General features: G+C 45.0%; 1 protein-coding gene across 1 annotated transcript; it reads right to left on the reverse strand.

Moving 5' to 3' along the window:
• Positions 1 to 23,616: 23,616 nt before the first annotated feature.
• LOC134573606 (class I histocompatibility antigen, F10 alpha chain-like) lies at positions 23,617 to 81,335 on the reverse strand. Its single transcript, XM_063433391.1, has 6 exons — positions 81,278 to 81,335; positions 73,837 to 74,115; positions 32,761 to 33,030; positions 27,842 to 27,943; positions 27,400 to 27,425; positions 23,617 to 23,675 (listed from the first exon to the last, which is right to left on the reverse strand). Exons 1-6 carry the CDS (start codon positions 81,333 to 81,335, stop codon positions 23,670 to 23,672), a joined length of 741 nt encoding a protein of 246 aa, XP_063289461.1. The 3' UTR covers positions 23,617 to 23,669.
• Between the last annotated feature and the right edge of the window lie 62,844 nt (positions 81,336 to 144,179).

Genomic DNA, 144,179 nt, shown 5'->3' on the forward strand with positions numbered 1-144,179 from the left:
GGGGACTTACTCCTCCCACAAATTCAGGCCTAATGGCCTTTCTGAATACAAAACAGTATATACACTACAAATGTGAAGTATAACTGGAAGAATTCCCAGGTGTACCTCACAGACACCCAAAAACAGTATAAGATAAAGGTTTTCCCTTTTCCACTCTTCCCTTTTACCTTATACTAATGGCCTTTCTACTTGTGCTCATAATTTAATATGTAATGGATAATGTCAGAGATAAAAATTGGTTGTGGTGTGCAATTTTCCCAATAAGATTCTAACATGTGTGGTGAATTTTGCTGTAGTGAGTGGGTGCCCTTGTAGTTGTAAGTGCGTGTTATGAGTTGACCGTAAGAGGTCTAGTGTCTTAACTGGACACCAAGCATTGTCTGTTGGAAAGAGAGGAATGATAGTGGGGTGTAGGGACTGATTAGTTTTGGTAGATGGGATTGTGAGAATGTAATAGTCGTCTACTTTAGTGAGTTGTGAGGTTTTAAGGCTGTGTGTGGCATCTCCTTGACAAACAGTAAATTCCCTAGGTCTTAGGAACCCATAAAAAGCTAAATAGATAGCAGATTTGATCACCAGGTTAGTGTTGGGATCAAAAGGGGATTCATCGAGGAGGTTGCTAAGTAATCTAAAGATAGGCCCATCTATAGGTAGTCTGGTGGTGATAGGTGGAACCGACACTTTAGAGATCCCCTTTAAGATTTTCTTGATTGGGTATGATGACAAAAAGGTGGTGTTGTTAGGGAAATTTGTGAGGCTGTGATGCTGCACCCCCGTGAGGTATAATTTAATTGTATTGTGGGAAAGTTTTAAGTGTAAGTGGCAAAAGGAGGCAAAAGCCACCATAGTTTGGGTTGAGAAATCACCTTATAATCCGAATTCAGCAGTAAATTTGTTGAAAATGGTAAGTGCCCTACTGTAGGTGATAGTAGTGTTTGGTGATAGTGCTTGGTGCGTAAGTGTCCTAGCGTGGTGCATAAGTGTGTTCAATCCAAGATTAGCTCGTGAAAACTCGGTGTTCTGGATGGTTGATGGTGGGCTGACGGGAGTGCCTGGAAAAACACCTGAAATTGAGATCGAGACAGCGTCAGCAGCCGTGTTGTGAATACCAATTAAGTGGAACTGGACGGTTGCTGCCAACCAGGTCAGCTTGCGAATCAGCCCCATAATGGTAAGAGAGGAAGAGTGCCCTTTGTTAATGATCTCGCAAGCTGACGAGTTGTCGGAATAGCATTTTACTGCCTTGCCGGACCAGAGCTGAAGTTTCCCTAAACCCCGGCAAGGCATCCGTCTCAGCTGGCCAGTGACCCCTAAACCAGTGATTACCAAATATAGCTGCAAAACCCGTGTTGGCTGCAGCGTCAGTGTAAATGCAGGGAGAGGAGTCTGAGAGGGGGGAATAAACATGGAGATACCGTTCCATAGGGACAAAAACTGCCCCCACATGATTAGGTCAGCTTTGGTGTGCTGGTCCAATGCGATTGGGCAGGCGTCCGGTACCCCGTGAAGCAGACAAAGGAGCCTAGACAGAAAAGATCTACCCTGCGGAACGATGCGCATCGTGAAATTCAGGGACCCCAATAAGGACTGAAGTTCTTTCCTGGTGCATACATCATTCTGCAGGAACATATCTATTTCCCCTCTCATCCGGACCAGTTTTTCAGGCCAAGGCTGGCGCGGAAGGTACCAGAGTCTAGCTCTATCCCCAAGAAAGTAAGTTTAGTAGTGGGGCCAATTGTTTTAGAGGGAGACAAAGGTACCCTGAGGGTGGAGAAAAGTGCTGGGGTTCTGAGAATATCGGTGGGTGTGCGTGTGCTTGGTTCTATTATGAGGAAGTCATCCAAGTAGTGAATGGCGGCGTGACACCTAATAATGTTCACAAGCAGCCAGCATAGCGTTTCTGCAAAAATATCTAACAGTTTAGGGCTGCTTCTGGACCCAAAAGTGAGTCGCGTAGAAAAATAGTACCTGTTTCGCCATTTAACACCGTGCAAGTGCCAAAGTGATGGGTGCATGGGCAGTAATTTGAATGCGTTGGTAATGTCTTTTTTACTAAGCCAAGCGTTGCTACCAGTTGAAATGATGGTTTGTATAGCGTCGTCTATTTTTACGTATTGTAGTGAGAATTCGTCTGCGGGTATGAGTGAGTTAATGCTGGGAACAAAAGAAGAGTGCGGAGCTGATAAATCAATAATCATGCGCTTTTTATTTGAATATTTATGTACAGCTATGTCAATAGGGTTAGTGCGCCAGGAGGAAAACGGTGAGGAGGTGAAGGGGCCGATCATGAAACCTTGTGCTATTTATGTGGAGAGAACGGGCGTGGCCTCTGGGTCTAGGCAGGCTGATAGGAGATTGGGGCATTCCAGTGTCCCTGAGGGAATGGCCACTAGACCCGTGAGAAAGCCCTGGGTGAACCCTGTTATCAAATACTCCACTAGATGTTTACTTGGATGAGTTTTTAAGTAAAAAGCCAGGTTGTCGATATTAACGTCGGTTAGTCACTTGCTAGGGGACAACCTGGCCAGGCACATGGTCTTAGTAGATAGAGCAGATGTGCGACAATCTACAGGCGCTGAAGCTGCAGGAACCTGCATTGAAGTTGTTGCACACCTGAGCTTTCCCTAAAAAGGAGATGGGCCTACCCAGTTTATCCCGCTGTCCACCTTCCTTTTTTAAGGTGAGGAGTGGAAGTGGATTGAGGGGTGGGAGTGGGGGTGGATGGATCAGCCATAGAAGGGCACAAATCGGCCAAGTGGGTTGAGGAATTGCATATGGCACAGGACGGGGGCCTCAGACCAGCGAAGTAGCGACAGAATAGTTCTGTATCCATCTGACACCAGTTATTCTTGCATTAAACTGTTTCAGATGTGTCGCCGCTTTCGCTGATATCGATTTATGATAATCATAAAAAGATAAGCCCCCGTACTTAACGCCCAAATCCACCACTTTATGGAGATAGAGGTCCAGTTCCTCTCTCCTGTGGGGATATACCGAGAAGATGACATCACGGTATATCCCGAAGGCCAAAACGAAATTGGGAATCGATAATTTTTTGTTGAGCCTAGGGTCTCTGGTTTTCAGAACCACCGAGATATCGCCAAAGTTATAAGCCCTGTTCTCCAGCATGTCTTGGGAGGCAATAAGCAATGACACCAGACACCCGTCCTTCCCATTTAGGATTTCTTTCCTAATGGAGTCTGGGACGGAGTGAGCTGGTGACACGAAAGGAGACGTAACTGGGGCAGGAGCTGGAGGGGGAAGTGTAGGGACGGGCAGTGGCGTACACACAACCCATGGGGCCCCGGTGCGAAAACTGATCCGTGGCCCCCCCCGCGCGCGCGCTTACTCTGCGCGGGCTGGGGCCGCAACACATGGCGGCGGGCACCTGGTCGCAGGGCTGCGACCCCTGCGACCGCGTTATGTACGCCAGTGCATGCATAAACACATACACTTAAAGGACCACTACAGACACCCAGATCACATCAGCTCAATGAAGTGGTCTGGGTGCCAGGTCTCTCTAGTTTTAACCCTGCAGCTGAAAACATAGCAGTTTCAGAGAAACTGCTATGTTTCACTGAGGGTTAATCCAGCCTCTAGAGGCTGTCTCATTGACAGCCGCTAGAGGATTTTCTGCGTTTCTCACTGTGAAAATCACAGTGAGAAGACGCTGAACGTCCATAGGAAAGCATTGAGTAATGCTGTCCTATGGGCGGTTTGAATGCGCGCGTGGCTCTTGCCACGCATGCGCATTCGGAGCTGAGAGGCGGATCGGGGCGGACAGATCCCCAGCGCCAAGGGAGTCCGGCGCTGGAGAAAGGTAAGTGCTTAAGACACACACGCACACATTAACTGACAGACACACACTCAGTGACAAACATACATACACACTCACTAACAGACACACACTCTAACACTAACACGCACACTCCAACACACACTCTAATACTAACACACACACACACTCTAACACTAAGACAAACACTCTAACACTTACACACTCACACACACACACACTCACTAACATACACTCACACACTAACACACACTCACTAACATACACTCACACACACACTAACACACACTCACACACACTCACTAACATACACTCTCACACACACACACTAACATACACTCACACACTAACATACACTCACACACTAACATACACTAACACACTCACACTCACACTAACATACACTCACACTAACATACACTCACACTAACACACACACACACACACACTAACGAACATACACTAACACACTCACACACTCACTATCACACACTCACTATCACACACTCACTAACACACACTCACTAACACACACTCACTAACACACACTCACTAACACACACTCACTAACACACACTCACTAACACACACTCACTAACACACACTCACTAACACACACTCACTAACACACACTCACTAACACACACTCACTAACACACACTCACTAACACACACTCACTAACACACACTCACTAACACACACTCACTAACACACACTCACTAACACACACTCACTAACACACACTCACTAACACACACTCACTAACACACACTCACTAACACACACTCACTAACACACACTCACTAACACACACTCACTAACACACACTCACTAACACACACTCACTAACACACACTCACTAACACACACTCACTAACACACACTCACTAACACACACTCACTAACACACACTCACTAACACACACTCACTAACACACACTCACTAACACACACTCACTAACACACACTCACTAACACACACTCACTAACACACACTCACTAACACACACTCACTAACACACACTCACTAACACACACTCACTAACACACACTCACTAACACACACTCACTAACACACACTCACTAACACACACTCACTAACACACACTCACTAACACACACTCACTAACACACACTCACTAACACACACTCACTAACACACACTCACTAACACACACTCACTAACACACACTCACAAACACACACTCACAAACACACACTCACTAAAACACACACTCACTAAAACACACACTCACACTAACATACACTCACACTAACATACACTCACACTAACATACACTCACACTAACATACACTCACACTAACATACACTCACACTAACATACACTCACACTAACATACACTCACACTAACATACACTCACACTAACACACTCACACTAACATACACTCACACTAACATACACTCACACTAACATACACTCACACTAACATACACTCACACTAACATACACTCACACTAACATACACTCACACTAACATACACTCACACTAACATACACTCACACTAACATACACTCACACTAACATACACTCACACTAACATACACTCACACTAACATACACTCACACTAACATACACTCACACTAACATACACTCACACTAACATACACTCACACTAACATACACTCACACTAACATACACTCACTCTAACATACACTCACTCTAACATACACTCACTCTAACATACACTCACTCTAACATACACTCACTCTAACATACACGTTTTTTTTGTTGTTTTTTTTTCTATTTAATCCCCCCAGCCTCCTTACCTGTGGGAGAGCTGAGGGGATTCCCTGGGGTCCAGTGGTGTCACCCGGCGGGCAGTCAGGCTGGCGGGCGCGCGAGGGAGCACTCTCCCCTGAGTGCTCCCTCTTCAGCTCCCTCGCGCGCCGCGTACTGATGCCGGAGCCGGAAGATGACGTCATCTTCCGGTTTCAGTGCGGTGCGCGAGGGAGCTGAAGAGGAAGCACTCAGGGGAGAGTGCTCCCTCGCGCGCCCGCCAGCCTGACTGCCCGCCGGGTGTAAGCAGGGCCAGCCTCGGGGGGCCCGGAGGTGGCCGGCTCCTGGGCCCCCCAGGAGAAGAGGGTGGCCCAGTGAGTACATACCTGGGTCGCAGGGCGGCCGGGCCCCCTGGTGGGCCGTGCCCGGTCGCAGCCGCGACCCCTGCGACCCCGGTATGTACGCCACTGGGGACGGGTGTTGGTGCCATAGGTACTGCTGGGTGAGGGCTGAAAGGTCAGGAAGGTTACCTGGGGAGGCTATGGCACTCTCCACCTTGCTTAACCTGCTGTTTAAGGTCTGCAGTTTGGCCAGGATTGCCGCAAGGGTGTCCTGGGTGGCTGTGCCAGCGCCAGAAGATTGACTTTGAGAGCTAGTGCCTGGCCTAGGCTCAGGGACTTGGTTGGTCAAAAGTCTGTATAATTCCGCCTTTCGGGCCATAGCAGGAAAGGGGATGCCCCTAAGCCTAAGTTCGGTCGTAATTTTTGGTATAGTCCATGCTCTCAAAGACGTAGGGGTAGAAGGGGCGAGAGATACTCCTGGAGACTCTGGTCTGATAGGAGTGGATATTATGTCCTCAGCAGGCAACTCATCAATGGGAGATGTATCTTGCGACATTCTAGAAATGAATTAAATGAGTTGGATTTAGTAGGGGCATCTGAGAAAATTATTTCAAAGGGTGGGGGGGGGGGGGGGGGGGAATTCCTCAGGTGAACTGGACTGTAAGGTTACTGCCGAAGTGAAAAACTTAACTTAGACTAGTGACGGATGAGGCCCTACTAATGCCAAGTGGCGGTGAGAGGCTCTATCTATTATTATTATTGCCATTTATATAGCGCCAACAGATTCCGTAGCGCTTTACAATATTATGAGAAGGGATTTAACTATAAATAGGACAAATACAAATAAACTTACAGGACCGATAGGTTGAAGAGGACCCTGCTCAATGGAGCTTACATTCTATAGGAGGTGGGGTGTAAAACACATTAGGACAGGAATTTGCAATGCACCTTGCCAAATCTATGATTTGGGCAATGTGAACTACGTTGCCACAGATGTGGTGGCGGGATGTTGGCCTCTCGATTACATTTAAAAGGTTCAAAAACGTGTGGCCGTGGAAAGTGAGGCCCTGACTACGGCCCTATAGAAGAGCGAATGCGGCGTTTAACTATGATTTGGGCATTGGGCCGTACCTCTGTGTTGAGGTGGACGATGGTTTGTACATGCCTCGGTGAGCTAGGTCTGAAGCCCAGACCCTGTGAGCCAGTTCACGTATCATCTATGGGATAAATTGGCGAATTTATGTGATGGTAGGATTCTAACCTTGATAGTGATTATACCAGGGGACTTGACCTTTGTATATATATGGAAGAGAGGCCCAGCGGTTGTTGATATCGTAGAAGAAGCCTAAGGGGTTTGAGACAGATGTAGATCTGTGAGCGTGGCATGAATTACTGGGGGGCATAGACGAGTGATACGAGAGAGTGGCAAATGGAAAATGAAGGCTGTCTGCGGCCTTGAAACAGAAACTGAAGTAAATAAATACTGAAGTTTAAAGAAAATGCTATACCTGGATATAAGGGACAAGAACCAGGGTTTTGCAATATAGAAGGAGCAAAAGGTTGGTGCTATTGTAGAATGAAAACCTGGATTTAGAGGAGAAAACCCCCTGTTTTTGCAATTTAGTCGTAATATAACAAAAGTACGATCTGTGGAGATCAAAGAAAATTTGGCAGGGCTGAGATTAACTTGTATGTAAAGGCATAGTATAATATTGTGTATAGTCATTTCGTGGTAACACCTCCAAGTAAGTATGATAGTAGCTGCTGCTATAGTTTTATTGCAGGGAAGATGCATTTTTATACAGCATAAAACAGAAAATACCATAAAAAACACTAGGTGGCGATAACAGCCCAAAACTGGGTATGTGAATTAATACAATGAAAAGTATGAATGAAAGTTTTAGCAATCAATATGTATGCTTATAGTAACTTTACTGGTATCCCTTTCCCACATAGTATGAAAGTATAGCTTTTATAATAGCATGAGATAATCCCCAAATTGATGTATATGTATATTTATTTTCTAAAATAACGTTTGTACCAAAAGATTATTTAGACCGTGAGGGGGGAGGTGTAGGACCCCCCCAGGCGGGTGTACGAAAGAGCCGCCTAGATGCTGATGTGAGGGGACCGTGGGTGGTCCCCGGTAAGCTTTGCCGAAATGTGCGTTCCGGACCCTCTATGAGACCACGGTGTGGTGGGGACCGGAATGTAACGCATTTTTTAACTCACGGTTAGCTAGCAAGCAAGCCGGACCGCCGAAAAACTGAGGATTTCAGCCGTGTAGCCAATACACCAGACGCCCGAACCTGAAGACACGCGAACCGGAAGTAGATCAAGGAACACTTGAACTCGAACGTCAGAGGTCAGTAGGGGCTGGGAGTTTAAGTAGGGGACTTACTCCTCCCACAAATTCAGGCCTAATGGCCTTTCTACATATAAACTACCATATATACTCGAGTATAACCCGACCCGAATATAAGCCGAGGCCCCTAATTTTACCCAAAAAAACTGGGAAAACGTATTGACTCGAGTATAAGACTAGGGTGGGAAATGCAGCAGCTGCTGGTAAATTTCTAAATAAAATTAGATCATAAAAAAATTATATTAATTGAATATTTATTTACAGTGTGTGTATATAATGAATGCAGTGTGTGTATGAGAATGCAGTGTGTGTATGAGAATGCAGTGTGTGTATGAGAATGCAGTGTGTGTATGAGAATGCAGTGTGTGTATGAGAATGCAGTGTGTGTATGCGAATGCAGTGTGTGTATGAGAATGCAGTGTGTGTATGAGAATGCAGTGTGTGTGTATGAGAATGCAGTGTGTGTGTATGAGTGCAGTGTGTGTGTATGAGTGCAGTGTGTGTGTATGAGTGCAGTGTGTGTGTATGAGTGCAGTGTGTATATGAATGCAGTGTGTGTCTATGAGAATGCTGTGTGTGTGTATGAGAATGCTGTGTATGAGTGCAGTGTGTGTGTATGAATGCAGTGTGTGAGTGCTGTGTGTATGAGTGCAGTGTGCGTGTATGAGTGCAGTGTGCGTGTATGAGTGCAGTGTGCGTGTATGAGTGCAGTGTGCGTGTATGAGTGCAGTGTGCGTGTATGAGTGCAGTGTGCGTGTATGAGTGCAGTGTGCGTGTATGAGTGCAGTGTGCGTGTATGAGTGCAGTGTGCGTGTATGAGTGCAGTGTGCGTGTATGAGTGCAGTGTGCGTGTATGAGTGCAGTGTGCGTGTATGAGTGCAGTGTGCGTGCATGAATGCAGTGTGCGTGCATGAATGCAGTGTGCGTGCATGAATGCAGTGTGCGTGCATGAATGCAGTGTGCGTGCATGAATGCAGTGTGCGTGCATGAATGCAGTGTGCGTGCATGAATGCAGTGTGCGTGCATGAATGCAGTGTGCGTGCATGAATGCAGTGTGCGTGCATGAATGCAGTGTGTGTGCGTGCATGAATGCAGTGTGTGTGCGTGCATGAATGCAGTGTGTGTGCGTGCATGAATGCAGTGTGTGTGTGTGTGCATGAGTGCAGTGTGTGTGTGTATGAGTGCAGTGTGTGTATGTGTGTGTGTAATGCAGAGTGTGATGCAGAGCCTTGGTGGGGGGTGGGCATTTTTATTTTTTAATTATTATTTTAATATTTTTTTTGTTTCATTACATTTTTTTATTATTATAATTTTTTTATTTTATTATTATTTATTATTTTATTATTATTTTTATTTTATTATTATTTTTTTATTATTATTATTAATATATATAAATTTTTTCGTCCCCCCTCCCTGCTTGCTAGCTGGCCAGGGAGGGGGGCTCTCCTTCCCTGGTGGTCCAGTGGATGGGCACTGTGTAGGAGGGGGCTGTGGGGGCTGCAGAGAGATGTTACTTACCTTTCCTGCAGCTCCTGTCAGCTCTCTCCTCCTCCGCCGGTCCGTTCAGCACCTCGGTCAGCTCCCAGTGTAAATCTCGCGAGAGCCGCGGCTCTCGCGAGATTTACACTGTGAGCTGACAGAAGAGCTGAACGGACCGGCGGAGGAGGAGAGAGCTGACAGGAGCTGCAGGAAAGGTAAGTAACATCTCTCTGCAGCCCCCACAGCCCCTGTCTGTATTATGGCAATGCAAATTGCCATAATACAGACAGTGACTCGAGTATAAGCCGAGTTGGGGTTTTTCAGCACAAAAAATGTGCTGAAAAACTCGGCTTATACTCGAGTATATACGGTATATATATTGTGTATATAAAATACAAATAAGTAAATTTAAATAAATTATTTTTACGTTTTTTAATTTAAAAATAAATAAATATATATATAAATAAAATGTTGTTCTAACTGTATTTTCATATTAACATATTTATATCAAAATACACTTAGAATGAAATTATATATACATTTATGTATATATAAATAAATCAAAATAATGCAAAATATATCTATAGACAAAATTATATAAATTCATAAATATACACATAGACTTCAAATATATAAATATGCATATATATTTAAATTCTACCTTTGCATTTATGTAATATTTTTACATAATCAAGAAATTTTATTGACTGCTATTTGAGGGACCTGCCTGACAACCCAGGCCGAAATTCCAGAGAATTTAATTTGCCAGCACTGTATTTAACCATGTAACTTTCTATGATACCCTAAAACCTGTACATGATATTGTTGTGATATGTTTTACTGTTTTGAAACATTAATATTTGTGTTCAGCAAAGTCTCCCGAGTATAACCGTACCCCCCATGTACAGGTTTTATAGCGTTTTTGAAAGTTACAGGGTCAAATATTTTTACATTCAAATTTGCCAGGTTGGTTACGTTGCCTTTGAGATTGTATGGTAGCCCAGGAATGAGAATTACACCCATTAATGGCATACCATTTGCAAAAGTAAACAACCCAAGGTATTGCAAATGGGGTATGATCAGTCCTTTTTTTAGTAGTCACTTAGTCACAAACAATGGCCAAAGTGTTACTGAATCCTGAGCTTATTACCACAAACATACTTATATGGCAACATTGCAGATTTAATGGTGGAATTCTCATTAATATCTTTGTTACTTTGTTCCATTTGTGACTCTTCACTGATGTTGGAGCTGATGGGTTGAAACCTCCCCCCCCCCCCCCCCAGCTGTTAACTAATTGCCCAATTTCATGTGGATGTCTATTTAAATCAATAAAGCTTATTTATTCTTTATTTCAGTAATTACTTCTTACCTTTTTTGCTCCTTTTAGGGAGTTTGTGTTTTCTTTACACAGCAATCTGCTATATAAATAGAAACATAGAAACATAGAATGTGACGGCAGATAAGAACCATTCGGCCCATCTAGTCTGCCCAGTTTTCTAAATACTTTCATTAGTCCCTGGCCTTATCTTATAGTTAGGATAGCCTTATGCATATCCCACGCATGCTTAACCTCCTTTACTGTGTTAACCTCTACCACTTCAGCTGGAAGGCTATTCCATGCATCCACTACCCTCTCAGTAAAGTAATACTTCCTGATATTATTTTTAAACCTTTTGTCCCTCTAATTTAAGACTGTCCTCTTGTTGTGGTAGTTTTTCTTCTTTTAAATATAGTCTCCTCCTTTACTGTGTTTATTCCCTTTATGTATTTAAAAGTTTCTATCATATCCCCTGTCTCGTCTTTCCTCCAAGCTATACATGTTAAGATCCTTTCACCTTTCCTGGTAAGTTTTATCCTGCAATCCATGAACCAGTTTAGTAGCCCTTCTTTGAACTCTCTCTAAGGTATCAATATCCTTCTGAAGATAGGGTCTCCAGTACTGTGTACAGTACTCCAAGTGAGGTCTCACCAGTGTTCTGTACAATGGCATGAGCACTTCCCTCTTTCTACTGCTAATACCTCTCCCTATACAACCAAGCATTCTGCTAGCATTTCCTGCTGCTCTATTACATTGTCTGCCTACCTTTAAGTCATCAGAAATAATCACCCCTAAATCCCTTTCCTCAGATGTTGAGGTTAGGACTCTATCAAATATTCTGTACCCTGCCCTTGGGTTTTTACGTCCAAGATGCATTATCTTGCACTTATCCACATTAAATGTCAGTTGCCACAACTCTGACCATTTTTCTAGTTTACCTAAATCATTTTCCATTTGGCTTATCCCTCCTGGAACATCAACCCTGTTACATATCTTAGTATCATCCGCAAAAATACATACCTTACCATCAAGACCTGCTGCAATATCACTAATAAAAATATTAAAGAGAATGGGTCCAAGTACAGATCCCTGAGGTACCCCACTGGTGACAAGCCCAAGCTTCGAATATACTCCATTGACTACAACCCTCTGTTGCCTGTCACTCAGCCACTGCCTTACCCATTCAACAATATTGGAATCCAAACTCAAAGATTGTAGTTTATTGATAAGCCTTCTATGTGCAACAGTGTCAAAAGCCTTACTGAAATCTAGGTAAGCAATGTCTACTGCACCACCCTGATCTATAATTTTAGTTGCCCAATCAAAAAAATCAATAAGATTAGTTTGGCATGATCTCCCTGAAGTAAACCCAGGGAGAATACTAGGAATGCTATGAAAGTAGATCCAGGAATAAAGTGAAGAAGATCTATATATCTGTATATTTATATTCTGTCTCCTGATATCAGGAAAACCCAATGTGGTATCAGGACTCAGTCAGTATGGATTAGCAATGAGGCTCCACTTCTCCCCCTCCCTTTACAATGTAATATTATTAAAGCTAATTCCTCCAGACATGTAATTAGCATCTTTAACATTGTGTCTGTCTTTAATGGTATCTTCTATAAATCTGTATCAATCAGGGCTACGTTGTATCTTTTCTTTCCTCTCTAAAGAAATATAAACTCAGATTGATGATTTATAATTTTATAAATCACATTACATGCATGGATCTTGTATTATACTCTAAATATTGTTTTTACGTCGCCATCTAGTGGGGGCTTTGGAGTATTACATCTTTTTCGCATTTAGTTTTCACGATTTGAGATTGTTGTCATTTTTTTTTCTTTTTTGTGTGATTTTGACATCTTCTCTTTAGTAATTTAATGTTTTAGGTGACTCCTTTTGGTTGGTTTTTTGGTTGGTCTTTTTCTTGCTATCTTTTATTGAGTGCTTTGCCCGAGAAGGGAGCAGTGAGATTCTTCTTGTTAATGTATAGTCAATAAAGACTTTGCAAACAGAGTGCCAGTGGGATAATGTCCGATAGGTGTAGGAAGCTATGTTAGAGGGCAGATGAGCTGCAAAATTTACAGGGTCTGGAAACACTTAAACTGCCATTGACATATGCTGGTAATACATCCTGCTTTCCTTAATCTCTTTATAAATGTTGACTGCAGAGAACAATTAATGTACAACAGTCATTATGAAGTTCCAGAAAGTCTTTTTTTTTTTTAATGCGGGTACAGCGTATATATGAAACAAACAGTTTTCATAGGGGTGTATTCAACAGAAGACAAAATCAACCAATCAACAAAGTTTCAGAGCAAAAAGTATAATTTCTCATATAACATTACGTATTACAGTTATTCTACTGCGCATGTCTAGCACGTCTTCTCGAAACTATGCAAAGATTATCTTGTGAGAGAAAAAAAGAGTATGTGTGAAACTGTAATTGATTGCAAACAGGAGAGAGAAAATTCTTACTTTTAACCCCTGCTGACGTGGAAAGACTTGACTAAGACAAAAAGTATTTTTTACCCTTTATTTACCTGTATATATGACAAGTCCCCTTCTCTCTGGTACTGCAGGTGAGTTAGGCAAGGTATCTCTAGATGTACTAATTACACCTGTGGGCCTTTGATTACCGCTTCACCTCTATTTCCTCGCCCCCCCCACCCACCAACAAACCACAACGGAAGAACTGTCGAGAAGACCTGAAGGCTTGGGAAGAATGGCAGCAGTTTATGCTTAACTTAAATAGTTATCCCACTATACAGGATGCAATTCAATATGTGATTACAAAAATTCAGGCCGGTGTATCCAAGTTTTCTTTTAAAAACAGCCCTATTAGGCATTTCCCTTTTCCTTAAAAGTATTAGGGAAGAAGTCTGTGTTTAAAGAATTCATTATTCAGCAAATGTTAAAGGGGGCCTGGATAAAGAAAGCGCCAGTCCATGATAACCGGTTTGAGCTCCGTTTGTAAAGATGCTTTTGAGACCCAACTTTTTACTACAGCTTTTATTTTGGTATTTTTCGGACCTTTCAGAATTAGGCTCTGCTAACAAGTCTTGCCATTCAGGTATCCAATTTAAAAACATTTATTTACAAAATGAATTTTTAAGAATTTTATTAAGGAGATCGAAAACTGACCAGCAAGGGAAAGGTCAATGGGTTCAGTTACGAGCTATACATCATGCATTATGCCCAGTTAAGGCAATCAAGGTTTATTTAATTATTCGTCCAAAAGGTCAAGGCAGTCTTTTGATACACCGGTCAGGGGTCCCTCTTTCTAAATTTCAATTTTGTAAAGTTCTTCAGTTATCATGTAAAGGGCTGGGTATTAATGATAAGAGGATTACTTCTCATTCGTTTCGTATAGGTGCTGCAACAGAGTCTGTATCACATGGTCTCTTGAATGAGACGGTTAAAAAAGTTGGTCGATGGTCCTTGAGCAGATTTAAAATTTGTTAGACCTTGATGATTTTATTATACCGACTTGTTTCTTTCTGTTTCAGATACGAGACCTGTGATTGTTTGGATAGTAGGCCATTCTTTCATCCACTGGGCACATAGAAGAGCGGTGGAAAGGTCACATGGCAAGAACTTGAGTTTTGATGAGGGGTCTGTTTTAATTTATTGGGTTGGTGTATGGGGTCTATTAAGAGACAATGTTTTTAAAATCTTACAAGATTGTGTTGACCAAATTCCTTGGCCACATGTTATTATTTTTCATTATGGTGGTAATGATGTAGGCCGGGTTAAGTCAGTAGTTTTGTTTCATCAGCTTAAGGATGATGTGCTTCATTTTAAGCAAATGTTTTCTGACTCACTAATTATTTGGTCCAATATAGTCCCAAGGTTAATTTGGTTGCGCAATGCTAAGCTTAAAGCGTTAGAGTTAGGCGCAAGCTTAATAAAGCCATGGAGAAATTTATGCCATCAGTTGGTGGTTTTTCTTTTCACCATGTCGACATTGAAGGGCAATGCGAAGGCTTGTTTATAAGAGATGGTATTCACTTATCTGATGTTGGGTTGGATATTTTTAATAACGATTTGCAGTGCATGATCGATAAGGCTGTGGACTGGTGGGGTGGGCTGCAGCGTGTGGTGTTGAGGTCACCTGCCTAATTTAAAGGGGGCGTTATCATTTGGTTTAAGTTCTGGCTAATAAGTCTAATAAGTTATGTTTGTATTATTTGTAAACTAAATAAAAGACCACAGCCTTTTCAGGAAAATTCTGAGTCTGTGTTTTATTTATTGTGTTTCTGTGCCTTGTTATGCTATATATTACTTGTTATTATGTGTCAGTCTGAATTAACCCCTGCTGAGCACAAGAATGTACCTAGTCAATCGACTAGGTACACATGTGCGTCGCGGGGTTATTCAGGGTCAAGTTGCGGCGCGAATAGCTGTAGTCGCCAGGGCATTCAGCAACGGCCGTTGCAGTGCCCTCGTGAACTGTCCAAACGGGGATCCGCGCGGACAGTGCTGTGATTCGAGCACTACCTTTTGACAAAAAAAGAACCCAAAGAAAAAAATAAACAAAGATTGACAAATACCAGAATAACAAATCCAAGGTTAAAACATATCAGTGTAAAATAAGTGCATGGAGGTCTTAATTTTCTGGTATGAAGTAAGAGATCACTTCAGACATAAGGAATTAAAATTCCAGAATAGCTTGGTTTATATTTGTAGTTGAATAAAGCTACAATAAAATCCAATACCCCTGGAGGCAGAAGATTATCCTATGCTAATATACAGTCAGCTCTTTTGAAGGGCACGACCATTAGATTGTTTCATTTAGAGTTAATCTGAACGTTGGTACTGCCAGAATGTGATCTCTCTGATTGCTCTGGCACGGGAAAAAAAACGGTATATAAGGTGCCCTGAGATGAAGTTTGGCACCAAGAAAAAGAAGACATGACCCTACTGTGGAGCTGATTTTCCCTGCCCTCCCTCCCCATATTCAATTGTTGTGGTCTTTTATTGGGGTTAAAGTCACCTGCCTACTTTAACGAGGGGCTGTACTAGCTGATTTTTGTTATCATTTGGTTTAAGTTCTGGCTAATAGGGCAGAACTCTGGTGAGTTATGTGTTAAATCTCTGGGGTTTAAAGACCGGAGATGCTTGGTTAATTCTCTTGGAGTTTAAAGACCGGAGTTGTTTGGTTATAAAGTTAATAAGTTAATAAGGGGGCGGGGCCTGACCTGCAAACTGAACGGTCGCATGGCAGAGGAGCTCCCAATGCCAAAGTGGATTTTAAGGAAATACTCATAGATTTGATGGCTAAAAAGATGCCGGGGTACGCTACCCACGTTGGGGGCACCCTGGCAAATCGCCTGATACCAGACACAAGTATTTCCCACAAGCCTGAACCCGAAGTGGCCCACTATGGCCTGTGGCAGACGGGGCTGGGGGAAGGCAGCCGCTATCCTTGCCTCTACGCCGGGGGCAGTGAGCCACTGATCGCCCATTCCCCTCCCCTCAGGACCAGCGGGGGTGACAGAATGGCCACAGCAGACACAGATAGCGGAGCCCCACAAGCAATTTCTAGCCACACAGGCCCACACAACGGCGGCCGCCACGTGCGACTACAACGGCTGCAAAGTGGGGACTGACATTCTGACAAGGTTGGACGCAATCATCTACGCCTTTTGGGCGAAACTGGCACACAGAGAGTGGCAGGTTAACATACCAGCTGTCAGGGTACCTGTGGTCTCTACCTCCGAAAGAGGTAGAGACTTAGCTGTTCCTCCATCCAGACGGCCTGATGGCTCCCTTCCCCGCGGTCTATCCGGTCATGCTAGGCCGGCCGCGAGGGAGTGACTGCCTTTTACAGCATCTAGGCAGGAAGTAGTCATCAGGACACTCCCCCGGAACGACCTGTCAGTCAATTGCTGCAGGACCAATCAGGACGCCTTGGAGGCGTGGTTACTGCTCTGAACAGGGTATTTAACAGAGCTTCTTTCATTAGCTCATTGCCCTGTCGTGGTTCTAGCTTGTTCTAGTCACTCAGTGCTTGTGTATTCTATTATCCCTTTTGGTTTTGACCCGGCTTGTTTACCTTACTCTGCTTATCTCTGTTACCCTTGATTCGGCTTGTCTCTCGCTTACCTGTCTTCTGTTACCCTCGACCTCGGCTTGTCTTTGACCATTCTATACTGTACTACTTACGTTAGTCCGGCCATTCTAAGGTCCGGTATACGTATCTGGCTACTGTTTGTACTCTGCGTGTTGGATCCCTGTCCCGATCCTGACACCAGCGACCTTATCCAGAGAATGACCCACTTGTGCCGGCCAGAGCTGCGCTGACCCCCTTTCGAAGGCAATCACAAGATGGCGCCGAAGACGGAGACCTCTCCCGCCTGCTCGCAAGTGATTGAACAAAGCAGTGATGACAGCTCGTAGTCACATGCAGGTTACAACTAATCCGTGCATGAAGCAGAGTCCTGCTAAGCAACCTCCGAGAGGCAGACTCCCATCAGAGCACTGGAACCTGACAACACCATGGGGAGTTCCAGAGTCCAAGACAAGGGCACCATCTACCTGCACCGTGACCACAGATACCCAAAGCGATAGGTGAACGGTTCTGACACCGTAATTAATACTGCTGGACTTTGCCCTACCCCAGCAGGACTTACATGCCTCCCTAACGCCTTTTCCTATGCTGGGCATCGGCTGAAGGGGTACTCACGTCCTGGGCAACACGTAGGACACTGCCCGGCACCTCAGTCAAAACTGACTCAGGCTAGTCCCATCTACAGCCTCCCAAGCCGAGACCGATGTTCAACACTGAACTCTCATGTTATGCAATGCTTAAAAGTTTAGTGATCGTTGTTTATATTAATAATCGTTACACAATAACGCACGTCTTATAACCCCCACTTGATGTGTGCCTAGATGGCCTGCCACCGACCAAATTGAGGCCGACGAGCCTGCCTGTTAGGCAAGTCACTCGTCCCCTTCACTCCCCTGTTACCCGCATCTCACAAACATGTATCCTGCCCTGTTTTTACATAGCCATGCATGCCCCATCTACTCACGTCGACCAACTAATCTGTAGTAACAAACACATAGGACATGCATGAAAAACATATGATCCAGCTAATTTTGAACTCACTAGTACTGTTGATGGTTTAATGTCATGTAAATCACGCATGTTTGCATACAGTGGCGGATCCAGAGCCTGATCTCGGGAGGGGCACTTGTAGATTATTTAAATAAATAATCCAGACACAATAACCACTACAGCTCAGTGTAGTGGTTATAGTGCCAATAATGCCAAGACCCCCACTCCCAGAGTAAGTAGTCAAACTGTTTAAGAACTGTTTGACAACTTACCTGAGGTCCTCTGGGAAATGGGGCTGTAGTAGGGCAGAGGAGCAGTGGTATGTGTGAGTGGTGCAATGTGTGAGGGGGTGTTACAAATCGTTATTTGTAACTGTCCCTTTAAATGGAACATTGCCCTGCTTCCCTGGATTGTGGAGAAGCCTAATGGTCTGCCCCCTTCCTCATGACTATGGCCCCTGGAAGATTGTGCCCCTGAAAATGTATTAACTTTTATTGGGTGTGTATGGCCCTTTAAGAACCGTCTGGGGACATATGGTGACTTTGCTGAACAATGCCCCTTTAAGACTATGTCCCCAGACCTGTAAAATAACTTGCCCCTGGCTTTCCCCCCACTTGGTTCAGTAAATAGGGCTTACTGAACCAAGTACCACACAGGCGGACCACCCAGAAGCTAAAGTGTGCAGGCAATTTACCTCCCAGGCTGTGAGGTTACTGCCGGTTAATTGCCGAGCGCTGGGTGGCCGCCATTCGACAGCCGAACACGTGGCGGCGGCCATCTTAGGTCATTCGAATGCGGTCAGCGGTGTATGTTAAAGATTCTGTGGAACTGAAATCGGCTACACATTTTGCCGAACACCGCTGACCCTTACCTTCTTCCATACGGAACTTGCAGCTCCAGAGACTAAGTCCCGTTCGAAATGGGACTTAGTTGTTTTTCCGCATGAAATTGACCGACCGCACAGCCCAAATCTATGGAACTGTTTTGGGCAGGAAAATGTGCTTGCGGTCGGTCATAAAGGGACCTCCAGCTAACTTTTGATCCACTGGAGGGATTTGCCTAATATTTGGAAGTGTTTATGTTTGATGTATGCTGAGTCTGAATATGCAACTTTTATGGAGATCGAATGTATGGTTTTAAAGTTACAGTATGTGTGTGAAAACTGTATTTTTATTGTATGTAATAATTGGTTTAACTGTTTATCTGAGGGGAGGGAATGTGTGGGCTGTACCAGATGTGTGATTGGTGATTTTATGCCTCCCCCTGGGAGTGTACTATTTGCATGTAACCTCAATAAAAGCCAGGCTGGGTGTTCCAGCACCTCAGACCTCTGACCCTCTAACTTGTAGCCTTGACTCATGTTTGTAGGGGACAGCTATAATCACTACAGGGATTGCTATGCTCTGCATACTCCCTTAGCTGTTGAGCTCTTGTAAGAGCTCTTGTTCCTGATCCTGCTTCGCTCTACAGAAGGAAGAGGTTCGCCTATTGGAACCTGGAGCCTGGTCGTAGGTCCAGGGCGCAGAGCAGACGGCGAGATACCAGCCCAGCAGCGGTAGTTCGTGGAGTCTGCAGTGCTTATGGTGGCTACGGTGCTGATGGGCCTTTGGTGAGCGCTAGGAGCATCCTTTTCTACGGTCCAACTTCCAGCCAGCCTGGAGGCAACCGTAACAGGGGGCAGTGTGTGTGTGTGTGTGAGGGGGACAGTGTATTAGCAGTGTGTGTGTGAAGGTTGCAGTGTGTACGTGAGGGCGGCAGTATATGTCAGGGGTGCAGTGTGTGTGTGGGTCAGTATGTGTGTGTGACAGTTACAGTGTGTGTGTATTGCATTGTATGTGTGGGGTAATGTTTATGGGGGGCAGTGTATGTGTATATGGGGGCAATGTGTGTATGGGGGGCAGGGGCAATGTGTGTGTGTATGGGGGGCAGGGGCAATGTGTGTGTGTGTATGGGGGGCAGGGGCAATGTGTGTGTGTGTATGGGGGGCAGGGGCAATGTGTGTGTGTGTGTGTGTATGGGGGGCAGGGGCAATGTGTGTGTGTGTGTGTATGGGGGGCAGGGGCAATGTGTGTGTGTGTGTGTATGGGGGGCAGGGGCAATGTGTGTGTGTGTGTGTATGGGGGGCAGGGGCAATGTGTGTGTGTGTGTGTGTGTATGGGGGGCAGGGGCAATGTGTGTGTGTGTGTGTGTGTATGGGGGGCAGGGGCAATGTGTGTGTGTGTGTGTATGGGGGGCAGGGGCAATGTGTGTGTGTGTGTGTATGGGGGGCAGGGGCAATGTGTGTGTGTGTGTGTATGGGGGGCAGGGGCAATGTGTGTGTGTGTGTGTGTGTGTGTGTATGGGGGGCAGGGGCAATGTGTGTGTGTGTGTGTATGGGGGGCAGGGGCAATGTGTGTGTGTGTGTGTGTGTGTATGGGGGGCAGGGGCAATGTGTGTGTGTGTGTGTATGGGGGGCAGGGGCAATGTGTGTGTGTGTGTGTGTATGGGGGGCAGGGGCAATGTGTGTGTGTGTATGGGGGGCAGGGGCAATGTGTGTGTGTGTGTGTGTGTATGGGGGGCAGGGGCAATGTGTGTGTGTATGATAAGGATTTTTTTTTTTAATGTGTGTGTTTTTTTTATTTAATTAAAATAAATACAAATGTTATGTCCCCCCTCCCTTCTTACCTTTACTGGGAGGAGGGGGGACATCTTTTGTTCCCTGGTGGTCCCAGTGGGGTTCATTGGTGGTTCCAGTGGTAGGAGTGAACTCTAGCCCGCTAGTCCAGGGCTAGAGTTCACTCTCGCGAGATTTGGAGCCTTGCCGTGGTAACCGCGGCAACGCTCCAAATCTCGCGAGAGGAGGACCCGGAAGAGCTGTTGGTAACAGCTCCCGGGTCCTCTCTCCCTCCCCTGCCGGTCGGCTGTCAGTAATGTGCCTGTGGACCGGGGAGGGAGATCACTGATCTCCCTCCCCGGTCTGCAGGCACAATGCAGGGCTGGCACTTGGGCAATGTCAGCCCTGCATTAGCCGGCAGGGGAGAGTCTCGGGGGGGGGGGGCAATTGCCCCGTTGCCCCCGCCCTGGATCCGCCACTGTTTGCATGTTTACCTTACCTTTACGGCTGATGCATCACTGAGCTAAACCTGTTTAAACTATAAAATTGTGCTACATAATCCAATGTTTACGCTAATCGAGAACCTATACTGCTGCAAAAATGTGCCTGACTATCGATTACCACAACCCGTACAGCAAATGTTTATTATCATATCCTGATGTCGCTGTTGTGGCGCACCAAGGCTTACTGTTACTTTTGTGCACAACAAAAATAAAGAATTTAAAAAAAAAAGTTTAGTTCTGTTTGTATTATTTTTAAACTAAATAAAAGACCACGGCCTTTTCAGCACACATCTGAGTCTGTGTTTTATTATGTTTCGGTGCCTTATTATGTTATGCATTATTTGCTGTTATTGTGTGTCAGCCTGAATTAACCCCTGCTGAGCACATGGTTTAAAATATCTTGAACATCGAAATATTGCTCTTCCGGAGCCTGGAAAACAGGCAGGATCCCTCAGGAGCAGGAACAATAAAGTGACATAAAATAATCCAATAAAATTAAAATCATTAAAGTTATAATAAAAGAAAAATGAAAGTAATGACAATACAGAAATCACATCATTGTATGGGTCTCCCAGCCCTACACATTTTCTCCATAACAGGACTTACTCAAGGGCATCCAGAAGTGTCAGGAAGGATCTTCTCCTTCCTTCGGTTAAAAAAAAAAAAAAGGCCAATCTAGCGCCATCCCGAACTGCCTGGATGCGGTGGCTTAATGTAATTCACCTGCGTTATGAGATGAAGTGGTCTGGGTGTCTATTGTGTCCCTTTAAGTTTGAAATTCACTTTGAATTATTACTTTAGTGAATAACATTAAAAGTCAGTCTGTGAATCAAGCAGCTCTGAACATTTATTTCCAGGTTACTGGTGTCAAATGGATCTCTGTTGAGTCCATGGTTTTTTTGTGCTGAATAGCAAAACAACAACATTATCACTTGTTAGTAGCCATCACAATCACTAAGAACAAATTTACCAAAAATGCAAAACACGGAAGTTTTGTATCTAAAATATTTTATTGATAATTTAAAAAATAACAAATCTTTACAGTAAATGATTGTTTCACCAGAAAACAAAGTAAAAGTTAGACAATCAGACTTTAATTTATATTCAACATATACACATATCATAATCAACTCAAACCTATTGTAAACTAGGAAACCTATTACAGATCATTGCATATTATATAGTTTATATTTACTTTACTAGTGACTATATAGTTTATCCACCTCCCCCAGCTCTCCCACATCACTTTCATATAAAATCACTGATAATAAAGATGTAACGGTAGATTTCTATGTAATTTATTTTAGAATAAATGGCAACACATGTTCTGCTTATTTACCATCAGCAGCTCTATGTGTGATATTCCTCCACAAAATAGGATCTTCAAGGACCTTTATTGTATTATCAATCCTCCCAACAGTCCCAATTTTGGCAGGAGAGACATTTCTTTTGGTGGTCCTGTCCTGCTCTCCCGATTTAGTCCCGCCACAAGATTTGCTCGCACTATATTCAGGGAGCACTGAAATGGTGCTCTCTGCAGGGCCTGCCCTCAGTGGAATGGCTAAAATGATTGTGACACAGCATGTATTCACTCCAGGCTGCCCTGGCAGTAAAGTGGGTGAGCCTGTCCCCATGTCTGGGAGGGTCCATACATTTTAGGTGAAGCCAACTACGTGATTGTGTCACTGGCCTACACCCTGCCCACTGGCGTACATATTCCTGGACTGCTGAAGTTGGGAGGTATGTAATAATGCTTGAACACAAAACTTTATTGAGAATCTCCCTTAATCACCATTAAATAATATCTGTTCAAAATGAATACATGGATGTCAAGCTTGAATTTAAAGGAATTAAAAAACACTAAAAAATGATGCATGTTCATTTTGTTCAGAAATGCTTAGACTGGGAGGATCTCCTGAAAGCTGGTCTTTCAAACAATATGTTAGACTTGATGATGGAGCAAAATACACCAGAGTAATGGGGGATCACAGTGATACAGCTTCTTAAATTGAAATAACAGTTTTCTCGATTTACATAATTGGAATTATAGATCAAAATTACTCTACATTTTATAGTTCACTTCCTATGTATCAATAAATGTAAAACCAACTCCAGATACATTAAATGGATCCGATTTATAAACAGAATTCACTGATCTCTAGTATTTCCAGTGAATTAATGAATTAATTATTTCTGTTTGGTTAAATGACAAATTACACAGAATTCAGGAAGAATGCATATTGAGCTGATTGATGTAGGTTAGTGCTGTGCACACCAACATGGTAAAAGACAGAAAAAAATCACGCACAGCACCAAACACACTGTTTACCCATTATTGCACGACACGTGTGGAATATATACAAGTGAGCTGAGAGGAGGAGAACTTATTATAGGATTACACAGTACCAGGTGCTATATGTTACCCTTATAGGGAACTAGCCGTAATGACCACAGCTGTTTTCAGAGCTAAAAAGAGAGAAAAACAAACAAACATTCTATTAGTATAATTATCATAAATATAAAAACATATATTGCACAGCCAGTGGTCGGAACTAACGTTAAGAGGGCCCAAGTCCAATAATTATTTTGCCCTCCCCCCCCCCCCCCCAATCACAAAGGTGTCCGAAAGATAAATCCCCATCTGTTGTACAACTACCACAATGCTTTGCATTTTACACATTGCTACTCTTAAAAGGATAGAGTTAGGAATGCATGTTTGTATTCCAACCTCTATAGTGTTCATTTAACACACATTTTATACATCTGGAAGACATTTAGTGCCCCACTCTATGACTTGTGGATTATACAGCATTATGCACGCTGCTTACAATCACAAAAACAAAATGAATGCTATAAAGTGGGATATTGGAATCCCAAACTAGAGAGGCAGAGGATTCCCAAAATCCCTTGCAACTCTTCCAAAAGAGATTTAAAGGTAGGCATCATTTAGATCCATCATGGTCTAGAAGGTACCAGATATTTGTTTGGCATAGACACGGCTGACAGGCATTGTAGATTCCAAATAGGACATAACACAAATAGTTACTATGATATATAAAACTATAATAAAAATCTATATGTATAACACTAGATATAACCAAAGTGCCTTTGTTCTGATGCCAGTGTTAAAAAGCATGTGCATTAAGTTGCAACATCTGGATGAGGTTATGTCAGTAAGTGAGACTTTTCTTTTAATCAGAAAACTATAAATACGAAGATGCCAGGGAGATATGTCATATTCCTGAATAAGTTTCACGTCAATTGGTTTAATCATAAAATGGTATTAGTCAGTACTTACGTTTATTCTAATCTATTGGCATGGTAAGGACTAACCTATGCCAATTCAAGTGAACCGGAAGAAAAATCTCCAATTCAACTCTTTGCAGATCAGCAGCTATATTGGCCAAAATATATTGGCCTAGATATTGCCATTCCCTTACCCTTTAGCAGGTCCAGGGAAAGAGTGTGGCCAGGGAGCGGTGCTGTGAAGATTTTTCGTACAGGGCGCCTAAAGCTGGCCCTGCGTACCTTTGAGAGCACCTAGACTAGACTAGACTAAACATCCTAACCATGCTACAATAATCTTGATATAAAAAGAAAATTCCTGCTACAGTACAGAAAGGAAAAGATAACGGGTATAGAAAAAAGTGTACAGCCATGTTAAAACAAATAAATATTAAATATAAATCGGCAACACAGTCACTAATTAGTAGTAAACCACAGGGTTGAATAACAGCTGGGCTGCCACCAGGAGACAGCAACAGCAACCACGAAAAACCAAAGAAGGCAAAATGATCATCTGGGGTTGCTGTAACTCTCGTGCAGAGAGAACTTGCCAGCATTTTGGTTCTGGACTGCCCTTATGGGTGTGATCTGTCATGAGCAAATGATAAAGGTTCACTCTGTAATGTCACAAATGAGCAAGAACTATTTTCAGATCTGAAGGGAGGGTCAGGGGGGGACTAAAGGGGAAGTAGCCCAATCAATGCACTCCATTTATACTTGTTTCATAATTAACATAATTTATTCCCTTTCAACACACACCTAGACCTATTTATACCTTCTTTGACATCACGTCCTTGCCCTGTCGTGGTCTTTGCAGCCCAAATGTGCGGTGCTATAGTTCTGACTTTTCTGGTATCCTTGACCCTTTGTATTGTTCTACGATTATCCTTCCATCTCCACTCCTGACCTTGGGCTGTCAGACTAATCGTTACCTTTTTCTATACTCCTATCTGCGTTGAGTCCGGCCACCCTAAAGCTGGATAATACATCTTTGTGTATAGGGAAAGGGCTCCATTGCTTGTGTGTGTGGCTATTAGTTCTTGCACAGCTTTCCATAAACACTTCCTGTAAAGAGAGCCCTATTTAGACTTTTTTTATTGCACGTTCTGTTTAATTAAGATTTTCTTATCCACTGCTATGTTAATAGCTTGCTAGACCCTGCAAGAGCCTCCTGTATGTGATTAAAAAATTAAAAATTGTTATAACAAAAAACTACCAGTAGATGTCGCCAGAGGTTAGGAAATAAGTTTCGAAATAGTCTTTATTTGTCTATTAATAAAACTTAGCTTTTCATATATAGAATAAAACAAGTGTGACAAGCAATATTAAAATACGGTAAGTAGTCCTAAATCTGTCTGTAAGATACCAGTACAGATCCTATTTGAAAAGATTAGACGATCGTATAGTATATTAAACCAATATAAATCAAAATTACTTTAGAAGATAACCAGTGGGTGAGCCCCAAGGTGCTTCCTTTAGTCATATGAAGCAGTTAAACTATTACGGTGTTTAACTTAGGATGCATTCCTCATTCTGACATCGGCAGATAGACTTTTCTCTGTGCTGTTAATAAAGATCCATTTCTCGTGCTGTGTATTCAGTCGTTACAAAGTAGCAGTTTGAGTTATAAAGGATCTGTCAGGTTGGTTCTAAATAGACCTGAATCTCTTACATAGAATAGTGCAGACAGATCAGAAAAATGTATCGGTAAAAGAAAAAACGGGTTTTATTCTTCAGAACAGACCTGCTGTATTTCTGAGCTCCTATTGTATAGTTAATGTTGTAATAAGCAACACAAGGAAGGGTACTTAAAACAGTAAGCTAATGCGTATCTTATAGCTGGTCTATAGATCTTTGAAGGGAGCCTTCAAGGTAAAAGATTCTTATCTCATGTGCCTTCGAGGGCACCCCTTAATAAAAAACCTGACTATTCTGTCTTATGCCCACCACTTCAAAATTAATAATAAGTAAAGGTAAATAGTCCTTTTAGCAGTCCTAAGAGCTTATTACTAATTTTAAGTGGTGGGCACAAGACAGAATAGACAGATTTTTTATTAAGGGGTGCCCTCGAAGGGGCTCACCCACTGGTTATCTTCTAAAGTAATTTTGATTTAGATTGGTTTAATATACTATACGATCGTCTAATCTTTTCAAATAGGATCTGTACTGGTATCTTACAGACAGATTTAGGACTACTTACCGTATTTTAATATTGCTTGTCACACTTGTTTTATTTTATATATTAAAAGCTAAGTTTTATTAATAGACATATAAAGACTCCATTTCGATACTTATTTCCTAACCTCTGGCGACATCTACTGGTAGTTTTTTGTTCTAACAATTTTTCATTTTTTTGTTTTATTTCTAATTCTTTTTGCTGTTTAAGATATAAAATATTAGGGGTTACCCCCAATTTTCACCTACTACCACTAGACTGCTCACCCTTTAATTAAGGCTCGACTAAAGCTTTTGGCAATGTCAGGAGGTTTTAAAAGCACTAAGAAAGTAACCGAGATGATAGGGGGCATTGCTGTGGCTTGTAGGCAGGAAAATGGCCTGTTCTGCAAAGGGATGGAACTCTGATAGAGACCAGGAATCCAGCATAGTAACTATTTGTTGGTATATAGCAAGGCAGGGTGTAGTTTTGTCCTATTGATTAACCTGGTTCTATTCCAGGGCTCTATCCTTGTGGACCGTGATGACATTAAGATGAAAAGTGACAGTGCCAGCCTAGCCCTCACCCATGGTTCCATAAATCATTTGGATGATGCTCCAACTACAGCATACCATGTATACAGCCTGGGTATGGGGTATATTAATACACAGCACACATATAATACATAGACAGCTCAGACACACATTCCAGTAACAGTCATAGTGCATGTATGACAAATGTGTTACTTACCGTTGGAGAAGAATTGCGATTTTGTCCTGAAGAGAAACAGATAAAACAGATAAAACAGATATTCCATCCTACTAACTGCACATTATTCAACATGTAATGAATAGAGTCTGTAACACAGAGAGAGCAAACTACAGTTTATAAGCCAGAAGCCGGAAAGGTTTAGGGATATCCCTGTGTTTGCCTGAGTTCCGGCTGCTCTGACTGGGCCAGTGATTGCTCTACCTGTGTACATGCAGGGATATCCTGTTCCAGCCATATTGGCTGAGCCAGTGATTGTGCCACCTGTGAACATGCAGGAATATCCTGCTCCAGCTGCACTGACTGAGCCAGTGATTTCTCCACCAGTGAACATGCAGGGATGCCCTGCACCTGCTTTATATCAACATATTTTGACAAGATGCTCTTTTTGGCCAATTACAAATGCAATAAGTTTGATCCTTACCTGAACGATTCTGCCAAATCCCAAATCCTGCACCAGCGCCAATCACTCCAAGAACGACAATAACACCAATCACTATCCCAGAGATGGGGGTTGACTTTGGCTCTAAATGATAGATAAATAAAAGATGTTACTAGAGGTGATAAGTTTGGAAAATCAGGTCTAAGAGGTGTTAAGAGGACCTGACTATTAGCATTCTTTATTTATAAAGTTCCAACGCATTCCACAGCACCTCCACTGTCCATGGGTATGACTGGTACAAGTCATAGGACAAAAGCTATAAGCCTAAGAGAAAATACTAAATTTGACAAACAAATATAGCAGGAGCAAAGCTATAGCTCAGGTCTCTTTGGAGCAAGAATCAGGGTGCTTTCTTCTATACAAGCAGCAGAAATGTGCAAGGAAACACAATGGATTAACCAACTTCTGAGGACTTGGAATGAGAGAGCCAAAGCCCATCCGACCGTTGTAAGACAACTAGAGCTCTATGAAGATGATGCAAACATAGAAAGTAACTGCACACACCAATCACAATATTAGGTCATGCAATAAGAGACTTGCACCAGAAATGATTTATTGACCAGCATTTCTCCACCAAACTCCAAACTCTCCTTTTACCCATCTCAAATCTCACGTGCCCTAACTCTGCAACCTCACTCTAAAACTCCACCCTCTCCTGTAAACTAGACATCATGGCACCTCCTACATTTAAACGCAGAAAGCATTCCCAATTACAACCCTGGCACACCAAGCTAACCCGATATCTCCAAAGATGTTCTAGAACTGCTGAACGCTGTTGGAGAAAGTCTCACTCTGCACCTGACGTCATCCACTATAAATTTATGCTGCGCTCTTACACTCTGGCTCTTTCCTCTGCAAAAGTAAATTACTTCAAACACCCTCATAAGCACATTGTCCTGCCACCCCAAATGCCTATTTCACACTTTTAATGCTTTCCGTCACCCTATTGCTCCCCCTCCTCCTACCACCCTGTTCACCTCAAACTTTGCAACTCACTTCACTGAGAAGATTTCTTCCATCAGGGCAGAGATCTCTAACCTCTCTCCCTCCCCTTCCAATAGGTCACCCAACCCCACACACTGCACTGTTCTATGCTCATTTGCATCTGCTACAATGGAAGATGTTTCTGCTCTGCTCCGGTCCACCCATCCTACCACCTGTTCCTTCGATCCTATTCCCACATATCTCATCTGCACTCTGCTCCCGCTCTTCCTCCTACTAAAATTTTTTATTTTTCCCTTTTCTCCGGCACATTTCCTTCGCCCTTCAAGCATGCAACCATAATGCCAATTCTGAAAAAGCCTAACCTTGACCCCAACTCCCCATCCAACTACCACCCTATATCACTACTGCTATTTGCCTCCAAGATCCTTGAGAGAGTTGTGTATGCGAGATTGACAGACTTCCTTGAATCCAACTCTCTGCTTGACCCGTTTAGATTCTGCACTCGTCACTGTGTTGAAACAGCTATGACCAAAGTATCCAATGATTTAATCGCTGCTAAATCTCGCGGCAATTATGGTATCCTAATTCTCCTTGATCTTTCTGCTGCCTTTGACACTGTTGATCATCAACAGCTTCTTCTCATTCTCCATAATTTCAGTCTACAAGATATTGCTCTCTTCTGGTGCTCTTCCTACCTCTCCCAGCGCTTTTTCAGTGTTTCTTTCTCTGGCTCTGCCTCTTCTCCCCAACCCCTTTCTGTTGGTGTTCCCCAAGGTTCAGTCCTTGGTCCCCTACTGTTCTCCATCTATACTGCCTCCCTTGGTAAACTCATCAGCTCCTTTGGCTTCCATTATCATTATATGACACACAAATCTACCTGTCCTCTCCTGATCTCTCTCCGCCCATCTTGACTCGTGTCTCTGAATGCCTCTCTGCAATTTCCAACTGGATGGCTGCTTATTTCCTTAAACTGAATCTGTACAAAACATAACTTCTGGTCTTCCCTCCCTCAGTTGTTGCTACTCCCATGTCTGTCTCCCTTCAAGTCAACTGCGCCACCATCACCTTTAGCTCACAGGCTCGCTGCCTAGCTGTTCTCTTTGACTCCAACCTCTCCATCACCCCTCAAGTCCAGTCAATTGCCAAATCCTTCCACTTCCATCTCAAAAACATCCACCCCTATTTTACTCCAGATGCAGCTAAGGTGCTGGTCCATGCCATTGTTCTTTCTCGCCTTGACTACTGCAATCCCCTTCTTAGTGGTTTTACATGTTACAAGATTGCACCGCTGCAATCTATAATGAATGCGACGGCAAGGCTCATTTTCCTGTCCGCCCGCACCTCACACACCTCCCCCCTCTGTCAGCCTTTACACTGGCTTCCAGTTAGATATAGGGCTCAATTTAAAATTCTGCTGTTTGCTTACAAGTTCCTACATAATGCTGCTCCAACCTACCTATCCTCCCTAATACACAAGTATGTCCAATCAAGGCTCCTGCGCCCTGCCAAAGACCTACATCTATCCTCTGCCCATACTAACACATCTGATGATCGCCTCCAAGATTTCTCCAGGGCTGCACCTTTTCTGTGTAACTCCCTTCCCTTCTCCATTAGACTTTCACTCAGTCTCCACTCCTTCAAAAAATCTTTTCAAAACACACTTCTTCAGGAAAGCATACCATCTAAACTGTTAGTGGGTTCTCAATGCTGCCGCCCATCTCATGTGTTCCCTATTAAGAGTTAATAAATGTATAGGGGTGTTTATAAAAAAACAAATACCCCCTTTCTGTCTCATTAGAGATATTTTTGCCAGAGGCTCAACAAAGACAGGTGAATGGTTAGAGTTAGGGCCCACCTAGGGTGGTCTGCCTTGACGTTGGCAGGTGGGCTTACCCTCCCATGGCCATTGGAGGTAACTAAAAACCTCCATTTGTTTAAAAATACAGGGAGTGCAGAATTATTAGGCAAGTTGTATTTTTGAGGATTAATTTTATTATTGAACAACAACCATGTTCTCAATGAACCCAAAAAACTCATTAATATCAAAGCTGAATATTTTTGGAAGTAGTTTTTAGTTTGTTTTTAGTTATAGCTATTTTAGGGGGATATCTGTGTGTGCAGGTGACTATTACTGTGCATAATTATTAGGCAACTTAACAAAAAACAAATATATACCCATTTCAATTATTTATTTTTACCAGTGAAACCAATATAACATCTCAACATTCACAAATATACATTTCTGACATTCAAAAACATAACAAAAACAAATCAGTGACCAATATAGCCACCTTTCTTTGCAAGGACACTCAAAAGCCTACCATCCATGGATTCTGTCAGTGTTTTGATCTGTTCACCATCAACATTGCGTGCAGCAGCAACCACAGCCTCCCAGACACTGTTCAGAGAGGTGTACTGTTTTCCCTCCTTGTAAATCTCACATTTGATGATGGACCACAGGTTCTCAATGGGGTTCAGATCAGGTGAACAAGGAGGCCATGTCATTAGATTTTCTTCTTTTATACCCTTTCTTGCCAGCCACGCTGTGGAGTACTTGGACGCGTGTGATGGAGCATTGTCCTGCATGAAAATCATGTTTTTCTTGAAGGATGCAGACTTCTTCCTGTACCACTGCTTGAAGAAGGTGTCTTCCAGAAACTGGGAGTTGAGCTTGACTCCATTCTCAACCCGAAAAGGCCCCACAAGCTCATCTTTGATGATACCAGCCCAAACCAGTACTCCACCTCCACCTTGCTGGCGTCTGAGTCGGACTGGAGCTCTCTGCCCTTTACCAATCCATCCATCTGGCCCATCAAGACTCACTCTCATTTCATCAGTCCATAAAACCTTAGAAAAATCAGTCTTGAGATATTTCTTGGCCCAGTCTTGACGTTTCAGCTTGTGTATCTTGTTCAGTGGTGGTCGTCTTTCAGCCTTTCTTACCTTGGCCATGTCTCTGAGTATTGCACACCTTGTGCTTTCGGGCACTCCAGTGATGTTGCAGCTCTGAAATATGGCCAAACTGGTGGCAAGTGGCATCTTGGCAGCTGCACGCTTGACTTTTCTCAGTTCATGGGCAGTTATTTTGCGCCTTGGTTTCTCCACACGCTTCTTGCGACCCTGTTGACTATTTTGAATGAAACGCTTGATTGTTCGATGATCACGCTTCAGAAGCTTTGCCATTTTAAGAGTGCTGCATCCCTCTGCAAGATATCTCACTATTTTTAACTTTTCTGAGCCTGTCAAGTCCTTCTTTTAACCCATTTTGCCAAAGGAAAGGAGGTTGCCTAATAATTATGCACACCTGATATAGGGTGTTGATGTCATTAGACCACACCCCTTCTCATTACAGAGATGCACATCACCTAATATGCTTAATTGGTAGTAGGCTTCCGAGCCTATACAGCTTGGAGTAAGACAACATGCATAAAGAGGATGATGTGGTCAAAATACTCATTTGCCTAATAATTCTGCACGCAGTGTACATAGGGATTAAGGAGAGAGCACAGGTAACTTGTTTTTCTTTGTTTTTTACTGCCATTAATTCATTGGATGATAGCGGCACCTGAGTATTCATATCCAATGAATAGTGATTGTGTGTAGAATATGTACAGAATTAACGATCGAGAACTCTCTTTTGGGGCTGACTAATGTGAGCTGCTACAGGTGGAGGAACACCTTCAATAGCAACATTAAATATCTCAGTATATGTATAAATGCATACAGAAACACTGCACAAACAGGGTGCTTGCACCATAACAACTTAAAAAAAATGATCATGGTGCTTGGAGCAACTCTTTAAATTTTAATATCTCACCATTTTCTGGGGTTTTCATAGTATTCAGTTTATTACTTTACACACAATAACTACTCATAGTGACCACAATGACTCAAAATTTCACATTCACTGACACCTCACTATTTCTGTGTTTACCCCCAATTATGGTGACACTTACCCCACTCCACAATAAGTGTTTTGTCCAAGCTGATGTGTTCCACGTGGCAGGAGTGTCTGTCCATCTCCTCTGGCAGTACTTCCACAGTAACTGTGATCTGGTAAGTGCCATCAGTATTGGGAAGAACCTGTTTGGCTTCATACGAGGGAACCTCAATGCCATCTCTCTTCCAATTCACGTCCACGCCCCGGGGGTAAAACCTGTACACCTGGCAGAGAAGCTTTGTGGTTCCGTTTGATTTCTGATCTGAAACCTTCACCACTGGTTTAACTGAGATTAGAAAAGAAAGAAGATACAAATAAAATACAGATGAAAGGGTTACACCAACCCTTAAACAAACTTTTTTTTAGATTACAATGTCCTATAGGGTATTAATAATAGGTCCCCAGCCTACCAAACTGTAGTAAAAACTTTAAAACTTACCTTATACCAGCGGCGGGCAAAGTTCACAGCGCTGATTTTCCATGCCCGTCCTGATGTCACCCGGGCCTTGCATGGGACAATCACAGGTTTCTCATAGAGAAGCCTGTGATTGGACTGTTTCACTGGTTAAAGGACCACTATAGGCACCCAGACCACTTAAGCTTAATGAAGTGGTCTGGGTGCCAGGTCCATCTAGGATTAACCCTTTCTGCTGTAAACATAGCAGTTTCAGAGAAACTGCTATGTTTACCTATGGGTTAATCCAGCCTCTAGTGGCTGTCTCATTGACAGCCGCTAGAGGCGCTTCTGCGCTTCTCACTGTGATTTTCACTTTGAGAATGCTTTCCTATGGACTGGCTGAATGCACGCGTGGCTCGTGCCGCGCATCCTCATTTAGCCGATGACGGAGAAAGGAGGAAGAGAGTTCCCCGCGCCGAGGGAGCCCGGCGCTGGAAAAAAGGTAAGGGATTAACCCCTTCCTCACCCTAGAGCCCGGCGGGAGGGGGGCCCAGAGGGTGAGGGGGACCCAAGGACCCTATAAAGCCAGGAAAACTAGTACTATAGTGGTCCTTTAAGAGTGCGTGAATGCGGGAGGGAGGGAGAAGGGGATGGAGAGTAGGAGATTTTACAAAAAAATTTAAAACAAAAACATTCAGTTAGCAGAGTATGCACACAATAGGGAGAGAGGCTAAAACTATCTTCCCCTTGCAGGCACTCTGTATGCTTATAGGAAGAGTTTTACTCTGTGAATGACAGACGTTTTTATGCAAAGAATTGGCATAAGTTAGTTTGGAAAAGTTGTTGCACCCCCAGCACACAATTAACAATAACTCAGTATGTGCAGTGCTTCAAGCTAAAACACTGCACAATCAGACTCCTTCAATTATAACCAAATCACTGAATTGGTCTTGTTGGTTGGAATAACTCTTTACGTTTAGATATTATAGAGGAGTGGATAGTACTATGTGACCTTGGTATAATCTCTATAAGTAGGTACACCATACATGATATATTCATGGTTTGTATGGATGTTGATTTAATTGAAAAAAAAAAATACTGTCAGAAAATCTATTTTACATAATTGAATTTTTCCATGAAACCATTACTATTACTTTGATAAAGGCCAAATGTTTCTATACCTGCAGAATCAGAATACATACGATATATTGAATGTTTTAAAAAGACAAAAAACAACAAGAAATAAAAATCCAGACCTAGCAAGCCTACATTGATGTGGGCACACATCAATATAGGCTTGCAAGGACTGGAAATAAATTTAGACCTGAACGGCAATTAACAGCAAGTGTTAGTTTTATGAGCATTTGCTTGTTCTAATATTTTCCATTTTTGCTTCAATACAGTCGCATAGATGCTCCCCAAGTTAACCCTTCCCCACTTTGCTTAGCTTAGTATGACCTAAACCTTACTGACAAGTCCCAAAGAAGACCAAAATTATTGTCCACGGTTGCCGTGTCTCTCATGCAGTGGGAACTTGCCAGCATTTTGGATCTAGACTGCCTTATGGATGGAATTTTCTAAATACTTTTATTAGTCCCTGGCCTTATCTTATAGTTAGGATAGCCTTATGCCTATCCCACGCATGCTTAAACTCCATTACTGTGTTAACCTCTACCACTTCAGCTGGAAGGCTATTCCATGCATCCACTACCCTCTCAGTAAAGTAATACTTCCGGATATTATTTTTAAACCTTTGCCCCTCTAATTTAAGACTATGTCCTCTTGTTGTGGTAGTTTTTCTTCTTTTAAATATAGTCTCCTCCTTTACTGTGTTGATTCCCTTTATGTATTTAAATGTTTCTATCATATCCCCCCTGTCTCGTCTTTCCTCCAAGCTATACATGTTAAGTTCCTTTAACCTTTCCTGGTAAGTTTTATCCTGCAATCCATGAACCAGTTTAGTAGCCCTTCTTTGAACTCTCTCTAAGGTATCAATATCCTTCTGAAGATAGGGTCTCCAGTACTGTGTACAGTACTCCAAGTGAGGTCTCACCAGTGTTCTGTACAATGGCATGAGCACTTCCCTCTTTCTACTGCTAATACCTCTCCCTATACAACCAAGCATTCTGCTAGCATTTCCTGCTGCTCTATTACATTGTAGGTGAAGAGAAGACCAGGTAGCTGCTTTGCAAATCTGAGAAGGCATTGCTGAGGCCTTGAAAGCCCATGATGCAGCAAATGTAGCCCCATGTAGCCAAAGCACAGCTTAGCGGAAAAGGGCCTTGACAGGGGTTAGGAGGCGGGCTTAGGAGGAAACGGCCAGGACTGGTGGGTTGTGGGTAAGGGGCTTGGCTATTTAAATAGGTAGCCATTTTGCAAGTATCACTTTTAATCTCCTACCTGGTTAAGTTTGTCCCGCCCACCCTCCCTAGGTCTATGTTGTATTAAGGGGTTATCCCGTTTTGTAACAGCGGCGGGATAGGGAGCCTAAGAAGAGGATAGAGGCTCCCCAGGAAGAACGTGATGGACTGGAAACATTGTGGTCATTGGTGGTTGGTAAGTTTCGAGTCCTGGAGGTGACTCAGAACCTGGTGGGGTAGGGGTATCCGGGTATACCCCTGCCATGGTTAATTATGTTTGGTACTTTAAGTAATTTATGTTGGAGTAAAGTTGAAATGTTATACTTATATATATATTTGTTATTTATGTGGGGTCATTGCCCTTTATATTAAAAGAAGGATACGGATGTGAGGGCGGAGCATGGGGGGGCAATGACCCATGTGTTACATGTTAAGTTATTATGGTTATATATATTATATTATTATTATAAATATATGCTAATTATTATTATTTGAGATTGTTTAATAAAGCTGTGGACAATTTAACCCATATACCCTAGTGTCAGAGTATTATTGGGAGTAGGTATGTGGGGGGTGTTTTGTCCTAGATTCCGACTGCCCATATGGCGACTATACACCAGTCAAGCCTTTGTGGAATGAACCTTTAATTTAAGTGGAGGATGAATATTGGAAGACTTATAGGCCAGAATGCTCTTACAAGAGCAATCGTTGTGATCCAAGGGAGTATAGTGATTATAGCAATCCCCAAAGTGAATATAGTTCTCCAATCCCCCAAACATGAGCAAAGACTTCATGAAGGGGTAAACTGTTCTGTCTAATGCCAGCCACAACTGGCCTTTTATGACAGTCCCCATGCAAGGGGCAACCCCCCCTGGACCTGAAAGTAGACTACAGTAAAAACATACACACAATTGCATTGGCTCTCAGGTCCAGGACACTCCCATACAAAACAAGACAATCCCTCCCCTATGCCTGGAAGATAATTGAGTCAGGAACTGAACTAACTCAATTATCTCCAGGCACCAAAAACACAACTTTTAACAACACCCCGAAAGTACACCCAAAACCCATGGAAACCTCACAAAAGTTACATCCCCTGATAGCCCCAATCTGGGTGACCAACATATCCAGAAATCACCCAGATCGGTTCAGGGGTTTGGGATTTCCATGGAAGTCATAATTTTGACCGACCGTGCACCTGGTCCTATGCCCAAAACAGTTCCAGGGAATCAGGGAAAACGGTTGGTCTCTCTGTCTGGAGTACAAAAGTAAATAACTCGCATGAACAGAGCCTTTTAAAGTGCATTGGGCAAGGTATAATGCAGGGCCCATGGTCCTGAGGCAAGATGCTGGCCAGCAGGCCCCTCCACGGACCTGTGATGAGGCCTTGGGGAACTCCAACAGAGACAGGACGAAGGGAGGAGGTATCATTAGAAAAGGAGACACTGAAGGAGCATTGGGAGACATAGTTGGGAGAGATAGGAGGAAAACCAAGAGAGGACAGTGTCACAGAGACCAAGTGATTGAGGAGTTTTGAAAAGAAGAACATGGTCAACTGTGCCAAAGGCAGCAGAGAGGTCAAGAAGATTTTTGATTTTTTATGCAAAATCTTAAAAATCTTCTGCAATAGGGGTATGCACATAAGTATCCTTTAGATTGAGAGAACGTAGCTAAGAACCTTGCTGAATCACGTGAGTAGCAGAACTAATGGTCTCCATACAAATTTTCTTCTTTACAATCCTGGAGAACACTAGAATCTCCAATAGCTCAACCTTGGGTAATTCCTCGAATTTCATGTCTAACTCTTCTTTAATGGAAAAGATAATTTTAAAACATTTAGATATAGAGGCTTTTTAGACAGATAATTCCTTTCTCTTAACATGAGATCCCTTAATTTATGATTAAATGAAAATGCCTTAAGTTTCTTGCTTTGGCCAGCATCTTTGTCTTTTATTATATCTTAATTTTCCATAAGACTCTGAACGTCTTTAATAAGCCTGTGAAGGTCTTTCAGCCAAATTTACTAATACTAAGTAAAGATTACTTAGTATTAGTAAATTATGCCCATACTCGCTATAGCGCGAGTAGGGGCATGTCTATTAAACAGTGAGCAGCCTGTGGCTCAGGGGTGGGAGCCAGGGGGGGAGGTATTTAGGGCCCCCACCCACCACTCAAGGGTGGGGGCAGGGGGGGGAGGACAATGGGTCCCCCCCTTGAAGTAATTTAGGGTCACCACACACCGCTTAGGGGACAACAGGTCCTTATTCTTATTTAGGGCCCCCACCCGCTGCTCAGGGGTGGGGACTGGGGAGGAGAACAATAGGGCCCCCACCCGCCCCCACAAAAAACAACATGTCGCCCCTCCCCGCCTAACCTGAAGGGGGGACCTATTGCCCCCCCCCGGCCCCAATCCCTGAACGGCGGGTGGGGGCCCTAAAGTAAAATAAGGGGGGGGGACCTAGTGTCCTCCCCCCGGCCCCCAGCCATGAGCGGTGGGTGGGAGCCCTAAAGTAAAGTAATGGGGGAGGACTTATTGTCCTCCCCCCGACTCACACCCCTGAGCGGTGGGTGGGGGCCCTAAATTCTAATTAGGGGGGGGACCTAATGTCCTTCCTCCTGGCCCCCACCCCTGAGCGGTGGGTGAGGGCCCTAAATATTAGTTGGGGGGGACCTAATGTCCTCCCCCCTGGCCCCCACCCCTGAGCGGTGGGTGGGGGCCCTAAATACTAATTGGGGGGACCTAATGTCCTCCCCCCTGGCCCCCACCCCTGAGCGGTGGGTGGGGGCCCTAAATTAGAATGAGGGGGGTGGACCTAATGTCCTTCCCCCTGGCCCCCACCCCTGAGCGGTGGGTGGGGGCCCTAAATACTAATTAGGGGCGGGGACCTAATGTCCTCCCCCCTGGCACCCACCCCTGAGTGGTGGGTGGGGGCCCTAAACACTAATTGGGGGGGACCTAATATCCTCCCCCCTGGCCCCCACCCCTGAGCATTGGGTGGGGGACCTAAATAAAAAAATAACTCCCCAAACCCCTAGTCACCCCCCCCCCCCCCAAAATTAACCCCCTACCCACCCCCCTCACCCGAAAAATAATGTGGGGGGGGGGGGGGCATTTAACTAAGTACCTGTAAAAAAATTAAAATAAAACTTACCATTTGATGTCTTCTTTCTTCTAAACTCTTCTTTTTTCAGCCCCCAAAAAAGGCCAAATAAAAATCCATAATAACCAACGCAATAAAAAATGCATCGGTTATTATGGCTTTTTATTTGGCCTTTTTTGGGGCTGAAAAAAGAAGAGTTTAGAAGAAAGAAAACATCAAATGGTAAGTTTATTTTTATTTTTTACATGTACTTAGTTAAATGGTCCCCCCTCATTATTTTTAGGGTGAGGGGGGTAGGTAGGGGTTAATTTTTTAGGGGAGGGGGGTGACTAGGGGTTTGGGGACCCCTAGTCACCTGCGGGAGGGGGGTATTTTTTTATTTAGGGCCCCCACCCAACGCTCAGGGGTGGGGGCCAGGGGGGAGGACATTAGGTTCCCCCTCCAATTAGTATTTAGGGCCCCCACCCACCGCTCAGGGGTGGGGGTCAGGGGGGAGGACATAAGGTCCCCCCCTAATTAGTATTTAGGGCCCCCACCCACCGCTCAGGGGTGGGGGCCAGGGGGAGGACATTAGGTCCTCCCCCTCATTCTAATTTAGGGCCTTGACCCACCGCTCAAGGGTGGGGGTCAGGTGGGAGGACATTAGGTCCTTCCCCCCTCATTCTAATTTAGGGCCTCCAACCACCGCTCAGTGGTGGGGGCCAGGGGAGGACATTAGACCCCCCTAATTAGTATTTAGGGCCCCCACCCACTGCTGAGGGGTGGGGGCAAGGGGGGAGGACATTAGGTTATCCCCCTAATAAGTATTTAGGGCCCCCACCCACTGCTCAGGGGTGGGGACCAGGGGGGAGGACATTAGGTCCATTATTCTAATTTAGGGCCCCCAGCTCAGGAGGGGGGGGACCCTTTTTTTTTTTTTTTTTTTTAAACATGCCCCTACTCGCGGTATATCGAGTAGGGGCAAAATGTACTAATACTAAGTAATTGTTACTTAATATTAGTCAATGTGGCTGAAAGACCAATTTAGGTCTTTCAGCCTTTTGGTAGATAACTCCCTAATACCGTGGGAATTAGGGAGTTATCTACCAAGTGGCTGCAAGACAAGTTCCGAAATTCCGAAGTGCCGAAGTTGCCGAAGTTCTGAAGTGGCGAAGTGGCAAAGTTGCCGAAGTGCCGAAGTTGCCGAAGTTGCCGAAGTTGCCGAAGTTGCCGAAATGTCGAAGTGCCGTAGTCGCCGAAGTGTCGAAGTGCCGAAGTTCTGAAGTGTCGAAGTGCCGTAGTTGCTGAAGTGCCGAAGTGTCGAAGTGCCGAAGTCCCGAAGTTCGGAATGCCCTATGTACAGGTTTTATGTGGTTTTGGAAAGTTATAAGATCAGTTTTTATTTATATAAATCTGACTGATTAGTTTGCAGGGCCTATGTCACCTTGGAGACAGCAGGAAAGAACCACCTCCATTTATTAATACCAACATTCCCACTACTTCATTCGGTGGCCTCAATCCCTTGGCCAATTAATGGCTAGAGACTCAGATCCCCTTAGCATTTAGTAGGGTCTCACCTTCCCCTCATTTAGCTAGTTTCTTCACCATTCAGCACTATGCAACCGGCCACTTGATGCAGGGTTACACTATCAGCAGCATGGCCGTCACATTTACTCTTCATCGTAGTATTTCTCACACCTCGGGAAATACAATAACAAAACACTGGAGATGTTAGAATCTCCTAACTCAGAAGTTCCTAACCCTTCCATGGTGTACCCTACCTTGTACCCCTTACTTTTATTCTCTCAGAGTAACATTACCAGTAACAATTCTCTTCTCACGTTATTACACCAGCACATTTAGTTCCCCTGTCAATTACTAAGGACATACTTTAAGGCTAAGACATTAGGAGATTGAGCGGTGATATGCCATAACCCAGGTAAGTAAACATTATTACTTTCGGCGTGACCGCACTCATCAGGTCGGGAGCTGTGACAGTACCACTTGCAGATAGTGTATGTGGTTCACATGACAAAATCCTATAACTGGTTGGAAAAAGCAGGACTGAAAGACAGCAGTCCTGGGAGCTCTAGTCCTTACGAGGACTTTCCCCATTGAATTCTCCACTCTGGAACAGTGATTAAAGAGTAGCCATTTCCCCTCCCAGTAACCAGACGACACATAGTTCTGGGAGGACAAGCTGGAATACTTTTAATCAGGCCAGATGGCCTGCATTTATACAATCTGGAGTCACAGTAAACACACCCATGACACTAAACAGGGTAATCCCTCTCCTGTGCCTGAGAGATAATTACGTCAGGAACTGTCCAAAACATAACTATCTCCGGGCACAAAAAAAAACGTATTTCACAAACACCCCAAAAGTACCTTAAAAAGACATTTAAAAAAAATAAAAGTTACATCCCCCGATCTGGGTGACCAACATATCCAAGAATCATCCAGATCAGTTCAGGGGTTCAGGATTTTCCTGAAAGTCATAATTTGACCGACCACACGCATGGTCCCGTGCCAAAAACAGTTCCATAAGATCAGGGCTAGCGGTCAGTCTAGTTCGGTAATTTAAAATCAAACAAACTACCGAACATAGTGAAAATTCTTACCCTGGAGCTTGTTCCCTTTGTTCATGGGAACGTTTCCACCGAACAGTGTCTTTCTAAGTGTTGTAGAACCGAACGCAGGTGATGCTGGAAGTCCAGCAGTGTTCGGGAGTTTCTGTGTCCGTTTTCAGTTTCATGAACTCGACAACCAAACACCGCTGCCTGCATTCATGCGAACAAGATGGCCACCACCTCGTGGTCGTCCATAAGAAATGCGGCCACCCAGACGACCACTTAGAACACTTTGGTGGAAATTGCTACAAAGTAGCAATTAGGCTTAACAAGCTCCAGGGTGGTCTCTGGTTCTTGCGGCTGTTCGGTTCCCGAACCATATAGTCCAAATACATGAATAGAGACTATTTTTAGTGTATATTACAGGGCACATAGTCTATGGGCAGGAGGCTGGCAAGCACCAGGAGTTTGTCACAGTGCTTTATTAAGCAAACTTCAGTAATTACAGATCATGTTGTGTCCACCCAGACTTTTATCAAGATGAATTCAAATACGCAATGTAACCATTTAAATATCTTGCTAAGTAGTGCTAATTGGAGGGTGAGGGAAGTGAAAACAAGATTTAGTGATGTCACAGATAATTAATGTGTGCATTTTCAAAAAACTTCCTCAAACCATGTTAACCCCTACTCACAAAAAGTGTCAATGAAGGTATGGTGAGTGAAAAATATATATTACAAATTATGTACAATATTTAAAGGCGGCATTGGAGGTGTAACCCTTATTTGATGTGAGAGGTGCCAAAAACTGTGCCATGAAAAAAATATTAATAAGAAAAAGAGAAAAAGATAAAAACATAAAAAGAAAGTAAAAATGTAAAGAACTACTTTGGACTATGTGGCTCACACCAACTAGGAATAAAACTCCCAATATGGAAGAACAGCGACACGAAGGTCCAGGGAATAAATATTAGGCAGAAGCTACATGTGTATATGAGAAATCAATAATGGTTTCAGAGCACAAAAAGTACACATAGTTGCAAACTCTGTTAGCAACAAAATTGTTCGGCTACCAGAATGTCATATTCATACTCACATCTCTCAGGGTTCCCAAAAACAGTAAAACTAATTACAAATGATACATTGAACAAATGTTTTAGCAAAAAAGATTAGCAAGAGAGAGTAAGGTAGAATGATAAAGGGCTTATGACACTGAGAGAGATACATAAAAGGTAATTAATAACACATAAGAAAAATAAGTTTAAACCACGCCTAAAGATTAGTATATACCAAAATATACATACATATATTTGACGGATATTTCCAAAAGTAGATGGTAAACTCAAAGTAAAAAATAAATAAAAGATAATAGTGCAATACAGTAAAACAATCCATGGAAAAATCGATATAGCTATACACAGTCCACTCACATTTGGATGAACTATAACAGAGCTCAGCTGTGATACGCTTGGACGGTACAATCCCCGTCTCAGGATATGTAGTTATGGTAGCTCCAGAATGTTTCCAAGGTGCAATAGTATAGTTGGTATGGAGAAAGAAAATATAGCAGCAAATGGTGAAGTAAGTACTAGTAATTGGATAAGAATAAATAGTAATGTACTTACAATTACTAGAGCATAAAGCCTGCTCTAGTGTAAACAGCTTAAGTGGTATAATCCCCACCAAGGATATGCAGGATCCAGGGAGTAAATAAAAATAGTTGGAATATAAAAGTAATCTATAAAAAGTACTTTAATATATAACAAACAAATAAAAATCATAGCAATTATGAAATGAAAGTCCACTTAACGCGTTTCGCCTGGTAGGGCTTCTTCAGAAATGTGGATTACCTCCCTCAAGGATCTGTTTATATATGGCTGTAAATTGGATAATTCGTTGGTGTTGTGGTGGTTCCTATTTCCGGGTTTCGTGTTTGGAACGCATGTGTCGCCTGAATAATGACGCGGTATTCGCGTCGCACCGGAAATACGTGATGTACGCGTCATTCCGGAAGAGCATATCGGCGCGATCAGTGATGTTGCGCTCAGATGGAACGCACGCAGCGCTAGGAGAGCAGCGTGCGTTGCGTTCCAGAGCGTGTATGGTGGCTAGATTGGATCAAAACAAGCAAAGAATGAGCATAGAGTCCTTCATAATAATATAGCCGCCATATTTGTTATTGGCAGCAAACAGGGATGTTGGAAAAAAAAAGTCATAAGAAACCAACAGGATTACACTAATGACAGTATTGGCAGCTCAACATAATTTGAATATTTAAAAGGCTATACAGAAAATATGTATATACACTCCATAAAAATAATATAATACATAGAAACATGTTATTTATTAAGCATAGTTTAAATAGATGAATGTATATCATACACTCATATGAATGCATGCATAATTTAAATAGATGTATAGCATATAAATTATCTCCTCTTATAAATATATTAAATAAGATTAGGTGGAGATTAGGAGACATACAATAGTACATTAGTACAAATTAGGAACACAGAAAAATATGTATATATATATATATATATATATGTATATATATATATATATATATATATATATATATATATATATATATATATAAAACCAATAAAAATCATTCATAAATTTGTTGAAAAACAGAAAAGACATATGTATAAAAGCCAAGGAGTTCAGATAAATGTAAAAAAGATCATAGAGAAATGAAAAAATAAAAAGATAAGAAAAGTAAAAAAAGGGAATATAATAAAAAAATGTAAAAAAAATTTATAAAAAAATCTCTATATGAAAAAATTCCCAAATATATATTTATAACACAACAATCGTTATAGATCACCTCATAAATCCCCTATAAGACACAACACAAGATACGATAGATTCCACACCAAACACCATCAAAACACTTATAAACCATTTGAAGTTAAACCCACTCACTATTCAGAAAAAACAGAAGAACAAGCCAAACACAAATACCCCACACATCACGATGTTCCCGACTCCCCTCTAATTGTAAGACCTAAGACACACAGGTACCCATACATACCAGACTCCCCTAAACCTAAACGTATTAACAAATACTCTTGGGAAAATCCAAAGAAGTCCTAAAAAAGCCAAGAAGAGACCAAACCACCATCCCCACATGACCCAATTAGGAACAATAGATACCATGCCTTATCCTTCTGTGAACAGTTTGATGGAACTTATTTTTTAGAAATCCCGTCCAACAGAGAAAGACAAACTAACCGTCTCAGCATTACCCCTATAAAAAAATCGCAAGAGAGATTTAGAGGAAGGAGGTCAGGAAAAAGACAACAAAAAAGGAAGATTAGAAAGCTTCTAAATGAGAAATCACAACAATCTCCTACACGTATTTTTAATTTATCTAACAAAGTGCTAAATACCACAGAGAAAGATATTTGAAAACGAGGCCTTAAATTTGCTCCAACTAAACATTATAATTTGTTCCTTACCTATATAGATGTCAATAAGTTTGTAAGAAATGCTACCCTAAAACGCTTTTATATAAGTAAATCCAATGATCATCAAACAACGAATATAAAAGATACAAATTTAAAAGAATATAGAAGTAGGGATCTTAAGAATAAATCCACTTTTTATCTGCTTACTTTAAGTCTAGTACCTTAGATATATTCGATAGCATTTTTTAAGTACATAAATTCTAAAAAAAACAAAAATGAAAGTGTAGGTACACTTAAAACTGGGGTGTTAGTTAATGAAGACCAAGAAAAGGCAGAAATTCTAAATAACTATTTCTCCTCTGTATATATTAAGGAAGAACCCATGGCAATAGATGTGCAAATGATTGCTACTAAAAACTTGCAGAACAATTGTAATTGGTTAACTCAAGACAACGTGCTGCAGCAACTAAAGAAAGTTAATATAAACAAAGCTCCAGGGCCTGACGGTATCCATCCACGTGTACTTAAGGAACTAAGTGTAGAAATAAGTGAACCTCTGTTTTTAATCTTTCAAGATTCTTTTCTTTCAGGAAGTGTTCCGGAGGATTGGAGGAAGGCAGATGTGGTTCCTATATTCAAAAAGGGTTCAAAATCCTTGCCTGGAAATTATAGACCTGTGAGCTTAACTTCTGTGGCTGGTAAAATATTTGAAAGGTTATTAAGGAATAATATTCAAGAATTCCTTGAGAAGAATATGGTTATCAGCAAAAATCAGCACGGTTTTATGAAGCACAGGTCATGTCAAACTAACTTGATTGCGTTCTACGAAGAAGTAAGTAGAAGTATAGATCAGGGTGTTGCAGTAGATGTGATCTATTTGGATTTTGCCAAGGCATTTGATACAGTTCCACACAAAAGATTAGTGTTCAAACTCAAGGAAATCGGTCTCGATGAAAATGCTTGTTCTTGGGTAGAACATTGGCTTAAAAACAGAATACAAAGAGTTGTCGTTAATGGTGAATTTTCAAGCTGGACAGAGGTGGCAAGTGGTGTCCCTCAGGGGTCTGTTCTGGGACCCCTTCTATTTAACATTTTTATAAATGATCTTGAAGACAGCATTGAAAGTCATGTTTCAGTGTTTGCAGATGACACAAAACTTTGTAAAATAATACAATGTGAGCAAGATATTACTTTGCTGCAGAAGGATTTAGATAGACTGGAGGACTGGGCACTCAAATGGCAGATGAAATTTAATGTTGAAAAATGCAAAGTTATGCACTTCGGCGTAAAGAATACACAAGCAACGTATACCCTTAATGGAAGCGTATTAGGGATAACAACACATGAAAAGGACTTGGGAATTGTTATAGACAACAAACTATGCAACAATGTGCAATGTCAATCAGCAGTGGTCAAGGTCAGTAGGGTATTGTCATGCATGAAAAAGGGCATTCATTCTCGGGACGAGAATATAATTTTGCCTCTTTATAAATCACTGGTAAGACCACACATTGAATATGCTGTGCAATTTTGGGCACCTATTCTAAAGAAGGATATTATGGCACTAGAAAAAGTGCAGAGGCGGGCTACAAAATTAATAAAAGGAATGGAACATATCAGCTATGAAGAAAGGTTAACAAATTTAAACCTATTTAGTTTAGAAAAACGTCGCCTGAGAGGGGATATGATAACAGTATACAAATATATTTAGGGACAATACAAACCATTGTGTGGAAGTCTATTCACAAACCGGACTTTACATAGGCCATGCGTTTAGACTGGAAGAAAGAAGATTTCGTCTAAGGCAAAGGAAAGGTTTTTTTACTGTAAGAACAATCAGGATGTGTAATTCTCTGCCCGAAGAAGTGGTTTTATCAGAGTCCATACAGATGTTCAAACAGCTACTAGATGCATACTTGCAAAAGCAGAATATTCAAGGATATAATCTTTCAATGTAGGGTAATAACTGCTTGATCCAAGGATAAATCTGATTGCCATTCTGGGGTCAAGAAGGAATTTTTTTCCTAGCTCGTTGCTAAATTGTGCTTCAACTGGGTTTTTTTGCCTTCTTTTGGATCAACAGCAAAAAACAAATGTGAGGAAGGCTGAACTTGATGGACGCAAGTCTCTTTTCAGCTATGTAACTATGTAACTATGTAACTATGATATACACCTAAAAGTCCTAGATACCAGACAAATAAGGAATAGACCAAATATGAATAAAAGAGAGATGAAAGCTGTAAAAGACCTATACAATGACACTTCAATCGTAATTAAACCCGCCGATAAAGGCGGAGGTCTTGTAATTCAATCCAAAGAGAAATACGAAATGGTAGCCTTGAGACAATTAAATGACTGCAATACATATGTTAAATTAAATAAAGATCCAACAACAGATATTAAAAATAAACTGAATGTGTTTTTAAAAAAGGGCAAAGATATGGGTATTTTAAGCAATAAGGAATATAATTATATCAATATCCAGTCCCCTAAGATTCCGGTCATATATTTTCTTCCTAAAATCCATAAAAATATAAGCAATTCCCCAGGACGCCTAATTGTATCTGGTATAGGATCACTTCTCTCTAATCTATCCGAATACATTGATATAATGCTACAACCATATGTGAAACAAACAAGATCATATCTAAAAGACATGATAGACTTATTGAAAAAATTGGAGAATATTGTTTGGAAAGAAGACTATATACTTATCACCTGTGATGTACAGTCTTTATATACGATTATACAACATGACAAAGGCTGTCAAGCAATCAGATCCATTTTGGAAAGAGATGATTCTATGCCTCAGGAACACACTGAGTTTTTAATTGAAGGCATAGATCTAATTTTAAAGCATAATTATTTCTGGTTCAAAGATGGTTTTTATCTGCAAAAAACGAGAACAGCTATGGGTACCAGGTTTGCACCCAGTTATGCCAACCTCTATATGGCGGAGTGGGAGGACCAGTCCGTCTGGAGGGGGCATGACTGGGTGGAGTGCCTGGTATCCTACTCCCGATACATAGATGACCTTCTTTTCATTTGGAAGGGATCTATGATCTCAGCTAAGGATTTTATCTCTCTTTTAAATAATAATGATGATGGTATACTTTTAACTGCAGATTTTAGCAACTCTATGGTGACCTATTTAGATTTCAATATTTATATTGAGAATACTAAAATACATACCAAAACTCATTTTAAGGATGTAAATGTAAATAACTATATAAGCACTGACAGCTGCCACAACAAAATATTGCTAGAGAGTATCCCTAAAAGTCAAATTATGCGACTTAAAAGAAACTGTTCAGAGACATCGACTTTCCTTAAACAAGCAAATACACTAAAGATAGCTTTATGCAGAAAGGATACGATGCAAAGAATATGTAATGGTTCTCACCGTGACCTCCAGACCAGGTCGCCCCTGGGTTGCCCGATGAGGGATTTGAACCTAGGTACTCTGCTATCCTGAACCTGCTATTTAGCCTCTGAGCCACCATATCAGTTCAAGAGATAGACAGAAGTATATCTTGCCTTGTACCCAGCACTGGGGGCTGGACGTTATTTTGTGGCTGCTTCAACAATCCCAGCACACCTGTGGCTGATCTCCAATTAGCCAGGTATAAGACACTGCCTCTCCCTGAGGGCAGTGCCAGTTCAATGACTCTGGTTCGAGTATTGCGGTTCCATGTTCCAGTGTTCTCCTGACCTTGGATTGTTACTTCTTTGTACTCTGACCTCGGCTCTCTACTCGTATATCCTGATTTCTGGCATCCTCGGACCACTGGCTTACCCACGACTATTCTCCTGCTCAAGTCCTTGTCTGAACTTCGATCTGGTTATCCGGAACAGCCCCCGTGCACAGACTCACAGGCCAGGTGAGTTCTCCTTGACCACCTTGGCCTGTGTTTAATTGCAATGGTGAGCATATCTCTGCATATTGGACGCCCTCCAAGGTAAGCCATGACAGAATATTGAATTAACAATTAAACAAACAGTTATAATACATAGAAATCAGCTCATTCATAAAACAAAACCTCGATTGAACCAAGATAATTCAGACTTTATTTTACCAATTGTACTAGATTATAATAATAAAAATAAACATTTGAAAAAAATCTTAACTAAACACTGGCACTTACTAAAGGAAGACGAGATACTGAGAAAAATAATTCCCGACAAACCTAAAATAATATTTAGAGGAGCACCAAATTTGAAGATGCATTTAACAAAAATTTTTACAAAGAATAGTCCCAACAAAGTTAATAATTTTATGAACAAAAAAGGTTTTTATAAGTGCAACTGTTGCATAGCATGCAAAAAAACGAAAACAACAAAGAGAATGGTTACAGAATTTAAGTAAAATAATACAGGTAAAATATATAACATAAAAGAGGTTATTACGGGGGCGTGGCTTGACCGGGAACCAAGCTGGACGTGTCTGTCTAGCGCTCCTCACTAACCCCGATACAGAAAGCTAACAACGGCGGAAAAACCACGAATCTGTGCCCACCACCATACCCACCCTGCTTACATACCACCATGGATAAGCGCACGCCGCGAAAAACAGACTAAAAAGCAGACAGACGGGACGGCCACAGTGATGGATCTCTTTGCGGCCTCGCGGCAAGCCCGCCAAGATGGTGGCCAGACCAGCCCGAGGGCCTCAGCCTCACCAACAGATGGCGAGCCCGACCGGCTGCAGCACTCGCCTACATCGGAGACAGCCCACATTATAGCTGAGATGGCAGCAATGAAGAATTTCTTAGCCCGAGAAATTGAACGAAGTTCCAAAGCTGTAATGGCCGAGATACACACTCTGGGGGCCCGGACTGCTGAACTGGAACAACGGGTCGAGTCTACTGTAGCGGCCCATAACATAGCCACAGAGCACATCAACAGACTCACAACAAGGCTGGAGGCTTCGGAGGCTGCACTAGAGGACCTAGCAAACCGCTCGCGCCGTAACAACCTGCGCATACGTGGCCTGCCCGAACAAGCAGACAAGGGCCCACTCTCGGCCACTGTCCTCTCCATCCTCCGGCCTCTCTTGCCAGATATTCCGGACGATCGCTGGCACATCGACAGAGCGCACAGGGCCCTACGCGCCCGAAGGGAGGAAAACGCGAGGCCCAGGGATGTCATAGTGCGCTTCCTCCACTTTCAAATGAAGGAGGCGGTGCTGAGACGGGCCCGGGAGATCCCGGTGAAGTATGACAACACTGATCTTGCACTGTATCAGGATCTGGCTCCGCTCACCCTCCAACGCCGGAGAGACTGGCGGCCGGTCACAGATCTGCTAAGAGCTAATGCAGTGAGGTACGCATGGGGTCACCTCTTTAAATTGCAAGTTTTCAAGCAAGGCAGACCCCACGTCCTCCTTCCAGGGGCAAATCCAACCCCCTTTCTACGGAATCTGGGCATTACACCGCCTAATAACCTCACTCTACCCACCTCCGCGCTCCCAACCCTACAAGCACTACCACGAGACTGGTACGCAGCAGCAGAATAGGCCTTCTTCGTCCGAACACCTACAATCTAGCCCTACCACAACCCAACCACCCAGCAACCTGGACTCACACCCACACCCTTCTCAGTCCTCTTACAAGCTGAGTCTGCCACAAATCCTTGACGAGCCACCGGAGCACCCACATCTGCACTCTACACACTTCGGCGACGAAAGACGGAGAAGATCTGATGAACACTAGCTCCTGACACCTCGACTACCCATCACACCTGCGCTCCTGGACATTTACTGCAGAAGAACCCATAACATAGCCACAGGACTACCACGACAGGCCTAAGGAGTACCCTTCCAGCGTGATGAGAGCTAGGGGCTGACCTATGATCACCACAGCGGTGCAGCAGCCTCCATCAGATCCACGCTACCCCATCGATAGTTTCATGTGTTACTTCCATCCCCCAGGACCGGTCTAAATTGCCTCTCAATGGACCTGTAATGTATTATATTATTTGTATACCTGGCACCAGACATGACAGATAGCACACTTAGCCATGACCGCTAGACTCACACAGAGCATCAGACTTATGCGCTCCTATTAACGCAGACACTGCTCCGTGTGAGCAGACTTTTGATCAGACCTGATATACTGCCATTCTACTTTGACTTGACGTTGCTCCTACCCAAAAAACACAAAAAAGGAAAAAAAAAAAAAAAAGGAAAAATAAATGAAAAAGTAAACAAAAACAAAACAAAAACAAAAACAAAAAGAAAAAAAAATTTTTTTTTGATTGAAGGTGTAAACTAACAAACGACACTACGAATTGCGTCATGCAGACCACTGCTCACTATAAATAAATACACAAATACAATGACAAAAATATGAAAGGACCTTGGGGTCCACACAGCAACTTAGACACTGAAGACGCAATCAAATTACTAGACAATGGGTCCGAGCACAGCGAGGCAGATGACCAAGAGACCTGACTTTTTCTTATCCAATAATGACGCCACCCAGACAACTCCACAATATTAGAGAATGCTCAAATGTATTGTTTTCTTCTACTATGTAATGTATAATTGAATATGTAAACCGACAAACGACACTACTAACTGCATCATGTAGGCCACTGCTCACTAAAAATGTATACATACACAAATAAAATAACAAAAAATACAAAAAACACGAAAAACCTAGTGGTCCACACAGCCACATAGACACTGGGGACACGCTCAATTTACTAGATTACGTGTCCGAGCGCAGCGAGGCAGATGACCAGGAGACCCGACTTTTTTCAATAGCAACTCTACCCAGACAACTCCGCAATATTAGAGAATGCACAAATGTATTGTTTCATCTAAGATGCACTGTGTAATTGACTGTGTAAAACTAACAAACGGCACTACTGATTGCATCATGCAGTCCACTGCTCACGTTTTAACGTGATCTACTAGCAGTTGGTCCGGTTAACATCACTTTGCTCCGTAAAGGGATCCTGTCACGTTCACAGTAAATGATGTGGAACACAACTGAAGATTTGTTAGGACTTTGATCTTTTATTAAGACACTTAGATGGAACTGAGACTTCAGTTCCAGAATTACAGTTACTGTTTCTTTAAATAATAATAAACGGTTGTTTCATTTAGCATTGACAAGGTTCAGAATTCATTAGCATCCGTTATTCTTGTTAACAGTTCAAATTATAAGAGATTAGATACATTGGAATTATCAGCAGCAAGACTGGTGCAGTATAACTTAGTTAATACTTGTTTTGAGGGATGCTGTAGCAGGCTCGCTGAACAACTTGATAGAAGACTTTAGTATGAAGAAATAAGATTATCTGTAGCTAGACAGGTACAGCTGAACTTGGATAATACTTGCTTTGAGGAAAGCTGTAGCAGGATAGCTTAACAACTTGATAGCAGACTTTAGTATGAAGAAATAAGATTATCTGTAGCTAGACAGGTACAGCTGAACTTGGATAATACTTGCTTTGAGGAAAGCTGTAGCTGGATAGCTTAACAACTTGATAGCAGACTTTAGTATGAAGAAATAAGATTATCTGTAGCAAGACAGGTACAGCTGAACTTGGATAATACTTGATTTGAGGAAAGCTGTAGCTGGATAGCTTAACAACTTGATAGCAGACTTTAGTATGAAGAAATAAGATTATCTGTAGCTAGACAGGTACAGCTGAACTTGGATAATACTTGCATTGAGGAAAGCTGTAGCTGGATAGCTTAACAACTTGATAGCAGACTTTAGTATGAAGAAATAAGATTATCTGTAGCAAGACAGGTACAGCTGAACTTGAATAATACTTGATTTGAGGAAAGCTGTAGCAGGATTGCTGGAGAACTTGATAGCAGACTTTAGTATGAAGAAATAAAGCTTTAACAGTGTTAGCTCTATATTCAGAGACTGTAATCACTTAACTTCTGGAAGTGGAGGGATTGTGTCCCCAGCTCTCCTCAGAGGCGGTTGCTTCAGTGAACGGTTGCCAAGAGTGATGGTAGTTGTCTGTGATGAAGAGAGATGTCGGAGACTTGAATATTCCTCCAGTCCGATCTAGTAGCGAGTGGTTGTCTCACCGAGGTCTGTGAGCCGGTGAGTTAGGTGCGGTACGCGTTTCAATAATCCAGCCTCTATCAGCTGGTGCGGTCGCATTAAATAGCCGACCGCGGCAATGGGGGTGTGGCTAAGCTCCGTCAAACCCGGAAGTATGAGGAGACATCGGGAGGCTTGAGGCCTGACAGATCCACATGTATCCACCCTGTCAGTACGCACAATCTCCACGACCCAGCTCACAAGGAAAACGCAGACAACAAATAAATAAATGTAAAAAAAAATATATATATATATATATATAAAAATATCAAAAACAGAGAAATAACTCCCCCCCTAGAAAAAACGTACACTTCCAATTTAACGATGACCCCCCCCCTCCCCTTCCCCACACCCCTTCCCAAGATTCGTGAACAACTACTTCCAAGCGGCACATTGCTACAAACCCGACCTCAACAACAACGGTTGGTAGCCGCATTTCTCTTGCAACCAATTTAGCAACTGATTGTAAAGGGGATACTCCTAGTGACATGGTTCATGTCCCTAACCCCCCGGACGGCAGGAAAACGGCCGGAGATTAGGGTCCAAATACCCCCCCGCAGTCTGGCAAGGAATAAGACCAGACGAACCGCCTTCCACACTCCTCACCACCTCCTCCTCTCCCCTTCCTATCCACCCAAGTTCACCTACCTAAGTTGTACACCCCAACGCCGCCCATCCAGCATCCTGGGCGACAACCGATCTAACTACATTATACCGAACAACTGTGTCACTGACATGTCAGGCTTGAGGAGCAGGGGTGGGAACAGATCTTGCCCGAGACCCTTGCCTAACGCCAACACCTCATCAGAGACCACCACACACCACTATCATGACCATGAAGATATCCTCCCTTAATGTTAAGGGCCTTAACGCGCCTCGCAAGAGACATACACTATTCAGGGAACTAAAAAGGCTAAGCCCAGACATCGCATTCATCCAAGAGACACACTTACCCAGAGCCACCCGGGTCTCACTCCGGGATCATATATACCACGTAGCCGCAGAAGCACGAGCCTTTCAAAAACGGAATGGAGTGGCAATCCTTGTCCACAAGAGGTGCCCAATACAGCTCCCACATACGACAACAGACCCAGAGGGTAGGTTCGTCATTGCAACTGGACACATACACGCACAGCCTATACACTTGATTAATGTCTACGCTCCCAACAGCCCTTCATTACAATTTTGGAATAATATGTCAGACGCGGTCTTGTCATTGCCAACGGGAATCCTAATCCTAGGGGGCGACTTAAACGCCACCCCGGCACCAGCCATTGACCGAAGCACACGCCCGGGACTGATGAGATCCCACGGCTTGGGCTCACAAGACAAACATCTACACCACTTCATTCAGAATACAAAACTCATAGACGCGTGGAGAGCACAACACCCCGGTCATAAGGACTACACGTACTATTCACCTCCCCACGATACTTACTCCCGCATTGACCTATTCCTAACCAACCACACCGGCTTCACAAAAACCCAAAAAACAGAGATAGGGTCCATAGCATGGTCGGACCATGCCGATATTGCCATATACCTGGAAGGCCTTTGCGGCCTCACTCCATGGACATGGAGACTTAACACGTCCCTCTTAAAAGATCAACAAGTCATAGACGACGTTAAACAACAGATAAATACATACTTCACAGACAACCTGACACCAGACGTCCCAATTGCGATGGTGTGGGCCGCCCACAAGGCAGTTATCCGCAGCCACCTCATTAAAATAGCGACGCACAAAAAGAAACTAAAAACCCAACGACTTACATAACTACTAGACACCCTACGTACAGCAGAACAACGCCACAAAACAGACCCGAATCCACAGACGTTACAACACCTACTAGACACACGCTTAGCCATCAGACAACTACTAATTGACGACACGGCCCGCGCACTGACATGGACCAAACGGACATACTATGACAAATCCAATAAGATGGACACGCCCCTAGCTCGCACACTGAGACCCAGAGCACAACGCCACCACATCACATCCATACGAGCCCCTGACGGAAAGCTGAAAACCTCACCATCAGAGATAGCGCAAACCTTTACATCCTTTTACAAAGCTCTCTACAACCAACCCACAACAGGGGACGCTGCTGGCACAGGACCCCATCGTGGTACCTCTGACTTCCTAACCCGACTAAACCTACCCAAGCTCCATACAACAGCTACTGCGGAACTCTCAACACCGATCACCACGGACGAAATTAACCTAGCCATATCCTCCCTAAAAAGTAACAAAGCCCCAGGCCCAGACGGATATGAGGGGAGCTACTATAAAACCTTCCGAGAGGAACTGCTCCCGCACATGGAAACCCTATTTCAGGACCTAATGCATGGAGCAGCCCCCGCTAAAGACATGACACAGGCACACATTATACTCCTGCCCAAACCAGACAAAGATCACACCCAACCGGAGGCCTATAGACCAATATCGCTCATCAATCATGACAGCAAAATACTGGCCAAGATATTGGCAACTCGACTCAACCCGTACCTGACACAATTGGTCCACGCAGACCAGGTAGGGTTCATCCCCAACAGACAACTATTCGAAAATACCAGACGAAACATAGACACAATCTGGACACTTACCACAGCCAAAACGCCGTCCTTAATTCTCTCCCTAGACGCTGAAAAAGTTGGCCTTACATGTTCACGCTATTGGAACACATAAACATACCCCTCTCATACATTACAGCAGTGCGAGCTCTATACACAAATGTCACCGCACAAATAAAGATAACAGGAGCCCACAGTCCACACTTCGATATACGCAATGGCACCCATCAAGGATGCCCGCTCTCTCCACTACTGTTTGTGCTCACACTAGAACCCCTCCTCCAGGCAATTAGGGAACACCCCGAAATAACAGGAGCTATGATTGGGAACCAAGAATTCCTGGTCTCGGGGTACGCCGACGATGTACTCCTCACCATGACTGACCCCATTCCCTCCATGCAAGCGCTACTGCCCCTCCTCTGGACATACGGCGAATTATCAGGATATAAAGTTAACATGGAAAAATCCAGCGCTCTCCCGTTACACCTTACACAATCGACCATTCATCAAATTACGGTAGAGCACCACATCCGCATTTCACCCACCTCACTCACGTACCTCGGTATAAAACTACCGGCGGACCCCACAGCGCTCCACAGCCTAAACTATACTCCGCTTATAGCCAAACTCATAGCAGATATAGAGACCTGGACGGAAAAAACAATATCGTGGATCGGGAGGATACATTCGATCAAGATGAATGTCCTACCCCGTATCCTGTTTCTATTCCAAGCTCTGCCCACACCAGTCACGAAACAAGACCTAATACCACTCCAGCGGACAATAGACCGCTTCATATGGCAAAACAGGAGGCACAGAGTAGCCCGCAACATACTCTATCGCCCCAAAACGAGAGGAGGCCTAGGCCTCCCCCACCTCTACTTTTACTATTTAGCAGCCCAAATGACACAAATAGCGATGTGGCATACCCCCCCAGACACTAGAAGATGGGTTGACCTGGAATCGTTACTCATGCAGTCAGATCTCCCTCAATTCTACATTTGGACACCCAGGGAACTCAGGGCACTTCCAAGAACATCATGCCCAGCCATCACTAACTCTATTCAATTGTGGGACAAAATAGCCATAAAATACGGATTCACTTCCGCCACCTCCCCCCTCCCCCCCATACTAAGAAACAGGGCCTTTGCCCCGGGCATGCGACCATGGGACTTTAAAGGCCTTGAGAGAGCGGGTCTACAAAGGGTCCACCAACTGTACGTTGGAGATACAATAATCCCCTTTGCGGACCTACAAACCAGAACTACCCTAACCCCAGCAGACTTTTTTAGGTACATTCAACTGAGGAACTACGCCAACCTAGGGACCGTGAAAACAGCCGCCAAAACCAAGCAGACCTTCTTTGAAAGAATCTGCCACGCAGAACGATACCAACGGGGTATGATCTCTCAGTTATACTCCCACCTCTGCTCCTCTACCCAAGAATGGGGACCCCTCCACTACACTGACAAATGGGAATCAGATTTAGGGGAAACCTTAGAAGGCACCGACTGGCAGGACATATGGGAGGCAAACACTAAAACCTCAATATGCGTTACGATGCAGGAACAGTCCTATAAAACAATGTTCCGGTGGTACACCACCCCGGTGCAACTGTACCACATGAACAAGATACCCAATGATCTCTGCTGGCGCAACTGCGGAGAAAAAGGGACTTATATTCACATGTGGTGGAGTTGCCCCAAAATTAAACCTTACTGGAAGGCAATCCAATCATTAATCTCCCAAGTTATGGATAGACACATCACGATAGACCCATGGACGTTCCTCCTGGCCAGGCCGGTAGAGGACTGGCCCATATCAGACCTACGCCTGCTTAACAAACTCACCCTAGCAGCCAGAAGGGCCTTGGCCCAAACGTGGTTAAGGCCAGACGTCCCCCCGGTGTCCGCAGTTATTAACAAGATCAAGGACTGTCACCTCATGGACGAACTTACGGCCAGAGTTCGTGGCTCCACCAAAGCCTTTACCAAGATCTGGGAACCCTGGGAAAATTACATTAACAGTTGAGTCCTATAACCAGACCAGACGTACTCCTATACAAGAACGGACAACCAGGATGCTTCCCCCCCCTCCCCCCTCCCCTCCACCCACCACTGGTCCGGGTTTACCGGTACCCCGGCCCACGATCACCTTCTATGTTTACAAAGTTAAGTCTATGTTTTATTTTTCTTATTTTCTTGATTGTACTATGTTTTAAAAACAAAAAACCTGACAGAAAGAAACAGTACAAGTTGAAAGCTTACATAGTGGCATCTATACCTAACAACATACTCTCTGCTTTCTGTATTAATGTGAAACCATTGTAAAATACAAATCATGGCTTCTGCGTAAGCCTATGTACTGCTCATATACCTGTTTCTCCTTTTCTGTCATTGAAAATAAAGAATTAAAACAAAAAAAAAAGAGGTTATTACATGCAACAGCAAGAATGTGATTTATTTATTGGAATGCCCGTGCGGCCTTCAGTATGTAGGCAGAACCATCAGACCTTTAAAAACAAGAATAGCAGAGCACTGCAGAAATGTAGAAAAAGGCTTAAAAAATCACTCTATACCAACACATTTCTGCATGCATAATAATGACCCCAAAACCTTTCATTTACTGGGATTGCAATAGTAAAAAAACCACTGGAGGGGAGGAGATTTTGTCAAAAAGATTGGACAAAATAGAAATTAGACACCCTACACCCTAATGCGCTCAACGCTGATTTTGATCTTTTTAATTTTTTATAATAAAATAGTATTTGTTTTTAAATCCCCCCTTTTTGAACAATATTAATAAATACATATTTGGAAATTTTTTCGTATAGAGATTTTTTTAATAAAATTAAAAAAAATATATATTTTTTATTTTTAATTATATTCCCTTTTTTTACTTTTCTTATCTTTTTATTTTTTAATTTCTCTCCGATCTTTTTTACATTTATCTGAACTCCTTGGCTTTTATACATATGTCTTTTCTGTTTTTCAACAAATTTATGAATGATTTTTATTGGTATATATATATATAACCAATAAAAATCATTCATAAATTTGTTGAAAAACAGAAAAGACATATGTATAAAAGCCAATATATACATATTTTTATGTGTTCCTCATTTGTACTAATGTACTATTATATGTCTCTTAATCTCCACCTAATCTTATTTAATATATTTATTAGAGGAGATCATTTATATGCTATACATCTATTTAAATTATGCATGCATTCATATGAGTGTATGATATACATTCATCTATTTAAACTATGCTTAATAAATAACATGTTTCTATGTATTATATTATTTTTATGGAGTGTATATACATCTTTTCTGTATAGCCTTTTAAATATTCAAATTATGTTGAGCTGCCAATACTGTCATTAGTGTAATCCTGTTGGTTTTTTATGACTTTTTTTTTCCAACATCCCTGTTTGCTGCCAATAACAAATATGGCGCCTATATTATTATGAAGGACTCTATGCTCATTCTTTGCTTGTTTTGATCCAATCTAGCCACCATACACGCTCTGGAACGCAACGCACGCTGCTCTCCTAGCGCTGCGTGCGTTCCATCTGAGCGCAACATCACTGATCGCGCCGATATGCTCTTCCGGAATGACGCGTACATCACGTAATTTCCGGTGCGACGCGAGTACCGCGTCATTATTCAGGCGACACATGCGTTCCAAACACGAAACCCGGAAATAGGAACCACCACACCACCAACGAATTATCCAATTTACAGCCATATATAAACAGATCCTTGAGGGAGGTAATCCACATTTCTGAAGAAGCCCTACCAGGCGAAACGCGTTAAGTGGACTTTCATTTCATAATTGCTATGATTTTTATATTTGTTTGTTATATATTAAAGTACTTTTTATAGATTACTTTTATATTCCAACTATTTTTATTTACTCCCTGGATCCTGCATATCCTTGGTGGGGATTATACCACCTAAGCTGTTTACACTAGAGCAGGCTTTATGCTCTAGTAATTGTAAGTACATTACTATTTATTCTTATCCAATTACTAGTACTTACTTCACCATTTGCTGCTATATTTTCTTTCTCCATACCAACTATACTATTGCACCTTGGAAACATCTGGAGCTACCATAACTACATATCCTGAGACGGGGATTGTACCGTCCAAGCACATCACAGCCAAGCTCTGTTATAGCTCATCCAAATGTGAGTGGACTGTGTATAGCTATATCAATTTTTCCATGGATTGTTTTACTGTATTGCACTATTATCTTTTATTTATTTTTTACTTTGAGGTTACCATCTACTTTTGGAAATATCCGTCAAATATATGTATGTATATTTTGGTATATACTAATCTTTAGGCGTGGTTTAAACTTATTTTTCTTTTGTTTGTATCCACATACAAGGTCTTGGGAATCCTTGTTTTGTACACTGCTGCCTGTTCACCACTTACTATAGCCAGCGCCTATTACCCTCCTTTTCTCTTGAATTAATAACACATGTAGCTAATGCATAAAAAACATCCATTACCAAACACAAATATCAACTATATATTATTGCACAGTACACTAAATATTTGCTGAATCACCTAAGGGAAATACTACTAAATAATAACTGCTCAATACTCATTTGCAGGGTGACATAAAACAAGAAAAGGGCCAATTATCTTCTCTGGAGAAAGAAGTACAATGAGTTCTTTTCATAAAGTCCAGGTGCGGACAGAGTCTCCAACCAGAGGCAGATCCGGGGGGGGGGCAACAGGGGGCAATTGCCCCCCCCCCCGAGATCCGATGCTCTCTCCTGTAGGCTCGGTGCTATCCAAGCGCCAGCCCTGCTAAGTGCCTTCACGGACCGGAGGGGAGATCAAAGATCTCCCTCCCCGGTCTGAAGGCACATTACTGGCGGCTGGCAAGGAGGGAGAGTAGACCCGGGAGCTCTTTCCTGCAGCTGAGCTCCGCCGGGTCTCCTCTCGCGAGCACGGAGTGTTGCCGCGGTTACCACGGCAATGCTCCGTTCTCGCGAGAGTGAACTCTAGCCTGAGCTGCAGGTTAGAGTTCACTCCCACTAGAACTGCCAGGGATTCACCACGAGGACTACCAGGGATTTGATATAATATCCCCCCTCCCAGGGCAAAGGTAAGAAGGGAGGGGGGATATAAAAAATATAAAATAATGTATTTTTAATTTTTAAAAAAATACATTTGTTTTGCTCTGCCTCCTCCAACTACACACACTTCCCCCACAGCCCCCCATACACACATACTTATCCTCCACAAACACTGCACCCCCATACACACAGTGCTCCCCATACAAACACTTCACCCCCACACACACTTGTCCTTCATACACACTGCACCCCACACTCACACACTGCACCCCCTCACACAGTGCTCCCCATACAAACACTTCACCCCCACACACACACTGCACCCCACACACACTTCCCCCCTCACACAACGCTGCTCCCACACAACACTGCTCCCACTCACACACTGCACCCCCCACTCACACACTGCACCCCACACAACACTGCTCCCACACACACACTGCACCCCCCACTCACACACTGCACCCCCCACTCACACACTGCACCCCACATTGCACCCCCCCACACACACACTGCACCCCCCCACTCACACACTGCACCCCCACTCACACACTGTACCCCATACAAACACTACACACACACACACTGCACCCCACACACACTGCACCCCCCACACACACTGTATGGGGAGCACTGTGTGTATGGGGGAGCAGTGTGTGGGGGGTGCAAACACTGCACCCCCACACACATTTCCCACACACATACAGTGCTCCCCATACAAACACTCCACCCCACACACACACACTTCTCCATACACACTGCACCCCCCCCACACACTGCTCCCCCAAAAACTGCACCCCAACACACTTATCCCCCCACACAAACGATGCACCCTCACACACATCTCCCCCCCCCACACACACACTGCACCTCCATACACACAGTGCTCCCCCACACAAACACTGCACCCCCATGCACACACTTCCCCAACTGCACTCCTATACACACACTGCCCCCACTACACCCTCATACACACACTGGGCCCATACACACACAGCGCTTCCACAGCACCCCACATATACACACTGCATTCCCATGCACACACTGCCTCCTACACACAGTGCTCCAACTGCACCCCCATACACACAGTGTCCCATATGCACTGCCTCCCAACCACACACACGCTCTGCACCCCTCACACACTGGCTCCCATACCAACCCCCATATCCCTCACACACTCAGTGACTCCCACACACACACACACAAACATTACTAGAGGCCCTATCCCCTACTACAGCCCCTATCCTAGCAGACCCCAGGTAAATTGTCAAACTGTTCTTAAACAGTTTGACTATTTATTCTGGGAGGGCGCCACGGCACTCCTGACGCCAAAACCACTACAGAGAGCTGTAGTGGTTATTGTGCCTGGATTGTTTCTCTAAAAAATCTATGAGTGCCCCTCCCGAGATAAGACTCTGGATCCGCCAGTGTCTCCAACATGTATATCCAAAAAGCTTCTCTCTGTAATAGTAATAATAATAATAATAATAATAATAACAATGCTATAGTAACACTACATAATATAGTAACAAAGCAATAATAAATGAGATGGAGTATCATCCAAGCTTCAGCCAGTACCTGAATGAATGTTGCAGTGAGATGAATGGAGAGGTTCTACATTGTTTAGGTCTGTGTGTGTGAAGTATATGCATTGTGTTACTTAGCACTGGGTACAAATTGGACTTTGAAGTTCGAGTGGAGAGCCTTTCATATTTATATATTATGTTAACATAACTTTGTGAATTTATTTTTGGGAATTTGAGGGACCTCCCTGACAACCCAGGCCTAAAGTCCAGAGAATTTAAATTGCAAGTCCTATATTTGACCCTGTAACTTTTCAAAACCTCATAAACCTGTACATGGGGGGTACTGTTGTACTCGTAGACTTCGCTGAATACAAATATGAGTGTTTTAAAACCATAAAGCATATAATGATGATGATGAAAGTGCTGTTGTAGGTTAAAAAAAATGCAAGAAAAATGTAACACTAACTTTGGCCAGGGTGGCTGCTAAAAAAGACTGGACACATCCCACTTTCAATGCGCTGAGTTGTCTACTTCTGAATTTGATCTGCCATGATGGGAAGAATTCTTATTCTTGGGCTGCCATATGGTTTCAAAGGCAACATAGGTCCAGCAAACAAATCTGTCAAACTAAATTGGGCAAGCTCTATATTGACCATGTAACTTTCCAAAACACCATAAAACCTGCACATGGGAGGTACTGTTGTCAGGGCCGCCATCAGAAATGTTGGGCCCCCTAAAACAACTCAAGGTCTGGGCCCCCCGCCTCCAAGTCCACCCTCAGGGCCCACTTCCAAATCCTGCCCACAGGACCCGCCTTCAAATCCACCCACAAGGAAGTAGTGTTTGTAGAGTATTTGTGGATGTGCAGTGTGTGTAAGGCCCTTCTGGCTGCTAGGGATCTCCCTCCCCGGTCTGAAGGCACATTACTGGCGGCTGGCAAGGAGGGAGAGTAGACCCGGGAGCTCTTTCCTGCAGCTGAGCTCCGCCGGGTCTCCTCTCGCGAGCACGGAGTGTTGCCGCGGTTACCACGGCAATGCTCCGTTCTCGCAAGAGTGAACTCTAGCCTGAGCTGCAGGTTAGAGTTCACTCCCACTAGAACTGCCAGGGATTCACCACGAGGACTACCAGGGATTTGATATAATATCCCCCCTCCCAGGGCAAAGGTAAGAAGGGAGGGGGGATATAAAAAATATAAAATAATGTATTTTTAATTTTAAAAAAAATACATTTGTTTTGCTCTGCCTCCTCCAACTACACACACTTCCCCCACAGCCCCCCATACACACATACTTATCCTCCACAAACACTGCACCCCCATACACACAGTGCTCCCCATACAAACACTTCACCCCCACACACACTTGTCCTTCATACACACTGCACCCCACACTCACACACTGCACCCCCTCACACAGTGCTCCCCATACAAACACTTCACCCCCACACACACACTGCACCCCACACACACTTCCCCCCTCACACAACGCTGCTCCCACACAACACTGCTCCCACTCACACACTGCACCCCCCACTCACACACTGCACCCCACACAACACTGCTCCCACACACACACTGCACCCCCCACTCACACACTGCACCCCCCACTCACACACTGCACCCCACATTGCACCCCCCCACACACACACTGCACCCCCCCACTCACACACTGCACCCCCACTCACACACTGTACCCCATACAAACACTACACACACACACACTGCACCCCACACACACTGCACCCCCCACACACACTGTATGGGGAGCACTGTGTGTATGGGGGAGCAGTGTGTGGGGGGTGCAAACACTGCACCCCCACACACATTTCCCACACACATACAGTGCTCCCCATACAAACACTCCACCCCACACACACACACTTCTCCATACACACTGCACCCCCCCCCACACACTGCTCCCCCAAAAACTGCACCCCAACACACTTATCCCCCCACACAAACGATGCACCCTCACACACATCTCCCCCCCCCACACACACACTGCACCTCCATACACACAGTGCTCCCCCACACAAACACTGCACCCCCATGCACACACTTCCCCAACTGCACTCCTATACACACACTGCCCCCACTACACCCTCATACACACACTGGGCCCATACACACACAGCGCTTCCACAGCACCCCACATATACACACTGCATTCCCATGCACACACTGCCTCCTACACACAGTGCTCCAACTGCACCCCCATACACACAGTGTCCCATATGCACTGCCTCCCAACCACACACACGCTCTGCACCCCTCACACACTGGCTCCCATACCAACCCCCATATCCCTCACACACTCAGTGACTCCCACACACACACACACAAACATTACTAGAGGCCCTATCCCCTACTACAGCCCCTATCCTAGCAGACCCCAGGTAAATTGTCAAACTGTTCTTAAACAGTTTGACTATTTATTCTGGGAGGGCGCCACGGCACTCCTGACGCCAAAACCACTACAGAGAGCTGTAGTGGTTATTGTGCCTGGATTGTTTCTCTAAAAAATCTATGAGTGCCCCTCCCGAGATAAGACTCTGGATCCGCCAGTGTCTCCAACATGTATATCCAAAAAGCTTCTCTCTGTAATAGTAATAATAATAATAATAATAATAATAACAATGCTATAGTAACACTACAAAGCAATAATAAATGAGATGGAGTATCATCCAAGCTTCAGCCAGTACCTGAATGAATGTTGCAGTGAGATGAATGGAGAGGTTCTACATTGTTTAGGTCTGTGTGTGTGAAGTATATGCATTGTGTTACTTAGCACTGGGTACAAATTGGACTTTGAAGTTCGAGTGGAGAGCCTTTCATATTTATATATTATGTTAACATAACTTTGTGAATTTATTTTTGGGAATTTGAGGGACCTCCCTGACAACCCAGGCCTAAAGTCCAGAGAATTTAAATTGCAAGTCCTATATTTGACCCTGTAACTTTTCAAAACCTCATAAACCTGTACATGGGGGGTACTGTTGTACTCGTAGACTTCGCTGAATACAAATATGAGTGTTTTAAAACCATAAAGCATATAATGATGATGATGAAAGTGCTGTTGTAGGTTAAAAAAAGTGCAAGAAAAATGTAACACTAACTTTGGCCAGGGTGGCTGCTAAAAAAGACTGGACACATCCCACTTTCAATGCGCTGAGTTGTCTACTTCTGAATTTGATCTGCCATGATGGGAAGAATTCTTATTCTTGGGCTGCCATATGGTTTCAAAGGCAACATAGGTCCAGCAAACAAATCTGTCAAACTAAATTGGGCAAGCTCTATATTGACCATGTAACTTTCCAAAACACCATAAAACCTGCACATGGGAGGTACTGTTGTCAGGGCCGCCATCAGAAATGTTGGGCCCCCTAAAACAACTCAAGGTCTGGGCCCCCCGCCTCCAAGTCCACCCTCAGGGCCCACTTCCAAATCCTGCCCACAGGACCCGCCTTCAAATCCACCCACAAGGAAGTAGTGTTTGTAGAGTATTTGTGGATGTGCAGTGTGTGTTAGTGCATGTGTAGTGGATTCAGTGTGTATGTATTGGATGCGCTGTCTGTCTATTGTGTTAGTGTGTGTGTATATATATATATATATATATATATATATATATATATACATACATACTCATATACACACACACACACAAATTTGTGTTTGAATGTTAGCATGTTTTTGTATGTGTGTGAATGTTGGTGTTTGAATGCAGGTATACACACACAGACACAAACACGGATACACACACTGATACATAGATACACACATACAGACACACCGAGACATACTTACAAACACACATACATACTTACAGAGACACATACTGAAACAGATATATAGACACACAGACCTACATACTGACACACAGACACATACTAACATACATACAGACACACACACAGACACATACTAACATACATACAGACAGACACACACACATGCATAAGGACATACAGACACTCACAGACATATATACATACTGACATACTGTCAGGGTACCTGTAGTCTCTACCCCTGAGACGGGTAGAGACTTAGACGTTTTTCCATCCAGACGGCATGATTCTCCTGTTCCTCGCGGTCCCCTCGCGCATGTAAACTCTCCGCGAGAGAACTATGCCTTTTTGTAACGTGACGCTCAATAGTCGACGTCATGACGCTATTCTAGCCCGACCTGTCAGTCAAATCCCGGACACGAATCAGGTCTCGGCGGAGGCGTGATTAGTCTCTAGAACCAGGGTATTTAAGGGAGCTCTCAGCATTTGCTCATTGCCCTGTCGTGGTTCTAGCCAGCCTAGTCACACAGTGCTCTTGTATTCTCTTGTCTTTTGGTTCTGACCCGGCTTTGTTATTACTTACCTGTCTTCTCTGTTATCCTTGACCCGGCTTGTCTCTCGCTTACCTGTCTTCTCGTTCCCTCGACCTCGGCTTGTCCCTTACCATTCTATACGTAGTATTACGTTAAGTCCGGCCATTCTAAGGTCCGGTATACGTATCTGCTACTCTTTGTACTCTGCGTGTTGGATCCCTGTCCCGATCCTGACATTACGACAGGGCCAATGAATCCTGCAGGTACAAACTGTCAGCTTGGTTCTCCTGATCCTAGGTTTGACGCCATGGATCATAGAATGGATCAGATGGCACTAGCACTACAGGCGTTACTATCACGTCCTAATAATCCACCTGAGGAGATGCGTAATACTTCTATTCCTCCTGTGAGTTCAGGGCTAGAGGTAGCCACTGTAGGTGCTTCTTCCCGAGTTACCCCACCTGTACGTTATGCTGGTTCTCCTGAAAGGTGTCGTGGCTTTTTGAACCAGATCAGTATCCATTTCGAGCTACAACCCCGTTCCTACCCTACTGATAGGGCAAAGGTGGGATTTATTATCACCTTACTCATTGAGAAGGCTCTGAGATGGGCTAATCCGTTGTGGGAGAATGATAATCCATTAGTCTATAACTATAATGCCTTTGTAGCTGCTTTTAGAAGAACTTTTGACCCCCCTGGCAGAAAGGTCAATGCAGCTAGATTACTGTTGCGCCTTAGACAAGAGAACCGAACACTTGTGGATTACGCACTAGAGTTCAGGTCTTTGGCGGCAGAGGTTAAGTGGAATGAACAGGCTTATATAGACGTATTTTTAAACGGATTATCCGATGTAATACTTGACGAGGTAGCGACGAGAGAGCTTCCCGAGAATTTGGAGGACTTAATTTCCTTTATCTCTCGCATTGACGAACGTCTAAGACAGAGGCAGAACACTCGAGATAGAACCGGTAGACCTTCCTTTAGACTAGCTCCTTCATTTCAAAGTCCTGAAACCAAAACTCCACAGTTTCCAGAACCTATGCAGATAGGCCTTACTCGCCTCTCAGAAGAGGAGAGACAGTACAGGAGAAGGGAGGGACTGTGTATGTATTGTGGAGTCAGAGGTCACTTACGTTTGAATTGTCCCAATCGCCCGGGAAACGCTCGCACCTAAGTTTCTCTAGAGGACAGGCCTTGGGTGTTTCTATTTTGTCCTCTACTCATAACTACAAAGAACACAGGCTTCTATTACCCGTCTCTTTAACTTGGGAGAAGGGAACTTTAGAGATTGTGGCATTGATAGACTCCGGAGCTGCTGAGAGCTTTATCGACCAAGTTTTTCTCACCAAACACGCTATCCCATCCCAGTTAAGGAAGACACCTTTGGCTGTTGAGGCCATAGATGGTAGACCTTTAGTTGAGCCTGTGATTTTCCGGGAGACTACACCTCTTAACTTAACTACTGGTATTCTTCACAAGGAGGAGATATCTCTACTACTCATTTCATCTCCTTCTGTTCCCATAGTCCTGGGATACTCCTGGCTGAAGAGACATAACCCCATTATAGATTGGAAATCAGGGGAAATTGTCTCGTGGGGTCAGGGTTGTCAAGAGAGATGTTTAAAGAGAGTGTCACCCCTTTGTATTGTTAACACACTTAATAACTCTACCGACTCTACTAAAGTACAGATACCGTCCTTGTATCTAGATTTAAAGGCGGTATTTGACAAAGGAAAGGCTGATACCTTACCACCACACAGGCCTTTTGATTGCAAAATTAATTTACTTCCTGGTACTATGCCTCCCAGGGGCCATGTATACCCTTTGTCTACGAATGAGAACTTAGTCTTAGAGGAGTATATTCGTGAAAACCTAGACAAAGGGTTCATTAGGAGATCCTCCTCCCCTGCTGGGGCTGGATTTTTTTTTGTTAAAAAGAAGGATGGTTCTTTAAGACCTTGCATTGACTACCGAGGTTTGAACAAGATAACCATTAGAAATGCCTATCCGATCCCCTTGATCACCGAGCTTTTTGATCGATTAAAGGGTTCCAAGATTTTCACTAAGTTAGACCTCAGAGGTGCTTATAACTTGGTGAGAATTCAGCAGGGACACGAGTGGAAGACTGCGTTCAATACTCGTTATGGGCACTATGAGTATACTGTAATGCCTTTTGGTCTCTGTAATGCCCCGGCGGTATTTCAGGATCTTATTAATGAAGTTCTTAGGGAGTTTCAGCATGACTGTGTTATTGTATACCTCGATGATATACTTATACATTCCAGGGATATTGAGACTCACCACGGACAGGTCAGAAGGGTTTTGCACAAACTTCTTCAACATGGCTTGTACTGCAAATTAGAGAAATGTAGCTTTGACCAATCCCAGACTACCTTTCTTGGTTACGTGATTTCTGGAGAGGGGTTTGAAATGGATCCGGAGAAACTCCAATCCATTTTAGATTGGCCTTTACCTAAGGGTCTCAAGGCCATTCAGAGATTTATTGGTTTCTCTAATTATTACAGACGTTTCATTAAGGGTTACTCCTCTATTATTGCTCCTATCACCAATATGACCAGACAAGGGGCTGACACTAAGAATTGGTCTACTGAAGCACTTCTGGCTTTTAAGACTCTCAAGGAGCTGTTTGCTTCCGCACCAATTTTAGTTCACCCTGATACTACTCTACCTTTCCTACTCGAAGTTGACGCTTCTGAGACGGGTATAGGTGCCATCCTGTCCCAAAGGTTGGGTGTGGATAAACCATTACATCCATGTGGGTATTTTTCCAAAAAATTATCGGGTACTGAGAGCAGATATGACATTGGTGACAGGGAACTCCTAGCGGTTATCATGGCTTTAAAGGAGTGGAGACATCTATTGGAGGGGACTTTGCATCCTGTTACCATTTTGACGGATCATAAAAACTTATCCTATATTGGGGAGGCTAAACGATTATCATCGAGACAGGCCCGTTGGTCTATATTCCTCACTCACTTCAATTACATACTCACATATAGGCCTGGTTCTAAGAATTCTAAAGCTGATGCCTTGTCTCGCCAACATGAACCTTCTGCCATATCTGAGCCGGTTTTATCCTCTATAGTACCTAAGTGTAATATCATCGCTAACATAACTCTCAAAATCCATTCTCCACGTCTGGATCAGATCAGGAGCTTGCAGCATCTGGCACCTAGACTGACTCCTGCGTCTAGACACTTCGTTCCTCCTGAACTCCAACTGGAGCTCTTACAGTGTCTTCACGAGAGTAAGGTGGCTGGTCATCCGGGCGTTCGCAAAACATATTCCTTGATCTCTAAGGATTTCTGGTGGCCTTCTTTACGGAGGGATATTAAGGATTTTATCGGAGCCTGTGAGGTCTGTACTAAGACTAAACTACCTCATTCGCTTCCTTGTGGTCTCTTACATCCCCTGGAAGTTCCAGAAAAACCTTGGTCCTGTTTGGCGATGGATTTTATTGTGGATTTGCCTGTTTCGAAAAAGCACACTGTTATTCTCACAGTGGTGGATAGGTTTACCAAGATGGCTCATTTCGTGCCTTTACCTAAACTTCCGACTTCACCTGAATTAGCGGAGATTTTTGCTAAAGAGATCTTTCGCTTACATGGGATACTTTCCGAGATTACTTCTGATAGAGGTTCCCAGTTTGTTTCACGTTTCTGGAGATCATTCTGTTCTCAACTAGGCATTAAATTGAATTTTTCTTCTGCTTATCACCCTCAGTCTAACGGAGCCACTGAACGTACCAATCAAAAGATTGAACAATATCTGCGTTGTTTTGTTTCTGAACACCAGGACGATTGGGTCGGTCTGATTCCTTGGGCAGAGTTCGCACACAATAATCTTGTTTGCGATTCAACTCGCTCTAGCCCCTTTTTCATGAATTATGGTTTTCATCCTTCCATTCTTCTGTCGGTTCCTTCTTCCCAGGGGGTACCGTCGGTTGATACTCATGTTGCCAATCTGAAGAAGTTGTGGGATCAGACTCGACAAATTCTCCTACATAATTCTATACTGTATAAAAAACACGCTGACAAACGCAGAAGGCCGGCTCCTAGTTTTGTCCCTGGTGATAGGGTATGGTTGAGTACTAGAAACATTTGTTTGAAAGTACCATCTATGAAATTCGCTCCTCGCTACATTGGACCCTATAGGATCCTGAATCGAATTAATCCTGTTGCGTATCGCCTAGCGCTCCCCTCTGCCTTACGTATTCCTAATTCCTTTCATGTTTCCTTGCTAAAACCCCTGATCTGTAACAAATTCTCCTCCAAGGTCTCCTCTCCTCACTCTGTTCAGGTTGAGGGTCAGGAGGAGTACGAAATCAACTCCATCATCGATTCTCGAATCTCCCGGGGGAAAATTCAATACCTGGTTGACTGGAAGGGATATGGTCCAGAAGAGAGGACCTGGGTACCACAGGAGGATGTCCATGCTCCTCGTCTTCGCAGGGCTTTCCCGCTTTCCATCTCATCCCGGTTCCTTCCGCCCGGTGGGCGTTTCTGAGAGGGGGGGTACTGTCAGGGTACCTGTAGTCTCTACCCCTGAGATGGGTAGAGACTTAGACGTTTTTCCATCCAGACGGCATGATTCTCCCGTTCCTCGCGGTCCCCTCGCGCATGTAAACGCCGGCCGCGAGAGAACTATGCCTTTTTGTAACGTGACGCTCAATAGTCGACGTCATGACGCTATTCTAGCCCGACCTGTCAGTCAAATCCCGGACACGAATCAGGTCTCGGCGGAGGCGTGATTAGTCTCTAGAACCAGGGTATTTAAGGGAGCTCTCAGCATTTGCTCATTGCCCTGTCGTGGTTCTAGCCAGCCTAGTCACACAGTGCTCTTGTATTCTCTTGTCTTTTGGTTCTGACCCGGCTTTGTTATTACTTACCTGTCTTCTCTGTTATCCTTGACCCGGCTTGTCTCTCGCTTACCTGTCTTCTCGTTCCCTCGACCTCGGCTTGTCCCTGACCATTCTATACGTAGTATTACGTTAAGTCCGGCCATTCTAAGGTCCGGTATACGTATCTGCTACTCTTTGTACTCTGCGTGTTGGATCCCTGTCCCGATCCTGACACATACAGACACACATACACATACAGGCATACCAATAAAAGCGCTACAGTCACACACATGCATACTGACACACACCCATACAGTCACACACACATACAGACACACACATAAATACAGAAACACACACACATACTGACAAATACATACTGAGGCACACATACATACTGACATAGACACACATACATACACACTGACATACACACATGCAGCTCATTTTTCAGCCACCATCCTGTTTATTACCTTTTCAGTGCAGGAGGGTGGCTGGGGCTGATGGGAGTCGGCTGGCTCTCCCCTCCTCACGGTCTCAACTCAACTTGAGCTGGGAGGAAGTTACCGGCCGTCACTTCCTCTCAGCAGTACTTACAGCGTGGATGCTATTTTTAAAGGGGCCCAATCGTGCTATTACACAGCTGCAGCGCTGACTGGCCTCTGAAGATATAGGGCCCATTGGGTGGCCCTAAGTATATAGGCCACCCAATGGGCCCATCAGCGTGCACACAATTAGTTGAACAGTCATATTGCTAAAATTCCTTTTGTTTTCATTTTGTTTTGTTCAGAACAATTGTTTTCATTCTTAAATGGAAACTATAGTGCTAGGAATTCAAAGTTATATTCCTAGCACTATAGTGCACTTTGCCCACCCCTCTTGTCCGAGCCCATCTGGCAGCAGTAAAAGGGTTAAAAAAAAGCTTTATTCGCTTACCAGATTCCAGCACTGATGTCCCTCAATGCTGGGTCAAGCTTGGCCTCCACCAGACAATGACGCAATCGCATTAGGACTTCCCCATAGGAAAGCTTTGAATCAATGCTTTCTTATGGGGTTTTCAATGGCGCTGGATGTCCTAATGCAGTGTGAGGTTGTCCAGTGTCATTTACCAGACCTGAAGTCCGCTAAGGACTTGGAAGTGCCTCTAGTGGCTGTCTGGTAGCAGCCACTAGAGGAGGAGTTAACTCTGCAAGGTAGTTATTGCAGTTTCTCAATAACTGTAATAATTACCATTGTAGGGTTAAAGGGACAGGGACACTGCACCCAGATCAATTCAATGATGTCTATAGTGTCCCTTGTTAAACAAGAAAGGAGGGATACAATATCAGCAGTAGATCCATTGTGGAAACAATGGCAAACTTCCTGGCGTAAAGGTAACATGTAGTCTTGATATCATTTCAGAATTCATTAGGGATGTGCATGGTCAAAAAAATTTGGTTAGGTTCGGCACTCCCGAAATTCGGTACTTTCGAAATTCGGTACTTTGGCAATTTGGGACTTTGAGACTTCGGTTCAGCACTTCCGAAATTTGTGACTTCGGCAATGCGAGACTTCGGCAATTCAGCACTTTGGGATGTCGGCAATTCGGGACTTCAGCAATTCCCTACCCCCAACCCTAACCCTAACCCCAACTTTAACCCTACCCCTAACCTTAACCCTACTCCTAACCGTAACCCTACCCCCAACCCTAACCCTAGCCTTACCCCCAACCCTAACCCTAAACTTAACCCTATCCAACTCTAACCCTACCCCCAACCCTAACCCTACCCCAATGCCTACCCCAACCCTAACCTTTCCCCCAACCCTAACCCTACCCCAACCTACCCCAATCCTAACCCTACCCCTAACCCTACTTCCAACCCTACCTCTAACCTTAATCCTACCCCCTACCCCCTACCCCTAACCCTACCCCCAACCCTACCCCTAAGCCTACCCCTAACCTTAACCTTACCCCCAACCCTACCCCTAAGCCTACCCCTAACCTTAACCTTACCCCTATCTCTACCCTTAACCCGACCCCTACCCCTAACCTTCCCATACTCTAAACCCTGACCCCAACCCTTACCCTAACCCTAACCTTCCCCTACCCCTAACCCTACCCCTAACCTTAACCCTAACGCTAACCTTACCCCTAAACCTAACCCTACCACTACCCCCAACCCCAGCACTAACCCTACCCTTAACCCTACCCCCAACCCTACACCTAACCCTAACCCTACCCCTAACCACCACAACCAATTCTAGGATCTAGGGTTAGGGGTAGGGTTAGGGTTAGGGTTAGATTCCGGTCATTATTCCAGTAACTTTCCCTTTCTCTCTTGTTTTGGTACTTTTCAGAAATCCAAAGCACTTCGGCACGTCCAAAATTCAGCACTTCAGCAAATCGGTTCAGTTCGGCACTTCCGAAATTCGGCGCTTCCGAAATTTGGCACTTTGGTAATTTGGACATTCAGAAGCATTCAAATGTCTGAATTGCCGAAATTCAGCCGAATTTACATTGGGAACGAAACGAATTGCACATGTCTACAATCCCCTTCATCACCTACCCCAGTTTGTACTCTTATGCAAAACAACATACCCCAGCCCAATTCCCCCGCATAGCTGCCGCCAATAAAACTCCCCTCTTTCCTTATCTAGCTCCTCCTTCATACTCATCCCACCTATTATGTGTAGCTCCTCCTGTCTAGATCCTATGCATACCACACCCACCACCCCTCCTTTCCACCTCTACACAATGCCCAGCAACAACCTCTCCTGTGTTGCTCCTACTCATACATCACCCACCTCTATTGTGTAGCTCCTCCCTCATACCCAGCACCCACCTCTCCTGTCCAGCTCCTCCTTGCCATAACGGATGCATTCTTTTAGCCCTTGAATGCACAGATTCTCCAGGTCAAACTTATGTCTCTCCCCCAGTTTCTCCTCTGGGCTGTTATATTTCTGTGCAGTAACCTGAGCCATGTCTGTGAGTGGAATATAAACCCCACGCTCGATATCCAGAGCTAGGAAATCCTTCCCATCAAAACCGAACTGACTATATCCCTTGGTACTGCCATCATCTCTCAGCTCACAGCCGTACATCCACTGGAGAGAGTGATATTCTGAAAAGAACACAGATAGAGAGTGTGAGTGATACCGGGAGTAAGAGTGACAGACACTGAGTGTGAGTGATACCGGGAGTAAGAGTGACAGACACTGAGTGTAAGGGATACCGGGAGTAAGAGTGACAGACACTGAGTGTGAGTGATACCGGGAGTGAGAGTGACAGACACTGAATGTGAGTTATACTGGGAGTGAGAGTGACAGACACTGAGTGTGAGTGATACCGGGAGTAAGAGTGACAGACACTGAGTGTGAGTGATACCGGGAGTGAGAGTGACAGACACTGAGTGTGAGTGATACCGGGAGTGAGAGTGACAGACACTGAGTGTGAGTGATACCGGGAGTAAGAGTGACAGATACTGAGTGTGAGGGATACCGGGAGTGAGAGTGAAAGACACCGAGTGTGAGGGATACCGGGAGTGACACACACTGAGTGTGAGTGATACCGGGAGTAAGAGTGACAGACACTGAGTGTGAGTGATACTGAGAGTGACAGACATTGAGTGTGAGGGATACCGGGAGTGAGAATGACAGACACCGAGTGTGAGGGATACAGGGAGTAAGAGTGACAGACACTGAGTGTGAGGGATACCGGGATTGAGAATGACAGACACCGAGTGTGAGGGATACAGGGAGTAAGAGTGACAGACACTGAGTGTGAGGGATACCGGGATTGAGAATGACAGACACCGAGTGTGAGGGATACAGGGAGTAAGAGTGACAGACACTGAGTGTGAGGGATACCGGGATTGAGAATGACAGGCACTGAGTGTGAGTGATACCGGGAGTGAGAGTGACAGACACTGAGTGTGAGTGATACCGGGAGCGAGAGTGACAGACACTGAGTGTGAGTGATACTGGGAGTGAGAGTGACAGACACTGAGTGTGAGGGATACCGGGAGTGAGAGAAACCGACATTGAGTGTGAGTGATACCTGGAGTGAGAGTGAAAGACACTGAGTGTGAGGAATACTAGGAGTGAGAGAAACAGACACTCAGTGTGAGGGATACCAGGAGTGAGAGTGACAGACACTGAGTGTAAGGGATACCGGGAGTGAGAGTGACAGACACTGAGTGTAAGGGATACCGGGAGTGAGAGTGACAGACACTGAGTGTGAGGGATACCTCTAGTGAAAGTGATAGATAGTAGTGCTAACATGGTGAGTGTGCACTTACAATCCGGATTCAGATGATCAATTTATAAGAGACAGAGTTATGGGTTGAATAATATAATGAGCAAAAACTTGGTTCCCATTGGCTACTGAGAAATCGGAGCGATACATGAGGATCTTTAATGATTATGGGGAGGTCCTGAATATTGTCGGTTTCCGGAGAAGTGGACTATCAAGAACCAATCACAGCTAGTGGGCACGCCAATCGTACTTTCCCTCCACTCTCAGATCTGCCACCTTTTGTATTAATATGAGGGTGCTGCACAGCACAAGGTTACATCAAAAGCAGATTGTGAGTCCCTAGCTGGTCATGTGGGGGATTTCCCTAACAAACTAGAAGTATTTAAACAGAGCATGCGCAGTGAATATTCAATTAGAAACCACTCCCCCTAAAACGCCCCCCTGTGGAGGGGGTGTAACAAGCCGTGCCCCTTCCTGCAAATCACACAACTGGAACCACCCATGGGATGGGCTAAAGGTCCCTAGATATGTGCCATCAGGCGTTCCAAATCATGACGTCATCATTAGTCGGTTACTTACAGAATTTCAAATTGTAGAATACATGACAGGCGCACAGTCGGATTTGCCGGCATATGCGCTAACCTTACCCAAACCCCCATTAAAACACGGACACAGGTTATACTGTTGGAAATAATTAGTCCACAGCTTTATTAAATTATTAATAAAATAATTAAGGAATAACAAATGGGGTCATTGCCAACAAATCTTATTAAAGTTAACATCCCCCCATATACATAACATACCCCTAGCAATGACCCCACAATAATAACAATAGATAACAATCTAAAAAACATGTTAATACAGAAACTGGCCGTCCAATATGACCACATTTCCACCAGGTTAAATTGTAGGGGTGTACCGAGACACCGCTACCCACCATATCGATTGTAGGGGTGTACCAAGACACCGCTACCCACCATATCGATTGTAGGGGTGTACCAAGACACCGCTACCCACCATATCCATTGTAGGGGTGTACCAAGACACCGCTACCCTTCAGTTCCAGTGTAGGGTGTACCAAGACACCACCACACCCCCAGGTTCGGAGCCACCGACGGGCTCGAACCTACCAACCACGTGCAACACTGCCCAATCCACACTAAACCTCAGGATGCCCACTTTCTCCTCCATCTACCCTCCGATTTAACCAGGCCATTCCCCGCCACAGCTCAGGACTTGACACATAAAGCTCCTTAGCGACCCCCACCACACCGGAATAAGGCCTGTTGAATGCCTTCCTGAAGGCCCAATTTAAACAGATCACACCTTACATCCGAAAACGTACCCCATCCCCCCTGGAGTACCCAGGGAGCTTGCCTCCCAGTCCGTTGTGTCTCACTGTTCCACCGCCCCCACATCTGCTAAAATACCGCCATCAATGTTTTTTTTTTGGTTTTTTTATTAATTCGTCCTCGCCACCGAGACCGGGTAGCTAGTTTGTCTCCAATGTAACCGAGGAACCATCTCGGACCGCACCACCACCACCTGTGGCCAGCTCCCATAGCCAGTCCACCTCCCTCTGTCTCCACCTGTTCAATTCCTTTTCCGGGACCATGCCGATATCCTTCCCGCCCTTGCGGATTACCAGAATGTCCTAGACAGTACCCCTAGTTACCTTCCGGAAAATTTCCTCCCCTATTGCCTTGCCACCAAAACCCCCAAAAACCAAAACCACTCCAGCTCCACCAATTCCAAAGGAAAGCCCAGTTGCGCTTGACCCGAACCGCGGGTCCCTTCTGCGCCCCTTAGATGTAAGAGTGGCCCACCAACCATGTCACCAAACCTGAAATGAAAGCAGCATAGCCCCAAACACAAACCCATACGTCCGTAGCCATTAAACCAAATAGATCGGCCGTAAACAGGACTTAAACCGTACTGACTCCCACTTGCCTAAACGTTTCCCCAGGTCCTCACGTAAAACCAGGCGGAACGCCTCTGTCGCCGCCATTATCCGGGAAGCTTGGGCCCCAAAGTGCCCGGGATCCAAACCCAACATTGTCAAGCCCCTCCGAACAAACCCCTGCGGGAATTGAATCGTGACCGCGCCGATCCGTCCCCTTTTACCAGTAAGCCACCCGGGATGTCCGGGCAAAGCTCCAAGTAACATGATGCGCTTGACGCCGGGCGTACCCCTGACCCCGGCAAGGAATATAGCTTTACCAAACCTCCTTTACCAGACACATCCGTTCTTGTACAACCCCACCGAATCATTACCTTAATCGACTGAGGTTCAACAACCGAGTGTAGAACCCCCCCCAACACCCGCCTGAAAGGCACTCACCAGCTCCCCAATCCTAATTGCTCCAAGCCCCCGAGAAGGCCACCGCAAACAAACTCACCTCAAAAGTAGAGTGATACACCACCAGGCGTTGCGTTACCCAAGGAAACCAGCCGCCCGGCACCAACATATTTCATACCTCTCCGTAAGACCCGCAATGCCTGACGGACGTGTCAACATTCCGTCACTTCCTCCCAATCGGTCAGTTTGAACCCTAACGCCAATGCCGCCATGCTCCTGTCCCTTGCCGATGGAGCTAACGCTGAAAGAACAAGTGGCTTAGGAACCACAGCAAGGTATCCCTTCACCCCTCCTTTGACTGGGACCCCCCAGTGAAACCAACCGCCTCGTCCCATATATCCCAAACCTCCACATAGGCAGTCCCTGTGCCCGGTGCCATAGGATTCCGTATCAATCCTCCAAGCATGGCGTCTCGAGCTGCCACATTTCCTCCAGACCGGGCTGTCCCTCCTCCCGCGCCCCCTGGGGCCGCCATTCGCAGCTTGTCCCCTTGTGCGCGAGCCAAGTAACCAGCCCTTACCTTCCGCCAACCAGGCACGTGGCGTGCCTGCACCCGATATTAAACGACCTGCACAATAATACGAATCGCCGCCATTAGCGTACCTCCTGTACCGAGGACCCGGCTGGATGGTAAACCGCATGAACCCCGCCGTATTGTCTGTGAATTACGACTTTTTGTCCCTTAATCCTTCACCTTTTAGAGCCACGGCCACCCCCAATGGAAATAACTCAAAAGATGCCAACTTCGAATTAGAGGACTTACCTTTCATGCCTCCTGCCACCGTTCCGCGCACCACCTGCCTTCCAGGTATGCCCCGCAATCTATGTTCCCAGAGGCATCCGTGAACAACTCGATACCACCCGCAATGGCTCCACCAGTAGCCTTCGCCATGAAACGGCTACAGACCCATTCCACGCGACTACCTGACATGCAAACTTGAAACTGCCTTATGAACAACTGCGATTTCTCAGCGTGACCTTCTTGGACCTGTGAACCTTCACCCTAATTCCCGAAGTGCAGTCAACTGATCCCCAGGCAATTGACCCTCTCCTACCACCGAAACAATTTCCAGCCTAAGCTAGGACGCGCGGTAGGATTCCCGCGACCGTAAGGTATGTCCACAAAGGCCCGGCCCAGCCGAGCCCACACAGCAAGCTATCTTACAGATAATGTACTAAGGAACCCCTTCCTGATTCCTCTTTCACCACCCACTCCCAGACGGAACCAACTACCCAAAGTAGGAACATGAAATGGAACCGCCCCTTGGCAAGCAGAGGTCACCAATAGGCACCTGCAAACATGCAACCCAAAAGATGGAAGGGTCGTCAATAATCGAACACGTCCCGCTCCCCCGAACCAACTCGACGGCAAGGCCGAATGATGCCAAAGATACAGAACAGGTCCGTGTCGATGTCCTCATTTACCGATGCCCCTTTCGGGTGCGATAAGTTTTTTATCAGACTGAATTTGCCTGCTCCTGGGGGCACGCCTGCAGCCCCCGGAAAGAGCAAATTTCCTGCACCATCATTAGGAAACGGGGACCTTACCCCGATTACGCCTACTAGGATACAAAAGCCCTAAGCCAATTCCCAAAGTCTTCAGTATCTTGCGATACTTCCGCCTTTCCCCTCCCCTTCTTTTCCGGCCTCCTTCCTATCATCCCCTTTTAAAATCAAGGAACTCCTTGAGCGGAAGACAGGAACATTTTTTTTTTTTTTTTTACAAAATCCCTTAATCAAATCTTATCCTCCGCCTTCAAGTGCCGGCACGCCATCACCACCGCCCTAACTTCTGCAAACTTGAAACTGCCTTATGAACAACTGCGATTTCTCAGCGTGACCTTCTTGGACCTGTGAACCTTCACCCTAATTCCTGAAGTGCAGTCAACTGATCCCCAGGCAATTGACCTTCTCCTACCACCGAAACAATTTCCAGCCTAAGCTAGGACGCGCGGTAGGATTCCCGCGACCGTAAGGTATGTCCACAAAGGCCCGGCCCAGCCGAGCCCACACAGCAAGCTATCTTACAGATAATGTACTAAGGAACCCCTTCCTGATTCCTCTTTCACCACCCACTCCCAGACGGAACCAACTACCCGAAGTAGGAACATGAAATGGAACCGCCCCTTGGCAAGCAGAGGTCACCAATAGGCACCTGCAAACATGCAACCCAAAAGATGGAAGGGTCGTCAATAATCGAACACGTCCCGCTCCCCCGAACCAACTCGACGGCAAGGCCGAATGATGCCAAAGATACAGAACAGGTCCGTGCCGATGTCCTCATTTACCGATGCCCCTTTCGGGTGCGATAAGTTTTTTATCAGACTGAATTTGCCTACTCCTGGGGGCACGCCTGCAGCCCCCGGAAAGAGCAAATTTCCTGCACCATCATTAGGAAACGGGGACCTTACCCCGATTACGCCTACTAGGATACAAAAGCCCTAAGCCAATTCCCAAAGTCTTCAGTATCTTGCGATACTTCCGCCTTTCCCCTCCCCTTCTTTTCCGGCCTCCTTCCTATCATCCCCTTTTAAAATCAAGGAACTCCTTGAGCGGAAGACAGGAACATTTTTTTTTTTTACAAAATCCCTTAATCAAATCTTATCCTCCGCCTTCAAGTGCCGGCACGCCATCACCACCGCCCTAACTTCTGCCTCCCGACTGCCCTCCGGTGACCCCACCCTTCCGCACCGCGGGGACGGCCCCTTTTTTCCCTGATCATGACTCTAAAAGGATTTTTGCAATTTAAAAAGTGTGGCTCTGGAGTATCTGGTGGACGCAGAGTCCTGTCCGCGCTGGTCCCGCCTCAAGCTCGTAGGAGTAACACTCCTCGACCGCTGGAGACCCCAGGCCATGCCAGGCCCCGGGGATGCCGCCCTTCCGTCCACCTTTTCAGGCCCCGGAGTGTCCAGATGACGCCGACTCCTATTCGCCTGATCCCTCCTCAGGACCGTAGGGGTATTGCTCCGCGACCTGTAAGGAGAAGACAACCTGGGTAGACTGTACCGCTGGGACCCTACCCGTCCTTCCTCCCTACGCTCCTTTTCACTGTTCCAAGCTTCGCACCTCCGCACCGGCCTAACTTCCTTGCTCCTGGCGGCCCTCCGCCGTCCCTGCGCACTGCAGACCGAGGAACCAGATGCACTGCACCGCCTCCTCCCCCGACTGTCCATGGAACTGGACCTCCTTCTCCTCCCCCTGCAGCTGGTCTTGGAACCACTGCGACTGCTGTGTGACGGGCTCCTGACCCTACTCCACTGCCAACCCGCTGACCTCCTTCCGCTGCTGGGCCTGGCGATAACGCTGCGCCGCTCCCTTCTGTAATCCCTCCTATCCGTGTCCCTGCTGCGGTGCCCCCCGTGAGAGCAGCCTGAGGGGCCCATCCTCCTGCCGCAGCAGCTCCTGTCATCCTTGTCCAGTGCAGCACCCCGCGACTCTCCCCTGTCCGCTGGGCCTGGCCCAACGTTGGCCGCTGTGCCTGGCTCTGGGGCACCCTTCCCCCCCTGGCAACCTGAGGGTACCCCTGCCGCTCCCGTCCTGGCCACCTCCCAGGCCGTCTCCGAACTGATCCTGCTGACCGGGCCACCCCTGAGCGGCTGGGGGGCCACCTGTGTGGAGTTGTCACCTGTCCCACCAGTCCCCTGCCCCACAGTGACAAGTATAGACTCACCGGGACGCCTCAGCGAACTGCCTCCTTCCATGTGCTCTTCCGCCATCCCGGCCGCCATTCCTGCCGTGCTGGAGCCATCCTCCCGCGGTATCTTGCCGCCATCTTAAGTGGGGTGCTTGTCGCTGCAGGCCCGCGCTTTGGGCCGTCCTCGCCCGACCGGCGCCGTGTCGAACAGACGGCGCCGGCCGTCCTCAAGCAACCTCCGACCCTCCTGCCTCCTGACTGAGCGCCGACGGGCTCCTCCGACGCCGTGGTGCAGGCGCCATGCCCGGGCTCAAACGCTGGGGCGGCCGTGCTCTTCGCGCCATCCTGCGCTCCGCTGGTGCCGGAGGGGGAACTGCAGCCCCCAGTTGCTCATGCAGCCAGGCCAGCCCACGGTCCTTCACTGCTGCCCTCACTCCAGCCAGGATCTCTTCCAGGGACGCCATGGACCTGCAGAAAATTAACAGGTAAGTGAAGCTCTGATTAAAATGTTCTTCTATGCTGCCTCCATGCTGCCTTCTGCCTGAATACTGCTCTGTACTTCTATGCTGCCTCCATGCTGCTGCCTTCTCCCTCCAGGGCAGGCAGCTTTCACAACTGACAGGTAAGCTTAGGTTCAGTTAAAATGGCCACTTCATATAATGGCTTGTGTAAATATTCCCCTTATGGCTCCGCCCTACCCAGCATGCTAGCTGTCACTAACTTCCTGTGGTTGCTATGCCTACCTCCTGGCTCTGTCAAGGCCTATTCCTCTTAGCTGCGCTGATCCATGGGCTACAATAAACGTGTTTAGAAATCAGTCTGTATAAATAAGATACAGTGTTCTTGTTCTACTTTATAGTTTAGTTGCATAAATTGTTATTAGTAAAATAACCCCAAATTTCTCAGGACAGCCCCACCCCTGGCCACACCCTCACTGACACAAATAATTAAAGTGTCCCTCTTTGTCCATTTTAATTGCTAGGAGGTGTTGGTTAAATTTTATTATTAAACATGGATTCCAGGATAGACAATACTAGTACAGAGAATAGTCCTGCCCAGTACACATGTGCAATTCGTTTCGGTCCGAATATGAATTCCGACGAATTTCGGGCAATTCGGACATTTGGGTACTTCCGAAGTGCCGAAGTTCTGAAGTGCTGAAGTTTCGAAGATGCCGAATTTCCGAAGTGTCGAACTGCCGAAGTGTCGAACTGCCGAAGTGTCGAACTGCCGAAGTGACGAACTGCCGAAGTGTCGAACTGCCGAAGTGTCGAACTGCCGAAGTGCCGAACTGCCGAAGTGTCGAACTGCCGAAGTGTCGAACTGCCGAAGTTCCGAAGTGTCAAAGTGCCGAAGTTCCGAAGCACAGTTTTACCTAAGTACTAATATACTTACCCAGTGAAAGAAGAAAAATGTTACATTGTGTACAATTTTAAATAAAAAGTATACAAACATAGCCAGGATTCAGCTGTAAGCATTTGCAACACTTACAACAATCAAGTAACATACATTCATATAAAATGTAAGTTACTTGGCCAGTCATGTAATGACAGGAATGAAAAAGTAGATAACTCCTTAATTCCCACGGTATTAGGGAGCTATCTACTAAAGGGCTGAAAGACCTAAATTGGTCTTTAAGCCAATTTACTAATACTAAGTAAACATTACTTAGTATTAGTAAATTATGCCCCTACTCGCTATACCACGAGTAGGGGCATGTCTATTAAACAGTGAGCAGCCCTAAAGTAAAACGATGGGGGGAACCTAATGTCCTCCCCCCTGGCCCCCACTCCTGAGCGGTGGGTGGGGGCCCTGAATTATAATAAAGAGGGGGAGCTAATGTCCTCCCCCCTGGCCCCCACCCCTGAGCAGCGGGTGGGGGCCCTAAATACTAAAAAGGGGGGGACCTAAGGTCTTCCCCCCTGGCCCCCACCCCAGAGCGGCGGGTGGGGGTCCTAAATACTAATAAGGGGGGGACCTAATGTCCTCCCCCCTGGCCCCCACCCCTGAGCGGTGGGTGGGGGCCCTAAATAGTAATAGGGGGGAACCTAATGTCCTCCCCCCTGGCCCCCACCCCTGAGCAGTGGGTGGGGGCCCTACAGCAGTGGGTGCCCTAAATCCTAAAAAGCGGCGGGTTCCCTAAATCCTAAAAAGGGGTGGGGGGACCTAATGTCCTCCCCCCTGGCCCCCACCCCTGAGCGGCGGATGGGGGCCCTAAATACTAATAAAGGGGGAGGGACCTAATGTCCTCCCTCTTGGCCCCCACCCCTGAGCGGTGGGTGGGGGCCCTATATACTAATAAAGGGGGGACCTAATGTCCTCCCCCCTGGCCCTCACCCCTGAGCGGTGGGTGGGGGCCCTAAATACCAATAGGGGAGACTTATTGTCCTCCCCCCGGCCCCCACCCTGAGCGGCAGGTGGGGGTCCTAAAAAAAATGCCCCCCCAGGTGGCTTATAAGCCTTGCCCCGCCCTGCAATTAGGCTCAGAGCACTCTGATTGGTGGGTTTAAGCCATCCAATCAGAGTGCTCTGACAGGTAAATGAAGAGATTGACAGGTAAGTCTCTACATTTACCTGTCACAGCACTCTGATTGATTGGTGGATTTCAAACCAACCAGAGTGCTCTGTGTCATTTTACACAGCGTGGGAAAGTTCTTTGGAATTTTCCCACGCTGTGTAATTTGACTCATAACTCTCTGATTACCTGTCAGTCTCTTCATTTACCTGTCAGAGCACTCTGATTGGATGGCTTAACCCCTTAAGGACACATGACATGTCTGACACGTCATGATTCCCTTTTATTCCAGAAGTTTGGTCCTTAAGGGGTTAAACCCACCAATCAGAGTGCTCTGAGCCTAATTGCAGGGCGGGGCAAGGCTTTATAAGCCTTCCACCGCTCTGCAGAGCTCAGTCTGCGCGGAGCCCTCCATGGGTGAAGAAGGATTTTTTATTTTTTTTTATTTTATTTTTTTAATTGCGTCGGTTATAATGTTTTTTTATTTGGCCTTTTTGGGGGTTTTTAGAAGAAAGAAAACATCGAATGGTAAGTTATTTGGTTTTTTTTACAGGTTCTTAGTTAAGGTCCCCCCCTCATAATTTTTAGGGTGGGAATTAGGGAGTTATCTACTTAGCGGCTGCAATAGAAGTGCCGATATTCCAAAGTTTCGAAGTTTCGAAGTTCCGAAGTCCTGAAGTCCCGAAGTCCCGAAGTTCCGAATTGACAAAGTCCCGAATTGCGAAAATTCCGAATTTCGGAATGCCGAACCGAACCGAAAATTACAAAAGATATTGGGCCCTGCCTGTGAGCTGAGATTTTGCCATTTTAGCTCTTTTATTCAAAGTACTTTGCTAGTTAGTAAATGTGCATTTGTATTCTTAAAGTTTGGTTTTCGGTCATTTAGTTACAATAAGAATACAAATGTTCCATATTCCAAATGACTCACTGGTCAAATGTCATTAAAGGGGCACTGTCATGCCGAACTTACCTTTTTTTAATCGATTCCTCTTCTCTCTCAGAATCTGTTCTTCATTTCTTCTTGTCTGCTCTAGTTTTCTTTAAAACAAAAGGCAAAGTAGGGACTATTTGTCTTATGGAGGTTTCCTATGCCTGACCATCTCTGACCAGCGAAGGAGCAAAGTGTGCTCCATTTCCTGTGGTCAGAGCAAGTTTCCCACAATTCTCACCTTTGCTCCATGTTCCCGCGAAGCCTCCTTTCACTTTTCCCGAACGTCCTGTCATTTAGACAGAACACCGGCGAAACTACCAAATTGCATCCTAACAGAATGAGAACAGTTTCTCCATTCATGTTAGGACGCAATTCAGGACTTTCATTCGAATGAATGAAACTCCGATCCTATTCGTGCCGCGGCTGTATCTTGCAGTCGCTTAGTAGATAGTTCCTTAATTCCCACGGTATCAGGGAGCTATCTACCAATTGGGTTGGGGCCCGAAATGAGAATGAGGGGGAGGGACCTTTTGTCCTCCCCCCGGCCCCCACCCCTGAGTGGCGGGTGGGGGCTCTAAATGAAAATGTTAACCCTCTCCCACTCCAAGGTGACTAACCTCCTCACCTTAGAAATAGTGAGGGGGGAATAAAATAACTAAGTAGCAGTAAAAAAAAATTAAACTTACCATTTGATGTCTTCTTTTTTTTCTAAAATCTTAATTTTTCAGCCCCAAAAAAGGCCAAATAAAATTCCATAATATCCGTCGAACTTCTCAAAAATAAAATAAAAAACTTGAGCGCAAAAAAAAAAATCTGACGAAAAAGAAAAAAACCTGAAAAAAATAGTCCATCTTCACCCATGGAGGGCAAGGCGCAGACTGAGCTCCGCAGGGCAGGGAAAGGCTTCAAACGCTCTGCAATTAGGATCAGAACGCTGTGATTGGTTGGTTTAAGCCAACCAATCAGAGTGCTCTGACAGGTAAATGAAGAGACTAACAGGTAAGTCATGAAGAGTCATGAAGAGACTGACATGTAAGTAAGGCTTGAAATCCAACCAGAGTGCTCTGTGTCATTTTACACAGAGTGGGAAAGTTCTTTGGGCGGCACCGGTGGGGGCTAAGGAGAGGGATACTAGGGTTTTTTTTTTTTTTAACAATGAGCAGCCACTGACTGCTCACTGTTTAGTAGACATGCTCCTACTCACGATATAACGAGTAGGGGCAGAATTTACTAATACTAAGTAATATTTATTTTGTATTAGTAAATTTGGCTGAAAGACCAAGCCTACCCCTACCCCTACCCCCAACCCCAACCCTAACCCTAACCGTTGGAGTAGGGTTAGGGGTAGGGTTACTTGTAGGGGTAAGGGTAGGGTTAGAGTCCTGTCATTATTCTTGTAATTTTCCTTCCCTCTCTTGTTTTGCCACTTTTCAAAAATCCAAAGCACTTTGGCACTTCCAAAATTCGGCAATTCGGCACTTCGGCAATTCGGTTCGGTTCGGCACTTCCAAAATTTGGCATCTTCGGAAATTCGGAGATTCGGACATTCAGAAGCATCCGAATTGCCGAAATTCGTCCGAACTAATTGCACATGTCTATTAATTTTTTAAAACAGATATAATAATATTATTATGACTAGTTGACAACTCATAATTGGCACTGGAAAAATTGCCGATTTTGCAGGTATTAGGCAAAACAATATAGTAAAAACCAAAGAAAAAAAAGTAACCTGCGCTCTCTCCTTAATCCCTATGTATATTTAAACAAATGGAGGTCATTTAGTTACTCCTATGGCCATTGGAGGGAATGCCCGCCTGCCAACGTCAAGGCAGACCCCCTAAGCGGGTCCTACACTGACCCTTCACTTTGCTTCCTTGAGCTTCTGGCAAAGATATCTCTAATGAGACAGAGATGGGTATTTTTAATACTTATTCACCCTCAATAGAGAACACATGGGATGGGCGGCAGCATTGTAACAAAGCTGTGTGATACAAAAAGTGAATACAAATACAAAAAGATAAGAGGGAGGAGGGAATGCCCGCCTGCCAACTTCAAGGCAGACCCCCCTTAGCGGCTCCTACACTGACCCTTCACCTTGCTTTGTACCCCTCTATCTCTTTAGAGATATCTTTGCCAGAAGCTCAAGGAAGCAAGGTGAAGGGTCAGTGTAGGACCCGCTTGGGGGGATCTGCCTTGACTTTGGCAGGCGGGCATTCCCCCCAATGGACCAGGGCTGTTTTTACATTTCTGCAGTGTTTGTGTTTAGCTGTAATTTTCCTCTCTCATTTACTGTACCCACACATATTATATACAGTTTTTCTCACCATTAAATGGTCTATCTAAATATACCATTATTTTCATTATATCATATAAGTTACTATAAAAATAAATATAAAATATGTTGAAGAAATTTTTAAAAAACACGCCTTTTCTAACTTTGACCCACAAAATCTGTCACACATCTACAACCGCCCAAAAAAAACACCCATAATGAATAGTTTCTACATTTTGTGCTGAGTTTAGAAATACCCAATGTTAACATGTTCTTTGCAAGTTATAGGGCTATAAGTACAAGTAGTTTCAAAATACTGTATATATTTTTAAAATGTATCAATAGTATCATTATAACACTGTTATCTGTCATAAATCTCTGAATCACACCTCACATGTACATATTTTTTTAAAGTAGACAACCCAGGGTATTCAATATGGGGTATGTCCAGTATTTTTTAGTAGCAACTTAGTCACAAACACTGGCCAAAGTTAGCATTTATATTTGTCTGTGTGTTAAAAAAGTAAAAAAAAACAATTATGGACGCTAACTTTGGCCAGTGTTTGTGACTAAGTGGCTACTAAAAAAGACTAAACATACCCCATTTGCAATACTTTGGGTTGTCTTCTTTTGCAAATGGTATGCCATCATGGGGTTAAATCTCATTCCTGGGCTACCATGCGCTCTCAAAGGCAACATAACCAATCTGGCAAATTTCAATGTGAAAAAATGGAAATTTAAGCCTTATATTTGACCCTATAACTTTCAAAAACACTATAAAACCTCTACATGGGGGGTACTGTTAAACTCGGGAGACTTCGCTGAACACAAATATTAGTGTTTTTCAAAACAGTAAAAACGCATCACAACAATATCATCAGTGGAAGTGCTGTTTGTGTGTGAAAAACACAAAAAATATCCCTTTCACTGAAAATATCATCACTGTGATATGTTTTACTATTTTGAAACACTAATATTTGTGTTCAGCATAGTCTCCCGAGTAAAACAGTACCCCCCCATGTACAGGTTTTAGGGTGTCATGGAAAGTTACAAGGTTAAATACAGTGCTAGCAAATTAAATTATCTGAACTTTTGGCCTGGGTTGTCAGGCAGGTCCCTCAAATTGCAATCAATAACATTTCTTAATTAGGTAAAAATATTACATAAATATGCACATAGAATTTGAATATAGACATATTTATATATTTGAAGTTTACTTGTATATTTATGAAATTATTAATGTAATTATGTATATGTATATGCATATATATATTTGTGTAAGGAGCAAATAGCTGTATATGGAGTAGGGTTCAAGTAAGAACGTAGGATAGTAGGATAGTATAAAAGAGCAAAGTTGGTTGTGGTGTGCCAAGACCGACGATACGTTCTGGTAAATAAAGAGGGCCCACGAAGGAGTAATGAAAGTAAAGTAAAGAAATAGAAAGGGAAATAAAGTGTTGAGAATGAGGAGTGGGTGGGAGGGTCATTCAGAAGCTGACCTTGATCGGTATGGAGACAGGTAAGGGGTGTACCTTATATAGGGGAGTGATTTAATTTAAGCCCCACCCACAATTACAGGCCAAACGGCCTTAATACTTGTGTAAGGGGCAAATAGCCGTATATGGAGTAGGGTTCAAGTAAGAACTTAGGATAGTATAAAAGATCAAAGTCGGTTGCGGTGTGCCGAGACCGACGATACGGTAGGCCTGTAAATAAAGAGGGCAAAAAGTGAATAACCAAAGATTTAACACAGTCAACAAATATATACAATTATCCAGACATTTCTTAATTCTTGTGTAGGTTTGGGTATGTAAGTCGTATATGCGGATGACTTCCAATGCCCCAGTGATTTAATGATGTGCACCGGTATGTTAGCGCTGGAAGCTGTGGAGGCCGCCCCTATGCAGAAGGAGTGACCTGAGTAGTGAGAAGGGTTAAAACCGAGCATGGTTAACAGGGATCAGATGTATTTCATGAAAGTAGTGGTGGTGAGTACAGAGCCTTGTAGTGTGAATAGGTGTTGTGATGGTGATGATGTGGTAAGTGGCAGGTAGGAATCTAGCGCCGCCACTGGACACCATTTGTTTTTGGTAGGGAAATAAGTGATCTCCACTGGAGGTGCATGTTGACTTGTTTTTGACTGGGGTAGTGACAGTATGTAGTGATCCATGTGTTTGCGTAGGTGTGTGCGTAGAAGACATCTGTCTGTCTGCGTGGTGGTGATAGTAGTGAATTTTCTTGGCCTGAGGAACCCGTAGAATGCTATGTACATGGCCGCTTTGATGACTGTGTTGGTGGTAGAGTGAAAAGGTTTGGAGTCTAATAGGTTGGATAATGACTGGAAAAGTGTGTTGTCTATAGGTATTCTCTGCGGGGGACGTGGACGAACGGATCTCTGAATACCTCTGTGTATTTTTTTTTATCTGATAAGATGACATGAAGCTATGTGTATATGGTTGTAGTGTAGCATGTGATGTTGAATGCCTGTAAGATATAATTTGATGGTGTTGTAAGATAAGTGTAGTTTCAGGTGGCAAAAGGAAGTGAAGGCTGTGATATATGTCATGACAAAAGGTTGGGATATATTGTGAAAAGTGTGAAGGCTCTGTTGTATGTTTTGTGAATATTGGATGATAGTGCAAATTTGGACAGATCCCTGCTATGTTGCATGATTAATTCTAGTCCATAGTTAGCTGTTGGAACGGAGCGGCTGTGGCTGCTTGCTCTGCTGACCAGAGTGCTTGCCGAAAAGCCTGAAAGTTGAAACGAGACAGACTGTCAGCTGCTATGTTACTAATGCCTGGCACATGAAAGCAGACCAAGTTGAAATTGTGACATGCTGCTAATCAAGTGAGTTTCCTTAGAAATCTCATGATTGTTAGGGATGATGAACGACCTTTGTTAATGATGTGACATATGGCTTGGTTGTCTGTGTGGCAATGGACTGACAAGCCTGACCATAAATGTCCCCACGCCACAGCAGCTGCTACAACGGGGTAAATCTCAAAAATAGCTGAGGTTGTAAAAAAGCCTTCTAAGTCATAGACTTCTTCAGGCCACTTACCCCAAAGACATTTGTTCCCAAAGATTGCTGCAAAACCCGAGGTAGACGCCGCATCTGACCATATGGTTAGAGATATGTCAGACAATCCTGGGAGGAACAGGCTTTTACCATTCCAGGTGGTCAAGAATTATTTCCACATGTGCAGGTCTTCCGTGGTGTGCACACCCAAGGACAGTCTATAGTTGTCGTGTTGGAAGTGTGGGAAAAGACAGAGAAGTCTGGATATGAAAGTATGCCCATGAGGGATAATGTCCATGGCAAAGTTCAAGGAACCTATGATTGATTGGAGTTCCTTGCGATTGCAATTACCCAGCAAGATGTAGTGGTTGATGCTGTTGAGGATGTTTGTAATTTTCTCTTGCGGTAAGCTAACTTGCATGGAGGCTGAGTCAAGTTGTATACCCAAAAATGTAATGATGGTGTCTGGACCTTCAGTTTTCTTAGGGGCTACTGGGACTCCCAAGTGGTCAAACAGACTAATGGTTTCTTTGAGACTTCTGGGGGGAAAGGAGTTCTCTTCGATCAGCAAAACATCATCCAGATAATGGATGACTATGGGCAGTGGCGTCTCTAGGATTCATTTTTAGGGGGAGCACTTGGTGGGCCGGGGACAAAAGTAAGGGGGCACATTTAACCCCGCCCTCGCCGCAGTTTGACCCCGTCCCTGCCGCATGTTAAGCCCCACCCCCTGCACAATGTGTTTTTTTTTATAATCCCTGGTGGAGGATTCATTATTTTCCACCAGGGATTATTAAAAAACAAACACATTTGCCTTGATACAGTGCCATACACAAACAGACTGCTGAGTCCATACACACACAGACTGCTGAGTCCATACACACACACACACACACACACACAGACTGCTGAGTCCATACACACACACACAGACAGACACAGACTGCGGAGTCCATACACACACACAGACACACAGAAAGACACACACACAGACTGCTGAGTCCATACACACACACACACACACACAGACTGCTGAGTCCATACACACACAAAGACACACAGAGTGCTGAGTTCATACACACACAAACAGACACACAGTCTGCTGAGTCCATACACACACAAACAGACACACAGACTGCTTAGTTCCTACACACACACACACACAGACTGCTGAGTCCATACACACACACATACACACAGACTGCTGAGTCCATACACACACACACACACACACACACACACAGACTGCTGAGTCCATACACACACACACACACACAGACAGACTGCTGAGTCCATACACACACACACACACACACAAGCTTCCTCACTAGCAGACACACACGCACAAGCATTTCAAGCCTACCTGTCACTGGAGACAGCCGTCTTCTGGCCTTCCCAACAGCAGCAAGGCGGGGGCGGGGCTTATGTGTGGGAGGCGGGGCTTGGTTTGTGGGCTGGGCCTGTGCCGGGGAGCCTGTCAGTGCCACAGCATCTGTCAACAGACAACACCCAGCACTGCATTCCCTCGGGCTGTAACAGTCCAAGGGAATAGAATTTAACAACATGGCCAGCAAGTTGCCGGCATTTGGGGGGGGCAAAAGGGGGGACACAGCATGATGTATGGGGGGCCATGCCCCCCCCCTCCCTAGCAATCCCACTGACTATGGGACATCTGGAAATGTTGAGTAACAACCAGCAGAGTGATTTTGCAAATGTGTCGAAGATTTTGGGGCTACTTTTTGACACAAAGGTTAAGCGGGATAAAAAATAATAGTTATCTGCCCATTTGATGCCATGTAAGTGCCAGAGTGTTATTTATTTATTTATAAAATATTTTACCAGGAAAGATACATTTTCAAGTATGTCCTGGGTCCACAAATCATTGCATTGTTACATTAGGGTACAATAAAATACTAAAACAATATTAATACACAATAAATACAAAATTTAACATAGAACAGATAGGAAATAAATAATCAACCATGACAGGTGCATTCTGTTTTGAGGTATGCAGAGAGGGATCTCTTAAAGGACTTTAGGCTTAGGGAAGATTTTAAATTGTGCGGGAGGTCGTTTCACAATTGCGGTGCTCTGTAGGAGAAGGAGGATAGGGCCGCTTTCTTTTTGTATTGAGGTAGACTAAGTAAAGTGTTCGTACTGGATCGGAGGTTATAGGAAGTGGGAACAGCTGGGGAGTGTAGGGTGGATAGGTAATATTTGAAGGAATTTGTAATGTCTGTCTTACTTAGCCAGGCTCCGACCCCTGCTTGCGTGATGGCTGTGATGGCATGATCTATAGTGGCATATTGTAGGGAAAACTCTTCTGAGGGAATGAGTAAAAGCCGACCCACCATATTTGTTCCCCAGGTCCACCAGCTTGTGCATATAACGATCAAATTCTTCCCTTCTATTAGGGTACACTTCACAAATGACATCTCTAAATATACCAAATGCTAACACAAATTCAGGGATGGTCAATTTCCGGTTTAACCTGGAGTCTTTGGATCTGACAACCACAGATACTTCGTCATACATATACGTCTTATTTTCGACCACATCCTGGGAGGCAATTAGTAGAGTTGCTAGGTTGACATCTTTGCCTTCCAGGATGTCTCGCTTAATGTGGGCTGGGATTATGTGTGCAGGATCAACGTCCTGATAATCTGAAGAGGTAATAGTACCCGTAGCCCGTGGCTCGTTTGGTGCCTGTTGGACGGTATCAGGAAGGCCAGCCTTGGTGAGGGCAGTGGTGACCGCCTCGAGGTTAGCCAGTCTGTCGTTAACCTTGCCAATAGAGTTCATGAGTGAGGCCAGCATAGCCTAGATGTCACCCGAGATGGTGTTGCTCTGGAGCCTTCCCCTGCTTCCGTGTTGTCGGTTGTAGTACTTAGGAGTTTGAATAGCTCCGCTTTCCTTGCTGTGGCAGGGTAGGGCATTTGTCGCCTCCTTAGCTCGGTGGTGATTCGTGGGATTGTCCAGGATCTGATCGATGCTGGACTGGCAACTTCTCCCCTACGAGAAGGTGTCTCGACCCTAGCTGGGGTGCTATGAAGAGATATCTCTTCGTCACCTTCATGAGACATACTTAAATAAATAAAAGATAAATAATTATTTGAACTGAGAAGTTTAGTACTGGCTTGCTAGCTATGCCGTGAGGCGAAACCATTATGCTTATTGTTTTGGTGACAGGTGAGGCCCTGCTAGTTGCCAAGTGGCTTGAGAGGCTCTATCTATGCTTGGCTCGAGGGGATTTTTGTGGCCACCGAACATTGTGGCAGGATGATGGCCTCTCGGAGACTGTAACCAGAAAATAGGAAGGGGAGTGACAGGTGAGGCCCTCTCTTTGATACGTGCAAGGCGACTAGCTCACCAATGGCCCGAGGGGTGTATGCCTCCGAGTGTGAGGCAGGGTGTTGGCCTCGCGGGACCACTAATCCTAAGCATAGTGCAGAGAAGGAGGAAAAATACCTATTGGCCCCTATGACCCTAATTGCCAGTTCTTATGTCTATTCTGCGGGAGATCTAGTATGGGTATACTGTAAACAGGTGTACGTACCTGGTAGTATGTGTTATTGAAACCTAGCAATCTGTATAGGTTTCAGTAGTACCTGTAAACTAAATAGATGGAGACCGTATGAAAATACAGCAAAATGTATTGCACTAACCAAGTTTACCTTAATGTTGTTTGGTTGTTGACCTGTAGAGGTCCATGGAGCTGATGTTTTTAACATCTCCGTAAGTTTATGGTTTATTTGTGGGCCTGTGGGTGGCCGTGTTAGTAAGACCTCCGTCAGTCTTGGTGTAGTGTGCTATTTGTAATATAACATGTCCTTGAGCCCATACTGAGTAGCTTAGGTGAAATGTTGTAGTCCTGTGGCGTAATATGGCTTTTAACGTGAGTCCAAAATTATTTATTTTTATGTGTCACCTGTACCTGATAGATTTTACGTAGTATATGTATACGTACCTGTTGAACGTTAAGTATGTATGAATATGTATGGGTTAGAGGTATGTTTGTAGATGGTGATCTTATTATTTATTATGTATGGAAATAATTCAACATGTATTAATGTAGAATAATAAATGTCTATTGTATAAGTAATATATGTGACTTTTTTATTTATTTAATTTTTTATATCTTTTAATATGCATTATGTAAAGTGACCTGTAGGTGGCAGTGTATGTTTGGTCGTAATGAATGTATATAGCAAAGTAATTAAATTGGTGTATGGGAGGTGATTTATGTAATTGATAGATGCCGCCGGTGTAGAGATAGGCCGAAATTGTATAGGGATCCCGTGGGGGGTTAATTGGGTGCCCGTAATGGTTTGGTTAAATGGGACCGTGACCCGTTGTACCCGTACTCAGGAAATGCAGAAAATAATTAATATTATTTAAACGCTGAGTTTGTATCTCGTTCGTGCGGTGTAGACCGCACGAACGGTGATTGCTTACATGCGTATGCTAATGCCCGGCAGGTGGAACTAATGAAGATGAAACGAACGTAGCCGTTCATGAGTTCAAACTGAGTGATGTCTGGTATTATGAGAAACACATAAACTCAGTTTGTGCGGTTGAAACGCACAAACGGAGGGTCATGGCATAACGATACAAGCTAATTCCCGTTCGGGACTATGTGAAAGCCCTTGCAGGCAATGAATACATAGAAAAGCATGGTGAATGAATACAACCCGCATGTTTGTACGAACGTTTTTTGCATAGAGAGATGATTTGATAACAAAAAACGCAAATGACCGTAAAGTGTGGACCTGGCCCGTGAATGATGCCATGGGACTGTTGCCTGGTGTAACGGGTAGGTCAACTTACGGTTTGTGAGTCACTAGGACGTTATGAAAAGATGGAAAAGCCTGCGGCAGAATTCCTGGACACAGCTCAGCGTGGAAGACCTCATGGGAAAGCAGCACAGGTATTCCAAAATGGCGACTGGATGAACCAGAAGTGCATTCAGAACCTGACCTTGATTGGTATGGAGACAGGTAAGGGGTGTACCTTATATAGGGGAGTTATTTAATTTAAGCCCCTCCCACAATTACAGGCCAAACGGCCTTAATACATATATATTTCATATTATTTTTACACATATATATATATATATATATATAATTCCAAATGTATTTTGATATATGTATATATGTATATGTATATATATATATATATATATATATATATATATATATCCAAAAGTACAAGATAGCACTCCAGGGACTTCCAAGTTGAATGAATAAAACTTAGCTTTTATTAGCTCAAAATAAAAATCAACGTTTCAGTCTGTATCACAGACTTTCATCCTGATGAAAGTCTGTGATACAGACTGAAACATTGATTTTTATTTTGAGCTAATAAAAGCTAAGTTTTATTCATTCAACTTGGAAGTCCCTGGAGTGCTATCTTGTACTTTTGGCTGTATCTGTTTGCTGATAAGCACCGGGCAAGTACATCAAGGAAGGTGGAGTGCATTACTATTTTGGTTTTATATATATATATATATATATATATATATATATATATATATATATATATATATATATATATATAAATACAGTTAGAATACAATTACATATATATTTTTATTTTTTTATTTTATTATTTTACTAAATATATATATTTATTTTTAATGAACTATTATTTATTTTTATAGTATACCATATTTTCCCTGTATTAGACGCTCCCATGTATAAGATGACCCCTATTTTCTGAGCCCAAAATTAAGAAATAAATGTTTTAAACATCAAACACACTGACACTCACACTGACACACATACTCAAAAATTTTAGACAAGTGCAGCCAGAATTCAGCACACTGTCTGTGTGACATTAATATCTTGGGGGTCCTTCCCCACCGCTCCCCTGGGGCAGTGCAATCCCTGGGGGCAGGTTCCTCCAGCCACTGACCTTAGGTGCTTCTCCCAGCCTTAGGGGCTGCTGGAACAATACCCCGCTCATCAGCATGCGATCCGACACAAAAAAGACACATGCTGATGAACCAGCTCACAGAGAAGGAACTTCTCAGTGAGCTAGAACCTGAAGAGATTTCTGCTTGCTGGGCCCAGGACCCTGCCTTTCCCCCACCCACACAAAGGACTTCTCTCCAACTTTCCCGGGCACAAGGTGTTGGAGAGCTACTGGGAGGGAGCTACTGGCAGGGCGCGAATGGCCTGGAGGGTTGAATGCCTCATTCTTCGGCAGGGGTCAACAGGGCAGCCGGGCCCTCTTATGTGACATCTGACTGGGTGAGTGTTCTTGGGGAACAGGAGACCAGGGAGCCCCTATTTAATTGTAACTTCCATGTATAAGACGACCCCCCAAATTTAAACTTGAAAAATTTGGAGAAAAATATTGTCTTATACATGGAAAAATAGCGGATATATACGTGTGTAATTTTACTCTAACTGTATTTTCATATTAATATATGTATATATGTAAATACACTTAGTATGATGTTACATATAAGATAGATAACTCCTGAATAGAATTAAAATCTAACTAGCATGTCTGTATGTTTAAAGTTACATGTTAGCAAATATGCCTATAAATAGAGAGCCTCATAGAGCAGGGGTAGGCAACCTACGGCACTAGTGCCATGCACGGCACTCGAGGTGTCTTTGCACGGCACTCAAGGCTGCTAGAGCCAAATGCACTCTGGCTTATCAGGAGTCCCAGTAAAACTTCAGATATCTGCTAATATGAAGAGGTGGTGAAGGACAATTCTCAATTTATGCATTGCAGCACATAGAGGAAGTGATCTCAGATCACTTCCTCCCGGCACTTGTGAATGGGAATCCACACTGTAGTAGAGCAGCCCTCGACAGCTATCGCAGCTCCTGTCCTTGACCTGTACCTGGCCAGCCTGGTCCCCACTGGAACCCACCCACACTGCTAGATATACACGGAGCTGCAGAATAACCCTCCCCTCATACAAATAATATGAACAGCCCACACACACACAACACACAATACCCACAAAACGCAACACCACTAGCAATCCACATACATGCACACAACCCCACATGCAGCCTCTCACATGCAATACCCCAAACAGCCCCACACATACACACACTACCAAATACACAATGTGACAAATCCATCCACACACAAGTCCACAAGCAGCCCAAACTACTAATGAACATATTAGGACGTACTTGGAAACCAGAGTAATCTGAATGTACCTTTCCTGGTTAAATATTTTGTTATTATTATTATATACAATATAATAGCTCATATACGCACAAATACAACAATACAAAGCAATTACAGTAAAAATAACACAAGCAGAATACAGCAGCATACACACCTCAATTTAAAAAAATAGTATCGGCATGCTACGGGACATCACAGTCCTATATCGGCACAGTGCTGCTAAAAGGTTGCCTACCACTGTCATAGAGGATAGTAGTACTTTAAGGCACAAATATTTTTAGGTAAGTTAGCTGAGACCTCTATGGATCGGAAAGTTCCTTTAGGTAAAATTAAAATTAAAATTAACCTTTAAAGTTAAATGAACTGCAACTTAGGTGTAGCATAGCTTTAAGCACTACAATTAGAGCTGTTAGCACAATAGGTGAAATTTTATGGATATATAATCTATTTAGCACTGTTATGTATAATAATTATATTAGTATCACTTTTAGTTAATGAACTATCACTTTGATGTATATAAATGGCACATGTTCACTTTCGTGTACATAGTAGCACTATAGTCACTGTTAGAAACCATTATAACACAAGCATCACTTTTAGATGTAGAGTATGTATATATTCTAGCATATATATCAAGGTATGTACACATAGCACTTTAATGTACATAATAGCAATTAGTATCACTTTAAGATCTTATGAGGCACTTTAATGTACATCAATTTACACTAGTTCACTTTATTGTATAGATTATATTTGCACATAGCACTTTAATGTATATAACAGCAATCAGTATCACTTTAAGACCATATGAAGCACTTTAATGTACATATACTCACATTAGTTCACTTTATTATATGGAATATACTTATGGCACTTTAATATAATATATTCATGATACTTTAATATAATCATAGCACTATTTCTTTAAGAAGCAGTTTAAATTAATTATGTTATCTTAATTTATATGTCTTACATACATATGACATAAGACCTTTTGTGCAACAGTTTAGATAAGTGCATTTGGTAGTAGGTGTGGACTGATTAAGCGCCATAGCACTTAGGAGTTTATGCAGTACTATAGCAGTGTATAAATTTTACTAGTATCCATGCTTATACTATGCTGATATATTTGTAGATCGATTATATGCATTGTGATGTTGTTTTAATTTGTTTGATCACCTTGTACTCGCCCGGGCGCTCATTAGTATCACCTCGTTGCGGTGGAGCTTGTAAACATATCGGGTAACCTCGGCAACGGACGGTGACGTGAACACGCCACTTCCGGGTTACGGCGTGTTCACACATGCGCACAGCGGTGTGAGAGACGCCGGGCGAACGACATTACAGGTGGTGAGTGTCACGATTCCGGAAACCCAACACGCTAACAGACACACACACACACAGAAAAGGTGCCGTACCGGACCTTAGAGTGGCCGGGCTAAGCACACACAGAATAGTCAGGAGACAAGCCGAGTCAGGGGAACCAGAAAACAGGATAACGATAAACAAGCCGAGGTCAAAGGGTAGGAGAAAGTCACAAAGTCAGATTAACAAGCCAGAGAGTACGTAACCAGAAATCACAAGTTCAGAATCAATACTATACAGCAAAGACCACAACAGGGCAGGGAGGAACAGGAAAGGTGAGTATAAATACCCTAGGTTAAATTCTGATTGGATAACTTCCAATCAGAATTAACAATCACACGTGGGAGATATCTAAGCCTCCCACTGTGATTGTGGTACTGTTGCTTTAACGCTGGGTCACTCACGTGACCCCGGCGTTTGCATAAATCAACGACCTTCCAGCGTGCAGCGTTATACATGCTGCCGCTGGGAGGCGTGACGGATGCGAGCGGCGAGCGGCGGAGAGGAGACGCCACTCGCCGACAGGTAGGAGGAGGGGAGACCGCGGGCGGACCCCTGACATAACCCCCCCCTCGAGGACCGCCCAACGGGCGGGAAGCCGAAGGCTTCAAAGGAAACCGCGCATGAAAGGAGCGGACCAAAGAGGGCGCGTTCACGTCAGAGGCAGAAACCCAGGACCGCTCCTCAGGACCGTATCCCTTCCAGTCAATCAGATACTGCAAGCGACCCCGAGAAAAACGAGAATCAAGCAGGGCAGCCACGTCGTACATGTCACTAGAGGCTGCGCGGAGGGAAACTGGACACCTGAGAGGACCAGAGAATCGATTACAGAGCAGGGGCTTCAAAAGGGAGGTGTGAAAGGTGTTAGGAATACGCATGGAAGGAGGCAAGGCCAGGGAGTAGGACACAGGATTGACCCTACGCAATACCTTGAAGGGGCCAAGGAACCTGGGTGCGAATTTCATTGAGGGGACCCTAAGGCGGAGATTCCTAGAGGACAACCAAACCCTATCACCCGGAACATAAGAAGGAGCAGCACCTCTACGGCGATCAGCAAATCTCTTCTGAGCAACAGACACTCGAGAAAGAGTAGCATGGACCTGATCCCACATCTTCCGTAAGGAGGTTAGGTGCTCGTCCAAAGCGGGTATTCCCTTGTCGGAGAATACGCCGGGAAGGACAGAGGGTTGGAACCCATAAGCAACCAAAAAAGGACTTAAGCCAGTGGACGAATGAGTCACAGTGTTTCTGGCGAATTCAGCCCAGGGAAGGAGGTGAGACCAGTTGTCCTGGTGTGCATTCGTGAAGCAGCGTAAATACAACTCCACAGATTGATTCGCCCGTTCGGCAGCTCCATTGGATTGTGGATGATAGGAGGAGGTAAATGACAAGGAAATCCCCATCTCAGCACAAAAGCCCCTCCAAAACCGAGAGACAAACTGAGGACCCCTGTCGGATACGATATCCTGTGGTATACCATGCAAGCGGAAAACCTCATTGGCAAACACCCGAGCCAACTGAACCGCAGAAGGTAGTTTTTTGAGTGGAATAAAGTGTGCCATCTTAGAGAACCTATCAGTCACAGTCAAAATTACTGTCATTCCATCGGATGAAGGAAGATCAACAATAAAGTCCATGGATAGGTGGGTCCATGGTTTCTTGGGTACGGACAAAGGCATCAGGAGACCCTGGGGTTTAACATAATCCACTATGTCTTTCTTAAGTGAAAGCCACCAGAATTGTTGAAGGAGACCCTTGTATGTTTTGGTAACCCCTGGGTGACCAGCCGTTTTGGCGGTGTGAAATAAAACCAACAATTTCTTTCTATCTCTTTCTTTCACGTATAATCTATCAACAGGTGTCTCAGAGGGTGCTTGGGTTTGGTATGCCTTGATACCATCCAGGAAAAGGGACGAAATAACCAAACGGGTAGCGGCTATTATCTTAGACGTGGGTACAATGGGTTCAGGAGCGGGGGCAATAGACTCCAAAGGTTCGTATTGTCGGGAGATAGCATCAGCCTTGACATTACGGTACCCAGGCCTATATGTGATAATGAACTGAAAGCGTGAAAGAAATAAGGACCATCTGGCTTGACGAGAGGACAATCTTTTAGCATCAGCTATATAGGAGAGATTCTTATGATCAGTGATAACCAGGATTTCGTGTCTGGCTCCTTCTAATAAGTATCTCCACTCTTTAAAAGCCATCACAATAGCTAATAGTTCCCTGTTCCCGACGTCGTAATTTTTCTCCGAATCAGATAGTTTTTTAGAAAAGTAGCAACAGGGATGGAGGGGTTCGTTATAGGATAGTCTTTGTGATAATACAGCTCCCACACCTGATTCTGAAGCGTCTACTTCCATTACAAAGGGAAGGGAAGGATCGGGATGGTGTAACACAGGGGCAGTGGCAAATGCCTTTTTGAGAGTCTCAAAGGCTTTAATGGCTTCAGGAGTCCAAACCCTGGGGTGCAAACCCTTTTTAGTCAGTTTAGTGATAGGAGCAATGACTGATGAAAAGTTTTTAATAAACCTGCGGTAATAATTGGCAAAACCTATAAATCGCTGTATTGCTTTAAGGCCTTGAGGAAGAGGCCAAGACAACATGGCTTCTAATTTTGAAGGATCCATGCTGAACCCCTGTTCAGAAATGATGTACCCTAGGAATTGTACTGATTTTTGGTCGAATAAACATTTCTCCAATTTACAATAAAGACCATTTTGTAGCAATCTCTTAAGTACCTTCCTCACATGGGCATGATGAGACTCCAGATCAGGAGAAAACACAAGTATATCATCGAGATAGACCACGGCACAGACATGTAGTAAATCTCTAAGGACATCATTGATGAGGTCCTGAAAGACAGCAGGAGCATTACACAGTCCGAAAGGCATGACTAGATACTCATAATGCCCACTGCGTGTATTGAACGCTGTCTTCCATTCATCGTTTTCTTTTATACGAACCAAGTTATAAGCCCCCCTGAGGTCTAGTTTGGTAAAAAAATCTAGAACCTTTGACACGGTCAAACAACTCAGTAATGAGAGGGATAGGATAAGCATTTTTAACTGTTATATTATTCAGGCCTCTATAGTCTATACATGGCCTTAAATCGCACTCTTTCTTGGCAACAAAAAAGAAACCAGCACCAGCCGGAGAGGAGGACCTTCTGATAAAACCTTTACGTAAGGATTCCTGTATGTACTCCTCCATGACCTGGTTTTCTTTCTCAGAAAGCGGGTAGACCTTGCCCCTAGGAGGCATCTTTCCAGGTAACAAGTTTATGGCACAATCTTAATCCCGATGTGGGGGTAGTCTATCAGCTTCCCTTTTTTCAAAGACCAATGCGAGGTCTGCATAGACAGGGGGGGCAGAAACAGAAAGGGGTTTAGCTGTAGGGACATTGAGTAAACAAACGGGACGTAAACGGACCATACAGTCTCGTTGACAGGATTCCCCCCAGGAGAGTATATCCAAACAACCCCAATCAAGTACCGGGTTATGCTTAACTAACCAGGGGAAGCCCAGTATGATGGAAGCTGTAGGGGAGTCAATTATTTGGAAGGTTATCCTTTCTTTGTGTAAGGCACCCACGGCCATTACCATTTCTTGGGTCTCATGGGTCACCAGGGGTTTCTCAAGTGGTCTACCATCTATGGCCTCAACGGCCAAGGGTGTGGCCTTTTGGATCAGATTCAAGGCTGCGGTTTTAGCAAAGTTCTCATCGATAAAGTTATCTGCAGCACCTGAATCGATCAAGGCTTTAGTTGTAATCGTGGTTTGATTGACCAAAAGAGTAACCGTAATGAATGGTCTGGAGATGGACACATGAGGGGAAAAAACCATAACACCCGAGGCCGACCCCTCTCTAGGCCTTAGGTGCTGTAGTTTCCCTGCAAACTAGGACAGTTACTTCGGAGATGCCCCCTCTTACCACAATAAAGGCACAAGCCCTCCCTTCTGCGGTATGTCCTTTCAGCTTCAGATAAGCCTACAGCACCTAATTGCATGGGTTCGGGAGGTGGTTGAGTAGGGGGAGGTAACGCTAGTAGTGCAGTACTGGGTAAAGCAGGTAACCCCTGTGTATTCATTCTTCTTTGACTACGCCTCTCTCTTATACGGTTGTCAATTAGAATGATATAATCTATTAGATCATCCAGAAGAATAGGCAATTCCCTGGATGCTATTTCGTCTAATATGTAAGCGGCCAAACACTCCTGAAAAGCTGTTACGAGAGAGTCGTTATTCCAAACCACTTCAGCTGCCAGAGTGCGGAATTCAATGGTATAATCCGCTACTGATCTACTGCCCTGTCGGATCCTGAGCAGAGCTTTGCCAGCAGAAGCAACCCGGCCGGACTGATCAAACGTACGTTTGAAAGCTGTTAGAAAGTCTGCAAAGGACATTGGGGACGTGTTCTCCCACATGGGGTTGGCCCATGCTAGAGCTTTTCCTGACAAATGGTTGATAAGAAAAGCAATTTTGGCTCTGTCAGTGGGGTATGAGCGCGGATTCATCACCAAATGAATATCAATTTGGTTGAGGAAACCACGGCACGATGCTGAATCACCGCTATAGCGCTGAGGTGGCGTCATGTGAACCAAGTGAGCAGGAGCGGTTACCGGATCAGGGCTGGGTTCTGGCCCAGCAGCAACAACTTCTTGAACGGCAGGTTGCAAGTGGGCAGTACGAGCCAGTATGGTTTATAAAGCCTGGGCAAACTGATCCATACGATGGTCTAAACCATCCATTCTAGCCTCCTGATTAACTAGGAGCTGTGGAATGTCAGCAGGTTCCATAATGGCCCTGTTGTAATGTCACGATTCCGGGAACCCAACACGCTAACAGACACACACACACACAGAAAAGGTGCCATACTGGACCTTAGAGTGGCCGGGCTAAGCACACACAGAATAGTCAGGAGACAAGCCGAGTCAGGGGAACCAGAAAACAGGATAACGATAAACAAGCCGAGGTCAAAGGGTAGGAGAAAGTCACAAAGTCAGATTAACAAGCCAGAGAGTACGTAACCAGAAATCACAAGTTCAGAATCAATACTATACAGCAAAGACCACAACAGGGCAGGGAGGAACAGGAAAGGTGAGTATAAATACCCTAGGTTAAATTCTGATTGGATAACTTCCAATCAGAATTAACAATCACACGTGGGAGATATCTAAGCCTCCCACTGTGATTGTGGTACTGTTGCTTTAATGCCGGGTCACTCACGTGACCCCAGCGTTTGCATAAATCAACGACCTTCCAGCGTGCAGCGTTATACATGCTGCCGCTGGGAGGCGTGACGGATGCGAGCGGCGAGCGGCGGAGAGGAGACGCCGCTCGCCGACAGGTAGGAGGAGGGGAGACCTCCCCTACTAGCCGCCCGCGGACCCCTGACAGTGAGTTTTTTTAATGATTAAATAATTAGTCTGTTTAGCTATATAAACGCAAATGTTTGTTAACTGTATTTTGTGCTAAACTGATCCTGATGAAAGCCACGAGAGATGGCTGAAACGTTGATGAATTGAATCATGTTTTAAGATTATCGGAATAAAGAAGAAATATTTTACCAAGACACAGACCGTGAGTGCAAGCCTTTTTTCTGTATATTCTACAATTTTTGGGCTATGGCTGTAATGCACCCGGCATTTTGCTAATATTTGTGTGTGTGCAGGGTACCAGTGGAATAAATATATATATATATATATAAATATATATATATATATATATATATATATATATATATATATGTACAATTCTATTTTTATTTATTAACTTTTTTATTTTTTATTTTACAGATGCAAAGAGATTGCCTGTCAGCTCAGACAGTCCCCCTACAGGCAGCACTATGGACGCTTATTGCGCCTATTTTCAGAGCGATCACATGGACCTCGGGGGCCTAATTTGCCAAGGGGGACTATCTGGGCTGTCAGGCAGTCCCCCCAGACCGGGAGCAACAGGTAAGTACTAAGGAATACCGCGGACGTACTAGGTATGCCCGAGGTCCTTAAGGACCATTTTTGTCAGACGTACCCAGCATGTCTGCGGTCCTTAAGGAGTTAAACTGCTATACTTGGACATAAAAACCCAAGGGCAGAGTACAGGATATTTGATACCCTACAAACCTTAACATCTGAGGAAAGGGATTTAGGAGTAATTATTTCAGATGACTTAAAGGTAGGCAGACAATGTAATAGGGCAGCAGAAAATGCTAGCAGAATGCTTGGTTGTATAGGGAGAGGTATTAGCAATAGAAAGAGGGAAGTGCTCATGCCATTGTACAGAACACTGGTGAGACCTCACTTGGAGTATTGTACGCAGTACGGGAGACCGTATCTTCAGAAGGATATTGATACCTTAGAGAGAGTTCAGAGAAGGGCTACTAAACTGGTTCATGGATTGCAGGATAAAACTTACCAGGAAAGGTTAAAGGATCTTAACATGTATAGCTTGGAGGAAAGACGAGACAGGGGGGATACGATAGAAACATTTAAATACATAAAGGGAATCAACACAGTAAAGGAGGAGACTATATTTAAAAGAAGAAAAACTACCACAACAAGAGGACATAGTCTTAAATTAGAGGGGCAAAGGTTTAAAAATAATATCAGGAAGTATTACTTTACTGAGAGGGTAGTGGATGCATGGAATAGCCTTCCAGCTGAAGTGGTAGAGGTTAACACAGTAAAGGAGTTTAAGCATGCGTGGGATAGGCATAAGGCTATCCTAACTATAAGATAAGGCCAGGGACTAATGAAAGTATTTAGAAAATTGGGCAGACTAGATGGGCCGAATGGTTCTTATCTGCCGTCACATTCTATGTTTCTATGTTTCTATACTTGGCTCTAGTTTGCAATTTATCAGAACAATATTCAGAACTGCATGCATAATTATTATTTCCATTATACTATTGAAGGGACACTATCGGTACAGGTACCTTAACCCTGCAATAAGCTGCAATAATTACCTTTCAGGATTAACTCCACCTCTAGTGGCTGTCTCCTTGCTATTCATAAGGACATCCAGCATCACCCGAAACCTCATAGGAAAATATTGTATAATGATTTTCCTATGGGGGAAGTGTTATACCAGCTTTACAGGTTTCACTATCCCTTATAGCAGGGGTCCTCAAACTTTTTAAACAGGGGTCCAGTTCACGGTCCCTCAGACACTGTTGGGGGCCGGACTATAAAAAATATTAACAAATTCCTATGCACACTGCACACACACGCATAAGGACATAAATAAACAGTCAGACACAGACATACACATAGACATGCATACATACACATACTGACAGACAGACACATACTAACATACATACACACACACAGACATACATACTGACCTACATACATACATACACACACACACACAAACACAGACATACATACTGACATACATACATACACACACAGACATACATACTGACTTACATACATACACACATACAAACACACACACACACAGACATACATACTGACCTACATACATACATACATACATGCATACATACACACACACACAAACAGACAGACATACATACTGACCTACATACACACATACATACATACACACACAGACATGCATACTGACCTACATACATACATACATACATACATACACACACACACACACACAGACATACATACTGACCTACATACATACATACATACACACACACACACACAGACATACATACTGACATACATACATACATACACACACACAGATACATACACAGACACATACTAGCATACATACACATACAGACAGGCTGAAATACATACAAGTACATGCAGATACATACATACAGACGAACATACATACATACATACAGACATACATACATACAGACATACATACTGACATACATACAAACATATACTGACATACATACATACATACTGAATACATACATACATACTGACATACATACTGAATACATACATACATACTGACTGAAACGGACCGTTTCTCTCACAAGAGGATAAAACCAGTTTAGGTGATAATCCCCTTTTCCATAGACCAGCAGCTACTACAATCACCAACCTTCCGAACTCCAATACACGAACCCTGGAATCAGCTGAACAGGAAAACCATGCAAAAGGGGTTACACTCCTGGCAGTCAGCATACAATCCAATTCCCCCAAAAACGAGACGACACATCGGTTTGAGGGTCAAGCAGAATCTCAGGTCTGGAACACCCAGCCTGCTTTTTATTACAGTTGTGCACATACAGGACACACCCAGGGGGAGGCATAAAACCACCAATCAAGTAACAGTCCAACCCACACATCCCCTCCCCTCAGATAAGCAATTAACATAATTATTACATACAGTAAAAATACAGTTTCCACACATACTCTGTAACTTTAAAACCATACATCACATTCACATAAAAATACATATCCACAATCAATCCATTCAGGGGAACAACATATTAAAAAAATGGCATGAATCAGACCAGGGGTTCAAAAGTTAGTAAAAGTATCTTTTGTTCCCCCTGGCTGGCAGTATTTTAATCTGGCTCAAACAGTAAAAGTAAAACATCCCCACAATGCATCCTGGCTTCCTCCCTTCTGCCCTGGAGATAATTGGAGAAGTAATCCAATTATCTCCCAGGTCAAAGACAAAACTCCATTACACATGTGGGGACCTAAATACAGGATTATGTTTTAAAATATATAAAGTTACTTTTTATACATTACACACAGACATGTAACATATCCCCAGATAGCTCAGGTCTGCGTGCACATTATTAGGTGAATGGCACGCAGACCACACAAGTACAGTTTAATTGCCATGGAGCCAAAGTCTTTCCCATAGTCTTTCATCATATGAATAGGCTCCATGGCATAGCTATCTGGGGGTATCACTGCTCACACAGGGCAAGTACCGAATGGCCCTACTGTGTTTAAAGGGCCAGAATGAGTGACATGCACTCTGTAAGGGCCGAATACGTTTTGTAGAAGGGCCCAATCTCCCAGGGCCATAGTCCAATGGCAAGAGGCGGGCAAGCAGCCCCCTCCAAGGACACGTGGCGAGGTCGGTTTCGCCACACTTCTCCCCTTTACCTCCCAGACTAACAGGGTATCTGACCTCCTGCCGGTCAGTGCCCTGGTTAGTCCAGCAACCCACCCACGAAGCACAAACAGCAGTACCTCCCACCCACAATAAATGTTTACTCCACCTGGATAAAGTAGCAGCTTGTCCAGGTTCAGGTTCCTCACCACGGCTGTGCGGGGAGCTGGTAGACTGCCTTGGTGGGTTGCTGAGTGGGCAGAGACCAGCGGTACTCTGCCCTGGTGCCAGCGCTACCACGGAAGTAGCCTGATTGGAGCCTGGTTGTGGGAGGGGGAGACCAACCGTCTCCCCTCTGGGTACACAGCTCTGGGGCTGGGGGACAGGACCGACCGTCCCTACCCCTTGGGCTGTAAGCACAGAGACTACGGTCCCATCTGCACAGTTGCGGGGCTCAACATCTCCCCTTGGTGGGTTAGGCTGCCGCTGGAGAGAGGGTGTAACAAGCTCCTCTCTCTGGACTGTCAACTGCCGCTGGGGAGAGGGGTTAACAGTCTCCTCTCCCTGACACTCTCTCTGCTGGTGGAGAGTGGGACCAGCTGTCTCCCCTTTCATTATTTTGTCCTGCTGCTGGGGTGTGAGACTGACGGTCTCTGCTCCCTGCAGGACACACTGCCGCTGGGGCTGGGGGACAGGACCGATCGTCCCTAGCCCTTGGGCTGTAAGTGCAGAGACTACGGTCCCATCTGCACAGTTGCGGGGCTCAACATCTCCCCTTGGTGGGTTAGGATGCCGCTGAAGAGAGGGTGTAACAAGCACCTCTCTCTGGCCTGTCAACTGCCGCTGGGGAGAGGGGTTAACAGGCTCCTCTCCCTGACACTCTCTCTGCTGGTGGAGAGGGGGACCAGCTGTCTCCCCTTTCATTATTTTGTCCTGCTGCTGGGGTGTGGGACTGACGGTCTCTGCTCCCTGCAGGACACACTGCCGCTGGGGAGGAAGGACGACACCTTCAGCTCCCTGGGGTACACACTGTCGCTGGGGAGGAAGGATTGCACCCTCAGCTCCCTGGGGTACATACTGCTGCCGGGGAGGAAGGATTGCACCCTCAGCTCCCTGGGGTACACACTGCCGCTGGGGAGGAAGGACGACACCTTCGGCTCCCTGGGTTACACACTGCCACTGGGGAGGACGGATGACACCATCAGCTCCCTGGGGTACACACTGCCGCTGGGGAGGAAGGACGGCACCTTCAGCTCCCTGGGGTACACACTGCCGCTGGGGAGGAAGGACGACAACTTCCGCTCCCTGGGATACACACTGCCGCTGGGGAGGAAGGATTGCACCTTCAGCTCCCTGGGGTACACACTGCCGCTGGGGAGGAAGGACGACACCTTCCGCTCCCTGGGATACACACTGCCGCTGGGGAGGAAGGATTGCACATTCAGCTCCCTGAGACACACACTGCCGCTGGGGAGGAAGGACGGCACCTTCAGCTCCCTGTGATACAATCTGCCGCTGGGGAGGAAGGACGGCACCTTCAGCTCCCTGTGATACAATCTGCCGCTGGGGAGGAAGGACGGAACCTTTAGCTCCCTGTGATACAATCTGCCGCTGGGGAGGACACACATTCCCTCACATCCCCTCCCCTCAGATAAGCAATTAACATAATTATTACATACAGTAAAAATACAGTTTCCACACATACTCTGTAACTTTAAAACCATACATCACATTCACATAAAAATACATATCCAATCCATTCAGGGGAACAACATATTAAAAAATGGCATGAATCAGACCAGGGGTTCAAAAGTTAGTAAAAGTATCTTTTGTTCCCCCTGGCTGGCAGTATTTTACTCTGGCTCAAACAGTAAAAGTAAAACATTCCCACAATGCATCCTGGCTTCCTCCCTTCTGCCCTGGAGATAATTGGAGAAGTAATCCAATTATCTCCCAGGTCAAAGACAAAACTCCATTACACATGTGGGGACCTAAATACAGGATTATGTTTTAAAATATATAAAGTTACTTTTTATACATTACACACAGACATGTAACATATCCCCAGATAGCTCAGGTCTGCGTGCACATTATTAGGTGAATGGCACGCAGACCACACAAGTACAGTTTAATTGCCATGGAGCCAAAGTCTTTCCCATAGTCTTTCATCATATGAATAGGCTCCATGGCATAGCTATCTGGGGGTATCACTGCTCACACAGGGCAAGTACCGAATGGCCCTACTGTGTTTAAAGGGCCAGAATGAGTGACATGCACTCTGTTAGGGCCGAATACGTTTTGTAGAAGGGCCCAATCTCCCAGGGCCATAGTCCAATGGCAAGAGGCGGGCAAGCAGCCCCCTCCAAGGACACGTGGCGAGGTCGGTTTCGCCACACTTCTCCCCTTTACCCCCCAGACTAACAGGGTATCTGACCTCCTGCCGGTCAGGGCCCTGGTTAGTCCAGCAACCCACCCACGAAGCACAAACAGCAGTACCTCCCACCCACAATAAATGTTTACTCCACCTGGATAAAGTAGCAGCTTGTCCAGGTTCAGGTTCCTCACCACGGCTGTGCGGGGAGCTGGTAGACTGCCTTGGTGGGTTGCTGAGTGGGCAGAGACCAGCGGTACTCTGCCCTGGTGCCAGCGCTACCACGGAAGTAGCCTGATTGGAGCCTGGTTGTGGGAGGGGGAGACCGACCGTCTCCCCTCTGGGTACACAGCTCTGGGGCTGGGGGACAGGACCGACCGTCCCTACCCCTTGGGCTGTAAGCACAGAGACTACGGTCCCATCTGCACAGTTGCGGGGCTCAACATCTCCCCTTGGTGGGTTAGGCTGCCGCTGGAGAGAGGGTGTAACAAGCTCCTCTCTCTGGACTGTCAACTGCCGCTGGGGAGAGGGGTTAACAGGCTCCTCTCCCTGACACTCTCTCTGCTGGTGGAGAGGGGGACCAGCTGTCTCCCCTTTCATTATTTTGTCCTGCTGCTGGGGTGTGAGACTGACGGTCTCTGCTCCCTGCAGGACACACTGCCGCTGGGGCTGGGGGACAGGACCGATCGTCCCTACCCCTTGGGCTGTAAGTGCAGAGACTACGGTCCCATCTGCACAGTTGCGGGGCTCAACATCTCCCCTTGGTGGGTTAGGATGCCGCTGGAGAGAGGGTGTAACAAGCACCTCTCTCTGGCCTGTCAACTGCCGCTGGGGAGAGGGGTTAACAGGCTCCTCTCCCTGACACTCTCTCTGCTGGTGGAGAGGGGGACCAGCTGTCTCCCCTTTCATTATTTTGTCCTGCTGCTGGGGTGTGGGACTGACGGTCTCTGCTCCCTGCAGGACACACTGCCGCTGGGGAGGAAGGACGACACCTTCAGCTCCCTGGGGTACACACTGTCGCTGGGGAGGAAGGATTGCACCCTCAGCTCCCTGGGGTACATACTGCTGCCGGGGAGGAAGGATTGCACCCTCAGCTCCCTGGGGTACACACTGCCGCTGGGGAGGAAGGACGACACCTTCGGCTCCCTGGGTTACACACTGCCACTGGGGAGGACGGACGACACCATCAGCTCCCTGGGGTACACACTGCCGCTGGGGAGGAAGGACGGCACCTTCAGCTCCCTGGGGTACACACTGCCGCTGGGGAGGAAGGACGACAACTTCCGCTCCCTGGGATACACACTGCCGCTGGGGAGGAAGGATTGCACCTTCAGCTCCCTGGGGTACACACTGCCGCTGGGGAGGAAGGACGGCACCTTCAGCTCCCTGGGATACACACTGCCGCTGGGGAGGAAGGATTGCACCTTCAGCTCCCTGGGGTACACACTGCCGCTGGGGAGGAAGGACGGCACCTTCTGCTCCCTGGGGGACACACTGCCGCTGGGGAGGAAGGACGACAACTTCCGCTCCCTGGAATACACACTGCCGCTGGGGAGGAAGGATTGCACCTTCAGCTCCCTGGGGTACACACTGCCGCTGGGGAGGAAGGACGACACCTTCCGCTCCCTGGGATACACACTGCCGCTGGGGAGGAAGGATTGCACATTCAGCTCCCTGAGACACACACTGCCGCTGGGGAGGAAGGACGGCACCTTCAGCTCCCTGTGATACAATCTGCCGCTGGGGAGGAAGGACGGCACCTTCAGCTCCCTGTGATACAATCTGCCGCTGGGGAGGAAGGACGGAACCTTTAGCTCCCTGTGATACAATCTGCCGCTGGGGAGGAAGGACGGCACCTTTAGCTCCCTGGGACTTACTCTGCCGCTGGGGAGGAAGGACGGCACCTTTAGCTCCCTGGGTTACACACTGCCGCCTCAGGGGAAGACGGATAAACTCCTCGGATGCATCCTCTACTCTGCTGCTGTAACACTCTTTCCGCTGAGTATACTCTCCGTCCATCCTTGATTTTCGCTTAGCCATGACCTGGTTCCAGATCCCCTGGAATATCTCCATGGATACATAACCCCCATACTGGGCCACTCGCTGCCTCACCTCGGCCAGCCCATAATCTTCAGTGTCAGAGCCTTCCATACTTGTCTGCTCCAAGTCGCTGGATACCTCTGCTGCCAGGGGCGCTGCACGAGTGCTAACGTTGCCCTCAATTTGTAACTCCAAGGAATTGGTGTTGTCTGTAGCTGTCCTTCTGGCTGTAGGAACGATCCCACCGCTGCCACCAATTGTAACGGACCGTTTCTCTCACAAGAGGATAAAACCCGTTTAGGTGATAATCCCCTTTTCCATAGACCAGCAGCTACTACAATCACCAACCTTCCGAACTCCAATACACGAACCCTGGAATCAGCTGAACAGGAAAACCATGCAAAAGGGGTTACACTCCTGGCAGTCAGCATACAATCCAATTCCCCCAAAAACGAGACGACACATCGGTTTGAGGGTCAAGCAGAATCTCAGGTCTGGAACACCCAGCCTGCTTTTTATTACAGTTGTGCACATACAGGACACACCCAGGGGAGGCATAAAACAACCAATCAAGTAACAGTCCAACCCACACATCCCCTCCCCTCAGATAAGCAATTAACATAATTATTACATACAGTAAAAATACAGTTTCCACACATACTCTGTAACTTTAAAACCATACATCACATTCACATAAAAATACATATCCAATCCATTCAGGGGAACAACATATTAAAAAATGGCATGAATCAGACCAGGGGTTCAAAAGTTAGTAAAAGTATCTTTTGTTCCCCCTGGCTGGCAGTATTTTACTCTGGCTCAAACAGTAAAAGTAAAACATTCCCACAATGCATCCTGGCTTCCTCCCTTCTGCCCTGGAGATAATTGGAGAAGTAATCCAATTATCTCCCAGGTCAAAGACAAAACTCCATTACACATGTGGGGACCTAAATACAGGATTATGTTTTAAAATATATAAAGTTACTTTTTATACATTACACACAGACATGTAACATATCCCCAGATAGCTCAGGTCTGCGTGCACATTATTAGGTGAATGGCACGCAGACCACACAAGTACAGTTTAATTGCCATGGAGCCAAAGTCTTTCCCATAGTCTTTCATTATATGAATAGGCTCCATGGCATAGCTATCTGGGGGTATCACTGCTCACACAGGGCAAGTACCGAATGGCCCCACTATGTTTAAAGGGAGAGAATGAGTGACATGCACTCTGTTAGGGCCGAATACGTTTTGTAGAAGGGCCCAATCTACCACGGCCATAGTCCAAAGGCAAGAGGCGGGCAAGCAGCCCCCTCCAAGGACACGTGGCGAGGTCGGTTTCGCCACACTGACATACATACGGAATCTGTTGGCGCTATATAAATGGCAATTATGGCAATAATAATAATAATAATAATACATACTGACATACATACATACTGACATACATACATACTGACATACATGATACTTACATACATACATACATACTGACATACATACATACACACATAGCTAATTTTGCCTACCTTTTTGCAGCAGGGTCGGCTGTGGCTGATAGGAGTTGTCGTGGCTCCCGCGGCCTGGCTCTCTTCCCTCCCGCGCAGAGAGAGCTGGGAGAAAGTGACCACCAGCCCTCACTTCTTCCCAGCAGTACTTTGCGGCTGCGATTTTTTTAAATAAAATAAATAGGGCCCATCGGGTGGCCCTGAGTGCTTGGGCCAGGTTCCGGACCCTGGCAGGCCAGATTTGGCCCGTGGGCCATAGTTTTAAGGACCCCTGCCTTATAGGATCCAACAGAAATCCCACACTCAAAGGATTTTGCCTGATACGTTTGAGATAACTCAATCTGATACAATCCATTGGACTTAGTGTCTTTTTTTTCGTTTTGATACAAGTATCCGTTATTCAATATAAACACATATAACTGTTTGTACCCATTTACTATAAATCATGTTGGCATTTAAATATTCCTTTTTTGTTTTATTTGGTTTAAAGGTTTGGTGTAATACACTTCATTGAGTTTGTCAGCACTTTCTATGAATATACGTGTACTTTGATTTTTTTGACAATTCTTTATTTTATTTTGGTAATTTTATGTAAAGTTTTGCAAGTTAGTAGAATTGCACTAGTTGTTGTCCTCTAAGCGTGCAAAATGTTTAGGGGACATGCTCAGTGGGTAGAATGCATTGCATAGGATTGGTGTGAGTTGGGAAAGGGTGGATATTAGAGAGCAGTTGGATGTTATTTTATCCCAAATCTAGATGGACGTGTGTAAGGCTGGTGTGGTATTGGGCATCCGGTGTCTCGTGTTTTTTGGTAGCCAGATGTATAAGGAAGGGAAGTCTCTTCCAAAGATTGTGTACTCCAGGTCAACCCATCTTTTAAGCCCATAAGGTCTGTGTGTAAGTGTTGTACTTGTGTCATTTGGGCTGTGTGGAAGTGATTTGTAAAATGAGAAAGCCCCAAACCACCTGCCTTGCTTGGGACGTAAAGCGTTGTCCATTTGATCCTGGCCCAAATGAATTTATCTATGTGCATTTGCAAAGTTTTAAAGATGTTGAGCTAAAGATTGATAGGGCCTGGAATAAGTACAAGAATCTAGGAAGCATGTTCATCTTGATCGAAGCTTGTCTCCCCATCCATGAAATCAATAAGCCTGTCCATGATTTGAGGTCCTGTTTGGCCATTTGGAGCAGGGTGGTGTAGTTAAGTCGATAGTTTGGGAGAAGTCGGCCGAGAGGCAGGTAGTGGATGTAAGTAGGCTGAAAGTCAATGAGGTGCAATTGTTTGAATTCCAACATTTGTGGGACGGTTAAGTTAATAGATAGTACTTCTGTCTTGTCAATGTTTAGTTTGTTGTTTAGTTTGTATCCAGAAACCACTCCATAGTCCTGTGACGCTTCTAGCAATAGGGGATGGAGTTGAGGGGTCTTTATTGTTAATAAGAGGTCATCCGCCTAGGCAGTGCATGTGTACTTTAACTTTAAATTTGATTTTAAAAAGATTAAATTTAAAAAAAAAAGTAAAATATTATTCCTCATTGGATTTTCTGGGCGCTATGCTCAAGATGCTTCTTGTAAATTCTGGGCTACTCCAACACCTAATGACTCCAATAACTAACAGTGACTAGGGCTCCAAATCTTTGTGTCTGTCAATTAATGTCTGTCATTAGATCTCTTACCATTCCCCACATTTGCACATATGTTACATTTTGTCCACAAGCACTCCAAAAAACATTAATCAGATGGGGAGTTGCCCATATGTAGTTTAACAACGTATTTTCAAAGATTTCTCCAGAAGAGTTTAGAAAAAAACACCCTCCTGGTGGTAAATGTGCCTCAATGCTTGGAACAACTTCCTTATAGCTATAGTTAGTAATTATTGAAGAGGTTGAAGTCCTAGTTGGAAATTAAAAATTAACTTTTATTATGATTTCAATATAAAATCTAGTATACAATATAAACTTTACTAACTAAATTACCTCAGAAGATACTGAAGCATAGGGAATGGATGGAGACAATATATCTCCTAGGGTGCTACCAAAAATATATATACGTATTCACTAAACCAATAATAAAAAAAAGAATTAAATACTAAGAAAGTGTTAAAAATCCCAAACCAAAATGAAAATAAAAATTAATAATAAGGTGAAAAAGGAGTAAAATATACACTCCAAAACAAAGTATATATATAATATTTGTCCCAATCACAGTTGTGTATCTAAACAGAGAGATGTTTAGAAAAAGGATCCTATGCACTGGAATGTGTATAAAGTCCCTGTATTGCCGAAACTTACCCTAAGGGTTAAATTATGTTATCTCTTGAAAAGCATGGAGCTGTTGGCAGTCTGCCAGTTTTGACAGAAGCTTACACTAGGCCAAGCATGTCAAACTTGCGGCCCATGCGCTGCATGCGGCCAAAATGGGCATCTTTGTGGCCCGTTGAGGAGCGAGTAGGCACCTGCTATACCCCTTAGCCAGCCAGAGAGGAGGGCCAGCGAGGGAGCTCAGCTCAGCATTACTGCCAGGGCCGGACTGAGAAAAAAATTTGGCCTGGGCATTTTTCAATCACAGCGGCCCCCTGAGAAAGGGGCGGGGCCAGAGAGGGTGTGTTTTGTCATCACTAATGACAAGCACGCCCCCTCTCAAAGTGAGCATATTAGTTCAATGCGCAGAGCCCCGCTGAGGAGCTCTAGCATTAGAAAAAGGCCCTGAATTTGTTCTGCGCAGTGCAAGCAAATGTAATAACAAGCTTGCGCTGTGTTTGCTTTTAACTTGTCTCTGGTGTCTCCATAAGTGGGATACCAGAGGACAAAAGGGCCAGAAAAGCGTATGGTGCATGTGTTTGGAGCCTGCTTGTGAGATTGCGTGTGTGTTGAGTAAGTTGCTTGTGGTGTGGTATTGTGTAAATAGGTCAATTTAATTCGTGTTTGTGGTGTAATATGTGTGGCTAGGGGCTGTAGAGAGTGTGTGTATAGAGGGCATAGTGTGTATAGGGGATGTAGCGAGTGTGTGCATACGGGCTGTAGTGTGTGTGTAGGGGTTGTAGAGAGTGTGTGTTTAGAGAATGTAGTATGTGTTTGCTTACAAGGAATGTAGTGTGTGCATAGGGGATCCAGAGTTTGTATGTCAGGAATGTAGTGTGTGTAGGTGGTGCAGTGTGTGTAGGGGATCTTGTGTGTAAAGGACCCAGAGTGTGTATAGGAGATTGTGTGTGTGTGTGTGTGTGTGTTTGTTTGTATAGAGGATTCAGAGTGTATATATGGTAAGGGATTTAGCATGCATCTGGAGCGTAATGTGTGTAGTGGTGCTGTAGTATATAATATTGTAAAGCGCTACGGAATCTGTTGCGCTATATAAATGGAAATAATAATAATATTATGCATGCTGCACCCTTCACACATACACACAGAACACCCAACACACTGTGCCCTTCACACATACAATACGTCCAAACACATATATATATATTTGGATGTATTGTATATGTGAAGGGCGCAGTGTGTTGGGTGTGCTGTGTGTATGTGTGAAGGGTGCAGCATGCGTGTGAGGATTGTAGTGTGTGTGTAAGAGGGGTGCTGTGTGTGTGAGGGTGTTCTTATCTACTGTCACATTCTATGTTTCTAATTTTTATTGTCTGTTAACTTACTGAGTGTTATTTTATATATTATACATACGTGTGTGTGTTGTATATGTGTGAGAGTGCGCTGTGTGTGAGTCTGTTGTGTGACTGAAGGTGATGTGTGTGTCTGAGGGTGCTGTGTGAGTGAAGGTGCTGTGTGTGTCTGAGGGTGCTGTGTGTGTGTGTGTGTCTGAGGGTGCTGTGTTTGTGTGTGTGTCTGAGGGTGCTGTGTGTGTGTGTGTGTGTCTGAGGGTGCTGTGTGTGTGTGTGTCTGAGGGTGCTGTGTGTGTGTCTGAGGGTGCTGTGTGTGTGTATTTGTGTCTCAGGGTGCTGTGTGTGTGTGTGTCTGAGGGTGATGTGTGTGTGTGTCTGATGGTGCTGTGTGTGTGTGTCTGATGGTGCTGTGTGTGTGTGTCTGAGGGTGCTGTGTGTGTGTGTATGTGTGTGTGTGTGTGTGTGTGAGAGGGTGCTGTGTGTGTGTGTGTCTGAGGGTGCTGTGTGTGTGTCTCTGAGGGTGCTGTGTGTGTGTGTGTCTGAGGGTGCTGTGTGTGTGTGTCTCTGAGGGTGCTGTGTGTGTGTGTGTGTGTGTGTGTGTCTGAGGGTGCTGTGTGTATGAGTGTGCTGTGTGTGAGTGTTCTTAGTGTGTGTATATAGCACAATGTTTGAATAAATATGTTTTTTTTTATTATTATTTATAAAAACTAAAATTATGTATCCCACCCCCTCCCTTCTTACCTTTAGCCTGGGAGGGGGTGGGAAGCCGGGTTTCCATGGGGGCGGGGGGTGCCTGGTGTCATGGAGGGTGCCATTCTGCCTGATCCCTGGTGGTCCAGTGGTGATTCGCCTCCTGTCATTATTAAAATTAAGATTATTAGTACACTGCGCTAGCATAATCTTCAATTTTATCACATGACAGGAGGCTTCTAACACTTAGGTAGAAGGGCGAATGCGGCATTGGACGACGGACGGAAATAGAATGTCCGAAACATCGATTCACGTGACCAGTCAGCAGTTTGCAGGATGTCTGATAGAGATGTGCCTGCCAAAAAAGCGGCTGATGCCTCCACCCCTCGCACGGAGTGTGCGCCAAAGGATGAGTCTATGCCGGCTAGAGAAAGGAGCCATTTGATCCATCTGGCTAAAGTGGTGATCGAAACCGGACCATGGGGGCTAACATATGATACCAATAGTTGTCTTGCTGTTGGTGGGCGTAATGTTCTGTTGCCGCCACATATGCCTGCAAAGTCTTGACCATGCACAGTTTAGGGTCCGAGGTGAAGAATGGGTAAAACACCATGCACAGTAAGAAGGTGAATTTTGCCGTCAGTTGTGTGGCGAAACCAACCTCGCCACTGGGCCCTGGAGAAGCCTGTTTGCCCGCCTCCTACCTGCTGACTATGGCCCCTGGGTTATTTGTGGCATATTGTATTTTATTGTGCGACTGCTGGCCCTTTAAGCACAGTGAATGGTATTTTATTGTACTGCTGCTGGCCCTTTAAGAACTGTCTGGGGACATATTGAGACTTTGGGTAACAATACCCTTTAAGACTATGGCCCCTGAAAACGTATGGACTTTTATTCGGTGTGTATGGCCCTTTAAGAACCGTCTGGGGACATCTTGTAACTTTGGTGAACAATGTCCCTTTAAGACTATGTCCCCAGACCTGTAAAATAACTTGCCCCTGGCTTTCTCCCACTTGGTTCAGTAAATAGGGCTTACTGAACCAAGTACCACACAGGCGGACCACCCAGAAGTTAAAGTGTGCAGGCAATTTACCTCCCAGGCTGTGAGGTTACTGCAGGTTAATTGCCGAGCGCTGGGTGGCCGCAGTTCGTGCAAACGAACACGTGGCGGCAGCCATCTTTGTTCAGTCGAACGCGGTCAGCGGTGTATGTTAAAGATTCTGTGGAACTGAAATCGGCTACACATTTTACCGAACACCGCTGACCCTTACCTTCTCCTACACTTCGTTTTTCAGCTCCAGAGACTAAGTCCCGTTCGAAATGGGACTTAGTCGTTTTTCCGCATGAAATTGACCGACCGCACAGCCCAAATCTATGGAACTGTTTTGGGCAGGAAAATATGCTTGCGGTCGGTCATAAAGGGACCTCCAGCTAACTTTTGATCCACTGAGGGGATTTGTCTGATTTTTGGAAGGGTGTATGTTTAAAGTGTGCTGATTCTAAATATGTAGTTTTAGGAAGCTTGGATGTATGGATTTAAAGTTATAGCACATGTATAAAAACTGTAATTTTCCTGGCTGTAATAATTATGTTAACTGGTTATCTGAGGGGAGGGGATGTGTGGGTTGTACCATGTATCTGACTGGTTATTTTATGCCTCCCCCTGGGTGTGGCCTGTATGTGTACAATTGTAATAAAAGCCAGGCTGGATGTGCCAGTCCAGAGTTCCTGTTTTACCCTCAAAGTGAAGTGTCGTCTCATTATTGGGGGAAGGATTTATTGCATGCTGTTCCAGTTGACTGCTAGGAGTGTAAGCCTATTCGTATGGTTCCTATTCGGCTGTATACAGCATTCATATGCTAGAAAGGATTCCTATGCTTCTCAGATTCGGTGGTTGTGGTGTCTGCTGCAGTGCTTGACATCCTCAGGAGCGCTAGGAGCATCCTTTAACGGAGGTACCCAGTCGGGGTGCCAGGCGATCCGTTACAAGTTGTTTTAAAGATAATAGTTCGTTAGGGGGCCATCCCCTTAGGAAACGGAGTACCACATTCACATCCCATAGATGTTGATATTTTGGTGCTGAGGGTCGTCTCAGTTTGATGCCCCATAACAGTCGACAGATCAGGGGATCTTGTCCTACCGGTCTTCCTTGGGACGGTATGTGGGCTGCTGAGATAGCGGATCTGACAACGTTGATGGTGCGATACGATTTTCCTTCCTCGAATATATTCGATAGGAAATTCATTATATCGGACACAGGGGCTGTAAAGGGATCGAGGTTCCGTCCCATGCACCAACCTGTCCAAGATTGCCATGCCGATAAATAACTCTTTCGTATTCCAGGAGCCCAGGAGTCCCATAAAAGATCCTTAGTTGTTGTTGATAGGTTTCCAGTACACCATGCTCCCCTGAAAGATTCCAGGTTATCAGGGAGAGGCGTCCATCTAGGAGCATCAGGTGTGGGTTCCCCATTGGGTTTCTGAGTAGGTTGTAATCGTTCGGTAGTAGAATCGGGTCCTGCCAAGCCAGTTCGAGCAGGTCCGGGAACCAGGCTTGACTCGGCCAGTTGGGTGTCAGGAGAGTTAATCAAACCACCCGTCGCCGAATGTCTTGGAGAACCCTCGCGATCATGGCGAATGGGGGAAAGGCGTAAGCTCCTCGTGGTGGCCATTGTTGGGTGAAAGCGTCGACCGCTAGGCATTCCGGGTCTGGGAGCCAGCTGTGAAATTGTGGCACTTGGTGGTTGTTGCGTGAGGCAAATAGGTCCAGTATGAAGGGCCCCATCTGTTCGTTCAGGAGAGCAAATATCTGTGGGTCCAGATGCCAATCGCTGACGTCTCTCCAGTGTCGGGTGTACCAACCTGCCGTAAGATACGACTCCCCTGGCAGGTATTCTGCTTGTATTGTGATGTTGCACGGGAGACAGTAATCGAAGATTTCCTTTATCTATGTGCATTTGCAAAGTTTTAAAGATGTTGAGCTAAAGATTGATAGGGCCTGGAATAAGTACAAGAATCTAGGAAGCATGTTCATCTTGATCGAAGCTTGTCTCCCCATCCATGAAATCAATAAGCCTGTCCATGATTTGAGGTCCTGTTTGGCCATTTGGAGCAGGGTGGTGTAGTTAAGTCGATAGTTTGGGAGAAGTCGGCCGAGAGGCAGGTAGTGGATGTAAGTAGGCTGAAAGTCAATGAGGTGCAATTGTTTGAATTCCAACATTTGTGGGACGGTTAAGTTAATAGATAGTACTTCTGTCTTGTCAATGTTTAGTTTGTTGTTTAGTTTGTATCCAGAAACCACTCCATAGTCCTGTGACGCTTCTAGCAATAGGGGATGGAGTTGAGGGGTCTTTATTGTTAATAAGAGGTCATCCGCCTAGGCAGTGCATGTGTACTTTAACTTTAAATTTGATTTTAAAAAGATTAAATTTAAAAAAAAAGTAAAATATTATTCCTCATTGGATTTTCTGGGCGCTATGCTCAAGATGCTTCTTGTAAATTCTGGGCTACTCCAACACCTAATGACTCCAATAACTAACAGTGACCAGGGCTCCAAATCTTTGTGTCTGTCAATTAATGTCTGTCATTAGATCTCTTACCATTCCCCACATTTGCACATATGTTACATTTTGTCCACAAGCACTCCAAAAAACATTAATCAGATGGGGAGTTGCCCATATGTAGTTTAACAACGTATTTTCAAAGATTTCTCCAGAAGAGTTTAGAAAAAACACCCTCCTGGTGGTAAATGTGCCTCAATTCTTGGAACAACTTCCTTATAGCTATAGTTAGTAATTATTGAAGAGGTTGAAGTCCTAGTTGGAAATTAAAAATTAACTTTTATTATGATTTCAATATAAAATCTAGTATACAATATAAACTTTACTAACTAAATTACCTCAGAAGATACGGAAGCATAGGGAATGGATGGAGACAATATTTCTCCTAGGGTGCTACCAAAAATATATATACGTATTCACTAAACCAATAATAAAAAAAAGAATTAAATACTAAGAAAGTGTTAAAAATCCCAAACCAAAATGAAAATAAAAATTAATAATAAGGTGTTGCGTGAGGCAAATAGGTCCAGTATGAAGGGCTCCATCTGTTCGTTAAGGAGAGCAAATATCTGTGGGTCCAGATGCCAATCGCTGACGTCTCTCCAGTGTCGGGTGTACCAACCTGCCGTAAGATACGACTCCCCTGGCAGGTATTCTGCTTGTATTGTGATGTTGCGCGGGAGACAGTAATCGAAGATTTCCTTCGTTAGATCCACTAGTGTTTGGGAGCATGTACCTCCAAGGTCATTGATGTATCGCACTGCCGATGTGTTGTCCATCCGAAGAAGTATACAACAATTGGATTGTCCTTTCGCCAGACTGCGCATAGCAAATGATCCCGCTAGCAGTTCCAGACAGTTGATGTGCATTGAGAGTTCTTGGGTTGTCCATGTTCCTCCCGTGGATGCTTCCCCATCCGTGGCACCCCATCCCAATCGGCTGGCGTCCGATTCCAGCACAAAGTTCGGGTGGGTGTCGAAGATGGCTCGGCCGTTCCTAGCTTGCATAGAATTAAGCCACCATTCGAGTTCTTGGCGTACCTCGTTCATTAACAGGACTGGTTGGTTGTACGTGGGGTTTCGTCGTAGGAAGCGGGTTTTCAATTGTTGCATGGCCCGGTAGTGTAGAGGGCCTGGGAATATGGCTTGTATCGATGAGGACAGTAGGCCAACAATCCGTGCTAGTTGTCGGAGCGGGATGGAATCGCATTTGAGTACTCTGCGGATTTCCTTCTTGATAGTCGTCACTTTGGTAGACGGGAGATGAAGAGTGCAGGACCTGGAGTCTATCTCGAAGCCCAGGAATTGGATGTTCTGTGCAGGTGTCATTGCGGATTTGGCCCTGTTGACTATGAAGCCCAGGGATTCCAACAATTGTACTGTGTACTCTGTATGTTGTGTTGCCACTTCCCTTGTTCTGCAGACAAAGAGTATGTTGTCTAGGTAAATAATGCACCTGAACCCACAAGTTCTGAGGTGAGAGACTACTGGTTTCAACATCTTCATGAAGCACCATGGTGCCGAGCTCAGTCCGAGTGGGAGGCAAGTGAATTGCCAGGGAGCGCCGTTCCATAGGAATCGGAGGAAAGGGCGGCTGTCCTCGTGAATTGGGATTGATAGATATGCGTCTTTGAGATCCAGACGCGTAAACCAGTCCCTGTCTTGAAGAAGATCCCTTAGTAAATGTATGCCCTCCATTTTGAAGTGACGGTAGGTCACATGGGCATTCAACTCTCTTGGGTTGATAACCAGTCTGAAATCTCCGGTTTTCTTGCGGACGAGGAACATATTGCTGAAGAAGCCTCCTCGTCCCTGAACGGGCTGTATAGCACCCTTCCCGTGTAGTTCGCGGAGCTCCATTTCTATGAGGTGCGCCTCTGAGGTTGAGAGATATAACGGATGTGGAGGAAATTTCTGTACCGGGGTTGTAAGCAATTCGATGCAATACCCTTTGACCGTCTGTAGAACCCAGGTGTCTGTGGATAGATTTGCCCAGTTCTGGTAAAAAAGAGAAACACGGCCTGCAGACATGGTTAGTTGGGACATAGTTAAGGGTTGTTTTCTTACCTGTGGGGAATCTTGCGCGGGCTCGTCCGCGACCTCCACGTCCTCTGTCTGTGCCCCTCTGATAGTAGGGGTAGCGTTGTCGAAAGCCTGCGTCTTGGTAACCCTGTTGCGGGTAAAATTGTTGTGGGTGTCCCGTGAGAGGGCCCGATGGCCAGAATCGGCTGGTGGCACGGCCCCGCTGCCGACCAGCCCTGGGAAAAACACCCCTTACGAGGTTGCCTCGGAAAACCGTGGGCATAGATGAACGGGCTCTGTTTAGTGAGGTGAAGACATTGACATGTTTATTTAGCTCTTTGAGGAAGGCCTCCCCAAAGAGCTTGCCCTGTGCATGTGGGCCCAATTCTTTTACCCCCAGATCCGCTAGTTTGGGGTCTATGCGGAACAGTGCTGCGCGGCGCCGCTCTGTTGAGAGGGCCGTATTGGTGTTCCCGAGATAACCCTCTGGGTCCATTCTCGGATGTCATGTGCCCATTCTCTTATCATGTTCGCATTAAAAGAGTCCGCCCTGGCGTAGGCATCATCCTCCAAATACATTACGCGGGCCAATGGCCCTATCGTGTCCAGGAGCTTGTCTTGTGCCCCTTTTGGACTCCTCTCTATCCCTCTGCGGGGGTCCCGACCTCCCTGCTCCATGAATGTCAGCATAAGTTGGTCAAATTCCGGTGTGAAGGCTACCTTATCGGGTAATGATGGTCTTGGGCACTCCGCTCTCATCCGCTTGCGTGTTTCTCTAGGGGTTTGCGGATCCAGAAATGCATAAACCTGAGGAGGTGCTCAGGTGGGGCCCATTCCCCCGAGCGGGGGTGCCGGATATTTCTTGGGTCCAACATTTTCTGCCCCGTGGTGTCCCGGAATACTTCTTGGTCCTGTGTGATGGTTGAGGCGGAGGCTTCTTCGTCTCCTATACCCTGGGGCTCACCCAGGAAGTTCTCCATGATGTAGGTGTTGGAGCCCCAATCGCCTTTGTCCGAATTGGAGATTTCCGCCTGCCATTCATCTAGGATGGAGAGGGAATGTTGCATGTAATAATCTCTAATAATCTCTGTCTGTCTGTCTGACTGACTACATGCAGCGGCAAAATCCTCTTTGTACACCTGCAGGAAAATATCATCTGTCCTGAGAGTGACTTCTAAATTGTCATAGATTCACTAATGCTAAATCCTGCAGGTTAAGAGGGAGCTGCATGTAGACAGTCAGACAGAGATTATAAGAGATTTGTAGGTAACTGAGATTGGGACAAATCTTTTGTATATACTTTGTTTTGGAGTGTATATTTTACTCCTTTTTCACCTTATTATTTTTTGTTATTTCTTATCATTACTTTTTAACACTTTCTTAGTATTTCATCCTTTTCTTATTATTGGTTTAGTGAATACGTATATATATTTTTTTGGTAGCACCCTAGAATATATCTTGTCTCCATGCATTCCCTATGCTTCAGTATCTTCTGAGGTAATTTAGGTAATAGAAGTAGGTGATGTGTAGAGTCCCACAAGGGGAAACCAACATCAGGAGAGCTCCAATGTATAAAAAATGAGGAAGGGAGGCCCTACCTTTAATCAATCTAAGGATAAAAAAGGATATGCAAACAAAAAGTATAACTTGAAAAAAAGTCTGCGTTTAGACCAGATTACCTGGTCCCTTGTTCTCTGGGGACCCTGTGCCTCTTCTCTCTCCCTAACCTCGTTTACACTACCTTCCTGTCAGTCGGACACTAGGGGAACTGGAACTTAGATGCTAGCTAGTACTCCAGACCATTGATTCCCTGGGCACCGTTTAGGAGATCTCCCTTTTTTTCAGGTTATACTTTTTGTTTGCATATCCTTTTTTATCCTTAGATTGATTAAAGGTAGGGCCTCCCCTCCTCATTTTTTATACAGTGGAGCTCTCCTGATGTTGGTTTCCCCTTGTGGGACTCTACACATCACCTACTTCTATTACCTACATATTTTGGAGGGTTACCCCCTCATTGGAGCTTCCTATTGGGTGGTTACAGTGGTGCAGCTCATGAGCCCTTGACTTGTTTCCGGACTCCTGACCTGCACTCTGTTTACTTTATTTCTCCATTTTGTATTTCTGAGGTAATTTAGTTAGTAAAGTCTATATTGTATACTAGATTTTATATTGAAATCATAATAAAAGTTTATTTTTAATTTCCAACTAGGACTTCAACCTCTTCATTAATAATTATGAATTGGGTCTATGCCCTGTTGTCCTGAGACCCACTATATTCATCCAATTCTCTACTATTTCTATAGTTAGTAATGTTTGCTGTTTTTATACATTTTTTTTCCTTTTTTCAACCTTTCCTTTATATTTTGATTGTTGTTGTGTGTAGCGGAGGGCAGTATTATAATCCACGATCTCCGCTGGTATTATCGGTAAATCCACAGTCAGCGCTGAAAAGTAAGGCAATATCCCAATCCTCCCAATAACCGGACGAAACACAGTATGGGAGTCAACTGAAGGCTTTATTCCCAAGCTTGCATATTTATACAGTTCCCCATGCAAGGGGTTTCCGTACAGGTAATTCAGGGGATTTCTCCCATCAGACACTGTAATTCTCCCAACAGGCATTGCTGCATGAGAGGGACACTCCCACTAAAATGGACGGTTAAGTGGATTATTCCCTCGTGTAGCAAAACCGACAATTTGCATTAAAATACTTTTTATAGACATTATTCGGTACTTTGACATAACCGAACGTTCGGTAGATAGCTGGGGTCTGAGCGCACCTTTTGTGAGAATACCGCTCAGATCCCAGCTGAAATGACCGAATGCCGCAACGAATACTGTTTTGTATGGAAGTTCCCCTCAATCTGTCGATTGCACTTAGGGGAACGATCCTACCGAAAACCGGGCTCCCGAACGGTCTGGAAGTACAGCGGTGTTCGTGTCGTCGAGTAGCCGTTTTTAGTTCCAGGCACTCGACGACCAAACACCGCTGAAGAGACAAAGGATCCAAGATGGTCGACCGCCGCATGGTCGGTAGTCGAACGACGGCCACCTAGGAGAGCCTCTAATTACCGATTGCAACATTGTTGCAATCGGTTAACAAGCGCCACACGTCTCTAAGTGTGTGGGCTATCAGGGGAGCCCGCATTCGTTTCACGAACAGCCCAGACAGCCGCTGTTCGTGAAACGAAGTGCTGGCATGCTAATAGCTTACGGCTGCTAGCATGCGAATTACCATAGCTCAATATACACAGTAAAACACCTAGCATACAGCACAACCTACAGACAACCTTGTATCTATTATAGTCCAGAAGTGGCTAGGTTTGCCACAATGCTCCCCCAGAACCAAGCCGGCATACACAGTCTGATCCCAACGGATCGGCTTGGGGATGTCCGGGGAAGTACTCACAGATCATTTTTCAAGTTCAGTTTGTCTAGATAACCCGTCGGCGGGCTGCAGCGCTAAACTCCAGCGCAGCAGCCTGGCATTGTCCCCAGCCACACGGTTCAGCCACACCAACGGGTTGTAATCTGTGAGTAATGAAAAAGGTTGTCCATACAAATACGGCTGTAACTTTTTGAGGGTCCACACCACGGCCAGGCATTCTTTTGGATGGCGGCGTAGCTCACTTCACGGGGCAACAACTTTCGGCTCAAGTAAGCTACGGGATGTTCTCTGCCATCTGCTCCCACTTGGCTCAGCACTGCTCCCAATCCAAACATTGAAGCGTCTGTGTGGACAAGAAATTGTTTAGTTGGATCAGGAGCAGCAAGTACAGGAGCATTGGTTAAAGCAGTCTTTAGTTGTTGGAATGCCTGTTCACACTCTGGGGCCCAGACAACCTGTCGAGGAAGGTTCTTGCGGGTCAAGTCAGTCAGGGGTTTGGCCAGGGCACTGTAATTTGGCACTAATTTTCTATAGTACCCCGCGGTACCTAGAAAGGCTAACACTTGGGTTTTGGTCCTCGAGGTGGGCCATTTCGCTACGGCCTCAATTTTGGCGGGTTCGGGTTTCTGTTGCCAACACCCCACTCGGTGGCCCAAGTGCTGCACTACGGCCATCCCTATGTGACACTTGCTGGGTTTGAGGGTTAACCCTGCCTCTCCAATACGATCTAGAATGGCCCCTATGTTGTAGGTGTTCTTCCCAGGTCTGGCTAAATATGGCAATGTCGTCTAAGTACGCACAGGCATAACCTTGGAAACCGTCCAATAGCTGATCTACCATCCGCTGGAAGGTTGCCGGGGCGTTTTTCATCCCGAAAGGCATGACCCGAAATTGGTACAAGCCAAACGGGGTGACAAAGGCCGACTTGGGGATGGCATCTTCGGCTAGTGGAATCTGCCAGTATCCCTTACACAAATCTATGGTAGTGAGATACTGGCCCCGTGCCATCTTATCCAACAGCTCGTCTATCCGGGGCATCGGGTAGGCATCCGACACTGTTTTGTCGTTTAGCCTCCGGTAGTTGACACAGAAGCGTGTCGTGCCGTCCTTCTTAGGTACCAGCACTACCGGCGATGCCCAGGGGCTATCTGAAGGCTTGATAACCCCTAGCTGTAACATCTCGTCCAGCTCGGTCTTCATATGTGTCCTGACGGATTCAGGGACACGATATGGGGCCTGCCGCATAGGTAGCTGTCCCTGGGTTTCAACTCGGTGGGTGGCCAGCGGAGTGTACCCAGGTAAATTGGAGAAGGTAGCCCCTTTAGCTACAATCAGCGCTTGTACCTGGGCATGCTCCTGAGGGCTTAGCCGCTCCCCCAGTTGGACCCCCTGGGAGGGCTCTGTCTATTCTTCCTGTTCTAATATGTCAGGTAGGGGCAGATTCTCCTGATCCTCAGAGGCTGAGGCGCATATCGCCACCACGTCCTCTATCCTCTCATGATAGGGTTTGAGCATGTTTACATGGAGCATGCGTCTCTTCCCTACCCCTGAGCAGGGGCCAATCACATAGGTGGTGTCGCATCTCTGTTCCACCACCTGGTATGGGCCTTGCCAGATGGCCTGCAGCTTGTCTGTGCGGACTGGTTTCAAAATTAACACTTTTTGTCCCACCTGAAAGCTGCGGTCTCTGGCCCCCTTATCGTACCAACGGCGCTGGCGTTGTTGGGCCGCTTGGAGGTTGGTGCGCACGGTCTGGGTTAACGCCTCCAGTCGGTCCCTAAACTCCAGCACGTAGGATACAATAGGGGTCCCATCTGGGCTACTCTCCCCCTCCCAATGCTCTCTAATTAGGTCTAGCGGGCCCCGCACTCTTCTCCCAAACAGCAATTCAAAAGGGGAAAACCCTGTTGACTCTTGGGGTACTTCTCTATAAGCGAAAAGCAGATGGGGTAAGAACCTCTCCCAGTCTTTATGAGCCTCCCCAAACATGCGGAGCATCTGTTTCAGCGTACCATTAAACCTTTCGCATAGGCCATTGGACTGGGGGTGGTACGCTGAATTTACTATTGGCTTGCCACATATCCTCCATAATTGTTGGGTGACCTCAGCGGTAAACTGGGTGCCCCTATCGGATATGATTTCTTGGGGAAACCCTACCCGGGATAATACTTTCATTAGGGCCTCTGCCACCGTTTCGGCATGAATATTGGTGAGGGCTATAGCCTCGGGGTACCGGGTGGCATAGTCTACTACTGTTAGGATATACTTTTTCCCGGAGGGACTGGGGTTTGGTAAGGGCCCCACTATATCTACTGCCACCCGACTAAATGGTTCTTCAATAATGGGAAGAGGGCATAGCTTGGCTTTGTGACGGTCACCCCGCTTGCCTACCCGCTGGCAAATGTCACAGGAGGTGCAGTACTGTCTCACATCCTTAGAAATCCCTGGCCAGAAGAAAGCGTGGGTCAACCTATATCGGGTACGGGTCATCCCTAGATGTCCAGACAGGGGAATGTCATGCGCAATCCTAAGCAGTTCCTGCCTATACTTCTGGGGTACCACTAACTGTTTAGTCGTTACTGTGACCGACCCTCCCACTTTCTCTTTCAGCAATGCGGTAAAGTAGCCCTTTCTCCCAAGTGTACCGCTCCCCCTCTAGCCTAGCCTGGTCAGTGCGTACCCTGTCCCTGTATACCTGGAGTGTGGGATCTGACTTCACCTCGGCCTCAAACTTAGTTGGAGTATCCCAGGACATACGTGTCGGGTGGGGGTCTTGGTCTCTTACCTGAGCCTCAGAGTGTGTTGGTGGAACCGTGGTGCGAGCCTGTTGCCGTATGGTCACTGGATGGGCTTCCTGGTAGGGAGCCTGGGGGACAAAAGCGGAGGTCATCTGGCCCAAATCATTCCCCAGCACAACATCTGCTGGCAAATTTTGCATTAGTCCCACTTCTACTGTCCCCTCTCCCACACCCCTGTTCAAATGTACTTTGGCGGTGGGTAGTCGGTATACTGCTCCCCCTGCCACTCGTACTGCCACAGATCCGCCAGTGTGTGCCAAGTCAGAGACCAAATGTGGTGCTATCAGGGTTAGGGTAGCTCCTGAATCCCGCAGCCCCTGGACCTCTTTCCCCTCCAGGGTCACCAGCTGTCGATGATGCTGCCGGTTATCTGTGGCTCGGACTGACATCACTTCATGTAAAATGCCCAGGGGTTCTTCCGCTTGAACACTCAACAACTCTTGAGCGGCCGGTTCCCTTTGATAATGATGGGCAGCAGCCCTGGGTGCTGGGTTCGGTCGCCCTTGATTCCAGGCGGGCTTGCCCCGGTTTTGGGTACACTCCCGGGCCATATGCCCCCACTGTTTGCATGTGTGGCATTGAATGTTGGCAAGCCCGTTATACCTGGAGGGTGGGGGTAAGTTTCCTTGGGATGGACGAAAAGGGGAGGTGGTGTGAGCTGGGGGTGGCATAGTGCTGGGTAGTCCCGTGGGTCGAGGGTAACTTTTGGCTAGGGGTCCATGATGTCTCCTTGCATCAAAGTGTTGGTCTGCCAATCTAGCTGCTTCGGTTAGGGTGAGGGGTTTCCTGTCCCGCACCCATTCTTGTGCCTCTGGGGACAAACCATTAAAAAATTGTTCCAACAGCATCAGCTGTTGCAATCCTTCCATGGTGGTGGCTTGGCTAGCTTGTATCCACCCTTGGGAGGCCTGGTCCAGCTTGTGGGCCCATTCAGCATGAGAATCTTTCTCTGGTTTGCGCAGGTTTCCAAACTTGCGCCGGTATGCCTCTGGGGTAATGGCATACCTCTCTAATATCGCTCGCTTTACTTTCTCATAATCCTTGCTGTCCTCACTGGGCACAGCGCGATATGCTTCGGCTGCCCGACCTGCCAGCTTGCCTGCCAGCAGTGGGACCCATACTGCCCGCTCTAAATCATGCAAATCACACAGTCTCTCAAAGTCCTGCAAGTATCCATCAATTTCATCCTTTTCCTCGCAAAACACTTTGAAGGCATGATAAGGAATTTTGGGTTTTACCTGGTTGTAGAGTGACCCAGTCGTGGATTCTGCTCGAGACAATGTATGCTGTGGACTGTGTGCCATCACGTACTCCTGCACATTTGCCATCACCAGGTTCAGCATGGCATCTGATATAGGCTGAGGTAAAAATTCCAGCCTGGTCCTCATTTCTCTCTGGTAGAGAGTTTCCTCCATGACTGCTGGGGGTGTAGTGCTGCGGGCTCGGTCTCCCTCCATCAGCTCGGCAATTAGTATAGCCTTGGGTTTGCTGCTGGCTATCTTACCCCTGGCTTCTAGCAGTTCCTTTAACGTTTGCCTCTTCAGCTTAGAATAATCCGTCTCCATTCACTTCGGTAGTCGGTCCTTTCACTGTATTCTGCTTGCCATTCCCTTTTCTTATTCGGCAGTTACAATTGCACGAATTGCGCTTTTCGGCTGTAAGGTTGGATCCCGTCGCTTGCCACCAATTGTAGCGGAGGGCAGTATTATAATCCATGATCTCCGCTGGTATTATCAGTAAATCCACAGTCAGCACTGAAAAGTAAGGCAATATCCCAATCCTCCCAATAACCGGACGAAACACAGTATGGGACTCAACTGAAGGCTTTATTCCCAAGCTTGCATATTTATACAGTTCCCCATGCAAGGGGTTTCCGTACAGGTAATTCAGGGGATTTCTCCCATCAGACACTGTAATTCTCCCAACAGGCATTGCTGCACGAGAGGGACACTCCCACTAAAATGGACGGTTAAGTGGATTATCCCCTCGTGTAGCAAAACCGACAATTTACATTAAAATACTTTTTATAGACATTATTCGGTACTTTGACATAACCGAACGTTCGGTACATAGCTGGGGTCTGAGCGCACCTTTTGTGAGAATACCGCTCAGATCCCAGCTGAAATGACCGAACGCCGCAACGAATACTGTTTTGTATGGAAGTTCCCCTCAATCTGTCGATTGCACTTAGGGGAATGATCCTACCGAAAACCGGGCTCCCGAACGGTCTGGAAGTACAGTGGTGTTCGTGTCGTCGAGTAGCCGTTTTTAGTTCCAGGCGCTCGACGACCAAACACCGCTGAAGAGACAAAGGATCCAAGATGGCCAACCGCCGCATGGTCGGTAGTCGAACGACGGCCACCTAGGAGAGCCTCTAATTAACGATTGCAACATTGTTGCAATCGGTTAACAAGCGCCACACGTCTCTAAGTGTGTGGGCTATCAGGGGAGCCCGCATTCGTTTCACGAACAGCCCGGACAGCCGCTGTTCGTGAAACGAACTGCTGGCATGCTAATAGCTTACGGCTGCTAGCATGCGAATTACCATAGCTCAATATACACAGCAAAACACCTAGCATACAGCACAACCTACAGACAACCTTTTATCTATTATAGTCCAGAAGTGGCTAGGTTTGCCACATTGTGGTTATTCCCATTTTTTTTTCGGTTTAAGTTTGTAGGGGGTGAGAAAGGCTGCAGTAAGTTGTATGGTCAATTCCCCCAAGGACTGCAGGGGTTCTATCGGTTACAGTGTGATATGACAGGCCACAGTTAGAATGCGTCTCAAGGGCCTATAGGTCTGGTACACCATTTATCATGAAACATAATATGAATAATAAGAAAACAGTAAGAAGGTATGGAAGCGTGAGAAGTACATGTGAGATAATATTTAGATTTCACAAGTAGTAGTCGTCTTCTGTGCAACTTCGCTCATTCTCCTTCTGCCATCCTCTCTCAGGGCAACAGCCCCAGGCCCTTTTTAGGACCAGAAAGTCATCTGACATTTCCACTCCAAGTTCCTGGAGGAATTACCTTGTGTCTGCTGATGGTAGAAGTACCGATGACCATATACCTTTAAAGACCAGTAATTTGAAGGGGAGTCAGCAAGCAAATTTCAGGCCATTAGATCTCAGCAGATCAGTAATCGGTTTCCATTCACTTCTTCATAAGTGGGTGGACAGTATCAGGTCCTGCAAAATAATGTAGCTCTGTGTCTGCATGAGCTTAAGGTATGGATCTGCAGTCCCGCATTATGGCCTCTTTGGTGGTGTAGTAGTGGAACCGCATAATCACGTCCCGTGGTGGGCTTTTCTTGGAGCCCCTGGCCCTCAGGTCTGTGTACACTCTCCACATGCCAGTGTGGTTCTAGAATGTCAAGGCAAACTGGCCTCAAAGAGTTCTGTAAGCACCCCCTCCAGGTCGCCATCTGCAGTGATTTCAAGTAGGCCATGAATTATGAAATTATTGCGTTGAGTTCTATAGGACATGTCTATAGGACATGTCTTTCACAGATGCCTCCAGGTCAGTAATTCTGATTAAGAGGGAATTGGTGAGCATTGCCACACAATTGTGCACCATTACCAGACTCTCCATGCTCCTCTCAAGTACATCCTTGCTGGTCCAAAGTCTTCTATCCTCCCTGCCAGGTAGGTCTTCACTTTCATCAAGGACATAAAGATCTCGTCGGTCCCAGGAGCCATAATGTGGGCAAAATCTGTGCACTCCATTGAGAGGGGTGAAAGCTGGGCAGTCCAGACTGCCTTCCTTGTGTTGGGCCTAGTGCACTGCCCTTTGGTCTGCGAGCATGGTAGCTACCAACTGATTTCTGCTGGGCTGCTTTTTGTGCAAGGACATCAGAGTTTCTTAGTGCCGTGCTCCAGGTAGCATTACTGGGGCTTATATTGCACCTCCAATGTGGATGGATATCCTTTTAAATTGTCTGCAGGGTTTCGAGAATGGATCAGGAAGCCATCACTCTCAGTGATCAAGCCACATCTCATGTTATTTCACATACTTACTCAAATATGTGGTATTTCATGTTATCTAATGTATGAACCAGATGGTGCTACTTGATATTTCAAAGATCTTTCAGCCTGAATGTTATTTTCCTTAACACCTTCATATGGGGGAGCAGGGGTAAGGCTAGCCCCACTTATTAAATATCTTGTGTCCAAGTAATTATATAATATATATCTGTAATTGTGTGAGATCTAATGTAGAAACCAGTTCATTCTATCTGGTCCAACAGCTAAATGCTTACTTGTCTTGTACTTTTATGTGACAGAGGGGGTGCTAGTCTCCCCCCTTAAATACCTGATATATTCGAATTGATGTGACATACCTCTGTAATTATGTTCGATCTAAAGTAGGAACCACTTGATCTTACCTGATCTAACAATCTAACAAAGTTCTATCCACCTGAATGATTTTTTTTTTGCCTAAACGTTTAATGTGAGGGATTAACCCTCTCCCGAGTAATTGAAGATTTATTAAAGAATAGTAAAGGGAAGGATAAGAGGGACGAAACTAAAACTAATAAAGTCCCTCTAATCTTCAATTACTCGGGAAGAAATAAAGAACTCAAGAAAATCATTCAAAAATATTGGTTAATTTTGCAGCAGGATCCCCTCCTGGACCAAATTATCTCTAACAAACCCATTATCTCTAACAAACCCATTATCATCTATAGAGGAACACCAAAAATCATCTCAGTACGAGTAGTTTTAAACAGGAAAGTAATGTGAAAAACTTTCTAAATAGCAGGGTTCTTCCAATGTGGCTATTGTTTGGCTTGCAGAACTACGAGGGCATCTAAATGTGTTAAAATGGAATTCATAGGAGGAAACACAGGCAAAACTTTTAAAGTGAAACAATTAATAACTTGCCATACTACCAACTGTATTTATGTCCTCACCTGCTCATGTAAGAAACAGTATGTGGGTAAAACCACAAGAAAAGTACATGTTCATATTGAGAAACATCTAAGGAACATAAAAAAAATAGTTTAAGGAGCACCCCCTTTCTTCACATTTTATACAGAAACACCACAGAGACCCCACTAAACTTCAATTCTGTGGAATTGAAAAAATGAACAGAAATTGGAGAGGGGAAGATCTGGACAAGAAACTTGTTAAACAAGAAATGAGATGGGTGTTTAAATGAATTCGTTATTCCCTAGATCAGTGATGGCGAACCTATGGCATGCGTGCCACAGGTGGCACGCCGGGCCCTCTCTGTGGGCACGCGGCCATAGGTTTGCCATCACTGCAGAGTAGGCGCCTGCCTGCCCGAAATGGCAGGCGCCTACTCTGCTTCCGTGTTGGGAGGACCGGAAGCAGGGGGGAGGGGTCGAGGAAGCAGCTCTCCTGTCCTCCTGCGAGCTGTGTGGAGCGTTGCCGCGCGTTACCATGGCAACACTCCACACAGCATCGCGCGGGAAGACAGGAGAGCTGCAGGACCTGTCCTCCTGTCCTGCATACCACCACCGGACCACCAGGGATGGCTGTGTTCCCCCCCTCCCCTTCACCAAAGGTAACAAGAAGGGAAGGGGGGGGGGGAATGATTTAATAACTGTGACAGACCCATCCGTATTGATACCGGAGAAACTGACGGAAGCCAAGCACAGAGAGATGGACACAGGTTTCTTCAGGAAGGAAGAGATTCTTTATTGGATCACCGATCGGGACTCAGAGGGACTAGCGTCACCAAAATACCACAAGTTCTGAGCCCCGGACAATAGTGCAGGCTCCTTATATAGGCATATAACTCCTCCCATATTAAGCTCCACCCGCACATTCTCTTAACCAATCAACACAAATAAGAATTAACTTCCTGTTTGACCGCATGGCTTGTCCAGCACAATGGAGGAGGGGAATACTATATCCTGTATTCTTGCACATGCTCCGTACACTACTGATCGTATCTTGCCTCGTGCAACCAACTGATCGATACGTCAGCATATGCACGTACACATGCCACGTGGTAATCTCGGCCTACTAAATTTATTTTTACCGAGATTCCACCACATTCCCCCCTTTGATGCCCCTTGATATTTTACAATTACTTGAGGCATCACATAACCTTAGTTTTGCTTACACAGCAAGTTACCTTGAACCAGACCAGACTTATCTTATGATGTGAATCTTCAACATTCATCTTCCTGCATTGGTTCTCCTTGATCTAGAGCCTTATACTTATATATCGCCATTATCTGTGCAGCAGCCTTCCTCTCTGCTATATTTTCTATCAGGCTTTGCACAGACCTAACTACTAAGGGTATAAGACACGGTAGGAGTAGACACAACAGTAAAATCAGTAGGACTCCACCTACCACTGCCTTAAGCCCTCCAAACCACTCATACCAGCTACCAAACCAACTACTTGGATTGTACCCTTTCCATACCTGAGTAGGCACATGCGCTAGTTTAACCATATGGCTAGTAAGCTCAGCTATTGCTTGCCCTTCGTCATCTATTTGAAGACAGCAATTGCTTAGGTTAAACTTCCCACATACACCTCCCTCTACTGCCAAAAGGTAATCCAAGGCTAATCTATTCTGATATACTGCTGTCCTCATCCTGGTATTATGTTTCACTAGGAGATTGAGCGCTTGTGATGTTTCGTTAGTGATAATCTCAACCACCGCCTGTAATCTTATAATGCGGTTGAGCATATAAATAGGGGTTCTATAACCAAAGGTACCATCTTCTGCCCACGTGGCTGGCCCATAATAATCTATGATACGCTGGGGAGGCCATTCATTATCTTCCCAGGTGCCTATCTCTAAGGGTCCCCTTTTCTTCCTATGATTCACATCATACACTTTAACACCTAAAGTCTCACCTGTTTCAATCGATAACAAGAAGAAGGATGGTTTGAGCATACCCAACACACATGCCCCTTCCCAGTCCTGTGGCAGCTCCGAATAGGCTTTCTTACCACAGATCCAGTACAAATTTGCTGGGGCTCTCCAGGTAGATATGATGGATAAATCAAACCACACATCCTTTAAATTGGCGTATCTAGCAAACGGGTTAGATGGTTCTGAGACATTTGAAGCTGACCACCAAGTTGTATTTTTAGTATCATCATCATAAGCTTTTTGCCCTAGACAAGTTAATTCTCCTACAGAAGTATTATACATTATTCCTTTCCTTGCTATGCAAACATAACCTATGATGGAGGTCTTTAATCTCCACTCAGATTTACCTCTAACACTCAAATGATAATCGGCTTGTGTAGATATTAGTTGGTCAACTGCCTCAGAACCGGACATTACCTCCTTTGCTTCCCAAGGCCATTGGTCTCCCATGTTAGTACCTCCACACACATAGCAGTTGGTAACATTAAGACTACCGGCAATACTCTCAGCTAGGTCAATGAACAGGTTCTTAGCATTATGGGGGATCTTATTATCTATACTCATCTCTTCATAAAAGGAATGGTATACTTGATGAGTCTGGGAGGATACCGTATCAGTCTCTATTCCTATAAACAATAATGTCCCAGGATCTAAACCCGTCCCGTATATTTGAAACCCAAATAAATTGCCATACTTATCTAAGAACTTGTTGGGGTTATTTATAAGTATATGGATGGGATTACATTCCATAGACTTACAATATGGGCTAGTCGGCAACTTAGTCACTATCATGTCTTTATCTACTGTCTGTCCCCAAGTCGCCCACCCCACACAAGACCAATATGGGCAAAAGTTATAGTCTTTATTTGGGCATCTAGGACTCACATATTTATTTTTACTACTGGGACAAATATATTTATCGTTAAATCCATACGTCCTCTCCCATCTAAGATCCCCACATACATTCCACGGCTTTCTACCACTTGATATCGCCTTACATGCATCAAATAGCAGAACACCCGAAGAATATACGGATTCTAACACCGTCTTATTAATTAGGGTCCCCTGAGGATCTCCATTCCTGAGAGTCAACCAAATTGTACGAGGTTGATACTCTGGACTGAAGCACTTAGGTTCTCCTACTCCTAAATGGCACACACTATAGTCTATATTTAGGTATCTACATCTCGATACCTCTCCTTTACACTCGTACTGTGAATGCCAAATTAGGGTTTGGGAAATATGGTTACCTGTTCTCGTAGTCTTAATGCATACCTCACAGCTAGGAGTGTCGGTACCTCTACCTTCCTGAATATAAAAACACATATAAATAAACACAATCAAAAGCACATCTTTCGCCGTCATCCTCAGTCTTCGTCCGTGCGAAGGCGCCTCAGCTTCCAGGATGTGAGGGCTGCAGGGAATGGAGTTCTGCTCGTCTTCACAGGTGTCCCTTCGAGACTTTCCTGGCTTATAAACTATGTGTTGGTAAGCGGACAGGCTTTATTATGGCCTTCTCACTCACATACCAAATCCCAAAAATAATAAAATTTGTAATCCACAATAATTCCTCGTTACTCCGACTGAGTAGTGCGTTTCAACCGGATCTTGCAGGGATTCTCTGGATCTGCTGTAACTTGCCAAGAATCGACTGCTGCTGGTTTAACCCTGGAGTGATGTATCCACGGAGTCACTTCGGCTACTTTTATCGCTGTAGGGGTAGACAAAAGAACAACATAAGGACCTCTCCACTTGGGCCCTAACGGTACATTATTCCACTCTTTAATCCACACTTGATCTCCTGGATGATAGCTATGAACAGGGGGATAAATATTCACAGGTAATCTATCTTGTACCCATTTCTGTACCTCCTCCATAGTCTTACCCAACTCTACAACCTGCTGCCGGGTAATTCCTTCTCCCAACTGACTCAAATCCCCCCTTAAGTTACCAAGTACGGGAGGTGGTCGCCCATACATGATTTCAAAAGGAGAGAGGCCCATCCTTCTGGTAGGGGTACTGCGGATTCGCAATAGAGCTATGGGTAAGAGAACGTTCCACTTAAGTTGGGTTTCCTGACACATTTTAGCCAACTGGTTCTTAATAGTTCTATTCATTCTCTCTACCTTACCAGAACTCTGGGGTCTATATGCAGTATGAAGCCTCCACTTTATACCTAGCATATGAGTCAGTTGTTGTAGGCACTGATGAACAAAAGCTGGACCATTGTCCGATCCTATAGAACAGGGTAGTCCATATCGGGGTATTATTTCTCGTAGCAGGAATCTTACAACTTCTCCTGCTTTCTCTGTACGAGTAGGACATGCTTCTACCCAGCCTGAATAGGTGCACACAATTACCAACAGGTAACGATGTCCACCCGATTTAGGCATCACTGTAAAGTCTATTTGTAGATCGGACATGGGGAGTCCCCCCATAAACTGGACTCCTGGTGGCTTTACTGGTCCTTGTCTTGCATTATTTTTAGCACACGTTACACATCTACGTACAATGGCCTGAGTCAAGTTGGACAATCTTGGTATGTAGAAATGTTTCCTGAGAGATTCTTCTGTACTGTCTCTCCCAGAATGTGTCCCGTTATGATAATTTTGGACAATTTCTACTGCTAGTGATGCTGGTATGACTATTCTTCCATCTTCTAGCTGATACCACTTGTTCTCCAAATACTTTCCCGGTTCAGTCTTTAACCACTCCTCTTCTTGAGCTGTATAAACTGGAGTCCATTGGGACAGTGGAGTTGGTATAAGAGCAGCTATATGCCCCACATACTCCTGTCTTCCTGATTCAGCAGCACGCTTAGCTGCACTATCTGCCATCCGATTTCCTTTGGTTACATCACCATCTCCTCTCAGATGCGCTCGACAATGTATAATACCGACTTCTTTCGGCTCCCACACTGCTTCCAATAGTTGTAGGATTTCAGCTGCGTACTTGATTTCTTTGCCTTCTGAATTCAGTAGTCCTCTTTCTTTATACAAAGCTCCGTGGGCATGAGTGGTTAAAAACGCATACTTAGAGTCCGTATAGATATTTACTCTTAAACCTTCAGCCAATTGTAACGCTCGTGTTAGTGCTATCAATTCTGCCTTTTGTGCTGATGTTCCTTTTGCCAGTGGCCGAGCTTCTATCACCTTGTCTATTGTTGTTACTGCATATCCTGCATAGCGGATCCCTTCTTTCACATAACTACTGCCGTCGGTGTAATATTGAACATCGGGGTTCTGGATGGGAAAATCACGAAGATCTGGTCTACTTGAAAATACTTCATCCATTACTTCCAAACAATCATGTTGACTTTCAGTAGGTTGTGGCAAAAGGGTAGCTGGATTTAAGGTATTTACAGTCTCTAAATGCACTCTTGGGTTTTCACACAACATTGCTTGATACTTGGTCATACGGCTGTTACTAAACCAATGATTTCCTTTGTAATCCAACAACGTCTGTACTGCATGTGGGACTCGTACATAAAGTTCTTGACCCAGAGTGAGTTTATCGGCTTCAGCTACTAGCAGGGCGGCTGCAGCTACGGCTCTTAGACAAGGTGGAAGTCCGCTGGCCACTGCATCCAGTTGCTTAGACATGTAGGCAACAGGTCTTTGCCATGATCCCAAGTACTGTGTCAATACTCCCACAGCCATTCTTCTTTGCTCATGTACATATAGGTAGAATGGTCGTGTGTGATCAGGTAGACCTAATGCTGGGGCACTCATCAAAGCCTTCTTCACATCTTCAAATGCCGTTTGCTGTTCTTGAGTCCATAAGAAGGGGTCGTGCTCTGTACCTTTGATGGCTGCGTACAGAGGTTTTGCCAGTATCGCGTAACTGGGAATCCATATCCTACAGAAGCCTGCTGCCCCCAAGAATTCTCGCACTTGTCTTCTATTCTTGGGTATTGGTATTTGGCAGACAGCTTCTTTTCTCTCTGGCCCCATAATCCTTTGACCTTCAGAGATATGGAATCCCAGATACTTGACAGTTGGCAAACACAACTGAGCCTTCTTCCTGGACACCTTGTATCCTGCCTTCCAGAGAATGTGTAGTAGATCGTGCGTTGCTTGCTGACATTTTTCTTTTGTAACTGCTGCTATCAACAAGTCATCTACATATTGTAACAATACACATTCTCCTGGGATAGACTCGAAATCCAGTAGATCTTGACTTAGAGCTGAACCAAATAGGGTAGGTGAATTTTTAAACCCTTGGGGCAGTCTTGTCCAAGTCATCTGGCGTTTTGAGCCCGTTACAGCGTTCTCCCATTGGAAAGCGAAAATACATTGACTTTCTGCGGCAATTCGGAGGCAAAAGAAGGCATCTTTGAGATCTAAGACTGTGAAGTAAGTAGCCCCGCCCGGAATTAAAGCAAGCAGGTTATATGGATTGGGTACGACTGGATGTATACTAACAACCGCATCATTGACTGCTCTCAAGTCCTGCACAGGTCGATACTCATCTGTACCGGGCTTTTGAACAGGCAGCAATGGGGTGTTCCAGGGGGAAGTACAGAATTTTAGGATACCATACCGTATGAACTTATCCAGATAGGATTGAATGTTCTTCTTAGCCTTCTGCGGGATGTGGTATTGTCTTAGGCTCACTGGATAAACCCCAAGTTTCAGTTCAATTTTTATAGGTGGAATATTGCGGGCCAGTCCTGGTGGGTTGTTCTCTGCCCAAACTCCTGGTATGTTAAATAATGTCTCATCACTCCTAGGGTTTTGGCTAGTCAACGCTGTATAAAGTCGCCACTCTTCTTCCTTTGGTACGGATAAAGTCATAATACCTGAAGGTCCATTAAACTTTAAGGATGTTGTTCCATTTGGTAGGAACGTAATCTGCGCTTGTAACTTTGATAGCATATCACGTCCCAGCAATTGGACTGGACATTCAGGCATATAAAGGAATTGATGTTTTACTACGTGGCCTCCCAATGTACAGAGTCGACTTTTAAGAACCGGTTTTTCAGCACTTCTTCCAGTTGCTCCTATCACAGTAATAGTCCTTCCAGATGGAGGAGCAACTAGATTAGTCACCACTGAATGTTCAGCACCAGTGTCGATCATGAACGCACTCCTTTTTCCCCCTATTGATACATCGACCATAGGCTCCGCTCGACCAAGGGGGATGGAGCCCGGTCGGTATCAATAGTCCTCCATGACCGTGTCAGCCAATCCTACAAAGTCCCTACCTTCTCTATCGCGGGACCTTTGCGCTGCTGGAATATACCTGTCTTCCCTAACACTTCCTCTGTTCCCATTACTCCCTCTATAACCATTACTCCCTCCGGGGCCTCCTCTACCTCTCGCTCTGCCTCTAAAGTTTCCGTAACCTGACCTAGGTCTGTCTCTCTCAGACTGTTCTCTTCGCGGACACTCATTTCTCCAATGCCCTTCTTCCTTACAGTAAGCGCACTGATTTCTACTTAGAGGTTCCTCATTCCATCTACTATCGCCTCTATCCGGGCCCCGTCTATCTACGCCTGCGATTGCTACCGCTAGCATATCAGCCTTTTTACGCATCTTGCGCTCTTCCTCTTTCTTACTTTCTGTATCCCTGTTCATATAAACCTTATTTGCTACCTCCATTAGTTGGGTGATGGACATACCTGCAAACCCTTCTAACTTTTGTAGCTTGCGCTTAATATCTCCGTAAGCTTGGCTGACAAAGGCGGAGTTAACCATTCGGGAATTGTCTGCGTCTTCCGGATTAAAGGGGGTATACAAGCGGTATGCCTCCAATAATCGGTCATAAAAGACACTGGGCGCTTCATCACTTTTCTGGATCACCTCAACTGTCTTCGACATGTTAATGGCTTTCTTTCCTCCTGCTTTCATGCCAGCAATTATAGCGTCTCTATAGGCTCTGAGTTGAACCATGTCAGCACCATTTACGTTCCAATCGGGATCAGTGTTGGGATAATGTGTTGCGGCCCATGCTGCTGGATTGGCTTGGTTTAAAGTACGGGCTTTATCTTCTAATGCTTTAATGGCTGCTTGATTTATTCTTGTCCTTTCCTCATTGTTAAATAAAGTCATTAATAACTGCTGGCAATCAGCCCATGTCGGATTATGCGTCTGTACTATTGAGGTGAACAGATCAGTCATGGCTTGTGGTTTCTCAGTATACGAGGAATTATGGGTCTTCCAGTTTAAAAGATCGGTTGTGGTAAATGGGACATATACGAAGACTGGGTCAGCGTGTGCCATTTGACCTGCGGCATCGATATAAGCTGACCCAGGATTCAGGCGAAGAGGCATCTGATAGTGCTTTAATTGTTGGGCACCAGTCAACTGTCGGGTTTGGATGGGGCTACGTAGAGGGGCGTCAGTCATGGGTTCCGGTCGGGGAGAGATAGGGTATGGGGATGTGGGAGGTTGGTTTTGGGAAAAGGTTGTAAATAAAACACTTCGAGTCGAGCTAGATGAAGCTTGACCGGAAGTCTGAAGTGGCGCCAAATCAGGATATTCGTTTCTAATGGGGGTGGGTTCTGGTTCCGGAAGGGGAGATTTAGTACGAGGAGGGGTGGATCCTGTACTGGAGGAGGAAGCGGAAGTGGATGAGGGTAATGAGGGGAGGGGTGCAGGGCTTCCTGCGTTTGCGTCACTTCCTCTTAACGGAAAGTAAGGGGGCGGCAAAGGGATCTCGGACTCAGGGGGCGTGTCCAAAATGGGCCTAACACCGGTCCTAGTGGACGAACAAGTCCTAGCTACCATGAGGCGACACTGCTCCTCGTGGCATGTCTGGAGCCATTTTGGCGAGTCATTTACGGCCTGTCTCCAACAATCAATATAAGGAAACTGGCCGTAAAGTTCAGGCCTACCTGATACAGCCACGTGTAAGCGCTGTACCAGAGTTGGATCCAAACTGCCACGTGGCGGCCATGCCGCAACCAAAGTAGGCCACTCCCTAGTGCACAAAGTAACCAAACGTACAGGAGACATCTTAACCCCAAAATCACAAGTTTTGAATCCCTTTTTAAAATTCTTCACCATACAACCTAAGGGATCCGGAATCGTTGACTGCGACGCACCCATACTTAACAATGGAACGTCGTCGACAACGAATACTATACACGCGTACTATTCAACAGTCACACCCGTTTCCTCTGGCAACAGCACCACGTGGTACAGTTACCAAGTGAAACGTATACAATAACAATAAACACTCAGGGAATTCCCGTACACACACAGCTGTTACACCAGTCACTATATAATCAATATTATGCCCTTTGGCGTAACTATACAGTCACCCACGCTATAATTCTCTATATACGAATTACCCGTCTATAACACACCCCAGTAACATCGTCTTTTACAAATAGCGGTTACAGTACGGTTAGCATAGGTCAAAGCACAAGTTAAGGTCACAATACAATTATTAGTGGTTATGGTGTTAAAACATGCAATGGACGACAGTGATTAGTACTTATATACAGTGTCAGTAAATATACAGGGTTATGGTACCGTGCACTATAATACAGCAACACACTATTAACACTCTCGCTAGACGGCTGAGCTCGCGCTATCTAACAAGATATACACTTTACTAAAACAATCGTTAACACATTTACAATTCCCAACTAAACTATTGGCCAGTACCTTGAATGGACTACCTAAAAACAATCTACATACGTTTTGGTTAGCCACACTGCCCAATCACCACATATATAGCGAGCTAGAGGACCGAATTTACACAGACGCCTCTTAGTCGCACTATCAAAAGTCTAGTGGGTTCCAAATTTACACGCCTTCCCACTTAGCCCAGATAGGATGAGAACTAG

This window comes from Pelobates fuscus, chromosome 9 (assembly GCF_036172605.1).
Source record: "Pelobates fuscus isolate aPelFus1 chromosome 9, aPelFus1.pri, whole genome shotgun sequence".
In the NCBI taxonomy this organism is placed as follows: Eukaryota; Metazoa; Chordata; class Amphibia; order Anura; family Pelobatidae; genus Pelobates; species Pelobates fuscus.

What these genes read in the sequence shown, in the direction of transcription:
- LOC134573606 (XM_063433391.1), bottom strand. Translation starts at nt 81,335, where the DNA reads ATGGCGGCCGGGATGGCGGAAGAGCACATGGAAGGAGGCAGTTCGCTG. An exon ending in GGAGGAGCTGGACAGGAGAG is followed by an intron (nt 33,031 to 73,836) that starts GTGGGTGCTGGG and finishes TTCTAATCTCAG; the next exon opens with TTAAACCAGTGGTGAAGGTT. An exon ending in GATTTGGCAGAATCGTTCAG is followed by an intron (nt 27,426 to 27,841) that starts GTAAGGATCAAA and finishes GTTTCTCTTCAG; the next exon opens with GACAAAATCGCAATTCTTCT.